At 38.5% G+C, this 144,179-nt stretch overlaps 2 protein-coding genes across 3 annotated transcripts; both read right to left on the bottom strand.

Annotated features, from left to right (window-relative positions):
- Window positions 1-25,258: 25,258 nt before the first annotated feature.
- Window positions 25,259-101,051, bottom strand: SLC30A9 (solute carrier family 30 member 9). 2 transcript variants are annotated; one of them, XM_061164660.1, is made up of 18 exons: window positions 100,814-101,051; window positions 90,908-91,060; window positions 78,666-78,728; window positions 76,386-76,485; window positions 74,325-74,417; window positions 73,580-73,662; window positions 70,978-71,036; window positions 67,389-67,456; window positions 64,963-65,065; window positions 55,620-55,675; window positions 53,215-53,350; window positions 50,107-50,146; window positions 49,039-49,110; window positions 48,353-48,460; window positions 45,747-45,912; window positions 39,229-39,358; window positions 36,863-36,976; window positions 25,259-28,418 (listed from the first exon to the last, which is right to left on the bottom strand). In XM_061164660.1, exons 1-18 carry the CDS (start codon window positions 100,923-100,925, stop codon window positions 28,374-28,376), a joined length of 1,701 nt encoding a protein of 566 aa, XP_061020643.1. In that variant the 5' UTR covers window positions 100,926-101,051; the 3' UTR covers window positions 25,259-28,373. The 2 variants fall into 2 exon arrangements, with proteins under 2 accessions (XP_061020643.1, XP_061020644.1); XM_061164661.1 differs by having other exon boundaries at window positions 78,666-78,725.
- A 17,134-nt stretch (window positions 101,052-118,185) lies between these two features.
- TMEM33 (transmembrane protein 33) lies at window positions 118,186-137,763 on the bottom strand. The gene is made up of 7 exons (XM_061164659.1): window positions 137,390-137,763; window positions 135,013-135,107; window positions 134,298-134,485; window positions 130,561-130,628; window positions 129,513-129,646; window positions 124,874-124,957; window positions 118,186-123,635 (listed from the first exon to the last, which is right to left on the bottom strand). The coding sequence occupies exons 1-7, from the start codon at window positions 137,432-137,434 to the stop codon at window positions 123,506-123,508; spliced, it is 744 nt and encodes a 247-aa protein (XP_061020642.1). The 5' UTR covers window positions 137,435-137,763; the 3' UTR covers window positions 118,186-123,505.
- Window positions 137,764-144,179: the final 6,416 nt, after the last annotated feature.

Here is a 144,179-nt window from a genome sequence, read left to right as displayed (position 1 = left end):
TGTGAGAGGAGATTTAGGTCGTCCTCACCGTGGTCAGTGAAGCGGGGCCAGACATCAGTGACACCATCTCATTCCACTCCCTCAGTTGTAGAGACCCTAGGCGTATCCTGACCTGCGGTGGAGAGTGAAGACAGATAGGAAACCCCCAAGAAATAATCCTGTATAACGTCACTGTAATTTGAAAAGTGAGAATATATGTTAGTTACATAGGCTTGCAGAAATGTAAATGTCCATCATCTGCACAAATGTTGGAAGACGCAGGTTTAGTTGTCCAAACTATTCTGTACACGTAGCAGCTAGAGGGGATTTGCAGGGGGCACAGTGGTGAAGAGCCCGCCTGCCAATGCAGGAGATGCAAGAGGCGGGGGGTTTGATCCCTGGGTCGAGAAGATCCCCTGGGGAAGGAAAAGGCCACCCGCTCCAGTACTCTGACCTGGAAAAGTCCAGGGACAGGGGAGCTAGCATGCTCCATACAGTCCATGGGGCTGCAAAGAGTTGGACACGAATGAGCAGCCTCACAGTAGCAGCAGTAGCTAGAATGTATACACAAACACACACCCAGCTGCTGCTGCTACAGTACCTTGGCGTCAAATACAGGGCAGAGACCTCGGAGGACAGGGGGCCCGAATGGAAATCCCAGCCCCAGGACATCCTGGCTGTGTCACTGTGGGCAAGTTATGTAAAGCGAAGTCGTAGGTTCCTTATCTGTAAAACACCTACCGCTTTGAACTAACAGAAGAATTGAAGTTAACATCTTACTATTTGATTTTTGTCTCATCTTTTCTTTATCCCTCGTTTAGGATTTACTGAATATTTATTATGATTCCATTTTATCTCCACTGTTGGCCTATTAGCTGTACCTCTTTGTGTGAGGTTTTATTTTGTATTGTTTCAGCATTGCTAAAACAGTGTCCTTTAGCCTTGCTCGGGCCGCCTTGAAATGTAAGCGAAACTGTTCGTTACTAGTGAGAGATTCTTCCATTTCTCTGTTCCTGACCTGTTGTGCTACTGCTGCCATATATTTTATTTTTTTATTTTTTGCCAAATATTTTAATTCTACATTTTATGGGTTTTGAAACTCAATTCCACTTTGGTCAAAGAATATACTTTGCATGATTGAAGTCCTTTTAATTTTATCAACACGTGTTTTATGGTGAAGCATAAGGTCTTTATTGGTAAATAATCTGAGTGAACTTCTAAAGAATGTGTATTTCTGTTTCAGGATGGAATGTACTACAAATGTCAAATAGATCAAGTTAGAGTATAGTGTTGTTCACATCTTCTACATACTTATATAGAAGACTTTCAGACTATGTCTGTTGATTATTGTGAGAGGAGCATTGTGTGGATTTATCTATTTCTCTTCCAGTTCTATCAGTTCTTGCCTCACATATTTTGAAACTCTGTTAGATAATGAGGCTGATTTCTTTAACCAAGAAACCGGAATTTATATCTTCAGGGAAACATTATTCTTCAAATCAATAATTACCTTGAAAGGACTTGAACTCAGTATATGATAACAATATTCATGTTGTTTCTGGGGCTCCTCCTACAGAATGAAATGATGAGTCACAAACACAAAATAGATTTCACTATAGTGCTCCTTATTTACTAACCTCAAATAATGATAGCTAGCTTACCATCCACATGCATAAGTCTTAGATCCAAGTGGTTTTCACTGCTTCACCCCAAATTCCATTTATCCTCAAAAGGTGAAGATATCTATCACTTCATCAGCCTAGTTTTACAAACAAATTACAAATACCATAGTTAACTCCCAAGCAGGTGTTCCAAACATATCCTAAAGATGGCAGCATTGTTAGAATAAGACAAGAGTCTCACAGGGACTATTTTTAAAGGAACATTTACTTGCACTTTAATGTTTATTGAAAATATGTTGATATTATTTTAAGATCATACTTTTAATACAATTCCAGATTTACTCCCAATAATTAATTATGTAATAATGCATATGTATTAATTATGTAAGAATGCATATGTAAGAGTTCCAAAGAATACCAAGGAGAGATAAGAAAGCCTTCCTCAGTGATCAATGCAAAGAAATAGAGGAAAACAACAGAATGGGAAAGACTAGAGATCTCTTCAACAAAATTAGAGATACCAAGGGAACATTTCATGCAAAGATGGGCTCAATAAAGGACAGAAATGGTAGGGACCTAACAGAAGCAGAAGATATTAAGAAGAGGTGGCAAGAATAAACAGAACTATACAAAAAAGATCTTCATGACCTAGATAATCACAATGGTGCGATCACTCACCTAGAGCCAGACATCCTAGAATGTGAAGTCAGGTGGGCCTTAGGAAGCAGCACTATGAACAAAGCTAGTGGAGGAGATGGAATTCCAGTTGAGCTATTTAAATCCTGAAAGATGATGCTGTGAAAGTGCTGCACTCAATATGCCAACAAATTTGGAAAACTCAGCAGTGGCCATGGGACTGGAAAAGGTCAGTTTTCATTCCAACCCCAAAGAAAGGCAATGCCAAAGAATGCTCAAACTACCACAAAATTGCACTCATCTCACACGCTAGTAACATAATGCTTAAAATTCTCCAAGCCAGGCTATATGTGAACTGTGAACTTCCAGATCTTCAAGCTGGTTTTAGAAAAGGCAAAGGAACCAGAGATCAAATTGTCAACATCCACTGGATCATCGAAAAAGCAAGAGAGTTCCAGAAAAACTTCTATTTCTGCTTTATTGACTATGCCAAAGCCTTTGACTGTGTGGATCGCAACAAACTGTGGGAAATTCTGAAAGAGATGGGAATACCAGACCACGTAACCTGCCTCTTGAGAAACCTGTATGCAGGTCAGGAAGCAACAATTAGAACTAGACATGGAACAAGAGACTGGTTACAAATAGGAAAAGGAGTACGTCAAGGCTGTAGATTGTCAGCCTGCTTATTTAACTTCTATGCAGAGTACATCATGAGAAACGCTGGGCTGGAAGAAGCACAAGCTGGAATCAAGATTGCTGGGAGAAATATCAATAACTTCAGATATGCAGATGACGCCACCCTTATGGCAGAAAGTGAAGAGGAACTAAAAAGCCTCTTGATGCAAGTGAAAGAGGAGAGTGAAAAAGTTGGCTTAAAGCTCAACATTCAGAAAACGAAGATCATGGCATCTGGTCCCATCACCTCATGGCAAATAGATGGGGAAACAGTGGAAACAGTGACAGACTTTATTTTTCTGGACTCCAAAATCACTGCAGATGGTGATTGCAGTCATGAAATTAAAAGACGCTTACTCCTTGGAAGGAAAGTTATGACCAACCTAGACAGCATATTAAAAAGCAGACATTACTTTGTCAACAAAGGTCCGTCTAGTCAAGGCTGTGGTTTTGGGGGAGGAGCCAAGATGGTGGAGCAATAGGACGGGGAGACCACTTTCTCTCCTACAAATTCATGGAAAGAACAATTGAACGCAGAGCAAACTTCACAAAACAACTTCTGATCGCCAGCTGAGGTCATCAGGCGCCCAGAAAAGCAGCCCATTGTCTTCGAAAGGAGGTAGGACAAAATATAAAAGATAAAAAGTGAGACAAAAGAACTAGGGACGGAGATCCGTCCCGGGAAGGGAGTCTTAATAGAGGGAGTTTCCAAACACCAGGAAACCCTCGCACTGGCGGGTCTGGGGGAAGTTTTTGAATCTCGGAGGGCAACCTAACTGGGAGGGGAAAAATAAATAAAACCCACAGATTACGAGCCTAAAAGCAAGTCCCAGCAGAAAAGTACCCCAGACTCCAGCATCCGCCACCAGCAAGTGGGGGCGGAACGGAGAGGAGCGGGCGGCATTGCTTAGGGTAAGGACCGGGCCTGAGTGCCCAGAGGACAATCGGAGGGAGCTTTTGTGAGTTGCCAGCTTAAACTGTGGGATAGCAAGAGAGAGAGAGAAAATTAACCCGCCCGAACACACTGCCAGCCGTTCACAGAACAAAGGGACCGAGCAAGTCCAGAGGAGCTAGCTGGCTGCGGATCGGCCCAGACCCGCCGGAGGCAGGAGGCAGGGGGGAGGGGAAAGGGGCAGGCTCGGCCCCAAGGACCGCATCCCCTGCGGCACTGCAAACAGGCCTCCAGTTTCTAAGCAAAGGCCTCCTGAGATTCTGGATGGTCGACATCCGCCAGGAGGGTCGCGGCCAGACACAGGGCGCAGGCACCCGGACTGGCGCGGGCGGGGACTGGGGCTGGGGACGCGGAGGGCAGAAGGCGCGCGCACCCGGGGAGAGCGCGCCCGTCAAGCTCCTGGCTGCCTGAGCTGCTCGGGCTGGGGAAGGCACAAAACGCAGGCGCAGCAGAGTCCGCGCTTTTGTGGAACACCCGAGGGCTGGAACTGCACGCAACGCAGGGCCGGCTCCATATAGAGCAGGCGGGAGCCTGAGCAGCGTAGACAGGAAAGCAGCGCCAGCCCCTCCCCGCAGCCCGACGGAACTAGCAACCTGAACAAGAGTCCACCTCCGCCCGCCTGTGTCAGGGCGGAAATGAGGCTCTGAAGAGACCGGCAAACAGAAGCCAAATAAACAAAGGGAACCGCTTCAGAAGGGACCGGTGCAACAGATCAAAATCCCGGTAGAAAACACCGACTACACCGGAAGGGGCCTGTAGATATCGAGAAGTGTAAGCTGGAACGAGGAGCTATCTGAAACTGAGCCGAACCCACACTGACCGCAACAGCTCCAGAGAAACTCCTAGATATAATTTTACTTTTTTTTTTAATTAAAAATTTTTTTCTTTTTTTTCTCTTTTATTTTCTTTTAAAATTCCCTATTACTTCCCCATTACTCCTTAACTTTCATTTTCAAAGATTTTTATGATTTTTTTAATTAGGAAAAAAATTTTTTTCTTTTCTTTTTTCTTTTTCTTTTCTTTGTCTCTTATTTCCTTTTAAATTCCTCTATTAGTCCTCTACTACTCCTTAATTTTCATTTTCATTTCACTATAACCTTGCAAAAAAAAAAAAAGACAAGCCCTATTTTTAAACTGAACTTCATATATATTTCTAAAATTTTTTGTGCTTTTGTTTTTGTTTTTAATATTGTATTTTTAAGAGTCTAACCTCTACTCTAGATTTTTAATCTTTGTTTTTCAGTATGTGATATAAATTTTGGACATTTAAGAATCCAGTATTCAGTTCCCATTTTTACTCAGGAGTGTGTTGATTATTCTCTCCCAATCTTGACTCTCTGTTTTCTACCTCAGAACACCTCTATTTCCTCCTTTCCCCTTCTCTTCCCAATCCAATTCTGTGAATCTTGGTGGGTGTCTGGGCTACGGAGAACACTCTGGGAACAGACAGCTGCGTAGATCTGTCTCTCTCCTCTTGAGTCCCCCTTTTTCTCCTCCTGTTCATCTCTATCTCCCTCCTCCCTCTCCTCTTCTTCATGTAACTCTGTGAACCTCTCTGGGTGTCCCTAACGGGGGAGAATCTTTTCACCATTAACCTAGAAGTTTTATTATCAGTGCTGTATAGTTGGAGAAGTCCTGAGACTACTGGAAGGATAAAACTGAAATCCAGAGGCAGGAGACTTAAGCCCAAAACCTGAGAACACCAGAAAACTCCTGACTACACGGAATATTAAGTAATAAGAGACCATCCAAAAGCCTCCATACCTACACTGAAACCAACCACCACCCAAGAGCCAGTAAGTTTCAGAGCAAGACATACCACGCAAATTCTCCAGCAACGCAGGAACATAGCCCTGAGCGTCAACATGCAGGCTGCCCAAAGTCACACCTAACACATAGACCCATCTCAAAACTCATTGCTGGGCACTCCATTGCACTCCAGAGAGAAGAAATCCAGTTCCATGCACCAGAACATCAACGCAAGCTTCCCTAACCAGGAAACCTTGACAAGCCAATCGTCCAACCCCACCCACTGGGTAAAACCTCCACAATAAAAAGGAACCACAGACCTCCAGAATACAGAAAGCCCACTCCAGACACAGCAATCTAAACAAGATGAAAAGGCAGAGAAATACTCAGCAGGTAAAGGAACATGAAAAATGCCCACCAAGTCAAACAAAAGAGAAGGAGATGGAGAATCTACCTGAAAAAGAGTTTAGAATAATGGTAATAAAAATGATCCAAAATCTTGAAAACAAAATGAAGTTACAGATAAATAGCCTGGAGACAAAGATTGAGAAGATGCAAGAAATGTTTAATAAAGACCTAGAAGAAATAAAAAAGAGTCAGTTAAAAATGAATAATGCAATAAATGAGATCAAAAACACTCTGGAGGGAACCAAGAGTAGAATAACGGAGACAGAAGATAGGATAAGTGAGATAGAAGACAAAATGGTGGAAATAAATGAAGCAGAGAGGAAAAAAGAATCAAAAGAAATGAGGACAACCTCAGGGACCTCTGGGATAATGTGAAACGCCCCAACATTCGAATCATAGGAGTCCCAGAAGAAGAAGACAAAAAGAAAAGCCATGAGAAGATACTTGAGATAATAGCTGAAAACTTCCCTAAAATGGGGAAGGAAATAGCCACCCAAGTCCAAGAAACCCAGAGAGTCCCAAACAGGATAAACCCAAGGCAAAACACCCCAGGACACATAGTAATCAAATTAACAAAGATCAAACACAAAGAACAAATATCAAAAGCAGCAAGGGAGAAACAACAAATAACACACAGAGGGATTCCCATAAGGATAACAGCTGATCTATCAATAGAAACCCTCCAGGCCAGAAGGGAATAACAGGACATACTTAAAGTAATGAAAGAGAATAACCTACAACCTAAATTACTGTACCCAGCAAGGATCTCATTCAGATATGAAGGAGAATTCAAAAGCTTTACAGACAAGCAAAAGCTGAGAGAATTCAGCACCACCAAACCAGCTCTTCAACAAATGCTAAAGGATCTTCTCTAGACAGGAAATGCAGAAAGGTTGTATAAACGTGAACCCAAAACAACAAAGTAAATGGCAACGGGACCACACCTATCAATAATTACCTTAAATGTAAATGGGTTGAATGCCCCAACCAAAAGACAAAGACTGGCTGAACAGATACAAAAACAAGACCCCTATATATGCTGTCTACAAGAGACCCACCTCAAAACAAGAGACACATACAGACTAAAAGTGAAGGGCTGGAAAAAAATATTTCACACAAACGGAGACCAAAAGAAAGCAGGAGTTGCAATACTCATATGAGATAAAATAGACTTTCAAATAAAGGATGTGAAAAGAGACAAAGAAGAACACTACATAATGATCAAAGGATCAATCCAAGAAGAAGATATAACAATTATAAATATATATGCACCCAACATAGGAGCACCACAATATGTAAGGCAAACGTTAACAAGTATGAAAGAGGAAATTAACAGTAACACAATAATAGTGGGAGACTTTAATACCCCACTCACAACTATGGATAGATCAACTAAACAGAAAATTAACAAGGAAACACAAACTTTAAATGACACAATGGACCAGCTAGACCTAATTGATATCTATAGAACATTTCACCCCAAAACAATCAACTTCACCTTTTTCTCAAGTGCACACGGAACCTTCTCCAGAATAGATCACATCCTGGGCCATAAATCTAGTCTTGGAAAATTCAAAAAAATTGAAATCATTCCAGTCATCTTTTCTGACCACAGTGCAGTAAGATTAGATCTCAATTACAGGAAAAAAAATTGTTAAAAATTCAAACATATGGAGGCTAAATAACACGTTTCTGAATAATCAACAAATCACAGAAGAAATCAAAAAAGAAATCAAAATATGCATAGAAATGAATGAAAATGAAAACACAACAACCCAAAACCTATGGGACACTGTAAAAGCAGTGCTAAGGGGAAGGTTCATAGCATTACAGGCTTACATCAAGAAACAAGAAAAAAGTCAAATAAATAACCTAACTCTACACCTAAAGCAATTAGAGAAGGAAGAAATGAAGAACCCCAGGGTTAGCAGAAGGAAAGAAATCTTAAAAATTAGGGCAGAAATAAATGCAAAAGAAACTAAACAGACCATAGCAAAAATCAACAAAGCTAAAAGCTGGTTTTTTGAAAAAATAAACAAAATTGACAAACCGTTAGCAAGACTCATTAAGAAACAAAGGGAGAAGAACCAAATTAACAAAATTAGAAATGAAAATGGAGAGATCACAACAGACAACACTGAAATACAAAGGATCATAAGAGACTACTGCCAGCAGCTCTATGCCAATAAAATGGACAACTTGGAAGAAATGGACAAATTCTTAGAAGAGTATAACTTTCCAAAACTGAACCAGGAAGAAATAGAAGATCTTAACAGACCCATCACAAGCAAGGAAATCGAAACTGTAATCAGAAATCTTCCAGCAAACAACAGCCCAGGACCAGATGGCTTCACAGCTGAATTCTACCAAAAATTTAGAGAAGAGCTAACACCTATCTTACTCAAACTCTTCCAGAAAATTGCAGAAGAAGGTAAACTTCCAAACTCATTCTATGAAGCCACCATCACCCTAACACCAAAACCAGACAAAGATGCCACAAAAAAAGAAAACTACAGGCCAATATCACTGATGAACATAGATGCAAAACTCCTTAACAAAATTCTAGCAAACAGAATCCAACAACATATTTAAAAAATCATACACCATGACCAAGTGGGCTTTATCCCAGGAATGCAAGGATTCTTTAATATCCGCAAATCAATCATTGTAATACACCACATTAACAAATTGAAAGATAAAAACCATATGATTATCTCAATAGATGCAGAGAAAGCCTTTGACAAAATTCAACATCTGTTTATGATTAAAACTCTCCAGAAAGCAGGAATAGAAGGAACATACCTCAACATAATAAAAGCTATATATATGACAAACTCACAGCAAGCATTACCCTCAATGGTAAAAAATAGAAAGCATTTCCCCTGAAATCAGGAACAAGACAAGGGTGCCCACTCTCACCACTACTATTCAACATAGTGTTGGAAGTTTTGGCCACAGCAATCAGAGCAGAGAAAGAAGTAAAAGGAATCCAAATATGAAAAGAAGAAGTGAAACTCTCGCTGTTTGCAGATGACATGATCCTCTACATAGAAAACCCTAAAGACTCTACCAGAAAATTACTAGAGCTAATCAATGAATATAGTAAAGTTGCAGGATATAAAATTAACACACAGAAATTCCTTGCTTTCCTATACACTAACAATGAGAAAACAGAAAGAGAAATTAAGGAAACAATACAATTCACCATTGCAACTAAAAGAATAAAATAATTAGGAGTATATCTACCTAAAGAAACAAAAGACCTATACATAGAAAACTATAAAACACTGATGAAAGAAATCAAAGAGGACACAAACAGATGGAGAAACATACCGTGTTCATGGATTGGAAGAATCAATATTGTCAAAATGGCTATTCTACCCAAAGCAACCTATAGATTCATTGCAATCCCTATCAAGCTACCAACGGTATTTTTCACAGAACGAGAACAAATAATTTCACAGTTTGTGCCGGACCTGCCGGCAAAACGAACAGGTCGAGGACGCAATCACCAGAGCACCTGAGAAATAAAAGACTCGGAAAGATGGGGTTGAGAGGGACGGAGTCAGCTTGTGACTGATTCCGACGACTTTATTGAGGGGTAACATACATATATATGCTAACAGGATTCACCAAGTTTTAGATCAAAGACTTGCATACGTGCAGAACTGCAGACACTAGTTTTAGCTCAGGAGTTTTATCTTAACTCCAGCAGAGCATGGCACCAGCGTCTTACAATCAGTTAAAGACTACCTAGACATAAGCCATTCACAGGAGCCCGATAATCTTATCAGAGTCAGGAAAATGGGCAAATGGTGGCTGCAGCGATTTCCTTGAGGGAGGTGAGAAAGGCCAATTTGCACTTTAATAAATCAGGGGTGGTGGGACAGAGAGGGACCTCTTAGATCTCTCTCAGGGCCAAGAAGGGGCCTGAGCAGCCAGGCCGGCTCCCTGCAAGTTTGTATGGAAATACAAAAAACCTTGAATAGCCAAAGTAATCTTGAGAAAGAAGAATGGAACTGGAGGAATCAACCTGCCTGACTTCAGACTCTACTACAAAGCCACAGTCATCAAGACAGTATGGTACTGGCACAAAGACAGAAATATAGATCAATGGAACAGAATAGAAAGCCCAGAGATAAATCCACGAACCTATGGACACCTTATCTTCGACAAAGGAGGCAAGGATATACAATGGGAAAAAGACAACCTCTTTAACAAGTGGTGCTGGGAAAACTGGTCAACCACTTGTAAAAGAATGAAACTAGAACACTTTCTAACAGCATACACAAAACTAAACTCAAAATGTATTAAAGATCTAAATGTAAGACCAGAAACTATAAAACTCCTAGAGGAGAACATAGGCAAAACACTCTCCGACATGAATCACAGCAGGATCCTCTATGACCCACCTCCCAGAATATTGGAAATAAAAGCAAAAATAAACAAATGAGACCTAATTAAACTTAAAAGCTTTTGCACAACAAAGGAAACTATAAGCAAGGTGAAAAGACAACCCTCAGATTGGGAGAAAATAATAGCAAATGAAGCAACAAAGGATTAATCTCAAAAATATACAAGCAACTCCTGCAGCTCAATTCCAGAAAAATAAATGACCCAATCAAAAAATGGGCCAAAGAACTAAACAGACATTTCTCCAAAGAAGACATACAGATGGCCAACAAACACATGAAAAGATGCTCAACATCACTCATTATCAGAGAAATGCAAATCAAAACCACAATGAGGTACCATTACACGCCAGTCAGGATGGCTGCTATCCAAAAGTCTACAAGCAATAAATGCTGGAGAGGGTGTGGAGAAAAGGGAACCCTCTTACACTGTTGGTGGGAATGCAAACTAGTACAGCCACTGTGGAGAACAGTGTGGAGATTTCTTAAAAAACTGGAAATAGAACTGCCATATGACCCAACAATCCCACTTCTGGGCATACACACTGAGGAAACCAGGTCTGAAAGAGACCCGTGCACCCCAATGTTCATCGCAGCACTGTTTATAATAGCCAGGACATGGAAGCAACCTAGATGCCCATCAGCAGACAAATGGATAAGGAAGCTGTGGTACATATACACCATGGAATATTACACAGCTGTTAAAAAGAATTCATTTGAATCAGTTCTAATGAGATGGATGAAACTGGAGCCCATTATACAGAGTGAAGTAAGCCAGAAAGATAAAGAACATTACAGCATACTAACACATATATATGGAATTTAGAAAGATGGTAATGATAACCCTATATGCAAAACAGAAAAAGAGACACAGATGTACAGAACAGACTTTTGAACTCTGTGGGAGAAGGTGAGGGTGGGATGTTTTGAGAGAACAGCATGTATATTATCTATAGTGAAACAGATCACCAGCCCAGGTTGGATGCATGAGACAAGTGCTCGGACCTGGTGCGCTGGGAAGACCCAGAGGAATCGGGTGGAGAGGGAGGTGGGAGGGGGGATCGGGATGGGGAATACATGTAACTCCATGGCTGATTCATGTCAATGTATGACAAAACCCACTACAATATTGTAAAGTAATTAGCCTCCAACTAATAAAAATAAATGAAAAAAAAAAAAAAAAAAGACTATGGTTTTTCCAGTGGTCATATATGGATGTGAGAGTTGGACTATAAAGAAAGCTGAGTGCCAAAGAATTGATGCTTTTGAACTGTGGTGTTGGAGAAGATTCTTGAGTGCCTTGAACAGCAAGGAGATCCAACCAGTCCATCCTGGAGGAGATCAGTCCTGGGTGTTCATTGGAAGGACTGATGAAGCTGAAACTCCAATACTTTGGCCACCTGATGCCAAGAGCTGATTCATTTGAAAAGACCCTGACGCTGGGAAAGATTGAGGACAGGAGGAGAAGGGGACAACAGAGGATGAAATGGTTGGATGGCATCACCAACTCAGTGGACATGGGTTTGGGTGGACTCTGGGAGTTGGTGATAGACAGGGAGGCCTGGCATTCTGCGGTTAGTGGGGTTGCAAGGAGTCGGACACGACTGAGCAACTGAAGTGAACTGATTCTGCCATAAGAAAGGAAATCCTGCCGTTTGCAGCAACATGTACGAACCATGTTTACAGGCATTATGCTCAGTGGAGTAAGTCAGACGGAGAAACACAAATACCATATGCTATCACTTCTACATGGAGTCTAAAAAAAAAACTTACAGAAACAGAGAACAGATTGGTGGACGGGCTGTGAAATGCATGAAATTGGTGAAGGGAGTCGAAAAGTACAATCCTTCCAGTTATAAAAAAGTCCCGAGGATGTAACTTGCAGCACGGTGACTATAGCAGAAAGAAAAGTGTTAGTCCCTCAGTCGTGTCTGACTCTTTGTGACCCCATGGACTGTACCCGCCAGGCTCCTCTGTCCATGGGATTCTCCAGGCAAGAATACTGGAGGGGGTTGCCCTTCCTTTCTCCAGGGGATCTTCCCAACCCAGGCATTGAACCCAGGTCTCCCGCATTGTGGGCAGATTCTTTACCGTCTGAGCCACAAGCCACTAGGGAAGCCCAGGAATACTGGAGTGGGTTGCCATGCCCTTTTCCAGGGGATCTTCCTGACCCAGGGATCGAACCCTGGTCTCCTGCATCGCAGGCAGATTCTTTAACATCTGAGCCACCAGGGAAGCCCCAGAGGGAACATTGTGGCTGCATGGGCCGGTGATCAAATCTGTGCCTCCTTCATGGCAGGCAAGAATTCTACTACTGACCCACCCATGCACTGGTTAACAGTGCTATATTGCCTGTTTGAAAATTGCTAAGAGTAGTTCTTAAAAGTTCTCCTTACAAGAAAAAAAGGTTGTAACTATGACTGGTGATGGATGTTAACTTGCGGTGATCATTTTACAATGCATACAAATAGTGGCTCATAATGCTGTGTTTCTGAAACTTATATAATGTAATATGTCAGTTATACCTCAATAAAATTAAGTAAGTAAATAACTCGTAAGAAAATTGAAGCCTCTTCATCTGAACACACGGCTAAGCTGGGATGGGTGGTCCTACTGCAACACTAAGCCCATCTTCAGGATACAGCAAGGCCTTGGGTTTCAGCGATGTGAAGGTGGAGCTAAGAGACGTAGAAGGAGCCTTGCAGGCTGGGCAGAAAAGAAGTCCCAGGCAACGAAGGAAAGAGCTGTGACATCTATTTCATCCCTTCTGGAGGTCCAAATTTTCCCCATTTAGAATAAGCTGAGAAATTTTATACCAAACACAACTGCCTGTAAAATTTCAAATGGCTTCAATCTGAGTTTAACAGACCCCGCTCCCTCCCCCTCTTACTAAATCATCTTAAAGCTACACCTAGAATTCAATAGGAAAAATTACAATAGAAATGGGTTTTAGAGTTCTCGCAGATTTATTCAACATTTCTACTGAGAACAAATAAATCACAATTCAGAACTCCAGCAAGAAACAATACCTTGAAGCTACACTTGTGAGGAAACAAGTTAAATCTATGGAACCACCAGAGACACTCTATCTACCATTTCAAAATAAGCGTGAGGCTCTCATCCTTTATGCCTCTCCAGACCCAGCAGAGATGTAGCAGAATGGAATTCACTCAGTATTGACGGCCAGAGACAATCTGCGTGAACACTCGAGGAACAGGGTCTCAGGAATGAAAATGCACTCTGATATTCCCGTTAGAATGAGGTTGCATGAGCCTAATTAGACAGAGCTACCAATTGAAGATCAATACCATATTTTTGTACACATTCCTTTCCTCTTTCCTGAAACACACCACCCCTTTCTCTCCATCTCTGACCTCAAAGGTCACAGCCTGGAGGAGGCTTTCCTATCCCTACTGCCTAGGTAGGAATGAGGTACTACAGTGCCTAGTGACACAGGGTGCTCACAAAATATCTGTTGAGTGAATGCAGTAATTGAAGGCTCAGTTTTTTAAATTTCTCTTTCAGTTTTCCAATTTTATAAGACAATTTCTCTAGGCTTCCCTGACAGAGAAGTATCTGTTTTTACAATAACCCATAGTGAGGTCCAAGAGCATGACAGATTATATAAATGAAGAAATAAGCATGCGGCCATGTTGAGTTCGAAATGCAACTGTTCTTTTCAATTTATTTTTAAATTGGAGGATGATTGCTTTACAATGTGGTGTTGCTTTGTGCTATACAACAATGCAAATCAGTCATAACTATATTTATGCCCCCTCCCTCTTGAGTCTCCCTCCCACCCACCCATCTCACCCTCTAGGTCATCAGAAAGCCCCAGGCTGGACATCCTGTGTTATATAGCACCGTATACCACTCTTATTAGGGCTGGAAGTCCCTATGGGAAAGTTGAACTCTAATGGTATTAAACTCAAGTTAAAAGATAATTGAAAGAAACCAGCTTATCTTCAGCCTTTTCCCTTTAAAATTTTTGGTTCTTAACTTCCTTTTGAAAGGGAGTATTAAAGTTAGAATTCTAATTCAGAAATTCTCACATCTTAGTTTTATGATACTCTATAATGTTTTCAATTATATCAGGACAGTTGAAGAGTTGTCGGTCCTTTTCAATTATCTTTTTGTTCTATTCTATAACATCGTATGGAAAAACCTGAACAAGCTTTTTGATCAACCCAATAAAAGACACGTTCATCATTGGAAATCTCTAAGTGACAGAAAAAAGAGAAAAGTCATATTGAACATTGTTACTGCTTAGTATATGTATTAGGTTGGTGCAAGTTTTGCATTGTTGAAATTTGCCATTTGATATTGGGATACATTCTTAAATAAATGTGGTTATGTTATACAACATTTTAATGCACATTTCTTGCTTTATGTTTTCTGCCAGTGAATTATTACTTGCTATTTATTTTACATGTGTTTTAGTTATGGAAACGATGCTAGACAGAAGCAAACTTGAGCAATATTCTTATTCCAGTTCAAAATGGGTCATAAAGCAGCAGAGACAACTCACAACATCAACAACTCATCTGGCCCAGGAACCGCTAATGAATGTATAGTGCAGTGGTGGTTCAAGATGTTTTGAAAATGAGACTAGAACCTTGAAGATGAGGAGCTCAATGGCCAGCCATTGGAAGTTGACAACGACCAATCAAGAGCCATCATTGAAGCTGATGCACTTACATGAGAAGTTGCCCAAGAACTCAACATCGGCCATGTTACGGTCGTATGGTATTTGAAGCAAATTAGAAAGGTGAAAGAGCTCTTTAAGTGGGTGCCTCATGTTCAGTTCAGTTCAGTTCAGTTCAGTTGCTCAGTCGTGTCCGACTCTTTGCGACCCCAAGAACTGCAGCACGCGAGGCCTCCCTGTCCATCACCAATTCTCGGAGTCTTACCCAAACTCATGTCCATTGAGTCAGTGATGCCATCCAGCCATCTCATCCTCCGTTGTCCCCCTCTCCTCCCACCTTCAATCCCTCCCAGCATCAGGGTCTTTTCAAATGAGTCAGCTCTTCTCATCAGGTGGCCAAATTATTGGAGTTTCAGCTTCAGCATCAGTTCTTCCAAAGAACACCCAGGACTGACCTCCTTTAGGATGGACTGGTTGGATCTCCTTGCAGTCCAAGGGACCCTCAAGAGTCTTCTCCAACACCACAATTCAAAAGCGTCAATTCTTCAGTGCTCAGCTGTCTTCACAGTCCAACTCTCACATCCATACATAACCACTGGAAAAACCATAGCCTTGACCAGATGGACCTTTGTTGACAAAGTAATGTCTCTGCTTTTTAATATGCTGTCTAGCTTGGTGATAACTTTCCTTCCAAGGAGTAAGCGACTTTTAATTTCATGGCTGCAATCACCATCTGCAGTGATTTTGGAGCCCCGAAAAATAAAGTCTGTCACTGTTGCCACTGTTTCCCCATCTATTTGCCATGAGGTGATGGGACCAGATGCCACGATCTTAGTTTTCTGAATGTTGAGCATTAAGCCAACATTTTCACTCTCCTCTTTCACTTTCAACAAGAGGCTCTTTAGTTCTTCTTCACTTTCTGTCATAAGGGTGGTGTCATCTGCATATCTGAGGTTATTGATATTTCTCCTGGCAATCTTGATTCCAGCTTGTCCTTCCAGCCCAGCATTTCTCATGATGTACTCTGCATATAAGTTATATAAGCAGAGTGACAATATACAGTCTTGACATACTCCTTTTCCTATTTGGAACCAGTCTGTTGTTCCATGTCCAGTTCTAACTGTTGCTTCCTGACCTGCATACAGCTTTCTAAGGAGGCAGGTCAGGTAGTCTGGTATTCCCATCTCTTTCAGAACTTTCCACAGTTTATTGTGATCCACACAGTCAAAGGCTTTGGCATAGTCAATAAAGCAGAACTAGATGTTTTTCTGGAACTCTCTTGCTTTTTTGATGATCCAGCGGATGTTGGCAATTTGATCTCTGGTTTCTCTGCCTTTTCTAAATCCAGCTTGAACATCTGGAAGTTTCTTGGTTCACATACTGTTGAAGCCTGGCTTGGAGACTTTTGAGCATTACTTTGCTGGCGTGTGAGGTGAATGCAATTGTGTGGTAGCTTGAGCATTCTTTGGCATTGCCTTTCTTTGGGATTGGAATGAAAACGGACCTTTTCCAGTCCTGTGGCCACTGCTGAGTTTTCCAAATTTGCTGGCATATTGAGTGCAGCACTTTCACAGCATCATCTTTTAGGATTTGAAATAGCTCAACTGGAATTCCATCACCTGCACTAGCTTTGTTCCTAGTGATGCTTCCTAAGGCCCACTTGACTTCACATTCCAGGATGTCTGGCTCTAGGTGAGTGATCACACCATCGTGATTGGGTCATGAAGATCTTTTTTGTATAGTCCTTCTGTGTATTTTTGCCACCTCTTCTTAATATCTTCTGCTTCTGTTAGGTCCATACCATTTTTGTCCTTTATTGTACCCATCTTGGCATGAAAATTTCCCTTGGTGTCTCTAATATTGTTGAAGAGATCTCTAGTCTTTCCCATTCTGTTGTTTTCCTCTATTTCTTTGCATTGATCACTGAGGAAGGCTTTCTTATCTCTGCTGTTCCTTGGAACTCTGCATTCAAATGGGTATATCTTTTCTTTTCTCCTTTGCTTTTCGCATCTCTTCTTTTCATAGCTGTTTGTAAGGCCTCCTCAGACAACCATTTTGCCTTTTTACATTTCTTTTTCTTGGGGATGGTCTTGATCCCTGTCTCCTGTACAAAGTCATGAACCTCCGTCCATAGTTCTTCAGGCTCTCTTTCTATTAGATCTAATCCCTTGAATCTATTTCTCACTTCTACTGTATAGTCATAAGGGATTTGATTTAGGTCATACTGGAATGGTCTAGTGGTTTTCCCTACTTTCTTCAATTTATGTCTGAATTTGGTAATAAGGATTTTATGATCTGAGCCACAGTCAGCTCCCAGTCTTGTTTTTGCTGACTGTATAAAGCTTCTCTGTGTTTGGCTGCAGAGAATATAATCAACCTGATTTCGGTATTGACCATCTGGTGATATCCATGTGTAGAATCTTCTCTTGTGTTGTTGGAAGAGGGTGTTTGCTATGACCTGTGCGTTCTCTTGGCCAAACTCTATTAGTCTTTGCTCTGCTTCATTCTGTACTCCAAGGCCAAATTTGCCTGTTACTCCAGGTATTTCTTGACTTCCTACTTTGGCATTCCAGTCCCATTTAATAAAAAGGACATCTTTTGGGGGTGTTAGTTCTAGAAGGTCTTTTGGTCTTCATAGAACCATTCAACTTCAGCTTCTTCAGCATTACTGATTGGGGCATAGACTTCTATTGCCATGATATTGAATGGTTTGCCTCGGAAATGAACCGAGATCATTCTGTAATTTTTGAGATTGCATCCAAGTACTGCATTTCAGACTCTTTTGTTGACTATGATCGCTACTCCATTTCTTCTAAGGGATTTTTGCCCACAGTAGTAGATATAATGGTCATCTGAGTCAAATTCACCCATTCCAGTCCATTTTAGTTTGCTGATTCCTAAAATGTCGATGTTCACTCTTGACATCTCCTGTTCGACAACTTCCAATTTGCTTTGATTCATGGACCTAATATTCCAGGTTCCTATGCAATATTGCTCTTTACACCATCAGACTTTGCTTCTATCACCAGTCACATCCACAACTGGGTATTGTTTTTGCTTTGGCTTCATCCCTTCATTCTTTCTGGAATTATTTTTCCACTGATCTCCAGTAGCATATCGGGCACCTACCAACCTGGGGAGTTCATCTTTCAGTGTCCTATCTTTTTGCCTTTTCATACTGTTCATGGGGTTCTCAAGGCAAGAATACTGAAGTGGTTTGCCATTCCCTTCTCCAGTGGACCACATTTTGTCAGAACTCTCCACCATGACCCGTCCGTCTTGGGTGGCCCTACATGGCATGGCTCATAGTTTCATTGAGTTAGACAAGGCTGTGGTCCATGTGGTCAGATTGGTTAGTTTTCTGGGATTGTGGTTTTCAGTCTGTCTGCCCTCTGATGGAGAAGAATAAGAGGCTTATGGGAGCTTCCTGATCGGGGAGACTGAGTGAGGGGGAAACTGGGTCTTGTTCTGATGGGCGGGGCCATGCTCAGTAAATCTTTAATCCAATTTTCTGTTGATGGGTGGGGCTCCCTGTTATTTGACCTGAGGTCAAACTGTGGTGGAGGTGATGAAGATAATGCTGACCTCCTTCAAAAGGTCCCATGTATGCACTGCTACACTCAGTGCCCCTGACCCTGCAGCAGGCCACTGCGAACCCACGCCTCTGCCGGAGACTCCCGGACACTCATGGCAAGTCTGGGTCAGTGGCTTGAGGGGTCACTGCTCCTTTCTCCTGGGTCCTGGTGCACAAGGTTCTGTCTGTGCCCGCCAAGAGTGTTTCCCCAGCCCTGTGTAAGTTCTGGCAGCTCTGTGGTGGGGTTAATGGCGACGTCCTCCAAGCGGGCTTAAGCCATACCCAAGTCTGCTGCACCCAGAGCCCCTGTCCCTGCGGCAGACCACTGCTGACCCAGACCTCTGCAGGAGACGCCCAAACCCAGTTCTGTCTCGGTCTCTGTGGGGCCCCCAGGTCCTGGTGCTCACAAGGTATATTTGAGCCCTCTGAGCGTCTCTGGCGGGAGTGGGGTTTGATTCTAAACACAATCTTTCCCCCCACCATCTTTCTGGGGCTTCTCCTTTGCCCTTGGACGTGGGGGATCTCCTCACAGTCACTCCAGCGCCATGCAGCTGCACTGCGCCAGTCATTTAACTAGACTGTGAGTCTGTTTTTTAAAAATCTTTATACCTCTAGAGATAGCATTATGCATGAAGTATTCACTTGTCAACATATATTTATTGAGCCTACTATGCCAATCTAGATGCCAATCTAGTTTCTGGAGATCCAGTTCCTCCCATGGATGTTACATGTTAGTAGAGATAGACAATAAACAAAATAAGATTATAGTATGCAGGTAATAAATGCTATTGTCAAAAATAAAACAAGGAAAAATTAGAGGTGTGGGAAGAGAAATGGAGAGGGTTTGCTCCTTTATAAAGGGTGGTGAGGAAAGGCCTCACTGATAAAGTATACTTTAATCGATGCTTTTAAAAAAATTACTATTTATTTATTTGGCTGCGCCAGGTCTTATTCGCCATTGTGGAATCTTTGATCTCTGTTGCAGCATGTGCAAACTCTTAGCTGTGGCATGTGGGGTCTAGTTCCCTGACCAGGGATTGAACCCAGGCCCCTACATTGGGAGCATGGCGTCTTAGCCAGTGGACACCAGGGACATCCCTGATAAGGTAGCCTTTGAACAGATATTTGAAGAAGCAAAGCAGCAAGCTGTGCAAGCACGTGGTGGAAAGAGTATTTCAGGCAGTACAAAGGCCCAGGTGGAGAGCATACTTAGGATGTATGAAAAGCAGAAAGGAGGCCAGTCTAGCTGGAAGAGGGAGGGAGAAAAGAGTAGAAAATGGGGCCTGAAAGATGATGGAGAAACTCATCATGGAGGACTTGTAAGCTTCGTCCAAGCAGACTCTGTTGGTCTGTATGAGATGAGAAGCTACAGGGAGTGCTTCGGGCAGTGACACCATCTAATATATTTTCAAAAAACCACAAGCTGCTGTGTTGAAGCAATGTGAGGGCTAGGATTAGGAGGAAATCACTGAAGAGTCTATTTTGAAAATTCAAGCCAGATATGATGATGGCTGATATGAAGATAATAATTGAGATGCTGAGAAGTGGATTCTAAGTATATTTTGGAGCTAGAGCCCGTAGATTTTGCTAAGGGGTTGAATGTTCATTGTATGAAAAATAAAAAAGGAGCCAGGCATAAAGCGAAGTTTAGGGCAACTGAAAGGATGAAGATGTCATTTAATGAGGAGGGAAAGACTGCAAGTGAATTGTTTTGAAGGTGAGACGAAGAAACCGGGAGTTTTCTTTTTTGATATGTTGAGTTTGAGATATTAGTTATCTCCCAAATCTCAGTAATGCTCACATTGCAATGGTTATGGGTTGGTTGTCTTTCTGTTCCATGTGCCTTTTTCATTCAGGAAACCACATTAAAATCAAACAGCCCCTACCTGGAACATGCCATTCTCAAGAAAAGAGGGAAAACAGCTATGGTAGAATCATGCAATAGCTCTTAAAATATCTGCTCGATTAACACAACACTGTAAATCAACTATACTTCAATTTTAAGAAATGACAAGACATCTGCTCAGACATGGCATATATCACTCATGCTCAAAATATATTGGCCAAAGCCTGTTGCATGACAAAGCCTGATATTAATGGGAAGTACTGTAGTCTTATGGCAATGGGATAATTATTCAACAGGGACGTGTAATGTTCTTTCATAAGGGCAGTGACTAATCAGGACCAATCACCTAATTTACCCAAGTGGAATGTCAAGTTGGCAACTGGGAGTATGAACCTAGGGTTCAAGATAGAAAATATAGATTTCAATAAATAGTGGTTTTTGAAGGCATAGAATTGAGTCACCCAGTGAATGAGTGTGGCTGGAGAAGAGATGTGACCCTGGGACACGCCAATTCTTGGAGGTGAGGGAAATGAGGAATAACTTGCAGAAGAGACTGGAAAAGAGAGGCCACCGAGGTAGGAGGAGAACTCAAGAGAGTGGGGTTCAGAAAGTCAAAGATTGAGCGTCACATGTTGCTGGTAGGTCAAGTCAAATGATCATTTAAGATTGACCATCATATTTAGTAGTATGGAGGTCAAGGACAGGGTTAGCAGAGAGAGAATGAAAATGGGAAAAAAGAAGAGCAGCAAATAGAGATGACTCCTTTGAGCTTTTTTTTCCTGTAAAGGGAAACAGAAAATTGGGAAAGTAGTTGAAGGTTTTTTTTTTTGTTTCTAGGAATTCATAAGTGTGTGTGTGACTGATGTTTGTTTTAGGTCATTTTCTATGATGGGAGAAATAAGAGCATATTGATAAAAATCCAGAAATTTGGTGAAGATTTCATACATTGTCAAACTTCGCAAGACTGGCCAAAAGTTTGCACCGACTAGCCAGGTTGTGAATGCAAAGGAAAAGTTCCTGAAGGAAGTTTTAAGTGCTACTTCAATGAACAGATGAATGATAAGGAAACAAAAGTCTTATTGCTTATATGGAGAAAGTTTTAGTAGTCTGGCAGACAAACAAGCCACAACATTCCTTAAGCCTACTCCAGTGCAAAGCCCTACCTCTCTCCAACTCTGTGAAGGCTGAGAGAGATGAGGCGGCTGCCAAATAAAAGTTTGAAGCTAGCAAAGGTTGCTTCATGAAGTTTAAGGTAAGAAGCCATTTCCATAATATGAAAGTGCTAATACAGAACTTTACATTAGCAAGGGTAATGCAGAAGCTGCAAGTGCTAATATAGAAGCTGCCACAAGTTATCTAGAAGATCTAGCTCAGATAATAAATGAAGGTGGCTACACTGTGTAACAGATTTTCAATGTTGACAAAACAGCCTTATATTGGAAGATGCCCTCTAGGACTTTCACAGCTAAAGAGAAGTCAATGCCTGGCTTCAAAGCTTCAAGGGGCAGACTGACTCTTGTTAAGGGCTAAGGTAGCTGATGACGAAGCCAATGCTTTTACCATTCCAAAAATCCTAGGGCCCTTACAAGGCTCAATCTACTCCACCTGTGCACTGAGTGGAAGAACAAAGCCTTCAGAAGACAACGTATCTGTTCACAAGGTTTACTGAATGTTTTAAGACAACTGTTGAAACTCACAGCTCAAAAAAAAAAAAAAAAAAAATTCCTTTCAAAATATTGCTCTTGCTCTGTGATCCAGTGGATGTTGGCAATTTGATCTCTGGTTCCTCCGCCTTTTCTAAATCCAGCTTTTATATCTGGAAGTTCTCAGTTCATGTATTGCTGACTCCTAGTCTGAAGGATTTTGACCATTACTTTTCTAGCATATGAAATGAGCACAATTGTGCAGTAGTTAGAGCATTCTTCGGCATTGCCTTTCTTTGTGAATGGAATGAAAACTGACTTTTTCCAGTCCTGTAGCCACTGCTGAGTCTTCCAAACTTGCTGGCATGTTGAACGCAGCATTTTAACAGCACTGTTTTTATGATTTGAAATAGCTCAGTTGGAATTCCATCACCTCCTTTAGCTTTGTTCGAAGTAATACTTCCTAAGGCCCACCTGACTTCACACTCCAGAGTGTCTGGATCTAGGTAAGTGATCACACCATTGTGGTCATCTGGGTCATTAACATCTTTTTTGTACAGTTCTGTATAATTTCGCCACCTCATCTAAATCTCTTCTGCTTCTGTTAGGTTCTTAGGGTTTCTGTCCTTTGTTGTGTCCATCTTTACATGAAGTGTTTCCTTGGTATCTCTAATTTTCTTTAAGAGACCTCTGGTCTTGCCTGTTTTTCTGTCTGCACCGTTCACTTAAGAAGGCTTTCTTATCTCTCCTTGCTATTCTTTGGAACACTACGTATCTTTCCCTTTCTACTTTGCCTTTCACTTCTCTTCTCTCAGCTATTTCTAAGGCCTCCTCAGACAATCATTTTGCCTTCCTGCATTTCTTTATCTTCAGGATGATTTTGGTTACCTCCTCCTGTACGTTACAAACCTCCATCCATAGTTCTCCAGGCACTCTATCAGACCTAGCCCCTTGAATCTATTTGTCACTTCCACTGTATAATCATTAAGGGATTTGATTTAGGTCATACCTAAATGGCCTAGTAGTTTTCCCTACTTTCTTCAGTTTAACTCTGAATATTGCAATGAGCTCATGATCTGAGCCACAGTCAGATACAGGACTTATTTTTGCTGACTGTATGGAGCTTCTCCACTACTGACAATGTACCTGGTCACCCCAGAGCTCTGATGGAGATGTACCACAAAACTAATGTTTTCATGCTTGCTAATACAACATCCATTCTGGAGCCCATGGACCAAGGCTTTCAAATCTAATTATTTAAGAAATGTATCTCATAAAGCTATAGTGATTCCTCTGATGGATCTGGGTAAAGTCGATTGAAAACCTGGAAAGGATTCACCATTGTAGATGTCATTAAGAACAGAAGTGGTTCACAGAAAGAGGACAATTTATCAACATTAACAGCAGGTTGGAAGATGTTGCTTACAACCTTCATAGATGACTTTGAACTTCAGTGGAGGGAGTAACTGCAGATGTGGTGGAAATAGCAAGGAAACTGGAGTTTGAAGTGGAGCCTAAAGATGTGACTGAATTACTTCAATCCCATGTAAAATTGGAATAGATGAGAAGTTGCTTTTCATGAATAAGCAAAGAAAGTGGTTTCTTGGGGTGGACTGACTCCTGGTGAAGATGCTGTGAAGAATATTGAAATGACAACAAAGTACTGAAAATATAATGTCAATTTACTTGATAAAGCAAGGCAGGGCTTGGGAGGATTAACTTCAATTTTCTACTGTATAGAACATTGGAGGAGAATCTACAAAGTTCTGCTGTGGGTAAAATGCTATCAAATGACATAGCATGCTACAGAGAAACTGTTCAAGAAGGAAAGTCCAACGACATAGGGAAACTTCATTATCTTAAGAAATTGCCACAGCAACTCAACCTTCAGCAACCGCCAGCACCCTGGTCAGCCAGCAGCCATCAACGTGAAGACAAGACTCTCCATCAGCAGGAAGCCTCTCAAAAGGCCCAGATGATGGTTAGCATTTCTTGGCAATAAAGCACTTTTACATTAAGGTGTTTACGTCGTGCTCTTAGGCACGCTATTGCACGCTTACAGACTACAGAAGACGCTAAACGTGACTCTAAACATTTACTTGGCTATGCCAGGTCTTCATTTTTGGCATGTGTGATCTTTCTTTAAATTTTTTTTTAGCTGCGGCATTGGGGAACTTTAGTTGCAGCATGCAAACTCTTTAAGTTGTGGCGTGTGGGATTTAGCTCCCTGAAGAGGAATCAAACCCAGGCCCCCGGCACCGGGAGCATGGAGTCAGCCACTGAACCACCAGGGAGTCCAATATAACTTCTATATGCAGTGGGAGGCCAGAGAATTTGTATGACTTGCTTTAACGTTTGCTTCACTGCAGTGGTCTGGGGCAGAACCTGCACTCTCTCTGAGGGACGCATGTACATAAAAAATGGTACTTGGCATAAACAGCTCAAATTATCCTGTTGATAGCCATTATATACAACGGATTTTTTTTTTTTTTTACTTTTGTCTATTTTAAAACTTCTACAAGCTCTTAAAGACACACACATATTTTGTATTTTGCTTCACAAATTCTAAACTGTACTGCTTTTATTTTCAATATGTTTTGATTTGGAGGAGGGAGATAGGCCCTCTCAAAATACCGAATTACTCTGAATAACTAATGTGGCTCAGCTTCTTGTGAAAAAGGAAACACAGCCGGCTTCCTGCAGGGTTAGTCCAGAATTCAGCCTAGACCCCACTGCAGGCTGGCTCTAGGCTCAACCTTTCGTTGCTTTAATTTTTGTACTTTTTTCCCCCTAAATATACTATATATCTCAAAAGACATAACCCAGCTAACATGTTCCAATAATCTTATTTTGTCAAAATGTAGTGATACAGTACAGTACGTGTCACTAAGGAATATACAGTTTAATTTTCACTTTATCAAGCACATGATATCCTAACAGTATATTAATAATAGTTCTCTTTATGTTGAAAATGGATTATAAAACAATTAAGGGTTTTTATATCTTAGTTTTGTAAAACTGAGGACACCCACAAATTAACAACTATGCTCAAGAAATAATAGAAATTGTTTGGAAACAAAGGCATGATATTTAAGGTTAGCACATGAGGTAAAGTAGTATTTGTTTAACAAACATTTATTTATCAGGGGGAAAAAGTCCCAAACTAAGAAGTAAAACATTCTTATTTACATACAACAATTATTAAGGAAGAATGCATCCTGAGGGACCAGGGAAATCTAACCTGCCACAGAGATCAAACAGATGAAATACAATGTAACAGAAACAAAAATTTTCTTTTCCATAAAACCAAGTCTAGAGATGCTAGTAAACTTAAATGCAAATATAAAGGCGGCCAGACCAATCTTCTATATAAACGCTTTCCAAAGTTCCATTTCAGAGACAAAGATGAGGGATTTAGGGGGGACAATCTTTGAATCAACATTTTACCTTCAATTCTTTGCTTCACTGACTTCTGACAGTTTGGCAAATTGGGGGTCATCACATTTAAAAGAAATGCCAAAGCTTGACAAATGTAATCTAAGAAGAATAGTATAAATTCCAAATGCCTGTGCAATTTTCTGTAGTTTCCAGCATTCTCAAAAAGTTATCAGATTTAAAACTTACGCCATTTCCTTTAGATAGTATAATTTTACCAAAACGCATTACCCAAAGTACAGGATAATTAAGGTAACACACTTAAGTCATATATCCAAAATTCAAATCTAATGCCATTTTGTTGTTGTGGGTTATTTGGTGTGTAGGAGGATGTATGCAGATATAAGTTTATTTTTTAAAAAACGTGAAGGTTTTCCAATCTGATTCTATCTTACAGTTTCCTAAGTATATGCTCAGGAATCTCCCTCTTTGGAATTGAATATTACTGGCCACTAACATAGTCCACTTAAAAATAGATCTCTACTCCTCATCCTCTGCTGTGGTCTGAGACACATGCCACCTTCCCTAGTCTGGGGCCTGTTACAGCCAGGGCTGAAAACAAGTATATTTCACCTTTGCTAGTCTCCAGATTTCAGCTTGATACAAAGAGAAGTAATGGCCTTAACTGACCTTGTCTCTGTCCAACATTAGATATTATCTTAAAGAAAGGGGATCAAATTCCCTGATTTCAAAATTCAAATTTGACTTTCATTTAAAAAAAAAAAGAAAAAAGGACCAGGGTTGTTATACATTAAATTCCTAGATAGGCTGTACTTCTTTATGTCAAATTTCACTTAAAGTATCAGTGCAGGACAAGACCGGGAAGAAAGGACAGAAACATAACCTTCAATTATGATTTAAGAATAGGTATTACTTCAGTCAAAATCAGAATAGAAAAGTCAAAGAAGTATCAGGAATTGGCTTCTGTCAGGGAGTCCTTTAAACAAAGTGTACCATTTGGAATAACTATTGCACATCAACTTGAGATTTTTTTTTTTTAATAAGTTAATATTCTTGTCTAGCCAGGTGATATTTTTCAGAGTAATTTTACTAGGATGAAATTGGATATAATTTGGTACCTTCCCATATGACAGACATGGAATAACAAAATGGCAGCTGGGAAAGGGGAGGGAGGAAGATATAGAAAATGTAGAGTGAATTATAATGGGTAAAAAATGTTTCTTAAAAAGGGTGAAGAATTTGAAACCATAAGAACAAATTGTGGGTGTATACAGGTATATGTATAAAAGAGTTTTATATCTTAAAAAATAAAATTGGAATGTTATTTCACTTAAAATGTACAGCAAGCAAAATGCTTTGTAATGGTAAAAAATGTACACCAAACAAGATTTCACAATTTTGCAGTAAATGACAGTTCTGGGTCAAAAAATTACCACTACAAACCCTTTAATCAAATGTTTATTTTTTTGTTTCTGGCATTACAATTTGCTATAATTGATAAACTTAGATCTAAGTTTATAGACACTGACCTAGGTCCTTAAACACCCCCTCTTCCAGCAAAGAGATTACTCACGCAGCATCACGCTTGCATGGACAACGCTCACCCGATCCTGAACAATTTAAAGTGCATGTGAACGGGTTTGACGGATGGAGAGAGACAGCTGTAGTTTTGCACTAAGTTTTCAATTACTGAATTGCATGTTTTTTCACCTTGATACTTTATGATCATTAGAAAGCTACTTACATAATGTTATAATCATACTTTATGCTAAATGCCCATTTGTAACTGCAAGAAACTCATGTTATACTATTGACTATGATATTAAACAAAGTCATGGTCACAAGTCTCTGTATAAGAGAGGTTTACGTCTCTATCTCTTAAAGCAAGAAATATCACAGTTCAGATTTACATAAGTAGTGCCTCTTTTAAAATAAATTAAAAATAAAATGCTGTGGTGTCTGTAAAATCATAAATATCTCTAGTCCACTTTACAGAATGTTAAAATGCTTATAAATGCATTATCTCCTAGTAAATACACATGGCAGCATTGGAGCCAGTTAAAAAAACAAAAACTAAAAACCAGTCATCACACTGGCCCATGGAAACCTCTAGGGTTATTTTATATTTCCTACCATTAGAAAAATTAAACTAAATAAGAAAAAAAAAACAAAGGAGAGAAAAGAAATTTTACACAACAGCAACTAGCATGACCTAAAAGAGTGTACTGAAGTTATCTTCCTTCAATTGAGGAACAAAGTCCTACTGGAATGGACATTTATGGATAACCAAGTTATTAGCACAGTGTTCCCCGTAGTGCTCAGGGCAAAAATACAAGCCATGTCGAAATAATTTCTACATTCTATAACAAAAGACAGACTCTGAAAATGGAGTGACTGTTTCAAAAACCAGAACACAAGATTTAGCCAGAATGTTCAAGATTGACAGGTTTTGATGGAGTGAAATCTTCACCGGCAACAAAATAAAGAATCATAACCTTATGGACGCTGCTTATTTTTACCCATGTGAAGGAAGGAACATGATTGCGGGTACAATACACACTGACAGGCTAAAATAAGAAATTATGACAATTTAAGTAACTAAAACGTTTCCCACTGAAACATAAAAACATGATTTCCAAATTGATTCAACTTGTAATATGTCTCTTAGAAGAAGTTATTTTAGTTCTATGGACTGTTGCATTGCCCTTTTCATATAAATACTTCCTCGATCTTCAAATAAACGGCTTCTGAATGGCATTGACTCCCTCAGTGTGGGAAAGTAGTCTTCGTAAACTTGGTTCCAAGGCTCCCTCCAAGGTGATTCATCCCATCAAGTCTACAATATCTCTAAATCTACATGTCGAACTTCAGGATTTCGTTTCTGGAAGGAAAAAAATCACCGTTACAGTATTAATAGCAAAATTTTCTTTATTTCTTTTTTTCCCTTTATTCCATTTCCTTTATTCCTTTTTATCAATTTTACTTTATTTACTGAGCTGCACTGTATGGCGTGGCATCTTAGCTCCCCGACCAGCGATCATACCCATGTGCCTCCAGCGCTGGAAGCTCAGAGTCTGAACCACTGGACCGCCAGGAGAGCTGCTCTTTTTATTTCTTTTGCTCCCATTAAAAGATTTGGTCAAACTATTTCACTGTAGCATAGTATCAGGAGAAATATTTACATAGGGAAAAACACAAGATCAATAGATAATGACCAACAGATAATGACCAATCTAGTATGTGCAAAGTATTGCAAAGCAGTGCAAATATTCTCATTTGTGGTGAAAATCACTGCAGAACAATAATAATCAGAACTAAGTTGATATTAACTTATTTTACATATTCCAGTTACAGTCCATATAGTCTTGATCTAAGACTGTTCTAGAAAGTAGAGCTATGGTTATTAAATAAGACTCTGCTTCTGACCCTGAGGGACTCGGTTTAGTCAGAGGCAAGTATATGAATAACCTTGATGAGTTAAAGCATTATGACTAATAACAATAATCAGTTAACATTTAATGAGCAGTGACTCTTGTGTCAAACACTGTGTAAGAGGCTTCACAGAATAGTGTGCGCTTTAAAACTGTCATCATAAGCCAATTACTTCCATTTTACATACGGGAAAACTGAAGGTTAAAGAAATTAACTAACCATCCAAAATCACACAGCTAGTAACTGATGGAGCCAAGACAGATTCCAGGCCTGACTCCAGACCCCAAAGCTCCTAACTATTTTTATGTACTAAATAATGATTCTGGCTACAATACCATGAGATCTATTACTTTCGTTCATGAGATCCACAAAGAATTCACTGAGGATATAATATCTAACCAAGGTTTGAATACAGTGAATTTTCCAGACAGAGAAGGAAAAGGGTCTAGAGAGAAGAAAGAACACGAGCAAAGTCAGAGAGCCTGCGACGTACGCACTGGCAACGTGGTGTAATCAGCACAGAAACTGCAAAAAGGGAGGGTCAGTGATAAGGCTGGGAAGATAAGCAGAAGTCAGACTGTAGAAAAATCTAAAGAAATTTCAACAACAAAAATTATTATATGCCTAGACTGTAGCAAGCACTGAAGTATACAACAATGAACAAGAAACAAATAGCACTTGACCTGGAAGAACTTATCTTCAGTGAGGAAACACATATTGAGTAAGCAGACACTGTAACGTACGCTACTGCAGAGCAAGTTAAGATTTGGGAGGATTTTCCCACTATGGATATGATACATAACACAAGAACTTTCCTTTGACTTGAGATTAACTGTACCTTATGCCCACCTTCTCCTCCTCTCCTCCTGTAGGAGGAGAAGGGGACGACAGAGGATGAGATGTCTGGATGGCACCACCAACTCAATGCACATGACTGAGTAAACTCCAGGAGCTGATGATGGACAGGGAGGCCTGGCGTGCTGCAGTCCATGGGGTCACAAAGAGCTGGACACGACTGAGCGACTGAACTGAACTGATAACCAGCTTAGCTATGCTCCCCTCATAGCTCAGTCTGTAAAGAATCTGCCTGCACTGCAGGAGACCTGGGTTCGGTTTCTGGGTCGGGAAGATCCCCTGGAGAAGGAAATGGCAACCCACTCCAGTATTCTTGCCTGGAGAATCCCATGAACAAAGGTGCCTAGGAGGCTACAGTCCATGGGTTGGCAAGAGTAAGATACAATTTAAGTGACTGAACCACCACAACCACATTAGTCAGGGATGTTTTCACCTAAAAGTGTAGGCAAAATGTGGCTTCTTGGTTTGAAAGACTTATATAACTCAGAAACATGAGATAATTCAGTCTATTGATGATTTCAGTTCAGTTCAGTCGCTCAGAGTGTCCAACTCTTTGAGACCCCATGGACTGCAGCATGCCAGGCTTCCTTGTTAATCACCAACTCCTGGAGCTTGCTCAAACTCCTGTCCATTGTGCTGGTGATGCCATCCAGCCATCTCATCCTCTGTTGTCCCCCTCTCCTCCTGCCTTCAATCTTTCCCAGCATCAGGGTCTTTTCAAACGAGTCAGTTCTTCACATCAGGTGGCCAAAGCATTGGAGTTGCAGCTTCAGCATCAGTCCTTCCAAAGAATATTCAGGACTGATTTCTTTCAGGATTGGCTGGTTTGATCTCCTTGCATTCCAAAGGACTTTCAAGAGTCTTCTCCAACACCATAGTTCAAAAGTATCAATTCTTCGGCGCTCAGCTCTCTATAGTTCAACTTTCACACCCTTACCTGACTATTGGAAAAACCATAGCTTTGACTAGACAGACCTTGTCAGCAAAGCAATGTCTCTGCTTTTTAATATACTGTCTAGCTTGGTGATAGTTTTTCCTCCAAGGAGCAAGGGTCTTTAAATTTCATGGTTGTAGTCACCATCTGCAGTGATTTTGGAGCCCCCAAAAATAAAGTCTGACACTGTTTGCATTGTTTCCCCATCTATCTGCCATGAAGTGATGGGACCAGATGCCATGATCTTAGTTTTCTGAATGTTGAGTTTCAAGCCAACTTTTTGACTCTCCTCTTTCACTTTCAAAAGGCTCTTTAGTTCTTCACTTTCTGCCATAAGGGTGGTGTCACCTGCATATCTGAGGTTATAGATATTTCTCCCGGCAATCTTGATTCCAGCTTGTGTTTCATCCAGTCCTGCATTTTGCATGATGTACTCTGCATATAAGTTAAATAAGCAGGGTAATAATACACACCCTTGACGTACTCGTTTCCCAATTTGGAACCAGTCTCTTGTTCCATGTGCAGTTCTAACTGTTGCTTCCTGACCTGCATACAGATTTCTAAGGAGGCAGGTCAGGTGGTCTGGTATTCCCATCTCTTGAAGAATTTTCCACAATTTGTTGTGATCCACACAGTCAAAGGCTTTGGTGTAGTCAATAAAGCAGAAGAAGATGTTTTTCTGGAACTCTTCTTGCTTTTTTGATGATCTAGCAGATGTTGGCAATTTGATCTTTGGTTCCTCTGCCTTTTCTAAAACCAGCTTGAACATCTGGAAGTTCATCGTTCATGTACTGTTGAAGCCTGGCTTGGAGAATTTTGAGCATTACTTTACTGGCGTGTGAGATGAGTGCAATCGTCTGTTAGTTTGAGCATTCTTTGGCATTGCCTTTCTTTGGGATTAGAATGAAAAACAGACCTTTTCCAGTCCTGTGGCCACTGCTGAGTTTTCCAAATTGCTGGCATATTAAGTTCGGCATTTTCACAGCATCATCTTTGAGGGTTTGAAATAGCTTAACTGGAATTCCATCACCTCCACTAGCTTTGTTCGTAGTGATACTTCCTAAGGCTCACTTGACTTCACATTCCAGGATGTCTGGCTCTAGGTGAGTTATCACACCATTGTGGTTATCTGGGTCATGAAATCTTTTTTGTACAAGTCTTCTGTGTATTTTTGCCACCTCTTAACATCTTCTGCTTCTGTTAGGTCCACACCGTTTCTTCCTTATTGTGCCCATCTTTGCATGAAATGTTCCCTTGGTGATCTCGAATTTTCTTGAAGAGATCTCTAGTCTTTCCCATTCTATTGTTTCCCTCTATTTTTTGCATTCATCACTGAGGAAGGCTTTCTTATCTCTCCTTGCTATTCTTTGGAACTCTGCATTCAGATTCTGCTTTGCCTTCAGCTTCTCTTCTTTTCTCAGCTATTTGGAAAGCCTCCTCAGACAACCATTTTGCCTTCTTGCATTTCTTTTTCTTGGGGATGGTCTTGATCACTGCCTCCTGTACAATGTCATGAACCTCCACCCACAGTTCTTCAGGCCCTCTGTCTATCAGATCTAATCCCTTGAGTCTATTTGTCACTTCTGCTGTATAATCGTAAGGGATTTTATTTAGGTCATGCCCGAATAGTCTATTGGTTTTCCTTACTTTCTTCAATTTAAGTCTGAATTTGGCAATAAGGAGTTCACGATCTGAGCCACAGTCAGCTCCCGGTCTTGTTTTTCCTGACTGTACAGAGCTTCTCCATCTTTGGCTGCAAAGAATATAATCAATAATTTAATGGCTTCTAATTAAACCACGTGCATGGTCAGTTGCATCCGACTCTTTGTGACCCCCACAGACTGCAGCCCATCAGGGTCCTCTGTCCATGCAGTGTTCCAGGCAAGAATACTGTAGCAGTTGTCATTTCCTCCTCCGGGGGTCCTCCTGACACAGGGATTAAAACTGCATCTCCTGCGCTGGTGGGTGGATTCTTTACCACTGAGCCACCTGGGATGTCCCAATTAAAGCACAAAATAAGCTTAAAAAGTAATAAGCTTATTTGATTATGATAAGAATAAATACACTTAAGAATGGCCAACTTGTTAATTATTCTCCAGTCGGTCCTGTGATGTTTATTGAATTAGTTTTAAAAGTCCATTATTTCCCTTGACAGGAAATAAAAACAGATAGAATGGAAATGTAACATATATTCATTCACCAATTACCCGGCATAAAAACAATCATCTCACATTTTATTAAGAACAATGGTTTTCAAAGTTTGGTCCAAGGATTACTGGGTTACTGAGATATTTTCAGGGGTGACTCCAAGGTCAAACTATTTTCCTAATTACAGTAAAATGCTTTTTGCCTTTTGTACTATGCTGACATTCCCTCCAATGGCATAAAAGCAATGGTGATAAAACTGCTGGGACCTTCACACAACTCAAGACAACTGACACCAAACTATACTGACCTTCATTTTGCTTCTTTACTGCCACCCCATTTTTTTTTCTAAAGCCAGTTTCACTTTGAAATGTCCTTCATGAAGCAGTAAAAAGTACTGATTTATTCAACTGAAATCCTTGAATACAATTTTTAAAAAATGTTTTGTGACAAAATGGGAAGTATGTTTAAAGCCCTCATGTTCCACACTGAAGTCTGACATCACAAGGAAAGGAACCCCCGTGACTGCCTGAATTACGAGCTCAATCAGATGCTTTTTATCTGAACACCATTTTTACTTGGACGATTAACTAACAAACCATGGTTATTCAGATCTGGTTATTTGGTAGGTGCCCTCTTAGGAAATAAACAAAATGAGGCTACTTCAAGAAAAACAACTAATAGCATTTTGTTGCTAATAATAAAATGCAAGCTTTCAGGTCAAAATTAGGATGTTGAAAAACTCATATCCACCACGATGAGTCTGACAGCTTCCCAATATTTAGAAATGTATCAACATTTGAATGATGTGCATAAATTCAATGAGCCAGTATTTTCCAAATGACCAATTCATAATACTAAAGAATCATGCATGGGTTAAAAGATCCCATCAGACAGAGAACAAAGATAGGCTAACAGATTTTAATATGATAATGTATAGGAGAGAACTTATTGTACCCAAAGAGAGGTCTGACAGTTGCTCTTGGCTACTGGGAGGTAATCTTCAGGCCCTTGGAAATCCTGCCTGATAGTTATGTTTTTGTTTATCTTTGGCCACACTGGCTGCTGTATCTCCAGAAAGAGGTGGAGACTAAAGGTGTCAGCTCTTCCTTAGAGGGGCTGGAGATGAGAGAGTGGCTACTCAAGGAGCCAACTACAGGGCCCCAAGAAAACTCCTGGAAACCAAGGCTCAGCTGAGCGTCTCTGGTTGGCAGCACTCCATGCAAACTGTCACACCTCATTACCATGAACATAACACTGTCTGTGACTCCATGGGGAGAGGACAGTGGAACTCCAGGTTCAGAACTCGGCTCTCTACACCTCTTCCTTTGGCTAGCTTTAATCTGTATCCTTTCACTGTAACAAACCATTCAGTGAGTTCTGGGAGTCCTCCTAGTGAATTATTAAACCTGAGGATAGTCTTACAACTCCCTGAACTTTGCAACTGGTGTCACAAATGAAGATGGTCTTGTGGACTGCGCCCTCTGACTTCAAACATTGTATGAAAAGTTCACTGAATGGTTTCACATTCCACATCACAACTAAGCTTTAAGAGGTTACCAACTGCCAGGCTTTTATATAATATTAAGAGAATATAACAAGTTAGCTTTTAAATGAATAAATATTCTTAAATTTCTCAATTGTAATTTATAATTTGATAAGTATCAATAAATATAGCCCACCAAAAAAGACTCACGTCCTCAATAATATTTAAGACTGTAGAATCCTAATATCAAAATATGTGACAATTACTCATCTAGAAGCTCTGAAAATCATGACTGATAAAGCGCATGAACTATAATATTAACATTAACAAAATCATCAAAATTAAAACAAACACATTAACAAAATCATCTTTTTTTGAAGTGCTTCTATTAATCTGATCACATACGTAGATTCTAAAAGATAGTAAAATAGTGACAGAAATCTTTCCCTTCAATTTGTCATTTCTCATCAATTTTTAACAATACTAAAGTTTGATCAACATCAACTAAAGAAAATTCACTGCCTTCAACAAGCTATAGATGTTAAAAATCATTTACAAGTTTTCTTCACTGCAAACGATTAGAACTCAAGTATCAACAAATGATAATTTGAGAACACAGAGGTATTTAAAGGCAGTCTGGTTATGTAATATTTTAGTAAAAACAACAATAGGTTGTAATGCTATCCAAATGACCAGAAAATATAAATTAATGTCAGACAGATTAAAGAAAGATGTATATATTTAAAGTCTTGCCGGGAGCTGCTGTGGGAGATCCCACCCATGACGAGGTCATGACAAGACCTGACAGGCAAGGCCGTTCAGGACACAAGGGACCCTCCAGGTTGGCCTCAGCCTCTACCCCACCCTGCATCCTCCCCCCTTTTCTGCTGTTCTTGTTTGCCCTGCTGCAGATTCTTGTGTTGCCTGCCGAGAGCTCTCCTGCTCCTCTTTCACTGAATGAGGACCAACTTAAAACCCTAATTAATAAATCTCCTAGACGCTGGTACCCTATGAAGGGGCCAGGGATGAAGGGAATGCTTCAATTCAAACCCTTTTGCTGGCACTCTGGCTTGTCTGGCATATGTGTGCTCCTACTGCAAAGAATGCTCATGATTGTTCTAAACATTCTAAGCACAGTACGCTAACAAAAGAAACCATTAAGCATAGGTCCTTCCGCAGGGTGAGAAAGGCTCCACAAATAAAATAGCCACAAATGTGCCTAATAGAAAATACTTTAAATAGAGATTAGCTGGTGACTTCTTGCAGGTAGTTAACTTTTAGACTAAGAGCCTGTTTTGTGCTGTATCTGCTGTTTTTGCAATCCTTCGCATTTCTGTTCTGTAAAAATGCAATCCTATCTAGTTCCCATGGAGATGACGCCTAATAGAAAAAAAAAATAGATTAACCACAAGAAAGACAGGGTCCCCTACTGAAGTTGCTTAAAGTTACACCAGGTGCAAGCCATAAAAATGTCAACAGGCCTGACGGGCAAAAGATATCATACACAGAGATTAACCATAAAAAAGGCCCTAGTAGGCACAGAGCCCGCCGGGGGGTGAGGAAGCCCTATTAGAGACACAAAAATATTATTCTAAGAGTGGTTATAGTTAAGGCTTTAGAAAAATAAGAGTTTAGCCCTAGTGTAAAAACAATAAGATCATTGTTAATTTTAACCAAGAGTGCTAAAACAGAGGCTGCCTCACCAGAGCCTCAGAGTCTTTGTGTGCTAAACTTTTTAGATACATTTAGCTGGTAACTTCTGCAAAAGGACTGACCTTTGTGTTAACAGGATTGTGTTTCTACTATGTTGCAACCTGCTGTACCATGAGACTGCCACTTTTCTGCTTTCTGCTAAGCTCAAGGCCAGAAGATAATGTACAAAAAATCTATGGAAAAAGACTCTCATAAACAAAAGTATACAGAGCACACCTGGTTTCGTGAAGGACAAGCTGATGTTGTGGTTTCGTGAAGGACAAGCTGATGTTGTTAAACTAAGTCTGTGTGCTTATCTCCCCTTAGAAATGTACCAACTTAGGGTATAAAACCTAAGTACCAACTTAGGGTATAAAAGCTGGGGCTGGACCCCTGCAAGGTCTTTTTTTTTTTTTACTTTTGAACAGAATCTAAGGTTTCCCCTTTACCTTTCTCTAGAAATACTAGAGACCACATCTTACTTAAAGACAAACAAACCTCTGACTATTTTAGAAACCAAGCAAGCAGTATAGAACAGGGGTTAAAAATACTGACTCTTAAATTAAATAATAAAGGTTCAAAGCCCAAGTCCCCTGTTTCCTTGAGTGTATTACTACCTAACTTCTCTAACCTGGTCCTCTTGCTGATCGTTAACTACCGATACATTATGAGATTACCGAGAAGGTAAAAGCAGACAAGTAATGCAATTAGCAGAGTGTCTGACACAGATAAATATTCAAAAAACAGGTGACACTGTCAGCATGTTATTATTATATCTTACTTTCAGTTCCTTCTCAAGTCTGTCTACTTCAGCTCCTAAAGTATCAATAATATTTTCTCCATGTTTAAGCATAAAGGACTCTAGATCTTCAGGAGTCTTCACTTCTTGAATTTCCTATAAAAGAAAATGATAGCATAAAAAATAAATAAATTCTTAAAAAAAAATCATAGTTGTACATTGATAATTTCTTTAAAAAATTATAACAAATACCATTGAGTTTTATGAAATATGGAAAACTTCCAAGTCATAAGCAATGGACCACCTATTTTCTAAAAAAAAAAGCAATTTCAGAAAAAATTGAGTATAACGCCCCACAGAGGTAGTATTGCAAAATCAGTGGGAAAAGAATGGACACATCAGTAAGTAGTGCTGAGAAAATTACTTTTTAATAAGAAAAAAAAACTAAATCCCTACCTTAGACTAATAAATAATTCCAAGTGGACTGAAAACCAAAGGTATAAAAGCAAACCATAAAATTTTTAGAAGAAAAAAAAAGAATATTTTATGATAATGGGATACAGAAGGGTTTCTTAAGATAATAAAAAGCATTTCAAATTTGACATAAAATTAAAAACTGCACTAAATCTTCTGTAAAACAACAAAGTAGAATGATAAATTACTAACTAGGAAGTTATCTGCATATATGTAACTGAGGAAGGAATAGTACTCAGCATATTAAAAATAGAACATTTACAAATCTGTCAAAATAAATAAGAGAAAGCAAATGAACAAAGAAGTAAGTAGAGGAAATGCCAATGGTCAATAAATTTCTATGCTTATTATCCTTACTACTATCAGGGAAATATCAACTGAATCAACAGGATACTATTTTATATTTATCATAATGACAAAATTTTTAAAACTTTGTCAATACAGTCTAGTGAAAATGTGAAGCGATAGAAACTTTGATACATTGATGATGGAAGTTAAACTGACATACTTGGGAGAACGATTTGTCAACATCTAAGGAAGCTGAAGATATGTTCAGCCAGTGGCTCAGCTATTTTAAACCGAGCTATGTAATAATGCCGTAAATTTCTTGCACACGTGCCATAAATTTTTGCACATGCAAACAAGGAAACATGTATAAAAATGCCATCGTGGTGTTGTTTCCAATAGTTTAACACTGTTCATCAAATGGGGACTGGATAAATAAACTGCAGTATGTTCATTCATAAGATGAAATATTATATACCAAGTAAAAGTAAATTAATTAGGGTATATATTAACATAAAACACACTGCTAAACAAATTACAGAGAAAACCATATTGTATAACTTATAACAATTTTTAAACACCTAAAGTATTATATCTTGTACTAAGAAAAATGTGTTGAAAAGTATAAAAATCTGAATGGAAATGACAAATACTAAAATTCAAGATAATTGTTACTTCTTCGGGTGGAAAAAAGAGAATGGGCTATAGAAGGAGAAACAAGGGTTATAACTATTATGTAATGATTTCTTTTCATTTTTTGAGATCTTAAGCACATACAGCACAGTAAATATCAATATTAGACAAAGGCAAGTGGGACCCTCTGCTCTAGTCGTTACACTCTCCTCCGTACATCTTCTTTTAAAAAACTCTTAATAAAAAAGCACGGATTCTGGAGTTACAGAAATCTAAATTAATATTTGATTCCATATCATGGCTCTGAAATTCAGGCAAATGATCTAATCCTTCTGTGTCTGAATTTGCCTGTATATAAAAATTAAAGGGCTTCCTTTGTGGCTCAGTGGTAAAGAACCTGCCTGCCAAAGCAGGAGACGTGGGTTTGACCCCTGGTCCAGGAGGGTCCCACGTGACATGGGACAATCAGGCCCTGAGGCCACAGCTATTAAGCCTGTGCTTTGGAGCCCAGGAGCTGCAAAGGCTGAGCCACGTGCTGCAACAGCCGAAGACCACACGCCTTAGAGCCCGTGCTCCGCGAGAGAAGCCACCTCAACGAGAAGCCCGCCACAACGAGGGCGGAGACCCTGACGCTGCAGCGAGAGGAGAGCCCGCGGAGGAACGAAGACCCAGCACAGCCAAAATTAAATAAATAATTATTAAAAACAAACAAAATAAAATAAAAACGAAAGCGTTATTTCTTCACCTCACAGGTTGTTGAGAGTAAATAAAATAACATATATACAATGTCTGGCACTAACAATCACTTTAGTAATAAATTACCTTTTCTGCTGACTCCTTTGAATCACTCTTACAGTAAATAAAAAGGTCTTCATCAAATTTTAGAGCCCTAAGAAGCTGAAACCTGAAGTGACTTTAAGACTTACAAAGAAAAGCTTTTATTTTATTTACTCAGGAAGTAACTCTTCAACCCTTGGCTATGTAAGAAAAAAAATCAATAAATAACATAAACTTACTTGTAGCATTTGGTCAAAATCTTGTTTTTCCAAATATGATCTCGTAACAACTCGCCCATCAAAATCTACTTCTGCCTTAAATCTCACTTTCCCTAAGCCCAGGTCTGTGGCTTTAACATCATGAATCGCCCTGCAATCAACAACAATGCGTACAAATTTATACACACACACATACGTTTTAGTGGGAAAAGTCTACAATTCTTATTTTTTTCCACCAGTGATGAAAATGGACTAAGATAGCTTCCAGAGTGTTCACCATTAGGCACCACCTACCATTTTCCTAACAAATTGCTCGTTTAGCTTTTTTTTTTTGTATAATGCCATCAGTTCAGTTCAGTTGCTCAGTTGTGTCCGACTCTTTGCAACCCCATGAACCGCAGCACGCCAGGCCTCCTTGTCCATCACCAACTTCCGGAGTTTGCTCAAACTCATGCCGGTCAAGTCGGTGATGCCATCCAGCTATCTCATCCTCTGTCGTCCCCTTCTCCTCCTGACCCCAATCCCTCCCAGCATCAGAGTTTTTTCCAACAAGTCAACTCTTCGCATGAAGTGGCCAAAGTATTGGAGTTTCAGCTTCAACATCAGTCCTTCCAATGAACATCCAGGACTGATCTTCTTGAGGATGGACTGCTTGGATCTCCTTGCAGTCCAAGGGACCCTCAAAAGAGTCTTCTCCACAGTTTTGAACTCCACACTCAAAAGCATCAATTTTTTGGCACTCAGCTTTCTTCATCGTCCAACTCTCACATCCATACATGACCACTGGAAAAACCATAGCCTAGACCAGACGGACCTTTGTTGGCAAAGTAATGTCTCTGCTTTTTAATATGCTATCAGGTTAGCCATAACTTTCCTTCCAAGGAGTAAGCGTCTTTTAATTTCATGGCTGCAGTCACCATTTGCAGTGATTCTGGAGCCCAAAAAATAATGCCATACAAAGGTGCAAACAATACTATTTTATGGTAATTTTTATATACATTAATCACATAGTTTGTGGATTAAAAAATCAACTCTAAACTGCTATTTACAATATTGTCATTTTAAATCATACTCTTTTTTTCAATAGCTCCTTCTTCACACGATGCTGAGAAGTACTGTATTAGAATGAGGTTAATAATAACTACCTAACAGGATGGATTATAGAGTTTTGCCAAGAGAACGCACTGGTCATAGCAAACACCCTCTTCCAACAACACAAAAGAAGACTCTACACATGGACAACACCAGATGGCCAACACTGAAATCAGATTGATTATATTCTTTGCAGCCAAAAATAGAGAAGCTCTATACAGTCAGCAAAAACAAGACAAGGAGCTGACTGTGGCTCAGATCATGAACTCCTTATTGCCAAATTCAGACTTAAATTGAAGAAAGTGGGGAAAACCACTAGACCATTCAGGTATGACCTAAATCAAATCCCTTATGATTATACAGTGGAAGTGAGAAATAGATTTAAGGGACCAGATCTGATAGACAGAGTGCCTGATGAACTATGGACTGAGGTTCATGACATTGTACAGGAGACAGGGATCAAGACCATCCCCAAGAAAAAGAAATGCAAAAAAGCAAAATGGCTGTCTGAGGAGGCCTTACAAATAGCTGTGAAAAGAAGATAAGCAAAAAGCAAAGGAGAAAAGGAAAGATATTCCCATTTGAATGCAGAGTTCCAAAGAATAGCAAGGAGACATAAGAAGGCCTTCCTCAGCAATCAATGCAAAGAAATAGAGGAAAACAACAGAGTGGGAAAGACTAGAGATCTCTTCAAGAAAATTAGAGATACCAAGGGAACATCTCACGCAAAGATGAGCACAATATAAAGGACGGAAATGGTATGGACCTAACAGAAGCAGAAGATATTAAGAAGAGGTGGCAAGAATACACAGAAGAAACTGTACAAAAAAGATCTTCACGACCCAGATAATCACGATGGTGTGATCACATAGAGCCAGACATCCTGGAATGTGAAGTCAAGTGGACCTTAGAAAGCATCTTTATGAACAAAGCTAGTGGATGTGATGGAATTCCAGTTGAGCTATTTCAAATCCTGAAAGATGATGGTGTGACAGTGCTGCACTCAATATGCCAGCAAATTTGGAAAACTCAGCAGTGGCCACAGGACTGGAAAAGGTCAGTTTTCATTCCAATCCCAAAGAAAGGCAATGCCAAAGAATGCTCAAACTACTGCACAATTGCACTCATCTCACAGGCCAGTAACGTAATGCTCAAAATTCTCCAAGCCAGGCTTCAGCAATACATGAACTGTGAACTTCCAGATCTTCAAGCTGGTTTTAGAAAAGGCAGAGGAACCAGAGATCAAATTGTCAATATCCTCTGGATCATCGAAAAAGCAAGAGAGTTCCAGAAAAACATCTATTTCTGCTTTATTGACTATGTCAAAGCCTCTGACTATGTGGATCACAATAAACTGTGGAAAATTCTTCAAGAGATGGGAATACCAGACCACCTGATCTGCCTCTTGAGAAACCTGTATGCAGGTCAGGAAGCAACAGTTAGAACTGGACATGGAACAACAGACTGGTTACAAATAGGAAAAGGAGTACGTCAAGGCTATATATTGTCAGCCTGCTTATTTAACTTATATGCAGAGTACATCATGAGAAACACTGGGCTGGAAGAAGCACAAGCTGGAATCAAGATTGCCGGGAGAAATATCAATAACCTCAGATATGCAGATGACACCACCCTTATGACAGAAAGTGAAGAAGAACTAAAGAGCCTCTTGATGAAAGTGAAAGAGGAGAGTGAAAAAGTTGGCTTAAAGCTCAACATTCAGAAAACTAAGATCATGGCATCTGGTCCCATCACTTCATGGGAAATAGATGGGGAGACAGTGGAAACAGTGTCAGACTTTTTTTTTTCGGGCTCCAAAACCACTGCAGATGGTGATTGCAGTCATGAAATTTAAAGACGCTTACTCCTTGGAAGCAAAGTTATGACCAACCGAGACAGCAGATTAAAAAGCAGAGACATTACTTTGCCAACAAAGGTTTGTCTCGTCAAGGCTATGGTTTTTCCAGTGGTTATGTATGGATGTGAGAGTTGGACTATAAAGAAAGCTGAGCGCCGAAGAATTAATGCTTTTCAACTGTTGGAATTGGAGGTGTTGGAGCAGACTCTTGAGAGTCCCTTGGACTGCAAGGAGATCCAACCAGTCCGTCCTCAAGGAGATCAGTCCTGGGTGTTCATTGGAAGGACTGATGCTGAAGCTGAAACTCCAGTACTTTGGCCACCTCATGCGAAGAGTTGACTCATTGGAAAAGACCCTGATGATGGGAGGGATTGGGGGCAGGGGGAGAAGGGGACGACAGAGGATGAGATGGCTGGATGGCATCACTGACTCAATGGGCATGAGTTTGAGTAAACTTCGGGAGCTGGTGATGGACAGGGAGGCCTGGTATGCTGCGATTCATGGGGTCACAAAGAGTCGGATGCGACTGAGCGACTGAACTGAACTGATACAATTTATTCATTTTAGAAAAGCATATCTAACTCAGTCTTAACAAACGATTTAAAATACTCATGACTTGACTAATATTAAACAGCAGTTAATAAAAATATTCTGATATACTTTTCACTTATATTCTTACACATGACTAATTGCAGATAGAAAAGTGTGATAGGCAGTGTTTACCATGGTTCCAGCAATCCTCTCCTCTTGTGTTCAGGCCCTTGGGCAACCCTCTCTCTTTCAATGCAGGCTACCCCTAGTATTTGCTCCTAACCAAAAGAATATGGCAAGATGATGAGGTGTCATTTCAAGATCAGATGACTGATCTGTGACTTTTATCTTGTCCACACTCAACATCTGTTGTCTTCTCCATTTGCATACTCTGATTAAGCAAACAGCCATGTGGGAGAGCTCCACAGGGCAAGGGAACTGAGTTCTGTTGATAACCGTGGCAGTAAGCTTAGAAGCTGATCCCTCCCCAGAGATGACTAAGTCTCAGTCAACACCTTAACTGCAATATGTGAGAAATCCTGGAGTAGAAACCCAGGTAAACTGCGTTCAGATTCCTGACCCAGAGAAGCTGTGAGGCAGTGAACGGTGTATTAAATCACAAAGACTTGGGGTAATTTGTCCCAGAGCAATATAGGTAACTAATACACCGCTTAAAAACTGTATAAACTTTCTGAAATACTAACATTTATTTTTCCAACAATTTATTCTACAGATCTTCACTATTTCAGGAAATTTCAGATTTGTCACAATCTTTCCATTTACAGTTCTTTTGTAGACTTTGATTATAAACAACATATGCAAATTATAAACACATTATTCCTAACAAATGGGTGCCAAAATACATGAAGTAAAAACTGACAGAAATGAAAGGAGAAATAGGCAATTCAACAATAATAATAGGCGACTTCAATATCCTACTTTCAATAATGGAGAGAACAATGAGGCAGGAGGATCAACAGGGAAACAGAAAACTTGAGCACTATAAACCAACCAAATCTAACAGACATCTACACAACACTCCTTATAATAGCAGAATAAACATCCTCAAGTACACATGGAACATTATCCAAGATCGATCATATGCTTGGCTATAAAATAAAGCTCAGTAAATTTAAAAGGGCAGAAATTATAAAAAGTGCTTGACAACCACAATGGAATGAAATAAGAAGTAACAAAGACATTTGAGAAATTAAACCACACATTGCTAACCAACCGATGGTTAAAGAAGAAATCTAAAGTGAAATCAGAAAATACTTTGACGCAAATGAAGACACAATATAATAAAATTTATAGGATGAAGTGAAAGCAGTACTCAGGAGGAAATTTATAAGTGTAAAAGCCTATATTAAAAAAAGAAGATGGATATCACATAAAAAACTTAATGTACCCTCTTAAGACATTGAAAAAAGAGCAAACCTAAATCAATACTAAATGTAAATCAAGCAGAAGGAAGGAAATAATATAGATTAGAGCAGGATTCAAGAAATAGAAAAAACTACAGAAAATCAATTAAACCAAAAGTTAGTCCTCTGAAAAGATCAACAAAATTGATAAATCTTTAGCTGGACTGACCAAGAAAAAAAATAAACAACACTTAAATTACCAGAATCAGAAATGAAAGAGGAGACATTACTACCAATCCTAAAGAAATAAAAAGAAATACAAAGGAAAGCCATGAACAGCTGTACCAACACATTAGATAACTTAGAAATAATGGACAAATTTCTAGAAAGACACAAACTGCTGAAACTGACACAAGACAAAAGAGACAATCCAAATAAACGTGGAACCAGAGACAGAGCAAGTAATCAAGAGGGACCAAGCAGAGAGCCCGTCCCCAGATGGCATCGCTGCTGACCTGCACCAAACGTTTAAAGAAGAAATCATAGCAATTTGTTTTACAAACTCATTAAAAAAAATTAGAAGAGAAGAGGAAACACTTCCCAACTCATTTTATAAAGTCACTATTACCATGATACTAAAAGTAGACAAAAGATACCACAAGAAAAGGACATTAATATGGAGAATCTCACATGAAGTCACTAGGCCTAGTATTGATTCTAAAAACGCTCAACTTCTAATCTTGATCTAGTAGGTAACTACTTTTTAAGAATAAACATGTAGGGCGTAGAATATAAATATAATAATCACATACTCATTTGTTTTAGTGACGCAAATATAGAGGTCATTCATTAAAGACTGAACTTAAAGATTTTAAAGACTGAACTTAAAGATTTTAATTATAACACAAGAAAAACACATTCTTAAAGTTAAATATATATATATATATATACATGTAGGTAAGTAGTAGAAAATTAGAATTTTAAAGGATTGTTCCTTCCCCTTCACTCTGAAACTATACTACTGCTTGAGTTCACTAAGGTCTATTAAAACACTTTATCTCTTCTGATTATCTCTTAAATCTTCAACTCTTTATCATTCAAAGATAAAGATTATAAGGAAAAACACTTAAAATAAGCTAAAATAAGATGTCTACATACTAAAAAAAAGAATAAATTATATTCAATTTGGTAGTCATATCCCAATGAATAAAAATCTTTTAAGTTCAGCATATTCAATTTGCCGGGACTTCCCTGTGGTCCAGCGGCTAAGGCTCCAAGCTCCCAATGCAGTCCTGGTCTGGGAACTAGACCTCACATGCTGTAGCTAAGACCCAGTGCAGTCAAATAAGTTTTTAAAAATACATATTCAATTTGTAATTATAATACAAATATAAGGCAAATATAAATATGAAGATTTCATATAAGTCAAATACTTTGCAAACTTCTGTTCCCATGAAATCATCTAACTGTTCCTTATCAGAAAAATTAAAGATAAAACTTACAAGGAAACTCAGGGAGTCTGCTAAATGCTTCACTTGCTTTCTTGTAAGGTTGCAATGCGGCAAATCAGTAGATTAAAAAGTTCTGAAAGCTAGGGATGCAATTCTTCTCTTTTGGAAGAATTTATAAAACAAGCATTTCTATTTCTTCATATATTTCTCTAAACTTTAACAGCATCACTGGAATAAGCTGACCTTACTGACGGATCGTTCTCCAGGAGTTCAGTAAGCCGCTGCACTTGTTCTGGCTGGATGGATCGCCCCAAGAGCGCCTCCGTGTTGGTGTAGATGAGAAACGCTGAGACCACGCCCAGCAGGGTGCCCACACCCAAAGAGCCTAGGCTGTCATACACTGGGTTGCCTAAATAAAAGCACATAAGAAGTCAGTAAATTAACATGTTCTATTTCAATGAGCTTTAGGGAGCAAAGAACCTAAATTAGTAAACCAAGGGACTTGAAATTCATTCCTAATTCCTTTAATGACTTTCTCCTAATAGTTTTACTATTCTACAAAAGAAGAATGCTACAACTTACTGCATATTACATAAAAGAGTATTATGCAGTTTAATTACTTATGATCCATTCCTTGCACCACGTCACATGGGTTAGCGTTCAGAGCATTTTCAAATTAGAGACATGATATATATACTAAAGTGATAAAGAGTCCATTTCTTTTTTGGTATGTCGGTAGCACTTTTCCTAGTTGACAAAATAATTGTAGGACCAACAGCTAAAAAAAAATTTTTGTGTTTTGTCTTACAAAGGTTCTGTGAAAGATTTAAGCCATATAAAAAAATATGCATGAGGCACGTTTATCTCTTTCAACCAAGAATGATACATAGGTAGTAACATTCTTAGATACACAAAAAGAAAGCAGAAAGAAAATGGAAGTTCATTTGAATCTACTGGCTACCTTAAAGCAGCAGTTCTCAAAATGCAGTCCTAAGACCAGTAGTAGCATCAGCATCACTAGATAACCTGGCAGTAATGCAAATTCTCACGTCTCACTCAAGACCTTCTAAATCAGAACTCTGGAGCAGAGGTCTAGCATTCTATGCATTCCCAATCCCTCCATATGATTCTGATTGTAAAGTTTGCACTAGGTTATTAGGACTTTATTCTCTTCCAGAACCAATAAGAAGAGTTGACTTATTATCTTTGAATGTATAGGTTAATATTTATTAACAGACGTCAATAAATATTACACTTTAAATCTTTATAATAAATTTTACATGCAAGGTTTTTATAAATTAAGCCTTTTATTCCATAGATCAAATGTCAGTATTAAATTTAACTACCTTAATGCTTGATAAAATATACATGTTTTACTAAAAAAAAAAAACAAAAACCTCAATTTACATTAGCTTTATTAACATGTAGTCAAAATACAACACTAAAAAGGCATGACTTATTTTGTACTACTAAAGTATACAAATATGATCCACTTGTAAAACATAATCCATTAGGAAGTTTGTAATTATAGAGTTTCAAATTAAATACTGCTCTTCTTTAGAAATCTAAACTTAATTATTTTTATTTTCAAATACACAGTATTAATAACTGAATGACAATAATAATAAACGGAATTATTAGCTGGAAAATATTTTATTTACGGGCATGTCATTTAATGTAAATGACTTAAGCAATTAAATAAAAATTATTGTGAAACTTTTTAATGAAGGATATAATAAAACATACTTGGTAGAAAGAGATTTTTCTTTATCTTGATTTTTTAAATTTATTTTTAACTGGAGGAAAATTGCTTTACAATATTCTACTGGTTTCTGCACACAACGTGAATCAGCGTAAGTATATGTGTCCTCCTTCCTGAGCCTCCCTCCCACCCCCGACCCCATCCCACTCCTCTATTAAGAGCTGACCTATTCATCAAGTCATACTTTCCTTAGGCCTTACATTTTGCTAGGAAATTATTTATGTCTAAAAAGTGTCTAAAATGGTAAGGTCAACTAGAAAAACAATCAAAACATTTAGGAATATTCTGGATCATAGTCAACATCATAAAATGCTGGTTTAGTCTCAATATGCACATTCAAAGTGAGAAAAATCTCTTCATACTTCAGACTATGTTAACACTGCAGAACGGTGGAAGCTCATCACCTAAAATTATTTTAAATATGCTAGGACAAACAGGTAAGTCTGGAAATACCGTTCCAAGAGAATTCCAACCTCAGAAATTGAGTTTCTTCATAATAATTGGTTCGTTTATTTTAGAAAATAAAAATAAAATGGTTTTTCTGTCTTCTTATCCACCTGTGCTGCACTGGCCTTCAGAACCTGTAACTAGCTGCCAGAGTGAGGATGGAAGCAACTAAAGAATCAAGGACAGCGCAAAGCAAGAGCAGTTATTATTGGCACTAATAGCGGAAAAAGACAAATGGGTAAGCCACAATGTACATTTATTTTAAACTTTAGAGTTTATTAAAGTTCTCTCTCATATATTATCTCAAACCTGTAAGGTCTCTAGGACAAGTATTACCAATATCTCTACACATAAAGAACTTAAAGCTCTAAATAGTTGTGTAACTTACTAAGTCACAGCTAAAAAGGTTTAGAGCATTATAGAAATGCTCTATTAGCAGTTTTCTTTATTACTAAGGGAAATTTCTAACTCAGAAATCTGAATACTTTTACTGTCTTATAAAAACAAACGGTTAGTATGAAATTCACATTTAACCATCTATTGGTTTAAACTTTTTCAACGATATAAAGGAAAATTCCCACATATTAAAGGATTATTTAAGTAGCACAAATAAATCACCCGTAATCCGAGAAATATTCACCTGTTATGGAGGTAAGGCCCATACAAGTGGCTGCTATTGTCACTCCCAACACTGCCGCAGTATCCTCCAGTAATATAACATTGGTACTGGGATCACGACTTTCCATTACTTAATCATTGGGGTAGAGACAAGAAAAGAAACTTTTGAAATTTTAATTTGATATTATCAGGCAACATAAAATGTCCATTAATTTAACTTAATTTAATCTGAATTAAAAGGGAGTTCCTTAGTGGCTTAGCAGTTAGGATTATAGGCTTTCACTGCTATGGCCCAGGTTAAATCCCTTGCTGGGGAACTGAAATCCCACAAGTTGTGCACAATGGCCATAAAAAAATAAAATTAAAAATGCATGAGATCCTGACTTTTAAAACTGTTCAATATAAACATAATTACTTGATTTAAATGTTAACAATAACTGATATTTAGAGTCAAATTACTTTCTCAAGTTACATAAGCATACACAGAAATACTGTAGTCCACATAAGTTAAAACCAAATATAAAGCACTCCTATTCAAATTACACTACATTTTTCTTTTTAAAAGAGCTAATATATAAGTATGAGCCATATAGGGAAGACACTGAGACATATTTTGTACACATCTATGTGGAACAAAGCAATAGTACTCAGTGATTTTAGGCAAATAAAGATGATGATATAATACACCTACATTTCTAAAGTACATACCATACTTGTAAAATGACGTTCCTTTGGCCCGAGCACTCCTACGAAGCTCATTTACAGCAACAAGAAGTGTTGCTGAAAGAAAAGCACTCATATCAGATGGAAGAAACTTCATGCCTCCAAACTTTAAAGATGGCATCTCAAAAGATAAATAAATAGGCACCATGCTTTAATGCTATCTAAGACCTGTCAGTAAGGAAAAGTTCTATATTAAACTAGCCATTAGCAAGAATCCCAGTTAATCATTATAATAAAATCCCATATTTTTAGCTACATAATTTAAATATCATTACTGTCACAACAGCCTTAATTTATTAGGACTTCCCTGGTGGCTCAGATGGTAAAGTGTCTGTCCACAATGCGGGAGACCTGGGTTCGATCCCTGGGTCGGGAAGATTCCCTGGAGAAGGAAATGGCAACCCACTCTAGAACTCTTGCCTGGAAAATCCCATGGATGGAGGAGCCTGGTGCAGGCTACTGTCCATGGGGTTGGTTGTCAGGTACCACGCTAAGCACAGTCACTTTTGAGACTCCCAACCTTTTGAGGCAGGTGTTATTATCAACATTTTACAAGAATGTCAACGATGAAGGGATAATGCAGAGAAAATGACAATGTTTCGGAAGTAAACATACTATAAGCAGAGCAGCAGATTAGGCAGTTTCAGGCATGGTATTAGCACTTCTCTGTCACATTACTGCTGTAGCTCAAACTTTCACAAGCTTAAAAATACTCGTACCACAAAAAGGGACAGTCTTCCCCGGTTAACATCACTAAAGCCTGATTCTTAAAAACTCAGTATATAGTTATGTTTTTATACTCCATTTCAAATGTTCTGAGCATTATGATATGATACTTAAGAACAAGAACAAAAAAAGCTTTTCCAAATTTGGCCTCATCCATTATAGGAATCAACATAGTACATTATACAAAGAATTTCCTCCCTCAAAGGAGACAAAACTTTATTCCTATTTCTACAGTTTTCTTTAACCAAGAGAACTTATTATTAATAGCAAACTATAAAAATGGACTATAGATTATTAAGAATAACAAAATTCTGGGAGAGTACATACCTCCTTCAGATACTAATGATCCCGCTAAAATACAGTATGCCTAGGAAATAAATATTAAAAAAAATCATAAGTTAATATTTCACTAAAGAATTATAACAGTCCATACATAATAAGCTTAATGGATGGAAACATCAATTCAATCCCAATCAGATAAGGATTTTGATGGGAAATAGTTCAAATGAGGACAATGAGATACATGGTGTCTCATAAGAAACAAGAGTTAAAATTTGATGACCATCTCACTTTTTAATACCTGGAAGAGTAATACACACACACACAGAGTAGACTGTTATACCATGACCTAAGTTAATTCATGTTATAAAAGAATTATCACTTAATTGGTAAAAAAAGTTTTTAACTTCAAAATGAACACAAACATTTGAAATCTAGGGTTGTGGATACAGTAAGATCCCCAACCATACCCAGTTAATTCTCAATTTTGTTTGGACGCCCAGTATCAAGAGAATTCTTTCTCAGTCCTGATTCAGATGCATCAGCAGTTATATACAGTAATCAATGTGGGGGAGGAAAATAATACCATTTTCCTCTTGAATTAGATAAAGATATCAAGAAGCATCACTACAAACAAAGTTAGTGGAGGTGACAGAATTCCAGTTGAGCTGTTTCAAACCCTATAAGATGATGCTGTGAAAGTGCTACACTCAATATGCCAGCATATTTGGAAAACTCAGCAGTGGCCACAGGACTGGAAAAGGTCAGTTTTCATTCCAATCCCAAAGAAAGGCAATGCCAAAGAATGCTCAAACTACCACACAATTGTATTCATCTCACATGCTAGTAAAGTAATGCTCAAAATTCTCCAAGCCAGGCTTCAGCAATATGTGAAACGTGAACGTCCAGATCTTCAAGCTGGTTTTAGAAAAGGCAGAGGAACCAGAGATCAAATTGCCAACATCTGCTGGATCATCGAAAAAGCAAGAGAGTTCCAAAAAAACATCTATTTCTGCTTTATTGACTACGCCAAAGCCTCTGACTATGTGGATCACAATAAATTGTGGAAAATTCTTCAAGAGATGGGAATACCAGACCATATGACCAACCTTTTGAGAAATCTGTATGCAGGTCAGGAAGCAAGTTAGAACTGGGCATGGAACAACAGACTGGTTCCAAATAGGAAAAGGAGTACATCAAGGCTGTATATTGTCACTCTGTTTATTTAACTTATATGCAGAGTACATCATGAGAACCGCTGGGCTGCAATCAAGATTGCCAGGAGAACTATCAATAACCTCAGATATGCAGATGACACCACCCTTGTGGCAGAAAGTGAAGAAGAACTAAAGAGCTTCTTGATGAAAGTGAAAGAAGAGAGTAAAAAAGTTGGTTTAAAGCTCAACATTCAGAAAACTAAGATCATGGCACGTGGTCCCATCACTTCATGGCAAATAGATGGGGAAACAGTGGCAGACATTTTTGGTCTCCAAAATCACTGCAGATGGTAACCGCAGTCATGAAATTAAAAGACGCTTTACTCCTTGGAAGGAAACTTATGACCAACCTAGATAGCATATTAAAAAGCAGAGACATTACCTTGCCAACAAAGGTCTGTCTAGTCAAGGCTATGGTTTTTCCAGTAGTCATGTATGGATGTGAGAGTTGGACTATAAAGAAAGCTGAGTGCTGAAGAATTCATGCTTTTAAACTGTGGTGCTGGAGAAGACTCTTAAGAGTCCCTTGGACTGCAAGGAGATCCAACCAGTCCATCCTAAAGGAGATCAGTCCTGGGTGTTCATATTGGAAGGACTAATGTTGAAGCCGAAACTCCAATACTCTGGCCACCTCATGTGAAGAGTTGACTCACTTGAAAAGACCCTGATGCTGGGAAAGATTGAGGGCAGGAGGAGAAAGGGACGACAGAGGATGAGATGACTGGATGGCATCACCGACTCAATGGACATGGGTTTGGGTGGACTCCGGGAGTTGGTGATGGACAGGGAGGCCTGGTGTGCTGTGGTTCATGGGGTGGCAAAGAGTCGGACACAACTGAGCGACTGAACTGAACTATCAAGAACAGCTTTGTGCTTTAGTCCAAGACATACAGAAAAAAATAAGACAGATTTTTTAAAAGTTTTGTATGAAATTCAAATGAAAAATTTTATATGAAATTTAAAAATTCAAATATAGAACTTTTGGAACCCCAGCCTTCCCTGAAATAGAGGTTTAAAAATTTTGAACCCCCTTCAACATTCTCCTCATTCTGTTAAGGAAAGTAAGATTTCCCAAAGCTATGTGATTTGCTTGAGTATATGGAAAGAATATTGGAATAAGAACTAGAATACAGGTTTTCCTATCTCAATTTTAGGCGCCTTCCACTGAATCTTACTGGCAACATCAGCAGAAATAGTCTGGAGCTACACCGTGAGATACAAAAGCCGACAGGGGTGCCACAGGACCAATTTGCACTTGTCGAGGGAGCTATGGTCTCAGCTGCCAAGCAGGGTAACCTCCAAGAAGTTCCCATGAGAAGAAAACAGACAGCCATAGGTCTCTACAAAGGCCAGCAGATGCCAGTGCAAGATGAAGCCGGTGTCTGTAAAGCAGTGCTTCTCTGTGCCCTTCTCCACCTTCAGTGCTGCCAGAGGCGCCCGGGGGGCAGGAGAGAGGAACCGAAGCCCTTAGGGGCAAACATACAGAAGGCAGCCACACGCCCACTCCCCCAATGGAGGCTCCACCAGAATGTGGGAAAGAAGACGCCCTAGGAAAAATTCTCACATGTGACTGTTACAAGGGAATGGATATTTTAACTACTGACAGATTATTCTCAGTACTAAAACGGAACAGAGGTCTTCTGGTCTTTCTGCTTTTAGTAACGGAAGAAATTAATAGAACTGTCCAAAATTTTAACCAAGGATGTAGTGCTTCACGACTGTGCCTGAAGAGACACTCTTGCTCAACATCATTGAATCACATGGGTTTGAAGTCAGGTTCAGTCACATCCTGAACAACTCATACAGGTACACAATCCTATATTACAGTCAAGAAGGCATATTTAGTCCCAATATTTAACATTAATGTAACAAAGGTATTCCACTGTACTTGTTAGTTTATACTACTTTAAAACCGAGGGGGGAGGGAAGGAGAAATTACCCATAGAAGAGATTCTATTGGTTGAGGATTGAGCAATCCCATGATTCCATGGTACCAAGATAATCCTGCACCCATCATGAAAATACCAACACCACTAATTAGTGAAGCAATATAGCGCATATTTGAAAATCCATACCTGAAAAATAAAAAAAAATAGTTTACAAGAAATATAAATGATTTCCATCCAAAATGTTTAATAGTTCAATGAAGAAAAACTTCTTATGATATCAAGATGTTATGATTTTATAGTTAAGTAAAAGGTAAGTGCTAAACTCAAATCTAATCAGAAAGTAAAATATAAAGTGGAAAAAACTGCATGATCTTTGAAACTATATAAAAATAAAGTGAATATGATTTAATTCAGGTATTTGCTAATCCCTCTTTCTTATCATTTGCTTTGATTTACTACAGCGATTTTAAATACCACAAACACAGATAAAATTTATCTTTAAAATGTATTCAGATGTTTAATGAAGAGGATAACATTTCAATTTCCTTGTAATGAAGTTTCTAATTCAATACTGTCTTACATAATTTATATTACCTATAATTTGATGCTAGATACTTTTTGCCAATTCTGTAGAATTTAACACCCAGTAACTCACTACTATTATTAAAAGACTAAGAGCTTCAGTTTTCTCGATGTTTGATGACAATTTTTTTGTTAAATCTCAATTATTTTTTTAAGAGTCTTTGGTCAACATGTGCATTACTTTGTTATTATTGTATCTACCAATACAATAATGAGTAATAAATTTAAAAATATGAGATAATGTAAGAGGGAAAGAATCACTCATTGATAACAGAAGTTTCTGGGAAATTTACCCCCAAATTCAAACATGGTACCCCTAGAGTAGATGCAAATTTAAACAAGAGTTCTTAATTTAAAACGGTTTCCCAGGTGATGCAGTGGTAAAGGATCTGCTTGTCAATACAGGAGATGCAAGAGACACAGGTTCAACACCTGGGTTGGGAAGATCCTCTGGAGTAGGATATGGTAACCCACTCCAGTATTCTTGCTTGGAATCTTAATTAAAATTGTTTTTATTTAATTCCTTTTGCAAATATGTAATCTTACCATAGGAAATTATCAGTTTATAGATGTGACAGTGTTCTGTAAGTTTGATTTAGAAAAATTAACATTCTTCTAAAGTTTTCCCCACATAGACTATAAATATTTAAGATAATTTAAGATCTAAAATAAATAGCATTACTTTCATTTTATGTGTTTTCAAGGAATTTGTATATTCTTACTGAAATTTTTAATTATGTAGATCTGCACTATCCAGTATGTCACTAGCTACATAAGACTATTTAAATGTAAATTAAGTAAAACTAAATAAAATTTTAACATAATTCTTCAATTGCACCTGCCACATTTCCAGTGCTCAACAGCCCCTTGTAGCTAGTGACTAGCATATTGAATAGATATGCATAACTATTCCTATTATTATAGAAAATTCTATCAGGCAGCACTAAAGTAGATTGTTGAAAATATCTTATGAAATCTACACACCTAAAAATTTTCAATTTCACCCTGTTTTACAATTTTTGGTATATAAAACTGGTCAGAAAAAATTTTTTTTGACATAGTAAAATGCTGTAATCATGTAATCATGTGTAATTAGCAGACTCGAAAGCTAGCTGTTCCCTATACAACCTTACTGACAGTTACAGGATATTCAAAATATGCTATTATTTATAAGAAAACAGGAGTGTCTGGATTTCAATATGTATAAAGCACAGAGGCAGATTCCTATACAGAAATAAAAGTATACTTCTTTTGCCTTAAGGCAAATTTGATTTCTCAAATTCTATTACTGAAGCTTATTAAAAAAAAGAAAAAAATACACATAGAATCCAAAAATTTTAACTGGTTATATTAGTAGAAGCAGTAGCAAGTCTTTGTATCAAATAACTAATATAATTCAAAACAATATGTGCTAGAGGCACATTTCTTTTAAAAATAAGTCATTCTGAAACATTAACAATACTACCTCCAAATGACAATAAGGGGATTAAAATACATTAAGCATGAATTTAATAGAAATTATCACTAAAATTTAAGAGTGGCCTATTAGTCCAAATGTGAAATATATGTATTTCCTTTGACCAAATAAAACAACTCCAAGATCAAAATATGTGCTTTGTTATTAATTACCAAATACAAAGAGGACAAGATCTTTATGTTACATTACAAAAATAAAAATAATTTGAACTCCATTTTCAAATTAGATCTTGAATTTACTTTGACACAACAGCTGAATCCTGAAATTTAGATACTACAGCAGAAGGACCAAATCTTTAACACAAAGCTGCAGGTATATAAAACTTCAGGACATTATCTATAATTCAATGACTTACTGGCAAAACAAATGAAAACATAATAAAGACAGAGTCCTTACGGATGAGTAGGATCTGGTGTCTGAACAGACTTACTGATGCCCAATGCAAGTAAGGCCTATGGAAGAAAAAAAAAGTAAATAATCATTAGCAAAATAGGGAGTGTAGTGAGGTAAAGCCAGTCTAGAGGGCACAAGCTGAGAACAACAAAGAAACACTTAACACATGCATGTCCCATAACCCAGCAATTCTGGTTTCTAGTACCTACCACTGAGCCATAAAGATGAACAGAAAGGGGTTTAAAAAACACTGCTTATGTCAATGTATGGCAAAAACCACTACAATATTGTAATTAGCCTCCGACTAATAAAAATAAATGGAAAAAAATTTAAAAAATAAAAGTTTGACACCGAAAGAAAAAAAAAAAACAACCCTGCTTATAAAGATGAGAAATAAGAGAGCAACCTAAAACTTCTTCAATGAGGAATGGCAAAATAAATCACGGTACAACCAAACAGTAGATTTCCTCCACCTCAGTGTAAAAGAATAGCGTTGGGATAGAGCTCTCTATGCTGACATGCTGAAAGCTCTAACACGTAACATTCAGTGAAAGGGAAAAAAGCAAGTTTAGAAACAGAATGTACAATACAAAAGAACTTGTGCTTTGCAGTTGTTTGTAAACAACGTATCATGTAAAGCATAGGGAAAAGCCGGAAAGAACTCATGTTTAACCTCTGAGGAGGAAAGTAGGATTAGGGTAGCCTGTAATACCTAATGTTTTACAGGAAGAATAACTTGTATAAGCTGAACGAATAAAAGATTTAAAGAGCACAATTTGTGTATACACATGATACATTTGGGCTTCCCTGGTGGCTTGGAAGGTCAAGAATGCTTGCAATGTAGGAGACCTGGGTTTGATCTCTGGGTTGAGAAGATCCCCTGGAGAAGGGAAGGCTACCCACTCATTTTCTTGCCTGGAGAATTCCATGGGCAGACGAGCCTGGAAGGCTACAGATACGGGTTCGCAAAGAATCAGACATGACTGAGGGACTACTCTATTCTATGACACATTTACATTTTTAGTAAAGCTCCAAAACTATGTGCATGAAGTACAGATATCAATGTATATACTGCAGTGACTATCTGGAGTACAGGAGGAGGAAATAAAGATGGAAGACTAATTCCTTACAACAAAAATTTTATTTCTTTAGGGAAAAAAAGTCATGACAAAATGACAAAATTTTGCATGACAAAAATGTCTTTTATACTGGCTACCATCTTTCTCTCCTTCCTCCCTTGCCTTCATCTTTTCTTCGTTTATTTGATATATTTGATCATATCTTTTTTTTTATCCTATCTTTTGTTAAAAAAGACTGATTCACTGGAGCTGCTCAGTATTATGTTTGCACTAAGTATCTTTTCTATTAATTTGATGTAAATTTAGAAATCTGAAGAAGATTACCTTATTAAAATTATTTATCTAATAAAAATACAAAGCCTCTGAGTGAATATGTAATTTTATTCGACTAAGCTGGGGGGTTTTTCATTTTTTCAGCATGGTATCAAATAGGTAAACTTTTCAAGATAACCAAATTCTTCACAGTTGAGGTTTCTCTGTTGGTTACCATGCATTTAATAGAAACATTTTCTTTTGTAAAATATATGGAGATTTTACGACCCTGAAAATGACTAAAACAAATAAATACCAGATTTAAGTTTTGATATTGGAAATTCTATCCTAAAAACAAATATTACAAATTTTTTTTCTACTTGATTCTAAAGGAAAAGAGGGTTAAACTACTTAAAACAGATGATGGCTTTTCAATAAATTAAACTAAGAGAAATGAGAGTAAATTAAGAATATATAATTTAAAAACTGGTATACTAAAATTGAATACTCATTATCAATTCACACCATATATGTGTGTGTTTATAATGTTTACAAAATAGTCAATGAGTGTTCAATCATTTTTAAAACAATGTTCAGGTTGGCTGTGCAATGAAGTGTGAGATATCAAAAGTTCTATAAATTTAATATGGGCCATATTTATTCTTATAAAAATAAGATATCACTAATCCTGTTCTCCAAAAATTAAAGTCAAAGTTCTAGAACTTAATGTAAATGCAATCATGCAATTACTACTCTTTTGTATTTGCCATCTTTTATTTAACATACTGTTGGCGATGCATATATGCTGTTACAGATAAGAATTTCATTTTTGTGCTGGGAAAACTGGTCAACCACTTGTAAAAGAATGAAACTAGAACACTTTCTAACACCATACACAAAAATAAACTCAAAATGGATTAAAGATCTAAATGTAAGACCAGAAACTATAAAACTCCTAGAGGAGAACATAGGCAAAACACTCTCCGACATAAATCACAGCAAGATCCTCTATGACCCACCTCTCAGAATATTGGAAATAAAAGCAAAACTAAACAAATGGGACCTAATGAAACTTAAAAGCTTTTGCACTACAAAGGAAACTATAAGTAAGGTGAAAAGACAGCCCTCAGATTGGGAGAAAATAATAGCAAATGAAGAAACAGACAAAGGATTAATCTCAAAAATATACAAGCAACTCCTGCAGCTCAATTCCAGAAAAATAAATGACCCAATCAAAAAATGGGCCAAAGAACTAAACAGACATTTCTCGAAAGAAGACATACAGATGGGTAACAAACACATGAAAAGATGCTCAACATCACTCATTATTAGAGAAATGCAAATCAAAACCACAATGAGGTACCATTACACGCCAGTCAGGATGGCTGCTATCCAAAAGTCTACAAGCAATAAATGCTGGAGAGGGTGTGGAGAAAAGGGAACCCTCTTACACTGTTGGTGGGAATGCAAACTAGTACAGCCGCTATGGAGAACAGTGTGGAGATTTCTTAAAAAACTGGAAATAGAACTGCCATATGACCCAGCAATCCCACTTCTGGGCATACACACTGAAGAAACCAGATCTGAAAGAGACCCGTGCACCCCAATGTTCATCGCAGCACTGTTTATAATAGCCAGGACATGGAAGCAACCTAGATGCCCATCAGCAGATGAATGGATAAGGAAGCTGTGGTACATATACACCATGGAATATTACTCAGCCGTTAAAAAGAATTCATTTGAATCAGTCCCAATGAGATGGATGAAACTGGAGCCCCTTATACAGAGTGAAGTAAGCCAGAAAGATAAAGAACATTACAGCATACTAACACATGTATATGGAATTTAGAAAGATGGTAACGATAACCCTATATGCAAAACAGAAAAAGAGACACAGATGTACAGAACAGACTTTTGAACTCTGTGGGAGAAGGTGAAGGTGGGATGTTTCAAAAGAACAACATGTATACTATCTATGGTGAAACAGATCACCAGCCCAGGTGGGATGCATGAGACAAGTGCTCGGGCCTGGTGCACTGGGAGGACTCGGGGGAATCGGGTGGAGAGGGAGGTGGGAGGGGGGATCGGGATGGGGAATACGTGTAAATCTATGGCTGATTCATATCAATGTATGACAAAACCCACTGAAATGTTGTGAAGTAATTAGCCTCTAACTAATTAAAAAAAAAAAAAAAAGAAAAAAGAAAAAAAAAAATCTGACAGTGACAATACTGAATAAAATATAGTCATAAGAAGAAATTTTTAAAAACACAGGTTTTATTTTAGGCATAGTTATTTAAAAGTGATATTGGGGAAAACAAGAATTTTTCTTTACCATAGTCATATTGATACATACACATGATGAATGAAGTGAATTTGGGATAATTACTTCATTATTTTGACCAATCTGGAAATCTAATATGGATTTCATTTTTAATTAAATTTTCAGAATTAAAGGACTTAATTTGCTGCCAATAGCAGAAACCATATTTCTCGGTTATTTATCTACTAGGCTTTCCTGTACACAATCAGTCTGTGTGAATGTATAGTTTTTGCACTGAAAATAAAAGTTTAATAGTCATAAAAAAAAAAAAAAGAATTTCATTTTTTTCTTTTTATTTCTAGATAATATTCCATTGTATGAGTATACCACAATCTGTTTATTCCACTGTTGATGAACATTCATGCTGATCCCAATTTTCTGTCCACTACAGCACCTTTACAGTGCTATAAACATTCTTACACAAGTCTTTGTGGACCTTCGTTCCCATTTCTCCTGGTTAAATATTTAGGAGGGGAATTGCTGCGTCCAACAATAGACATATGCTTTACAAGAAGCTGACTAATTTAAGAGTGGTTGTAACATTTTACGGGCTTCCCTGGTGGCTTAGAGGTTAAAGCGTCTGCCTGCAATGTGGGAGACCTGGGTTCGATCCCTGGGTTGGGAAGATCCCCTGGAGAAGGAAATGGCACCCCCCACTCCAGTATTCTTGCCTGGAGAATCCCATGGACGGAGGAGTCTGGTGGGCTACAGTCCACAGGGTCACAAAGAGTCAGACACGACTGTGCGGTTTGTATCTGTATAACATTTTATGCTCCACTAGCAGTATCTAAAAGGTCTGGGTGCTCTACATTTTAACCCAACATCTGACTGTCAGGCATTTAAATTTTAATCATTATAGTGGATGTGTAGAGAGGTCCTGTCTGGGTGTCAGTATCCATTTCCTGATGATGAATGGCACTGAACACCTCCTTATGTCCATCAACTACATGCAGGTATCTTTGTGAAGTACCTTTCAAATCTTCAGCCTTTTAAAAAAAATCAGATTTTCTTTTTAATACTGAGTTATAGCTGAAGCTTCAATACTTTGGTCACCTGATGTGAAGAGCTGACTCATTGGAAAAGCCCCTGATGCTGGGAAAGAGTAAAGGCAAAAGAGGGCAGCAGCGGATGAGATGGTTGGATGGCATCACTGACTCAATGACCGTGAATGTTAGCAACTCCGGGAGCTGGTGAAGGACAGGGAAGCCTGGTGTGCTACAGTCCATGGGGTCACAAAGTCACATGTGACTTAGCAACTGAACAACAAAAGAGAAGTTCTTTAATTATCCTGGATGCCAGTCTTCTGTCAGATTATAAGCTTCACCAGTATTTTCTCCCTATCTGCAACTTGCCTATTTATTGTCTTAAGAGCATCCTTAGTAAGAGTTTTTAACTCTGATGAAGTTTTTCTTATCTTATGGTTCTACTTCTGTGTCCTGTTTAAGAAATCTCTGCTTATCCAAAGGTCTAGAAGATATTCTCCTAGGTTTTCTTCTAGTATTTTCATAGTTTTAGCTGGTACTTTTGGGTCCACCTTAAATTTGTATAAAGCATGAAGGCATTGTATAAGCCGAGGTCCTCTGTTTTTTACCCATGTGAATATCCATTTCCCCCATATACCATTTGTTGAAGGGTTTCTTTTCTTCAGCTTTGGTGCCTTTGTCAAAAATCAACTGACGATGTAACTGCTGGACCCTCTCCTCTGTTCTCCTGATCTGTCAGTCCTTATGCCAAGACCTTCAAAGTGTTAGTTCTTCAGTCGTGTCTGACTCTGTGATTCCATGGACTGTAGCCCGCCAGGCTCCTCTGCCCATGGAATTCTCCAGGCAAGAATTCTGGAGTGGGTAGCCATTTCCTTCTCCAGGGGACCTTCTCGACCTAGGGATGGAACCTGTCTCTCCTGACTGCAGGCAGATTCTTACGGTCTGAGCCACCAGGGAATTCCCTACTGTCTTAATTATTGTGCTCTGAAATAAGTCTTAAAATCCTCCAAAATTTTTTTTAGATTGCTCTGAATAGTCCAGGTTCTTTACATTTGCATATAAATTTTAGAATTTAATCAGTTTGACAATTTCCACCAAAAAAAAAAAAGTCTGCTGGATTATATTAAATCTGTAAATTAATTTAGGGCAATCAGACATGTTAATGCAGTAACCCAATCCATGATCATAGTATCTCTATCCATTTCCTTAGGTCTTAACTTCCTCCAGTTATATTTTAAGTTTTCAGTGTTAAAATCTTACACATCTTTTGCTAAATTTACTCCTATGTATTTAATATTATAAATGGAATTTACTAAAAATTTCATTCTCCATTTGCTTGCTGATAGTAGAAATACAATAGATTTTTGTATATTAATCTTCTACCAATTTTGAATATTAAACTAACTTTGCATTCCTAGACTACTCACTTGATCATGATGTATTATAATTTTTGTATATTGCTAGATTCAATCTGATTATATCTAAAGGATATCTACATCTATGTTAATGAGAGATATGGGTCCATATTTTTTTCTTGCAGTATCTTTAAGGTTTTACATCAGGGTTAAGGTGGTCTTCCCTAGTGGCCTAGTGGTAAAGAATTCACCTGCCAATGCAGGAGATTGGACCCTGGGTCAGGAAGATCTCCTACAGAAGGAAAGGGCAACCCATTCCAGTATTCTTGCCTGGAAAATCCCACGACAGAGGAACCTGGCAGGCCACAGTCCTTGGGGTTGCAAGATAGTCAGATACAACTTAGCAATTAAACAACAATCAGGGTTACGCTAGCCTTATTAGAGGGAATGAAAAGTGTTTCCTTCTCCTCTATATTTGAAAGTCTGTATACTACTGGTTATTATTTCTTCCTTACATGTTTGATATAATTCTCTTGATAATGTCCCACATGTCTAAGGCTCCCTTCATTTTTTTTAAAGTCTTTTTTCACTCTACTGTTAGTATGAATGCTTTCTACAGTCATATGTTTACTTGAGTTTATTGATCATGCTTTCCACAAAGTCTAATCTGCTCTTAATTCTATGCATTGGATTTTTCACATCAGATATATTTTTCAGCTCTAAAATTTCCATCTGGTTCTTCTTTCCGTCTTCCATTTCTCTTTCCATTCAGTTCCGTTCAGTCACTCAGTCATGTCCCACTCTTTGCAATCCCATGAATCACAGCACGCCAGGCCTCGCGGTCAATCACCAACTCCTGGAGTTCACTCAAACCCATGTCCATCGAGTCAGTGATGCCATCCAGCCATCTCATAGCATACTGGGCATCTACCATATTCATATTTTCTTTTTGATACATAATATGAATGTATCTTTAATAGCCATTTATCCTTGTGTGCTAATTCTAGCATATGTCAATTGAGTCTGTTTCTATTGACTAATGTTTCTCCTGGTTGAATGTCAAATTTTTTGCTTCCTTGTTGTCTAATACAAATTTTTTTTATTAGGTGCTGAACACCATGAACGTTATACTGCATGTCTGGAATTTGTTGTCTTCCTTTTAATAAGTGTAGGGCTTCGTTCTGGCAGGTAATTAAGTTACTTGCAAATCAGCATGATCCTCTAGAGCTTTGTTAGAAAGGTTCTAAAACTTTACAACTAAGATAATTTAGCCCTACTACCAAAGTCTAAGCCTTCTGTTGACCTGGGTAATCAGTCAGAAATTTCAACCTTAGAATGTCAGCACTTAATCCAAGCCCTTTGTGAACTCTAGGGATTACTCAGGTTAATGTTCCCTGCTGGCTCTTTGCCTAGTCTCATGGTGCTTTACCTGATACACGTGCAACAAAACCTCAGCCAAGATTCAACTCAAGGAAAACCCTACGTAGACTCCTGCAGCTTTTTGTCTGCATGGCTCCCTCCTCTGTGTAATCTGCCTTGTAATTTCTAGCCAGCTCAGACTCACTGAACCCTAATTTCTACCTTCTCAACTCAATGATGGGTAACCCACCCTGCTCCATTATCCCACAAGTGCCTCCAAGCAAAAAATCAGAGAGATCATAGAGTTTAATTCACCTGTTCCCCTTCCTCAGGGATCACAGTCTTGCACTGAGAATGTCCAATGTTTGAAAATATTGTTAAATATACTTTGTATAGTTTTTTTAGCTGTTTATAGCAAAAGACTAAGTCTAGTCCCCATGTGTCCATCACGGCTGGAAACATAAGCTATGTACATATGTTCTGCAACTTGATTTTTCAGTCATATGGTTATTATTCCAGATCAATACATAGCTATCTACCACATGCTTTTATTTATCTATTGGCTATGCCACTTGGCATGTGGGATCTTGGTTCCCCAACGAGGGATCAAATCCGTGACCCTTGCAGTGAAAGCATGGAGTTTTAACCACTGGAATGCAATGCAAGTCCCCCTACCACATGCTTTTAAACTTTTAAATAGTATTTCAGAGTATGGACACTTAAAAATTGTCTTCAATATCTTAAGTAGCAACTAATACTAAAGTTAATAATATGTACTATTTTTACATTTTAATTTTCTTATGTTCACACAAACTGAAAACAAAAGAGGTACTGTGTGTTATATATTTCTCTCTCACCCACCTCCCCCCCACTCAACAGGCAAAATATTATACAAATAGTAGTTATTAATTACCGAGTATAAAAATTTAAGAAAATGATTGTTAGTACTAATACCAAGTGTCTGTACTTTTTCCTTATGTTAAAAAAAATTTTTTTTAATATTTATTTATTTGGCTGCACCAGGTCTTGGGTGCCACTCATGGGATCCTTGATCTTCTCTGCGGCATGTGTGATCTTTAGCTGCAATGTGATAACTCTTAGTTGTGGCAAGCGGGATCTGGTCTGAGTAGGGATTGAACCTGAGCCCCATGCATTGAGAGTGTGGAGTCTTAGCCACTGAACCACCAGGAAAGCCCCTACTTTTTCCTTTACTTTTACAAAAGGTTTTAATCTATCTGACAGTGAGTTACATGAGTTCTCAGATTTAATTTCTATTAAAATTGCTCTCCCTGCTCCTTACCATTTTATTATTATTTTCAACTTTATCTTAAATATTCTTACTGTATGTATCTGTGTCTTTTGTTATAAGTTCTCCCAAATCATTCTTATATAACGGGAGGATAAACAAATAAAAACTAAAAAGGTTTTAACAGGCCACATTTTTTAAAATGTGAAATGATATACAAGTAGGAATGTTGTATTCTTAAAAAAAGGCTTAGATTTGTAGTACTCAAAATTTGAATTAAAGGGAGTCTAAGAAGTTATTTTAATTTTATAAAAATTATTTTTCATTTGTAAATTCAAGGAAAAAAATCAAAATACTAGTTTATTGTGAAGATCATTTTAATTCATCAATCACAAGTGACTATTTTATATGTTTACTCAAACATATCCACTGGCTCTTACAGTTATAAGAACTCATATTCTTAAATCAAATTTTTATTTAATGTAAGAATCACTTTTGCAAAAGCATCTGCCCAAACATCTAGTATCTGATGATCTTATACTTCATTGTTAAAAGCTTTTAAAGCATAACAATCAGTTTTCAAAGACTATGATCATACTTCTTTGTATGTCATCATTCAAAAGTAAAACACCTTTCATTTTCTTTTACAACCCAACTGTAGGAGTCATTCAGTTTTTAAAATGTCAACTTTTAGACTAAAATCTCAAAAAATATTACTTTAAATTAATAAGAAAGCTTTTACCCCTCACCTGGTTACAAGTATCAGATAAAGAGTGTATCGCTTCTGAAAACATGCTTGCTGAACCCGTATAAATCCAAGCAAGAAATTTGAAGAAGCAGTTTAATCCATTGCTAGGAGAGAAAGAAAAGATAATTTAGCACAGGTTTAGATAAAAATTCCCACCAAAAGCTTATTTATACATACACACACACAAGATTTTGTTCAAAGTAAATTAAAACAGATTTCTAGTTTACTATGCTTTAGGCAAGAGTATAAATTTGAAGAATATAGATTATGGTTTCACTAAATATTTAAATGAAAGGGGCATGATATGTGCAAACAAATTACTTAAGTATATTTTAAGAACTGATGAGAAAAGAGGGTGTTCTACACTTGGACAAAATGGACTTAGAAAGGAAGCTGTGTCTTAGGTAGGTGAAAGAGGATCGCACGTGATCTTGTTCAGCAGGTCACTGTCAAAGACACGACGCTGCTGAAGGTCAGGTTATTTAATCAGGCAGATGCGAGAGGTGAGAACAAAGCCAGACCAAGCAGTCTGGGTCATACGGGAAGATCACACATGCGAAAACAAACCTGGCTATCTCCTGAGGAAGCTAGCTGTGCTCAGATTCTAACAATAACAACTAGTATCATTTATCTCAGACACTAAGCCACTTATTATGTTTTACTGTAACTATTATACAAATACTAACATGTAATAACACCCTCATTTTATAAATGAGCAAACAGGGGCAGGGGCTTCCCCGGTGCTCCAGTGGCTGAGACTCTGCACTCCCAATGCAGGAGACCTGGCTTTGACCCCTGGTCAGGCACTCCTACATGCAGCAACTAAGAGTTTGCATGCTGCGACTAAAAGGTCCCACAGCTGCAACTAAGATCCAGTGCAGTCAAATAAATAAATAAATAATTTTCAAGTAAATAAATAAAAATAAATGAGGATCTATACATCCCCTTCCAGCTACCCTTTACTCCTCTCCTCTTCATATAATTTCTTGAAAGAATTGTATCTGCTCTTGCTGTCTCAGTTTTCCTCTTTCTGTATTTGGTCTTCAATCCACTAAACAATGGCTTCTGCTACCAACACCTCTTAAGATTGTTCTTAACCATATACCGTTTCTTGCTATTAAATTCCTGAAAACATGTTTAATATTTTCTTTAATCTTACAGAAGCATTTGCCACTCTCTTCTTACAACACTGTCCTTCTTGATTTCTACCAGCCTCCTGGTTTTCTTCCTACCTTTCTCTTTACTCTTCCTCAGTCTCTTTTGCAGGCTTTTTTTTTTCTTCTACCAATTTCTTAAATGTGAGCATTCTTCAAGGCTTTTTCAGGAGTGCTTTTCCTTCCTCATACATTATAATGTATATACACAAACATTCTCCAGGTGATCCTAAGTATTCCTATGGCTTTAATTATTACCTATACTAATAACTCTCTATTCTTTATCTCTAATTCAGATCTCCCTCCTGAGCTTCAAACCAATATATATTAAAAATAATAATCATCAAGTGCATATTATGTAATAGAAACGATGCTAAGCAGTATACATACCCTACATCACTTTCCTGCAATATAAAAAGCTTTAGCTGCTAACCCCACTTTACAGACAAAAACAATCACTTCTGCTGACCAGCTCTACTTGGGCGCCCTATAACATCTCAGACTCAAAGAGGAGCCCGCTCCTCTTCGCTCCGCCCTGACTCTCCCTCCCAGTGCTCCTTTCTCCTCAGCGACCGTACAGCATCTACCCAAGTGTCCCAGTCAGAAGCCTGGGCGCCACCACTGACCAGTGCTCCTCAATGCTTTCTGAACCTAGCCATGTCTCTCCATCCCTGTTACCACTATCTGTGCTGTATTATCATAAATGACCAAGTCTAGGGCCCCTCCAGTCCTTGACGATGAGAATTACCTATTTTACCTTTATGTTTCCAGACCACATCAAACTTCCAGACACAGGTAGTATGTGTATTTTAGAAATAAAAGCACAAACTAATGAACTACAAATTAATGCTCTTAAATAATCATCCTAAAATAGATTACTCAGTACAATAGATTAAAAGGCAGGCAAAATAATAGAGATCAAGACGACAGAGGAGAAAAGAGGCAAAGGCATCAGTTATGCTCTACCAGGGCTAAATGGGAGAAAAATAAAGAGGGCAGATGCTCTTCAGTAGCCACAGTGCAGCCTGGTTTACTCTGAATGTAACTTTGGCCAACTCAACTTTTTAAAAAAGATTTCTATAAACACCAATGAAAATAGAAGAAAAATTTTCAGATAGCACCTTTATCTTTATCTAGATACGAAGTAATAAATTTATACATTCATATATATAAATTGAAAACAATTAAATTTTAAAAATTTATAATTAAATTTTAATTATTTAATTATTTAAAAAATAATTCTATTTTTAAAGGTTTATTTTTCAGTACTTACATGCAAATGGCAACCATCACCACTTTGCCTGGCCCCTTTAAAAAAATTGATGCCGTTCTAGAACGTGGCTATAAAAACAAAAAGAAAAAAAACTCTTAACATTTTCCAAAAAGGCACTATGACGATATATATACGACTCTGACACACCAGAAAATATCTTCTCTATCAATGCCTCTTCACTACTGGATTTACTTATTTCTTTTTCTCTAGACTTTCCCCTTTAAATTGTGTGAAGATGGAAATTGAAAGTGCATGTAGATCCTTTTCCAGAATGTTGTTTATTTATTTCCTTGTAATTCATTTACTGTCTACTCCCAGAAAAATTCTGAGTTGGTTACATTAAAAAACAGAAATAGTGATAAAAAAATATACTGAACTGAAATAACCTAAAATTTTGCATTTGTTGAGTAACTTCTTAACTTTTAAAACAAGAACAGCCAAAGCTAGTAAGCCTGTTGCCCTCATTTAACTCCTGACTATTCTCTAAAGACTGAAGCCCTCAAATGGTAACACTGTGTTTATTTAGTTCCAGAACTGAACAAACCAAAAGGAAATCAAACAGGGAGAGAAGTATTCAGGAGAATATTTTCCTTCCGTTAAATACTCTTTGGCTACTCCTTGAATTTATACTTTCTGTGTTTCTTTTCCTGCTCTTTCCTCTCCCATATGCTATCACATGTCACCGTAACCTCTCTAAGCTGTACCCATCTCCTTCCGTATCTGGCTGAGGGCTACCCTTCTATGTGAAGCCTTCCTTGATCCCCAGAGAATACTCACTTACTGTTGTACTTCACTTTTCCATTAAAGCAAGTCATGCATTCTGCCTTACGTAATTTACTCACGAAGTATTTACTGTGCACGCACTACGTACCTGGCAGAGTTCTAGGTGCTGGAGCACCAGAGGAAACAGCACTCCCTGCCTTCACAGACCTCCCTGTCTAGCACAGCAAGGGGGGAAGAGACCTGTCACACCTGAGAGTGGTAGATACCATCCAGAAACTAAGAGACGGAGAGAGCAGCGCTGGGGCGAGACGGGAGGGCTACTTGGCTAGAGCACTAGGGAAAGGAGTTCCGCGATGGGAGGAAGCAGCCAGGGGGAAACCTGAAGAGAGTTTTCGGCGGAGCACACAGCACATTCAAACATTCTGACGGAAGTCAGTTTTGTGTGAAGAAAGGATAAAAACAAGGCTGATGTGGCATTAGGGGAGCAAAATGCTTTTCATTTTGCACTCTGATAATGCTTTGCAGTCAGGTCTGCAGGTTAGGGTTTAAAAAGCACCTACTAAGCTCCTGTGGACAACAGAGCAAAAGAGGGAGCTGCAAGCTCTAAAGTGATACATCTATCAAGTCTGACCATGGTTCCAGATTTCTGAGTAATGCCACTCACTGATAAACAAAAACCAGTGTGTGTGCATTTTACTACAATGAGAATATACCATATCCTTTGGTTAGTACAGGAAAAAGAAAAAAATGAGATTGTTATAGGAACAGTAGAATATGAAAACATGCTACTTAAGGTAGAAGATGAGAAAGATTTCTTTAGAAGAAAGTCTTGAAAATTTATGGAATAAACAAGACAGATAGGGAAGGAAAATGCAATTTTTAAACCATAACAGAATGTTTTAACAAGGAAAAAGAGATTCACTGAGCTCAAATTGCTCTGAAAGAAGGTTGCAGAGAGAATTCCCTGACAGTTCAATGGTTAGGACTGGGCTCTTCCACTGCTGGAGTCCTGGAGAACTAAGATTATGTAAGCCTCATGGCACAGCCAAAAAAAAAGAGAGAGAGAAAGAAAGTTGTAGAAAAGGTGAAAATGTGTTGGTAAAATTAGGTAAGAAATAGCGACAAGGTCCAAGGAAATCTATAACCAAGAGAAGCAAAATCTCAAAAAGCAACAGATCCATAGTAGGCAGATGGATAGATTTCAGAGGACTAGGAGGAAAATCACCATAAAATATTCAAAGGGCTACAGGTGATTTCAAACTGACACTATCATTTCAATCCCAGGTGGTGCAAGTGGTAAAGAGTTCACTTGCCTTGCAGGAGATGCAAGAAACTTGGATTCGATCCCTAGCTAGGGAAGATCCCCTGGAACAGGAAGTGGCCACCCACTCCAGTATGCTGAAAGACTATCCCAAGAAATTCAGAGCATTAGGATTAGAAGGAAAGGCACAAAAAAGTAGCAATATTATTAAAGGGATAAGAAATAGTATCAATTAGAACACTGAGCATTGAGAGAGTGCTTGTGCCAAAGCTAAAATATAGTGAGTTCATATGTTTCACTATTGGAGCTCCCATAAAATGAAGAATATAATGGAGAAAGTAGTGTCTGGATCACAGAGAAACAAGGATCCAAAGTAGGTGGGTGAGAAGGAGGTTCAAGAGGGAGGGGACGTGTTTATACATATGGCTGATTCACTGATATACAGCAGAAGCTGACACATTGAGAAGCAATCATACTCCAATAAAAAATAAATGAATAATAAAAAGGCCAAAAAAAAAAGTAAACAAGGTATTTTTACTCCAGGAAACATGAATAATCCTGTTATGTTTTAGAGAAGGAAACCAGCCATCTTTAGTGAGAGTGAGTGTTCCTAGGAGGAATATGGAAACAGTAGGAAATTAAATACTAAAGTCTTATTCTATTACTATTTTTAAAAAAAGTATAATAGAAACTTAGAAATTTTATACAAAATCTATAACATTTCAAGGCTGATGAGTATTAATCTTCAAAAGGGCTCTAAGTGACACAGATTTCAGAAGTCAAACAGCTGCTATTCAAACATCCGGTGCTGATGACCCTCCATGCAGAAGAGGTGTAAAGCTAGCAGCAAGTCTTCCCAGGAGGCAGACCTCACCAGCCTAAGTTAATCCACAGCAAGAGGCAGGGGCAGAGGCTGTCAAGACACAGAAGTGACTCACACGACATACAAAAGCCCTACCACTGAAGAGAATCCAGGTCTTCAGTGCAGCACTAGGGTGCCAGAAACGCAGGGCTCACAAGGGAAATGGAAATTAAGAGGCTTTGAATAAGATGAATAGGAAAGAAAAGAACATCAAATAAGGTATGACTAGAGTTGTCATCATTGCTAATTTCTAAATTTTCCAAGAAGGAAGCAAGAGACTCAAATTTAAGTCAGAAGAAAAGAGACAATTTGCAAAGCTAGCCCTTTCTCCAGGTATGGTGCTCACTTCTTGACAGGAGACCCCGCCAGCTCAATTTAAATGCAAGGCGGACTCTGAACATGACTACGTGGCATCGTGGAAGTGTCGGTAGCTTTGATAAGAGCTCTTGGGAATCCAAGTCCGATGAAGGACTTAGAAGAAAATAAGAAGTGGACAGTAAAGGTACGCTTCCTATACTGGTCCCAATATTAATTTCCTTCTGGTAGGAAGGAAAATAAGAGTATTCTGGCACACTTGAAGATAAGGTAGTAAATTTGGTGATGCAAAGATAAGGTATTTTTTTAGCAGATTAGATCTACCTTAGAATAGGATCACAGACATGCTAGATTTTCATCATGGACAGATACTAGGATTTTCTGTGAAACACATACTCAACATAACATTAAAAGAAAAATATTCTTACCTTAGTATTTCCCAGAAAGTCTCTATATTCTCTCAGTATTTTTTGGTTTCTAAATAGCCCTATAAAAAAAGAATTATGCAATACATTTAGCTCATACATATTCTTATCCTTTCACATTTTAGATTAACACAATTATTCTAAGACTATGTTAAACAGTCTTCTCCCAGATACAAACAAAAATATCAGGTGATGGTAAGAAATCTGAATTTGCAACTTGATTAAAAAATGGGCTAAGGACGTGGATAGACTTTTCTCCAAAGATGATATACAGCTGGCCAATAAGCATATGAAAAGATGCTCAGATCACTAATCATCAGAGAAACGCAAATCAAAACCACAATGAGGTATCACTTCACAGCCATTAGAATGGCTACTACCACAAAACAAAAACAAAGAGAAAAAGAAAATAACAAGTGTAAGCAAGGAATGCAGCAAAATTGGAGATTTTGACTATACTGGTAGAATTATAAAATATTGCAAATGCTATGGAAAATAATATAGAGGTTCCTCAAAAAATTAAAAAAACTATCATATGATTCAGTAATACCACTTCTGGGTATATATCCAAAAAAAAAATGAAGGCACTGTCTCAAAGAGGTTATTTTCACACCCTAATTTATAGCAGCACCATTCACAATGGGCAAGTGAAAGCAACCAAAACGTCCATGGACAAATAAATGCTGAACAATGTGGTATATAAATACAATGGAAATCCTGTCACATGGATAAACCTTGAGGACATTATGCTAAGTGAAGTAACTCAGTCAAAAAGACAAATACTATATGACTCCATTTATATGTGGTATCTACAGGAGGCAGATTCACAGAAACAGAAAGAAGAGCAGTTACCAGGGGCTAGAGGGACAGGAGAACTGTCAGACAAGTACAGTTTCAGGGCAGCAAGATGAGTTATTTAAGCCTGATAAAAGAACCAATTCTCCATCTTTAGCTCAAAGTTTAAAAATAAGGAAAAAATATGTTATTAGTGTGCCTTAAGTATGTCCTCTAACATATGTACAAGGCTATTCACAGCATCATTATTTTAACAGTAAAAGACTGGAAATGACCTAGTTGAAAATGACTGAATAAACTATGGTGCACCCACCAAAATGGAGTATTGTAAAAGAAATGAAGAAACCTATTTCCTGCTATGGAATGTTCTCTGGGACATATAATCAAGCTAAAAAAAACAAGCACAGACAGTACATAGACTAGACTATGCCTTATTTATGAAAAGGAGGGTCTAAATTACCAGTATATATGCTACTTTAGTATAAATAACACTCAAAACTAATTTTTTAAACAATTACCTATGCTAGAGGGAGGGAGAAGGGTGGGGAAGACAGGGATGGAAGCTAAACTTCTCTAAAGTACTTTGTCTTTAAAGTATTTGAGGTGACTTTGGAACCATATAAATGTTTTACAAAATTATAAAATAAAAATAAACCAAATTTGTTAAAATCAGAAGCAAAACAAAACAAACGAACCTATTTTTATATCTAGTAGATGGTTTATCCATACAGTGAGAAGTTACAAGTGACTTTAAAACGTAGGCATTTGACTATATATCCCCAGTGAGATATTCAGTAAAGACAAAAAGAAAAACAGAAATCTTAAATCACCTTACTAGCAGGAATACTGAGACTGATAGCTTGAGACAACACTGTATTCTCTCTATAAGTGTGTGTACATATATATAAGAACAAATTAAAAATGTAATTAATGATGTTAATGAATTAAGAAATAAGAATTTCAGATTAAGAGATACAAAAGGAAAAAAGGCAGGGGGGGAGTAAGCTTATCAAAATAACCTACATATTTTCTCTTAAGAAACAAAAAGTATTTCCTAACTCTGTCCACTGAAAATACCTCAAAAATATATCAACCTATTAAAAAAAACTGAGTACCCCTAATGCCCACAGGTCTCTAAATTTTATTTCCTGTTAAGAGGAAAAGGGGCTCCTACTATAAATGCTGATTACTAATCTGGGGCAGGGTAGTGGTTACTGGAGGGGAAGGGGCAGGGTTGAGGGAAAAATGAGTGAAATGGATCAACTGTGTGGTTCCAGACGGAAACTAAATTTTTGGTGGTGATCAAGTTGTAGGGTAAACAGAAATAGAACATATAATGTTATGTAAACCAATGTGACCTCAGTAAAAAGTAAATAAAAAAAAAAAGAAAGTAAACATTTCATTCCTGTAGATTTAAGTGCAAGTCTCTTTAGCTTATCTGTGAATATAAAGATATTAAACAGCTGTTTGCTTCTTCTGAGAGGCCAAAACCCCTTAGAAACTAGGATTCACTTTTAGAACAGGTACAATCTTCAAATCAGACCCTGTTTTAATATTCATATGTCTTACAGAAATGACAAATTAGCTTTGCTTGCTCTCACAATCTTTAAAAAGCTATAGACAGGAAAACAAATAGATACTGTTCTTATAAAATAATTAAACCCCAAAACGAAAACTGGCATTTGCTAGAACCAACAAAGCCAAACACAAGAGGTAGGCAACCACTAGGCGAGGATATCGTTATTATAGACACAGATCTCATTTACAAGTTGCTTTTCAGTTAACTCAGCTTTAAACTGAATATACTTACTTTCTCTATATTCTATTTCTGCTTCCTTACGAAGTTTTTTCTCTCTGGCAAGAGCTTCAGGGCTTCCCCAAACTTCCAAAGATCTATGTACATACACAGGGCCACCATTCAATAATACAATTTTAATGACTTCATGAAAATCATATTTAAATCTAGATAACTAAAACTATATGAAAATTTAACAAACCATAGGTCCCTTGGGAAAAATATAAAGCACTTAAGAAACTTTTCTAAATTAAATCTACACAATAAGAATAAATTCAACAGCAAATTTTCTAAAAAAAAACTGATATTTTTTTTGCTAATTAATACATACTAGTAACTCTCAAACAAATCTGCAAGTGTAAAAATATTCTGCTTTTGGATTTTCCTGGAGGTCCAGTAGCTAAGACTCCGTGTGCTCCCAATGCAGGGGGCCTAGGTTTGATCCCTGGTTGGGGAACTAGATCCCTCATGTTGCAACAAAGAGCTCATATGCCACAACTAAAGAGTTCGCATGCTGCAACTAAAGATTCTGGATGCTACAACTAAAGATCCCTCATGTCGCAAAGCAAATCAAAGATCCTGCGTGTCACAATTAAGACCTGGTGCGGCCAAATAAATAAGTAAAAGTAAATACTTTAAAAAATATGTATATATTCTGCTTTTAAAACATATCATTTTAAAAATTCTGAGTCTGTCTAGATGGGTTTCTATTAATTCCAAATTCAGCTTATATTTTATCCTAAAAGAACTATGTTCTTACTTTGCCTCCACATCTGATCTCAAGTATACAGTAAAGGACTCGGTATCTTCATGAGGACTTCGTCGTCTGATTTTTCGTAGTTGTTCCAGATCACTGAAGAAAGAAATATGTTGAATTTATTCAGAGAAGGTTCATATAGTTCAGGATTATTAGGGGCAGATAAAAACCACTAACTAAGCCTTATTTTAATAGTTAAAGCTGGATAGCCTGTAAAAATCAATTTAAAGATGACATTTTGTACATAAAAATGGTTTAGAAAGAGTTGAAAAACTAAGAATTACTCTTTGGAGAAGGAAATGGCAACCCACTCCAGTGTTCTTGCCTGGAGAATCCCAGGGATGGAGGAGCCTGGTGGGCTGCCGTCTATGGGGTCGCACAGAGTCGAACACACACACACACAAAAAAAGAATTACTCTTGACTCAATATAGATACCATAATATAGTATGTAGTGAGTCAAATCCTTTATCAGTGCTTGTTCTTTATCTGCTATGGATACACCACTGCAATATCTGATGCATGAAGAAAAAAAAAGTAGAAAGAACAGAGATTAGAGTATTACTCCTCTATTTGAGAATGTAAACTTAATATTTACAGTCATTTGTTACATCCAGATTAATTGTCATTGTTCAGCCACTAAGTCGTATCCACCTCTTTGCAAGCCCATGAACTGCAGCATGCCAGGCTTCCCTGTCCTTCACTATCTCCCTGAGTGTGCTCAAACTCATGTCCAGACTAATACTAAGTGGTAATATCATTCATAGGTATCAATTTATAAAGAGTATATGTCAATTTCATGCTATTTAATTATTTTCCTTTCTCTTAAATTCTGAAAGGTTGATACATGCATCAAGTCACTCTGCTAAAGTCTTTCTAAATTTGATCATTGGTCTTCCTAAGGAAATTTTGTAATAGCAACAAAAGACCTATAAACAAAAATTTGAGGAATTCCCTAGTGGCCTAGTGGTTAGGATCCCAGCTTTCTTGCTGTGGCCTAGGATCAATCCCTGGCCAGGGAACTACAATGTTGTAAGCCATGTGCTGCAGCCAAAAAATAAAAAAATAAAAGTCTAGATCCGGTAGCAAAAGATATGTATTCTGGTTCCGGCTCTGTCACTGACTCACTAAATAAACCAGGTCATTGCTAACATCTTTCCATATTTCCTGGCCTATAATATGGAGATAGCTATACCTAACCTACTTTACTCACAAAGTTTTTGTATGGGAAGCAAAGTATAGTTTTATATCATTATTATAACTGGTTGTTGTTTCAATACTTACAGAAGACGTAAAACTGATTATAGGAACCCTATTTATTGATATTATACCATATGCTACCCACTCCAGTATTCTGGCCTGGAGAATTCCATGGACTGTATAGTCCGTGGGATCGCGAAGTCAGACACGACTAAGGGACTTTAACTTTGTACTCTAGAAGGTGTACCATGGTGGGGGTGGTGGAGGGAGAGCCTAGATCATCTGATGTCTAAATTGCCAAGAAATCTTCCACTTAAATATATAGCTTTCCTAGATAAACACACAAAAGTGGGGAAAACATTTAAATTTGTAAAAAATATACCTCAATAAATCTCTTCAGTTAGAAGAAAATAAGAAGATACCAGAAAGAAGCAAAATAATTTACACTCAACACAAACCACAGCTGAAATGTGAACACAGACATAATGAAACTGCTCTACCAAAAACCCCCAAATGTTAAAGCTATATTAACATACAAATACTCTTATTGATAATCTGCTACATATTAACAATAGAACTCCTAAGGTTCTTGTATGACACACAGATTTTTGAAGAACCTGCTTTTTTGAGCTAAAGGAGCCAAGAAAGACTGAATTGCTCAAGCTGGAGCAGTCTTCGGTTTAATAAGCTAACAATTTTAACATTTTTAAAAAATATTCTTAACTGAATAAAAATATTACTTCAATTTAGGAAGGAACCATAGTAAAGTTTCCACATGGATGGTAGCTGTTAACAAATTCTAGGAAGTAACTGGTTATTTAGATTAGATAGAACAAACCACTACATTTAAAAGAAAATTACCGTACCTGGATTTGAGGCAGAACTCATTCATCGCTCTGACTCCAGTGATGAAATTATTCTGAGTATACTTTGGTCCATATTCCCTCTTTTTAAGAACTGCTTTGACTAAAACAAAAAAAAAAAAAAAGGAAAGCATACTAAATATGCACACTGGAAGTCACATTTGAAGATGAACATGTGCTAATTTTTAAGTGGGGTCACTAGTGAATTCCACAGAAAACAGGTTTCCCCTGATGCACTGGAGGGTATCGGGGAAAATAAAGTCTACTTCAAGTACAGGATAGGACAGAGTTAAACTTGCAACCACCCAGCTTTTCACTCCAGAGTTCATCAGTGCGTGCTTGCATGCTAAGTCTCTTCAGTCATGTCCGACTCTTTGTGACCCTATGAACTGCAGCCCACCAGATTCCTCTGTCCATGGGATTCTTCAGACAAGAATACTAGAGTGGGTAGCCATGCTCTCCTCCAGGGGATCTTCCCGACTGATGTCAAAGATCAATTCTTTGTCTAAGGACACCTTGCAAAGGTATTGCTGGTCTGTTAAATCATACTAGTACAATTTAAATTGCCTGGAAAGTCTAAGTGAAAATGAACTGAAGTTTCAATTAAAAAATTACATGCTGGTTCAGTGTTTTACAAACACTGGTGAAACCAGCATTAAAAAAAAAAAAAAAACAGAAAGTAATCAGAGAGTATTGCATATAACGAAGAATCAGCACTTTTTGTGAAGACTTGTTTCAGTTACATATAATTAATCTCTATATATACTAAATCATTAGTACTTCCTATGTGGGTTGCAGTCAAAAAAGTCTGAAATTCACTGAACGATTTCACATAAAGTAACAAAGTTGAAATAAATGTAAGGGACATTTTTATCAGTTAAAAGTTATAGGAAGCTAATTATAGATTATAGGCAAAACACTGCCTTCTATTAAATTATTCCCCTATTATCAAGTATCAAACTGTTCATAAAAAATGAGACATCAATAACAAAATACCAACTTGGCATCAGTTACACTCTGTGGATTAAAAATTACAGCCAACACTGGTTTGTTCATTTTTATAAAGTTAGACTTTCAGTCACATGATATAGATGAATAACACAGGCATATCTTGGAAAAGCAGGAGGAAAACAGCAGGAACTCATGTGTTCTGTTTCAAATTGTTGCCAAGTTACTGCACATTCTATTCTCCTATCTAGTAACCACTAAGTCTTCTGTTGTACTTGCAGATTGAAAGAATAAATGAAGACTAAATTATTCACCACTGAAGAAGGTAAAAAGACTCTTAAAACATAAACTGTGAAAGTCAAAATTCACAAATCATAGTTAATAAGAACATTTCAAAAATAAAGTTCAATATAAAAATCAAAACTTTATTTGAAAAAAAGAATATAAGGAAGTTCAGGTTTCCTTTTGCATAAGTTTAAGTCTCTAAACTACCTTATTTTAAATAATCCTAAAATATTAAATTCAAATAAGCTTCTCAGAGAGGAGAAATACATCTCTCTTCAAAAAGATTAGTTTTTTTAAATTACTTTTTAATAATTTCTTCTAAGTCTCTAGAAATCCCTGTTGGTCTATCCCGGCCCAGATTATTGATGGTAACACAACATTAAGTAATCTTAACTGTGACTGTACAGTATGTATCATCTCCACAGTTACCCTACAAAAAAGAAGTCCCATTCTCAGCACCACCAGAGAGGAGAAAACTATGACTCAGAAAAATCAAGGAAACTGCCCAAAGCCATAAAGCTGGCACATGCTAAAGCTACAAACTGAATTTACTTTTGTCTGATGCCAAAGCCATGGTGATCCTACTCACAGAATTAGTACCTCCATGAAATATGCTACTTTGGACATGGGAGCCATAGCCCAATTATAAAGACGAGCAGTGCAAACAAGAATTCCTCCATTACTTAATCAATCCTAGAAATGAAAATCAAGAATGTCCAAACTATCTTGATTTCAATATGGTATTAGCTTCTAGTTCTTTACTTTTCTAAAATGTACAGAATTACTTTTCTAAAAATGATAAAACAATTTTTATTTGCCTTTATTCCTTTCTTTGGGCTTTTGAAATAACAATTACCATAAAATTTATGACCAGAATGCAAATTTCAGTAGAAAATTAGTTATAAATAGAATAAATCCTTATGGTCAATATATTTTTTAAAAAGTAAAAATGAATATACCTTTATAACTATAAAGATATCTATACAAACTAATTTTATATATTTAATTCAAAACACCATTATAATAAAAAATAGAATAAAATATATTTACCTCTTACTTGGAGAGGTTCTTGCTTAATAATTGGAGCTTTCAGTTCTGCACCCATATTTTCTGCTGTGAAGATTAAAAGTTATTTTAAGTAGTTGTTTTCATATAAACCCTATAAACTTAATGAACATTTGCTAAAACAATCTGGCAATGTATAAGAAAGATAATATATCATAGACCAAGACAAATCCTAGGATTTACCTTAGGATGAAAGAGTAGTTAAACACTGTTGTTGTTTAGTTGCTGTCATGTCCGACTCTTCTGCAACCCCATGGACTGTAGCCCGCCAGGCTCCTCTGTCCATGGGATCTCCCAGGCAAAGAATTCTGGAGCAGATTGCCAGTTCCTTCGCCTGAGGGTCTTCCTGACCCAGGGATTGAACCTGTATCTCCTGCATTGGCAGGGAGGGTTCTTAACCACTGAGCTCCCAGGGAAGCCCAGTTAAACATTAGAAAATCTATTAATTCCTCTTATTAACAGACTGAAGGAAAATAACTATAGAATCATTTCAGGAGCTAACCAAAAAGCACTTAATAAAATTCAGCACCATGCAAGTTTCAAACCTTTTTAAGAAAAATTAGGACAAAAGGAATTTCCTTACAGGGTAAAGCAAACCTGTAGCAAATACCATATTTTAAAACAAGGAACAAAACACATGTTGATTTTTCCACCCCTAAACTGTTCTAGAGATGCTATTCAATGAAGAAAGGATGACTATTAAATGGTTATTGGAAAATGATACAACTCTCCCCCACTTCAAAAAACGTTTAATAAAACGAAACTGTAATCTACCCATACCATAAACAATCAATTACAGGAAAATTAATTATTAAAGACTAAGGCATTTATGTGATTCATTGGCACTAGTGGTAAAGAACCCACCTGCCAATGCTGGAGACACAAGGGATGAAGGTTCAATTTCTGGGTTGGGAAGATCCCCTGGAGGAGGAAATGGCAACCCACTCCAGTATTCTTGCCTGGGAAATCCCACGGACAGAAGAGCCTGGTGGGCTACAGTCCACAGGGTTGCAAAGAGTAGGACACAACTGAGGTAACTTAGCACTCAGCACAAGATTAATAGGCAACAATATACAGAAAAGAAAGCTTCAACCTGGGCGACTGTATTTCCAACAAATACAATCAACAAAGGATAAGTATGAAGAATATATAAGAATTCCTCCAAATGTATTAAGAAAAAGACAACCCGTTAGAAAAACAGAAAAGGGCAAAATACAAGAACAGACTTGCACAGGAAAGGAAATACAAATAACCAATAAACATATGAAGAGATGACAGCCTCGTTATTAACAGAATCCAAATGAAATCACAAGATGCCATTTAGCAACCATGGGATTATGAAGCATGAGACATATGATAACACCTAGGGGTGGCAAGGGTATGGAGCAATGGTAACGTATACACTACTGGCTGAAATACAAACAGGCACAATAATCTTGATAGACAAACTGGCATTACCTAATGTAGCTGAACACACGCGTAACCTACAACTTAGCAATTCTATTTCTAGGTCAACATACTTGGCACACAGAAACTTGTACAAGGGTATAAAAAGATGAACATTTGAAGCAGTACTGTGTTGTTGTTTCAAACTGCAAACAACCCGAATGTCCACAGGTATGAGAACAAAGAAGCCATGTTACATTCATTCAGCAGCATTCTGTACATCAGTAAAGAAGAAAGAACATCATAATGGCTATCTTTCTTTGCACCTTTACTATTAAGGTAACTGCAAGCACTATTTAAGCACTTAACGTGCATCAACTCATTTAATTCACACAACAGCCCCCAAAAGTACATGCTGTAACTATCTCAATGAAAATTAATGAACTAGACACATATACAATTAAGATAAATCATGGCAAAAAATTTTAATGAAAAAGTAAATCACAGAAGAAGACATACAATAAACTATCACAATAAAGTAGAAAAATAAGCTAAGCTAAACAATTAAGGACATACACAATTGTCTAAACCTATCCCCCTTTTTTTTTACTCAAGAGATTGAAACACAAAATTCAGGACAGTCACATGGATACAAAAGGTGAAAGGAACTATGAAAAGAAGTATTAAGGATAACAAAAATGTGATCAAGATTGCAAGGTTAGGTTAGGTGGTAAATTACAAGGTTAGGTGGTAAATTATAGGTGTTGATTACATATATTCTTATACATGTATTAAGTATTTTGTAATAAAAACCTCATCCTTAAAATATCTTCCCTTATTATATTTATATCCTCATGCAATAATAAAATAACCATAACAACAACCGAACTGAACTAAGTTGTTGAAATTATGCACTTATTGTGGTAATGTCTTTTATCTCTTAATGTATCAAATATTCAATATATTTCTTAAATTTTTAAAAAATAATAATAATAAAATAACATTTTTCAGCCTATTAATAATAGCTTACATTTACTATTTACCATGTGCCACATACAGTACTATGTCCTTTATATGCATTATTTCATTTAATCCTCACAAAGCTGCTCCGAGGTAAGTACTATTATTACCTTCATCTTATTCATCTTATTTGGAGCTTCCCTAAAAGTCACATAGCTAGTATTTTAAATATGGAAGTACAGTCAGGATTAAAACCCAAGGCATTTTATCAGTCTACTCTTTCAACAACTTTCCTACAATGCCTCTGTATTTAAAATAATATTGGTTTATAAGTTGATATTTGTATGTTTTCAGGAAAAGAGGACAGAAGTGAAAACTGGATCAGCAATGTGGAGATCACTGGTAACCTTTGGACAACAGCAGTTTCAGCAGAAAAAGTAGTGATGGAAGCAACAGATGGAGGTGAGAAAAGGAGATGAGACAGTGAAAGCAATATCTGGACTTTCAGAAAGAGCTGGAAAAGAGAATGGAATCAAGGAATCATTATTTATCAAAAATAATGATCTTATTTCTATGGAGGAGGAAGTAATGAAATAGGGAAAATAATCATTTCTACATATTTAGAATATGCATCTATATAGATGATAGGCAACACCATGAAACCTAACCTGGTTACCTGATTTAGACTTCTGCCACCTTACTGTCTGTCTTTGGTTTACCATCCTTTTTTTTCTTGCTTTTGCCTTTCTGGCCATCAGTTAGAGTGATAAAATTTTCTATATTCTCCTCTCACCCCACCTCCATGCTGGTTTTTGAATTTACAAGATTCAAGTTCTAATGTTTTCATGATTCCATTTAGAAATTTAACATGCATGCTTTCCTATAAATCTTTCTAATCATCTGTAAGGTTATTCACCATCTCTACCTTCCTCTGAACAAGAAAAATATCTTTAACCACTGAAACTTCTCTTATCTTACTACTCTAAAGTTTACTTTTGCCATCAACAACTTTACTAACACATTTGAACTCTTTCTTGCTCTTCACTGTCCCAACTCTTCTTTCCCTGAATTTACTCTGCATCTTACAGAAACAGGTATTTGAGTAGTTGTTTTTAATATGGGTAGTTTAGTAGTAAATGATAAGTCATTTTTACATGTGAAATGTTATTTTGCCTTTCCTCTGAAATGATTATTTGCGCGCTCAGGTGCGTCCGACTCTTTGCGACCCCGTGGACTGTAGTGCGCCAGGCTTTTCCGTCTGTGCAATTCCCCAGGCAAGAGTACTGGAGTGGGTAGCCATTTCCTTCCCCAGGGGATCTTCCCCACCCAGGGACTGAACCTTCATCTCCTGCACTGGCAGGCCGATTCTTTACCCCCAGTGCTACCTGGGGAGCCCAAGAGCTCATGAGACTGTACTTATTACGTGATATAATCCTTTTAAAACCCCAGTGATTATTGAGACCATGTAAAATTCTAGGGAACACTTATTTTTCCTCTGACCATTTCATGGACAGTACTTCAAATCATTCCTCCTTTATTTTCTGCATATTGCTGCAGATAAAAAGTCTACTTCAAAAGAGTAATAACAATTGCACTAACAGTCGCCTGACTTTTTGGAAGTTAAGTTGGGTTGTTTCTTTTTTCAGTTTTGAAATCTATGGATTTCTTTTCATTTATCCCGTTTAGTACTAAAAGTGTACTTTTGATCTGAAGATTGATTTTCTCAAATTCTGAAAACTTCTCATTCATTATCTCTTTATATATAATTTCTCCATCCTCTCTCTCTCTGAAATGCCTGTTAAATATAGGCTAAAGCTTCATGCCTTTCAAAAGCTTTTTTTTTCTGGAAAATCTTTTTACTTTCTTATGCACATCCAGAATGAATTTCAATTTACTAATTCACTACTTGACTGTAACTATTCAATATATTATATTCTTATTTTAATGACCAAATTTTCATTTCTAGGCATTCTCACTGGCTCTTCCAGATCTACCTGTTATGCATTTATTTCTGCCAGTTTGTATTTCAAACTATGAGTACTTTATTCTTTTGAGGATATTAAACTTATTTGAAGCAATTTGGGCTGGGTTTTTTTTTTTCATTTATTTACATTAGCTGTAGGCTAATTACTTTACAATACTGTAGTGGTCTTTGCCATTCATTGATATGCATCAGCCATGGATTTACATGTGTTCCCCATCCTGAACCCTCCTCCCACCTCCCTCCCCTGGGCTGTTAGTTTAAAATTATCTGGCGTTAATTCATATTTGACTGTTGATTTTGTTGGCTTTCTTGTGCTAGAATTCTTTGTGTATTTTTTACTGAGATATAATTGACATAAGGTTAAGGTGTATAATATATTGATTTGATTAATTTATATATTACAATATGATCCTTCATGTACTTCTAAATTTTGGAATTTGCAGTCTTATTCTGATAGGATATATTGTTTCACTCTCCTCTTCATCGATCTACTGCCCAGAACTCAATCCAACCCTTCTGTCCTGAACCAGATCTCACACTGCCAGTTTGAAATCACTATGCTCCAGTTCCGTCTGCCAGCCAGCAGAAAGGTTGAGGTTCCTGCTCTTTCTGCTCCTCTACTTACCCGACAGCCTCCTGCAACACAGAGCCCAGATAACAAACGGAAGAGGCCAGCTCGGCCTCCTCCGGGAGAGTGGATGGGCAAATTCACACAGTGAGTCTGGCTACGTATGTGGCACTGACAGGCCCATCACCCCAAATGAGCCAAACTCCTGGATACCAGTGCCCGCTTACAAGCCCAGAGGCCAGGATCTTCTGTTTCAATTCCTGGACACATCCTTTTTTGAGTCCAGTTACTTCTTCAGTTTTCACTTTGTATATTCAGTCTATCACACCAGTGAGTGAGAAGTTGAATGGTTACCTCAGAGCATTCCTTCAACAAGGTTATTGCTATCTGATCCAAATTTCTGCCAATCCGTTGATTTACCTTCTTTTAACGCTCTTGTGTATAAATTAAATATCAACAGAATAGGCACATAACAAAAACAAAACTCTCTTCAAAATACAAGCAAAAAAATCTTACCTGTAATATTTAGTATATTTCTCAATTAATTTTTCGGGGAAAGCCACTGGGGAAATGACTTAACATGGTATATTTCCATAACTAAAACATGTACAGAAAATCCAAAAAGGCTTTATTTTCACTGTTCATCAGATTCTAAGTAAGTTATGATGACACACTGGTTAAAAACAAACAAAAAAGAGGCCTAAAAACACTTCTATTTAATTAGCAACTATGGCTTCCAACATTTGACACTGATCAGTTAAATGACTGATGTTTTATTTCTGTCTGGCTATACAGCAAACAAATTCTGAAGCATCTTTATCTATAGAATCTATGTATCAATTACTTTAAAATTTTGTTTTGGGGAATAGAGCCCTGGGCAGACAAAAGTGAAGGCATGGGATGGTAGAATATTAAGCTCTGAACACTCATTTTGTTTGTGAACTGAAATGTACTATCTAAAATTTCACAGACAGCCCTTCTTTCTACAATGATCAAAGTCATTCAAACAAATCACATAAAATGAGGTGCTCTAATACTGATATTTTTGGATATTCTTACCACAAATTGTCTAGATATTACTAAATATATAGTGTTAAAACTCACAAACAAGAAATGCTAGTAAAAGGCTCAAACACATGTAGGAATACTTTTTTTACATACCACCATCTTAATAAATTTACACTGGATCCCTGGAGTAGAATCTTGATGATTTCAATAAGCAACCAGACATTCTATCCTGAATATCTCCAGACATTTTGTTTTAAGCTCAAGCCCTGGCTGTTTGCCACACATCTGCTGTCATTAGCAAAATTAAAACTGATTTTACTAAAATTTAAAACATCTGAACGCTCCTTAAAAACTTAACGATTCCTTAGCAAGTCTCTGCCTCTTAATGAGCTGTTTCTGACTTTACCATGTGATTTGAATTATTCAAAAGTCAATCTCAAACTCTTAAATATACAAATTATCTTTCAATCACGCAATGACTTGCTGTCTATCTGATGGCTGGTGGTTTAGTCGCAAAGTTCTGTCTGACTCTTGCAACCCCATGGACTGTAGCCTGCCAGGGTTCTCTGTCCATGGGATTCTCTAGGTAAGAATACTGGACTGGGTTGCCATTTCCTTCTCCAATCTGATGGCTGACAAAGTCTAATTTGGCCTAAGAAAATTCTGAAAAGTTGAGCCCAAAATAAAACCATCAGTAAACAATGTAGTTCTAATATAATAGAATATGCTAATATTTTAATTTCACAAGTCAGCAGAGAAAAAAGAAACTGAGTCACAGATTTCAATTTCAAGCATTCTGTAAAGTGGAACCAACATTAAATATCTTTGCCTGAGTCAATGTTCACCTCACAATAGCATTATAATATAAATATTTTACCTTTACATTATTCTACGATCTGTTTCTTCTCCCATCTCAACATTCTAAATAAATATGTCTATTTCTGGAACTTAGGGACTCATGATACTGTCCATTCCTTCATCCTCTAATATCAAACTCTCAATATTTACCCCAGCAGTTCTCCATCACCACAAGGAAAAGAGAAGAGACTCACTAAAACTGGATAATAAGCGCAAAGAGAGGGTGCGGCCTCGGGAAAAGGATGAAAAGCAGGCATGATAAGCTGTCTGCAGTCTCTCACTGTGCAGTGACCGCTGAGCCCAGGGCAGGTGGGGGGCGAGCTAAGAGGGGGGCAGGAAAGAGAGGAGCCGCAGGAACCGCGGACACGTGTATTCCCCCGGGCTGGCGCAGCGGCCGTAGCAGCAGCACGCATGCTGTATTCCCTCCTCTCGTGGCGGACCCCGCGGACACGCCGTAACACAGCCTCACCACCATAATGCAACCGTAACGCAGCCCCACGGGCTTTTTCAGGTGGAGCTTATATATACATGCGACAAAACAAAAGCATGGCAGCCCATGGCCAAGTGGTTACCTTGTCTCATGCATGCACAGTGGTATAAGCGATCTTAGCTGTTATATAATCATTATTTACAAAACGTGGGGCAAGAGCCAGAGGGTGTGGGGGCGAGAGAGCCTGACCACCGCCATCTTGGCTAATTTGCTCTTTCCCTAGATAAACATAAAACACAGGTTTCTCAAGGAATCTGTAAAATCTTTCCTGTGAAAGACATCCAACTAAAGGAAAGATGGTCTTGAAATGTTTACTATTGTTCTAACACTCTCCTAACACCACCTCTCCTTGGCTCTTCTCCTACCTCTCCAGGCTGCTCCTCCTCAACTATTCTTTGCAAGCTTCTCCTCTTCCACCCCTCACTCGCTGGGGATTTCGGACTAGCTCTCACCTCCCCAATCTAAACCCTCCCCCGTACTGTCTCAAACACACTCATGACTTGTTACCACCTGGGTACAGCTAAAAACTCCTACATCTTTATCCCCAGGTTAGAACTCATTTACAAAATTTATTAAACCCCTGCTATATGCAAACCACTGCTCTAAGCACTGAAGTTCCTGCTATGATGAGGTATGGATACAAGGGGGAAAAATAAATAAAACAGATACTAAAAATATCAGTTAGTAATAAGTGATGTCCACACAGAGAATTAAAATTAGAGCAATACCAAGGACGGCCTGGGTGTGCAGAGCTGACATGTCATGTAAGATGTAAATTACCAAAAGGGGTCAGCCAGATAAAGAAGGGCATCTTGGAAAGTTAAAGCAACTAGAACAAACACCCTATAACAAGAACAAGCTTGGCATTTTCTTATTTTCTAAGAACCAAAAGGAAAATGGTTTGGCTGAAATACAAAGAGAAAGTGAGAGTGGAAGCAATCCAGCCAAAGAGATGATGTCTCACGGCAGAAAAGTAGCACAGCCAACCGCCTAGTAGTAGTTCTCTGTTACAACGCCCCAGAGGCCCCTACAACTCAGATGCCCAAGACTGAACCCTCAACTTTCAGTAACATACATCCCAGCTTTGGTATTTCTACTTTCAGAAGTCAATGACATCACCAACACAACAGCCCAGTCAAATCCAATAACCACGCACTGTCCTTTACTGACTCTCTCTTCAGTCCACCAAATTCAATCAAGTCAGTTATTCAGCTCCTAAATTTCTCGCACTCACCTACTCCCTTAAGGAAGTCGCTGCCATTAACCAAGTCCAGAGCCTCATCATCAGTTTGCAGTCTCCTTCCTTTGCAATCTGTTTTCCAGTCTGCATCGAGTTATCTTTCTAAAATCTTAAATATGATTAAGCACTTCCTCTACTCAAAATATTCCAACTGCCTACAAAACAGTCCAAACTCCTGAACAAAACCCTGATCTGACTACTGTTTATCTCTTGAGTTTTACCCCTTTCAAAACTACCAACCCCACCATGAGGCTCTCTGCTCACTAGTCTGGTCACAGTGAATTACTTGCAGCATTATCTTTTTTTTCCACCATTCATCACACCAATACCTACTTTCAGGTCACTAAATAGGCAGCATTTCCTTATGGAAACCTCCCCCAACCACTCAAGACCCAGGTGTCCCTCCAGCACACAGTATTTCTTCCACCATAGTACTTACTATACTTTTTTTTGCTTAATTTTCTGTTTCAGTAATAAAAAATATAAACTCATTCTCATGTGCTGCCATATAAAAAGTGCTCAATAAATATTTCAATAAATTAATGAATAAATAAAAAAACTTCTTTTTAATGCTGCACAGTGGACTAGATATCCTGAAAAAATATCTTTTCAAATGCATTGCTAAGCTAGCAAAGTGATCTGAAGGGGGCAAATATGAAGGGAAAGCAGGACCTCTACAGAATGAGAGAGCACACCAAGGTCAGTTGTTTCCCTGATGATTTCTGTTGAAGCTTACACTCTTTGAGGTTCTATTTCTACAGTTATGCCAAGTGTCTAGCTTTGTTTCTGGGTATCTCCTGTTAGGCTCTACATCTCTAGCAGAATTCTCTAGAATTCTGGTAACAGGAGATACCCAGAAACAAAGGTAGACACGGCATAATTGTGACCTAGAAAAAACACATGGGGCTTCCCTGACGGCTCAGTGGTAAAGAATCTGCCTGCCAATGTAGGAGATGCCCAGGGTTTGGTTGATCCCCTGGTTGGGAAGATCCCCTGGAGAAGGAAATGGCAACCCACTCCAGTGTTCTTGCCTGGAAAATCCCATGAACAGAGGAGGCTGGCAGGCTATATTCCACAGGGTGGCGAAGAATCAGACACAACTAAGCAATTACACATCAACAAGAAAATACACAGAAAAGGAGTCAGCAAAGAAGCAAGCCTGCCCCGACTTTTGTGTTAAGTGGTGGAGAAGAAAAAACTCCCCTGAAAATCCTAGGGGTGAGGCAGCTCACACAAATCTACAGTCTGAAGTCATGCTGCTGATGTGGCCCAAAAACCTTAAGCTGATGATTTCGTTTAATGTGGCCCCAAGTTGTATCCCCAGCAGCCAAGAGAGGCAAACGCAAACTCTCTGTGCAGGAACACATCCTCAATCAGAGACAGCCAATGGTTCAAAGATGTTAAACTAAATGGAAAATGAACAATTCTCAGTTTAAAAACAGATCATCATGAATGAAAGCAGGAAATGGAAGAAAAAGGTAATACAGCAAAAACCAAAAGATTTCAGATAGCAGAATTTTCAGTCACAGAATACATAATAGCTATGTTTAATGTCTAATAAAAGAGAAGTCTGAAAACACACAAGAGACCAACCAAGCAAGCTGAAAAATAAAAATACACAATTTCTAGAAATGAAAAATATAATCATTAAAATTAAAAACCCAACAAGGTACCAACCAGCAGATTAGAGGCAACTACTAAGAGAGAATTAGTAAACTACATAGACCTAAGAAAACAGTCCAGGAGTCAGGCCAGAAAGATAAAGAAAGACAAAGTATGTCAGAGAGTTTAGAGACATGGAAAATTATGCAGTAAATATTTTAGATTTCTGAACAGAGTTCCAAAGGAGAACAGAGAATTGAGAAGTGGTAATACACACTTCAAGGGATGCATGCTAAGTCAGTTCTTTTGTGTCAGGCTGTTTGCAACCCTAGGACTGTAGCCCGCCAGGCTCCTCTGTCCATAGTATTCTCCAGGAAAGAATACTGGAGTGGGCTGCCACGCCCTCCTCCAGGGGATCGTCCTGACACAGGAATGGAACCCAGGTCTCCTGCGGCTCTTGTAACGTGCAGGCAGATTCTTTCCTGCTGAGCCACTGGGGAAGCCCAGGGGCAGTGACAGAGAACTGCAGAATTCCAGAATTGTAGAAAAATGACAATTCTCAGATCCAGGAAGCCCAACAAATCTCAGGCAAGGTACTCATTTTACTCATTTCATAGTAAAACTAAATTTTACACCAAAGAAAAAGACTTTCAAAATAAAGTTAAATTTTAAAAGCAAACAGAAAAGACATGAAAACAAAGGCATGATATCTGACTTCTCAGCAGTAACAGTGTCAGCCAAAAGACAATGGAATAAGCTATGTATTAAATGTGCCTTTACCGTGAAAAAGTCTCACCTAAACAAATTTCTATAGGATGTATAGACACATCAGATAGAAAAGCAGAGACATAAGAAAAGATGGCTAACAAAGATTTTAGATTAAAAACTTAAATAATGATATAAATTTTAGAGAAGGAAAAGAGAGTAGAACAGATACAAGATACTAGCCAACAAATAACAGGTAAGTTCAGAGTGGGTGACCAGAGTGAGCATCCTGAACTCTATTTTTCAGAAGGAAAGTAAACTTTTCAATTACCCTTAGACTTAACACATACATAAAGCATATACCTCCCAAGCAAGTGTGTGTATGTTTGTGTATATGAGGGAACGGGGATAAGGGAATAAGAAAAATAAGATTTTATTAGGAGGCAAAAAAAAGTAATTAAACACTTACACACACATACACACACACACAGGGAAGCACCTGATATAATGGCAGAAATATGTCCAAATATATCAATGATTGTAGTAAATGTAATCAGGCTAAACTTTCCATTAAAAGACAAAAATTATCAAACTAGGACAAAAAAACTTAAAGTCAAAGGACAGGAAAACTGGAAGACTGGAATTGACATATATATACTACTATATAGTATTATATATAATACATTAGATAACTAATGAGGATCTAAAACAATTAAAAAATTAAAGATTAATGAGCATAACAGCTAACTGGTCATTGAAAAATGATTAACGGGGGACTTCCCTGGTGGTCAGTGGCTAAGACTCCAAGCTCCAATGCAGGGGCCCAGGCTTGATCCCAGGTCAAACTAAGAGCCTGCACGCAACAACTAAGACATGTGCTGCAACTAGCAATCTGGCATGCCACAACCAAGACCCAGCCCAGCCAAATAAATACTGTTTTTAAAAAATGAATAACAATAAATACAAAGGAAGCAGAAAGGAGAATATAATTAGGTAAGAGTAGAAATTAATGAAATAGGAAACAAAAATACAACATAAAGATTGAAAGTAAAAAAATCATCACTTAGTAAAAATAAAACTGACAAAGCTCAGGCAAAATTAATGAAGTAAACAAACACCACTAGGAATGAAAAAAAGACTACATATGCTATTTAAAAATGTATACAGAGAATACCATGAACTTTATATCAATATATTAAATTTAGCTGAAGTGGGTAAATTCCTGGGAAAAAAATGGAACTTACCAAAATTGAGTCAAAAAGAAATAAAAAAATTAAAAGAAATTAAGTTAGCTCCTCATGAAAAACACACTAGCTCAGATGGTTTTACTTATAAGTTCTATCAAACATTCAAGGAACAATCTCATGCAAACTATTCCCGTATACAGGGGGAAAAAAAACAACTATTTTAAAAGATTTATACACACCTGCGTCATCAAACGAAGGCACTTTCTCCGCTTTCTGAGTCTGTGACCCCTGTCCTTCTTTCTCAGCGTTTGTGGAATACAACTTCACTTGATTCAGTGTACAGCATGGAACGCTGTTTGAAAAGCTTCCAAATGTCACTAAATTCTGCCATTCTAAAAGAAAAAAATTTAAATTTCAAACAAACTAGTAATGAGGATTTTTATACCCAATAAAGCCTACCTATGATTAGAAAGAGAACAAAATAACAGTAAAATTTGCACTCTGATAAACACCCAAATGCACAATGTTAAGCCACCCTTTCCGTACAGGTGTTTCATCAGCCCTTAGGTATACAGCGTCTATATTCTGTAAAGGAAACATAAAGATAATATTCCTTCTTTTCTCATTTGCAAATTTATATAGAAAATTTTTTAATTACATAAAGTCAAATAAAACATTTATATTATTCAGCTATTCTGAAAGGTCTCTGGCATATAAAAGGTACTCTTTATTTTGTATGTTGGTTGCATGCTAAAAGAAAATGGCATAATATACCTGTCAGAATAAGAACTCTGAAAGGAGAAAGGTCATAAGGTCTTTCTACTCAAAATTACATTGCGTCTTCCTTCTGCTAGCTGAAACTCGGTCCTCTTCCATTTCACAATCGATATGTGAATTATATTAATCAGTCATTCATACTGTCACTGATTTTTTAAAATCAGATAAATAAATCAACATTTGGTGAGATTCCTCAGTATATGGGAATTCTAATTGAAGGAAGAATAGAAGTCTAACTACAAAGCACCTTAGCTGCTGCATCTGGGTTGATTGTGGGCTTTGGAGGGCTGAAATAGAAAACTGTAGTCCACATTTGCATCAAAGTGGAAGAAAAGTAAATCTGCCTCTACTCTTGTGTGACCCTGTCTCCTTGTTATTTTTTATGCTGAGGACTGAAACTTGAAAACGTTGTTTAGGTGCAATTTATACATTTTCTAAAATGTAGGTAAAACAGTGAAATTATACCATTAGAAACAGTCAAGTTAAGCATTTAACAGTTGAAACTTCTCTAACTGCTTAATAATGATCTTCCTAAAACGTTAATTCATGTATTTGCATGTGTAGATTGCCTTCTGAAATCAAAGAAAATAAATATTTTTTTAATGGCTCAGAGAATTCATCAGGAACATCAATTACTGTGAATACCGAAGGTAATCTGAAATGCATGAGAGACATAAGGCAGCCTTAAGTAGCCACTCAAATTTCAGGCTTAAAACTTGTTTTCTTGAAAAACTTCATGACGCCAACTTAAATCTTTCATTTGGCAAATATTTGTTGAAGGCTCTGTATGGTTTTTATTTTTGGTCATTTGCTGCTACTTATTAAAGGCTGAGTAAAGCAAATATAACAATGTATCTTCTTGCATATGAAAATAAATACATCACTAGCAAAACTAGTGAGCAAAGGCTAAAGCAAACTCTCCCTGGAAAACCACCCTCCAGGAAAGCATCTTCTTCACCACCACCACTGGTGTTCTTGCTTGTCAGCCCTGCTCAAAGTATCTTTTGTGACTATTACCAAACAAAAACAATATACCACTAACATTTTTTTAACCCACTGATCAAACACTTCTATAGAGATTGTGTTTTGTGTTTAAAGAGGGATTACTACTGTCTAAAAGTCTTGCCTCAGAAGATGACAATATATTCGTAACTTGATCCTTGATCTTGTTCAAAGTTCTCCTTAACTTTAAAAATATTTTATTACAGAAAATTTTAAATATACACAAACGTAGAAAAAACAGTACAATAAACATACATGTACTTATTACCTAGCTTCAACAATTATCAACTTGTGGACAACTCTGTTGTATCTCTACCTCACCAGTATCTCATCTACATATTAATTTGATGCAAATCTCAGACATAAAATAATTTCATTCATAAAAATTTCAGTATGCATTCTAAAAGATAAGAACTTTTTAAAACATAGCTAACGCTGGATCATTGAAAAAGCAAGAGAGTTCCAGAAAAACATCTATTTCTGCTTTATTGACTATGCCAAAGCCTTTGACTGTGTGGATCACAATACACTGTGGAAAATTCTGAAAGAGATGGGAATACCAGACCACCTGACCTGCCTCTTGAGAAACCTGTATGCAGGTCAGGAAGCAACAGTCAGAACTGGACATGGAACAACAGACTGGTTCCAAATAGGAAAAGGAGGACGTCAAGGCTGTATACTGTCACCCTGCTTATTTAACTTATATGCAGAGTACATCATGAGAAACACTGGGCTGGAGGAAGCACAAGCTGGAATCAAGATTGCCGGGAGAAATATCAATAACCTCAGATATGCAGATGACACCACCCTTATGGCAGAAAGTGAAGAGGAACTAAAAAGCCTCTTGATGAAAGTGAAAGAGAAGAGTGAAAAAGTTGGCTTAAAGCTCAACATTCAGAAAACTAAGATCATGGCATCTGGTCCCATCACTTCATGGCAATAGATGGGGAACAGTGGGAACAGTGTCAGACTTTATTTTTTTGGGCTCCAAAATCACTGCAGATGGTGACTGCAGCCATGAAATTAAAAGACGCTTACTCCTTGGAAGCAAAGTTATGACAAACCTAGATAGCACATTAAAAAGCAGAGACATTACTTTGCCAACAAAGGTCTATCTAGTCAAGGCTATGGTTTTTCCAGTGGTCATGTATGGATGTGACAGTTGGACTATAAAGAAAGCTGAGCACCGAAGAATTGATGCTTTTGAACTGTGGTGTTGGAGAAGACTCTTGAGAGTCCCTTGGACTGCAAGGAGATCCAACCAGTCCATCCTAAAGGAGATCAGTCCTAGGTGTTCACTGGAAGGACTGATGCCGAAGCTGAAACTCCAGTACTTTGGCCACCTCATGCGAAGAGTTGACTCGTTGGAAAAGACCCCCATGCTGGGAAAGATTGAGGGCAGGAAGAGAAGGGACGACAGAGGATGAGATGGCTGGATGGCATCACCGACTAATTGGACATGAGTTTGGGTTAACTCTGGGAGTTGGTGATGGACAGGGAGACCTGGCATGCTGCAATCCATGGGTCGCAGAGTCGGACAAGACTGAGCGACCGAAATGAACCATAACCGAGGTTTTATTTATTTATTTGGCCGTGTTGGGCCTTAGCTGCATCACACAGGGTCTTTCACTGCCACACGTGGGCTCTCTAGTTGGGCACGCGGGCTCCAGAGCTCATCGGCTTACTTGCTGCAAGGTATGGGGATCTTAGTTTCACCAGGGATCAGACTCTCACTCTCAATAGTTAAAGTGAATAATCCTAGCCTCTGGACCACCAGGGAATTCCCAACTCCTGTGTCCTTGTGATACTACCCTAATAATCTTGTTAGCTTCCTTGCTCACTGTTTCAAAAAGTTATTAAATTTTAACTTTAGAGGAATTTCAGATATCAGCAACTTTGAAAGTACATATTTGGCATGAATACAAGACCAAAACTTCAAGGAAATTGCAGAATATACAGGACAACATTTGACTCAATAAAATACAGAATACCTAAAACACAGCAGTAGAAACTCAACTGTTTGTTGAATAAATTACTGAATTTGTTAATTAATTCTGGGAGGCAAAAAGATGGTAAAAAAAATATTACCCATCATTTATACCCTCTCTTCAAGGTGACTTCTAAAATAAGCTATGTTAAGCTAGAGGTGAGTCTTCAGTTTGGTGCTCACCACTCTGTGGACCTGAACAAGGAACTGCTCACTGCTGTGCACACAAGGGCTGCTCTTTCATCACGACTGCAGAGCTAGGTATCTTACCAGTCTGACCCAACAATCACTCTTCTCTGCTTTTATTTTACTGCTTCTGTCTCTGCAGCTCCTAATGACACTGCTACTGATCGCCCCTTGTCCTCTGCAATCTGGTTTGTCACCTACCACTTACTCTGGCTTTTAGAGGAAATTTGGCCTTTTTTTTTCAGACTACAACAATACAAAAAACTCTCTTTCTGCCAGGCAAACTGACAATTCTGTCTACTATGTATGTTGCTTCTGCAATAACTAAAAAACAAACAAAAAGATTTCTTAATGGTTTGAAATGTTTCACTTTAGGCTAGTTTAAGGACAAGAGATAAACACGTACCTAAGTCTCTCAGAGATCAGTCTCTCTACTTGAGACCACTGCAGATGGATGGACCTAGACATTATCATACTGGGTGAAGTAAGTCAAACAGAGAAAGACAAATATCATATTACTTACGTTTGGAATCTAAAAAGATGACAAAAATAAACTTACTTACAAAGCAGAAACAGACTCACAGACGTAGAAAACAAACCTGTAGTTACCAAAATGAAGTGGAAGCCGCTCAGTCGTATCTGACTCTTTGTGACCCCATGGACTATACAGTCCATGGAATTCTCCAGGCCAGAATACTGGAGTGGGTATCCTTTCCCTTCTCCAGGGGATCTTCCCAACCCAGGGATCGAACGCAGGTCTCCCGCACTGCAGACGGATTCTTTACCAGCTGAGCCACAAGGGAAGCTCTAGTTACCAAATGGGAGGTAAATTAGGACCTCGGGATTAACATACACACCTGGTGGCTCAGACAGTAAAGAATCTGCCTGCAAAGCAGGTGACCCACCCAGGTTCGATCCCTGGGTCAGGAAGATCCCCTGGAAATGACAACCCACTCCAGTAATCCTGCATGGAGATTCCCACAGACAGAGAAGCCTGGTGGGCCACAGTCCATGGGGTCACAAATAGTCGGACACGACTGAGCAACTATTTATATATAAAATAGATAAACAAGGACCTACCGTATATGACAGGGAACTATATTTAATAACTTGTAATAACATACAATGGGAAAGAATCTGATAATATATGTGCGTGTGTATAACTAAACCATGATGTTGCATTTTTTAAAAAGAGCAAAATACAGGTTGATTTCAACTATTAAATGTGACTCTGGTAACAGATCTGGATTATGTGTAATTTTTACTCTGTATCTTAATACTTTTCTGTATTTTCCCCAATGCCTAAAATTTTAAATTAAAAATATATCCATTGTTAAATTACTTCTAACATTATTTCTGCTAATAGGAGCACACTGACTGTCTCTAGCTTACTTTTATACTTTCAGCAAGCAAAAAAAAAATGCAAGAAAATCCCTTTCAGGCCTAATCATGAGGCAAGCAAAAGGACTGCCTGGTGACTTGCACCAGGCAGCTCAACCTTCAGGACTACTGCTGATGTGATTTTTCACCAGAACAGACTAAGCAACAAGGAATCTTTTTTTTTTCTTTTTTGAGTATGTAAGGAATATGAAACTTTCTGCACTGCATCTTGGCATACAACTCTACTTCCTTACTTAATTCTTAATATTTTCTTAGAAAAGGGGGGAGAAATATTTACTATATTAAGGATTCACCAAGTGCCACTGTTCTAAATGCTCTACCTGTATTATCACACTATAATTTATATCCCAAAGCACGCCTCCAAATCATCTGCACCTCTCCATCTCCAGTCCCTTTTCACACTGCTCATGGGACTCTCAGGATATTCACTGGAAGGACTGATGCTGAAGCTAAAACTCCAATACTGTGGCCACCTGATGTGAAGAGCTGACTCACTGGAAAAGACCCTGATGCTGGGAAAGACTGAAGGCGGAAGGAGAAGAGGACGACAGAGGAAGAAGACGGTTGGACAGCATCACCGACTTGATGAACATGAGTTTAAGCAAGCTCCAGGAGCTGGTGATGAACAGGAAAGCCTGGCATGCTGCAGGCCATGGAGTCGCAAAGAGTCAGACACAACTGAGCGACTGAACTGAACTGATCTCCACTGCTAAGTACCACGGCCCAGCTACAACCTTCTTTGTGTGACTAACTCTAATAGCCCCCTACTGATCTCCTTATTTACACTTTCCCCTTTCCAATCCATTCTCTACACAGTAGTCAGAATGATATTTTTAAAACATTTCCTTTTTTGGCCCCTGAAACCTACGGCCCAAAAGGCTATGTAAGTGAAAGTTGCTCAGTCGTGTCCAACTCTTGAGACCCCATGGATTATATATAGTCCATGGACTTCTCCAGGCCAGAATACTGGAGTGGGTAGCCTTTCCCTTCTCCAGGGGATCTTCCCAACCCAGGCATTGAACCCAGGTCTCCAGCATTGCAGGCAGATTCTTTTACCAGCTGAGCCATCAGGGACGCCCAAGAATACTGGAGTAGGTAGCCGATCCCTTCCCCAGCGGATTTCCTGACCCAGGAATCGAACCAGGGTCTCCTCAATACCTCTCAAATTTCACTTCACACATGCATCTCCTTCCAACCATACTCCAGCCACAGCATGTTTCTGCTCCTGAATACTGCAAGTCTTGTCTTCAGGGTTTCTATTTGCTCTGCGTGGATTGCTCTTTGCCCCAGATATTCACCTGGCTTGCTCATTTTCATCTGTCATGACTTGCCTCAGTCACCACCTCCTTACAAAAGCTGGAGTCCCAGGCCAGCATAACTAATAAAATGGCCCCTGCAGGCTTCTAGGCTACCACTCTAGGTATGTTTTCTCATTCCTCATTTCCAAAAGAGATGGAAATTCTGTCTTGTTCAGTACAATGCAATCAGCAACTACAATGCCTGATACCTCTTCCTGAATGATCCTCACTCACAACAACCCTTTACATGAAACATATATTGTGGTTAACCTCACTTTACAGGTAACCTTATCACTAACCTGAACTACACAGAATCCTGCTGTCACTCTGCCAAAATGGTCTTTTACAACTGTCAATGTTTCTGTTAGTTATTTAAGGGATTAACGCCCCACTCTACTTTTCATATAGTAGTACCAGCACGTTACAGACTGAAATTTAAAAATACAAAGGTTAATTTCTATCTTTTTATGTAAAAACTATACTTTTATTAATCTTGGATTTCAGCAAAAGCCTGTATCTGTTGATTTGTAGTCTTTAAGGGAGTATCCCCCCACCTCAAATCCTTGTCAACGAGGCAAGGTACAAATACATGAAAAATAAGTGAGACATATACATCAAGAACATTTTCCCAAGTCACTAAATATTCTTCTAAACTGTATTTTTTTAACGGCTGCATCTATCACCAGCCCTTAATAAATATACCATAATATGGTATATTATACCATATACTTTTCATAACTGTAATATACTCTTCATAACTGTAAATGTTACCTATTTATTACTATTAATAATAAACTTGTGTGCACACTTTAGTATGTAGCTGGTTATTTCTTGAAAGCACATCCCTTTAAGTAGAACTGCTAGGTGAGAAGGCACAGACCTTAAAGGTTCATTTTAGTACAAGGAATAACTGACCTTCAAAACACTGACAAACTATCTATATGTCCCAGTCAATAGTAAGAGTTTCTGCTTCCCTGCACCCTCAATATGGAGTATCACTATGAAAAACTTAAGTTAATATGAAAGCAATTAGCAGCAAATCCTTTAGATTTATATTTCTATACTTATTAGTAAGTATGGAATATTTTTGCATTTGATTGGTCACTCAAATGCCCTTATGAATGCATTCATTTCCTTTGCCCATTATTCTACTGGAATGTACTTCGGCTTGTAAAAATTTTTTATAAATTAGGAATACTAACTCTATGACTGCACTGTCCAGCACAGTAGTCACTGTTCACTGAGCACCTGAAATGTGGATAGTCTGAACATGTGCTGTAAGTGTAAAATACACACTGGACTCCAGAAACAGTTCAAAAAGATAAAGTAAAATAGCTCAGTAATTTTTATATTGGTCATAATATTGAAATACTTTGAATATACTGGGTAAACTATATTAACAAAATCAATTTCATCTGTTTTTACTTTTTAAAACATGGCTATCAGACAAGTCAAAATTACATACATGATACACATTATCTTTCTTTCAGACAGAACTGCCCTCGAATATTGTTTTCCTCGTTGCCTTTAAATGTTTACAGTGTTAATTTGACCCACCAGCATTTCTCTTCTTTGAGCATGCATAAGCAGCAGTTTGGAGAAGGAAATGGCAACCCACTCCAGTGTTCTTGCCTGGAGAATCCCAGGGACAGAGGAGCCTGGTGGGCTGCCGTCTATGGGGTGGCACAGAGTCAACTGAAGCAACTTAGCAACAGCAGCAAGCAGCAGTTGTTTCCCTTAAGATTCTTCCTCTACTACTCTTTTTAAATTTACACAGGGGTTTTAGAAGCACACACTAAACTTTATTTCTTGACAAAGTAAAAACATTTATTCCTAGAAATTTCTCCCCAAAAGTTCTTCCAATATTTCTTTCTTAAGAAAGAAATCCAACTTAATTAGTACTTTTTCTAAACAATCCTTTTGAAGTTTTAATACAATTATTGTTGCCCTTTTAAAAACTGTTTAGGCATTATTGAAACTAAATTTTCACCAACAAGCTTATTTTTCAATCTAGTATTTTTAAGTATGAGAACACATTTTAATTTTTTGGTAATACTGTAAACAACTTTGCAGTCACTCTGACTGGTGAGACAGGCGATTCTTATCACAGAGGGTTAAGACAAGAGCACATAAATCTCAACAGAGAATAAATTGCAAATTACATTATTTCACCTCCTTTTACCAACTTAAAGGCAGTTTAGACTAAATTTAGGCCACAGTCCACTGGGTTGCAGAGTGGGACATGACTTAGCAACCAACAGCCACTCCACCTAATTTAAGTGTAAAAGGCTGAAACTACTTGGTCAATAGAAGCAACCATGCTAGAAAGCTTAGCTGAGGATTTTGGAGTACGGTACAACCAGATGATTCATTTTGTTTACAAGAGAATCGGGTGTATTTCCCATTACAGGAGAGCTCCACAGCTACACGGTTTTATCACTACCAAAAAGTCTCCCAAAACAGCTCTGTTAAAATGAGCCCTTCTGAAATTTTAAGAGCCAGTTTCTACATTTATTACAAATCAAAAATAGGACCATATTCTAAAATAACTGCACAGTAAAGGGTTTCTAAAGCTTGTGTTACTTATAAACTTGAACAACTGTAACTTCCAACTTTTATTGCAAAGTCACAAACATGCTACAAGATTTTTCAAACATAAACTTTGGGGAAATGTTTCTTTAAATTCTCTTTTCACCCACAAGAATCTGGGGGATTAGGTTAGGGGTGGATTTGATTCTGTCTCTCCCTCATTGTTCCTCTCGGTCTGCAAGTGACTATTGGTATGGCAAAAAAGGAGGTAAGCCTGACTTAGACTTGCAAGTTCAATGATATTTTGTAAACTGCCAACTGAAATTTGAGTCAGAAAAGATTGTTGGAAAAGAATTATGAAAACAGTAAAACAGTAAACATTTCTTCACCAAAAAGTGTTTTCAACCGAACTGAGTTCATCCATTAATTGCGGGACTGTCAGAGTCTCTCATTAAATAATTATTCGTAAATGTTAAGTAGTAACTCCCAACTTCCTCTCAGAAAATTTAATAAAACAAGCTAGGCATGAGAAAAGCTGCACGGTAGGAAAATCTACTTAGTCACAAGTGCTCAATAAAGGTAAGGCGGTGAGCTGAAAAGACCCTGGAATCTGGAGTCAGCAATTTCCTACTGACTGGGGGAGGCGGCGGGCGGTCACCGCCAGGCACCAAGATGCTCACGAAACGAAGCAGTCGGTTTCACGGATGCCACCGGGACCGCGAACTGGCCCCAAGTTCCCGCGGGGGCCGTGCTAGAACTGTAAGCGAGACCAGATCAAGGAGGCCTGTAGGGGCCCCCGCCGGGTGGGTAGCCTGAACTGCAAAGTCGGAGGCCCGAAAGGAAGGTTCTTTGGTTGGGGAAGGGCAAGGCGGCGTACTGCCCGAGGCGAGGCACCCGGCTCCGAGCCCGGCCTTGTCTTCCAAGTCCGGCTTCCGCGGAGTCAGTGGTCGGCGCGGGACACTCACCCTGGCGGTCGCTGGAGCCGCGGGCCGCCGCCCTGCAGCGCAGACGGAGCCGGCACAGGGAAGACCAGCTACATCTGTGGGCCGCAGCGGCGGCGGCCAAGCCCGGTAACATCCTGGCGGGGCAAAGGCCCCCACTCGGACACCGCCTGCTGCCTCCGCGCCGCCGCCGCCACCAACTGACTCCATAGACCGGACACTACCGAACACCGACGCCTGCGCCGCCTCAGGCGGCTTCAGCGAACCCGGAAATGGTAACATGATTTAGAGACCTGGCTGCGGAGGCAGCGGAAGTGGCGTGCGCGAGCAGGACCAATCGCGAGACCTTGCGAGACCCTAACAGCTGGGGAGGGCGTGGCTGCGCAGGACGTTCGGCGTCTTCCGTCTTCCGCGCTTCTACCGTGGCGCTTTGTTTGGATGTCTGGAATCAAGCTGCGGTCAAGATTGCCGGGAGAAATATCAGTAACCTCAGATATGCAGATGACACCACACTCATGGCAGAAAGCGAAGACTACCTAGAAGAGCCTCTTGATGAAAGTGAAAGAGGAGAGTGAAAAAGCTGGCTTAAAGCTCAACATTCAGGAAACTAAGATCATGGCATCTGGTCCCATCATGTCCTCGCAAATAGATGGGGAAACAGTGGAAAGAGTGATAGACTATTTTTGGGAGCTCCAAAGTCACTGCAGATGGTGATTGCAGCCATGAAATTAAAAGACGCTTACTCCTTGGAGGAAAAACCATGAGCAACCTAGACAGCATATTAAAAAGCAGAGACATTAATTTGACAACAAAGGTCCATCTAGTCAAAGCTATAGTGTTTTCAATAGTCACGTATGGATGTGAGAGTTGGACTGTAAAGAAAGATGAGCGCTGAAAAATTGATGCTTTTGAACTGTGGTGTTGGAGAAGACTCTTGAGAGTCCCTTGGAATGCAAGCAGATAAAACCGTTCAATCCTAAAGGAGATCAGTCCTGAATATTCTTTGGAAGGACTGATGCTGAAGCTGAAGCTCTAATACTTTTGTTGCAGAAAGGGGGACCCCTTCCAGGGCCTGAAACTGGGCTCTTGTCTAACACTTGGAAAGGAATTGTCCAAGGAGACACATGCAGACAAAGCAAGAGATTTTATTGGGAAAGGGCACCCAGGTGGAGAGCAGGAGGGTAAGGGAACCCAGGAGAACTGCTCTGCCTGTGGCTCGCAGTCTTGGGTTTTATGGTGATGGGATTAGTTTCTGGGTGGTCTTTGGCCAATCATTCTAATTCAGAGTCTTTCCTGGTGGCGCACGCATGGCTCAGCCAAGATGGATGCTAGCAAGAGGGATTCTGGGAAGTGGACAGACAGGCAGTGTCTCCTCTCGACCTTTCCCGAACTCTTCTGGCAGGTGGTGGCTTATTAGTTCCGTATTGCTTATCAGGATCTCCTGTCATAAAACAACTCATGCAAATGGTTACTATGGTGCCTGGCCAGGGTGAGCGGTTTAAATCAGTGTGCTTCCCCTAACACTTTGGCCACCTGATGTGAAGAACTAATTTGAAAAGACCCTGATGCTGGGAAAGATTGAAGGCAAGAAGGAGGAGAGGGGGACGACAGAGGATGAGATGGTTGGATGGCATCACCAGCTTGTTGGACATGAGTTTCAGCAAGCTCTGGGAGTTGGTGATGAACAGGGAAGCCTGGCATGCTGCAGTCCATGGGGTCTCAAAGAGTTGGACACTTCTGAGCAATTGAACTGAACTGGAATCATTAATAGACTGAATTATCTCATGTTTTTTAATTATGTAAGTCTTTCAAACCAAGAAGCCGCATTTTGCCTACACTTCTGGGTGAAAACATCCCTGACTAATATGGTTGTGGTGGTTCAGTCACTTAAATTGTGTCCTGACTTGATCGACATGAGTTTGAGTAAGCTCCGAGAGTTGGTGATGGACAGGGAGGCCTGGTGTGCTGCAGTCCATGGCGTCACAAAGAGTCAGACAGGACTGAGCAACTGAACTGAACTGGCTGTCTTCCTCACTTCTATTGTGGCACTTTGCTTGGATGTCCACACGTGAATTATTTGCTTCTTAACAGCCCGTGAAAACTTTGGCAGAAGTGACAGCTTTGGGGGGCTCTGCCTACTCTCCTTTTTTCTGGGCTCCGATCCTGGGCCATTCTGTTGGAACAGGATGGAAGGTGGGAAGGAAGGACAGTGGCCTTCTGAGCCTCTCCTTCTGCTGAGCCTTACTGGATAAGCCCAAGACTAGGCTAATTTGTCCTCAGTGCTCTCAGATCCTGTACCCCAGTATGTCACAACACCACTGTGTAGCCATGACCATGAAGGCAAGTACCCACAGAATCAGAACTTGCCTTACTAAGCTCTAAACCTCAGACTCCTGTCTATAATATAAGACTTACACGCTCAGGATTTATCTGGGTAGAGCAGGTGTGCAGACAAGTAAATAGGAGTCAGTGTGGTCCCAGGGAGAAGGCAATCAGAACAATGTTCACCAAGCATTAGCTGTGATGTTTATCTGACATGTTCTCAGGTCTTAGCTCAAACAAGCGACGCCTGCCATGACCACCCTAACTATTGTAGGGGAGCAAGATTTGCCACCCAAAGTGAGTTTGTTTGGCATGTGGATTGGTTTAGGCTGATTTTTTTTTAAGGTCAAAGACTCATTACCTTTGACCTTTCCCCTGCCTGCTTAAAAGAATGTGGAGGACGTGTTCTGCCAAGGATGATACCACCATAGATAACCATAGTACAAACTAGATGTGTAGATGCAGAGGAACCTAGCAAAGTCTGCTAAAACTCCCCTCTGTGTCCCACTGTGTTTGCTCACCCATCAAACATCTGTTTACCAAACATCTGCTGTTCTATCTCCTTTTCAGTTGCCTTCCTCCCCTTGGAAGTCGCAAACTACCACCCCTAACATCTTCTTTTTTTCTTTAACAAGATGGTATTCAAGTTGGCCATTTTGGAGAGTTACTCAGTTTTCCTGGATCTTTCCTATGTATACATGTTGTTGAACTTTTGTTTGATTTTATCCTGTTCATCCGTCTGATGTAAGTTTAACTCTTAGACCAGCTAGAACTTAGAAGGTGTAGACTTAAAAAATATTGAGAGTTACATTTTATTCGGCAGGAATTTTTAGGACTTCAAGCCAGGGAAGCAGCATCTCAGGTAACCCGAAGAGAACTGCTCCAAGGAGGTGAGGGGGAATCAGGTTATATAGTTTTGCGACAAAGAGCAGGTAGTTTGAACATCAGAAGATTATTGTCAATTAAAGGGATACCAGATACCTCATTTAGCGCCTGTCTATGGGAAGATGCAAGAGTCTGTGCTCACTGAAATTATTCCTTCAATATGTGCCTCAGCTATCTGGGGCCAGTGTCCTATATTTTCATACACTATCCTGTATGTCCTGAGGAATGCTGAGATTCCTCGGGGCTCACCAGCTCACCACTGATGGTGACTGCAATTGCTGATGACTGTGATATCCTTTGTTTACTGGTATGGCAGGAAATATTCTATTTCTCAAAGAGTAGAGGAAAATTTCTTCCTCCCTGATGCTATAATAGGCCTGTTTATTCTCTACCCCCTTTGCCCTGTATGGTTTTCTTCAAAATGCTTGTATATACTTGAAATTATCTGTGCATTTTTTATAATTTTCTGTCTCTCAGAATGAAACATAAGCATCATGATGCTGGAGTCTTGTGTCTTGCCCATTGCTGGTTCCCAGGGGTAAAACAGTGCCTGACACAAATTAGTTGAATGGAATACATGATGGTTTGTTTTAAAATGAATGCATCATTTGACTGTAGTGCTACTGAGGCAGGAATAGGTGAGCTCCAGCTTAGATATTTACAACCAGCCTCCTGTTTGCTCTCCAAAATGGAAGTAACAACTGAAACAGGGTAAACAGTCAGGCTTTGTCTCCTGTGGACACCTTCGGATAACAGTCATGCCAGGAGCAGAGAGGGGCTAAATGTTGTTTGAGTAAAGGATCAAGAGGGCACGTATTTCCCCTCCTGGGGGTAGAAAGGAGGGCACCGCCCCAGAATATGTGATTCCACAGGCCTCTGGGCTGAAACCCATCTTGGAAAGTTGCACACGCATGTTGGGGAGGGTCCTAGGGCAGGTCAGGTGTGGAAAAAGGAACCAGACAATTAGCCAAAGGTAAACAAAGAACAACTATCCTATATAAATGGCTTAACTGCCTCTTTACTGCCCTCCTCCTCACTCAGGGGGATGCCCACACCCTTTCTTTCCAAGTGTGCATCTCTGCCGTGCTCTTATCTTAACAAACTGTCTCTTTGTGTGCGCTCCCTCTTGTTGTAACGCTATGTCTAATAATAAACTTTGTACCTGCATTTACGGTTTTTGCCTCTGTGAGAAATGAATTTTTCACTGGGGGTAAGAGCCGGTGAAAAACAGCGTCTAGTCTCTAGCCCTTAATGGTCTGGTGGCTAGGATTCCTGTGTTTTCATCCAGGCTACCCAGGTTCAATTCCTGGGCAGGGAATTAAGATCTTGCTTCATGTCACTGATCACTGCTGCCTCTCAGAGGTCACTACTGTTGTTGAATCCAAGTTCATGTGCCTGTTGCATTGTGAGTCCTAACAAACCAAAACATCAGTGTTCAGAGCAGATTTATTGCAGGGCCAAACAAGGGCAACAGGGGGTTCATGATCAGTAAGCTCAAACTCTCGGGAGGGTTTCAAGGAAGAGTTTTTATGGGCAAGATTTGGAGAAAAGTACAGGGTTGTGACCTTTCTCTGACTGGTTGATGGTAAGGAAACAGTGTGATGTTGCCTGAAGCTCAATCATCAGCCTTTTAGTTCCAACCAGTCCGGGGTTCACAAGCTTGTGCCCAGCCTGCAGTTACCATCCTTCACCTGGTGGAGGCCTTAGTTCCTGTAAAAGAACAAAGAGCTCTGTTGTTATGTTTGTCCTATTGTATATATCTGAAGAGATACATTGTTATGTCTATCCTGGGGCTTCCAGGGCGGTGCCGGTGGTAAATAACCCACCTGTTAATGCAGGACAAGTAAGAGACACGGGTTCAGTCCCTGGGTGAGGAAGGTCCCCTGGAGGAGGGCATGGCAACCATTCCATGGCAATCTTGCCTGGAGAATCCCCATGGACAGAGGAGCCTGGTGGGCTGCAGTCCATGGGGTTGCAAAGAGCAGACACACTGAGTGACTAAGCCCACTGCAGCCTTTTTCCTATAAATGAGAAAGGGGGAATACTGAAGGGCCCAACAGTGTTCTCAGTTTCACTACAACATAACTAATTCAAGAGGGAATAAATTAGTATGTTACCAATTTTAAGAGAATCAACACAGTCTTTTATGCTAATTGAGAAAGTACAACCAAATTAGTGAGGTCATAGTGATTAAATTATCACAAGAATAGTAAGCAAATTTAACTTCCTATGACAAATATAGATTAAAACATTAAGTGGTTAAACATTAAAAAATGCTGCTCCATAAATATTTACAACCTCAAGATTACTCAGAAATCTGAATATTACTGTAAAGTTTTTTTTATCCTTTCCATGTAAACAGATTTTAGCAGTAATCCAGTTTTATGTCTAAAACACCTAAAGATTTAACTCTAATTTTTCTGGTAACTATATGTAAATACTCATGAATCTTTATTATATTGCTAACTTAAATGCTTTGGATTCTTAAAGTCGACCCCTAGTTTCAACTATTATTTTAATCAAGACTGGTCAAAGTCGAGTGGTTAAGAACCTGCCTTCAAGTGCAAGGGATATGTGTTAGATCCCTGGTCAGGTAACTAAGATCTGATTTGCTCTGGAACCCAAACACTGTAACAAAGATCCCATATGCCATGGCTTACATCCAACGCAGCCAAAAATAAATAAAAATAAATATTCTTTTAAAAAATAAAAAGTTTCCATCATTAAATTTTTTAAAAAGTCAAACCTTCATAGTACTGTATAAATTGACTTAGACACTGTATTAATTTTAATAAGCCTACAAAAGCCTTGACTTGCCTAAAAGTTTAAATAAGATAAATCATGCTGTTTTGTCTTTTTTAACCCTCACAATGCTGTGTCACATAATAAGTTCTCCATGGACTTGGGTTAAAATACTTCTGCAGTTGTCTTGGTGTTTATACCTATATTGTCCTGGTGGGTGGATGTGCTCCAATATTTCCCCAAGTGCTGAAAATTGAAGCAATGTTGTAAGCACATAGGGTAGAGCCCCCACCTCAGAGAAAGTGAGCCAGGCATGGCTTTCTTGATATAAGATAAGCTATTTTTGGCCTAAAGCCATCTTGTGCTCTAAGTCTGGCCACAATGCATGGCCTTGAACAGTTCAGTTCAGTTCAGTCACTCAGTCATGTCCAACTCTGCAACCCCATGAATCGCAGCACGCCAGGCCTCCCTGTCCAATCACCAACTCCCAGAGTTTACTCAAACTCATGTCCACGGAGTTGGTGATGCCATCCAGCCATCTCATCCTCTGTCATCTCCTTCTCCTCCTGCCCCCAATCCCTCCCAGCATCAGGGTCTTTTCCAATGAGTCAGCTCTTCACATGAGGCGGCCAAAGTATTGGAGTTTCAGCTTCACCATCAGTCCTTCCAATGAACACCCAGGACTGATCTCCTTGAGGATGGAAAGGTTGGATCTCCTTGCAGTCCAAGGGACTCGCAAGAGTCTTCCCCAACACCACAGTTCAAAACCATCAATTTTTCGGTGCTCAACTTTCTTCACTGTCCAACTCTCACATCCATACATGACCACTGGAAAAACCACTGCCTTGACCAGACAGACCTTTGTTGGCAAAGTAATGTCTCTGCTTTTAAATATGCTGTCTAGGTTGGTCATAACTTTGCTTCTAAGGAGTAAGCATCTTTTAATTTCATGGCTGCAGTCACCATCTGCAGTGATTTTGGAGCCCAAAAAAATAAAGTCTGACACTGTTTTCACTGTCTCCCCATCTATTTCCCATGAGGTGATGGGACCAGATGCCATGATCTTAGTTTTCTGAATGTTAAGCTTTAAGCCAACTTTTTCACTCTCCTCTTTCACTTGAACAGGTCTCTGTAATTAATGATCTTGAGGAAATGCAGAAACAAAACAAAACAATAGTTCAGTGATAAAACAGAATCCTAGTTCCCATCAAGGGAGATACATAGCAACCTGATACATATCTGAGTTCTCCATGCACAAAGGCCCCAACCCAGATGGAGGATGGAATGATGATGTTGAACTTTCCTGACCCTCATAAACTTCAGTCAACTAAAGTCTGGACTCTGTGGACCTTTGCCCCAAGTCGATGCTGAATTCTCCTCTGCTCAAGCCCTTCACCAATATGCATGTGCCCTTAGCTAAAAAAATTCCCCAATTTTGCTGTTCTGGGAGATACTGCTTTGGAAATGATCCCTGGTGTTCTCCTTACTTGCTGCAGGTAAAAAATCCTTCTCTCTCATCCTCTTTGGCTTGGTTGTATCTCTTGGGTGGACACTCACCAAGAAGCAAACGCGGTTTTGGGGTCACAGCGTCAGTTTTAGAGTTTCTTAGGGGAAAATTCCATTGACCTTAAATTCTCTGAGAAATCTCACTCTTCCTTTACTTTATGGCTCAAATTAAGACACATTCAGCAGATGCCTGTGTGTACTAAACAGGTAAGATTCCAGCATCATGGAGCTTGTTTTTTATTGGAGGAGACAGAAAATTCAAAAATAAACACATATAATTTCAAATGATGATAGTCTTAGTAGTAATACTGATTATCTACACTAATTGTCATGCCGTCTATGCGCATTGTCATTCATAATACCTTAGCAAGTTATAGATGAAGAAACTGAGGCACAGATATATCTCAACCACTAAAGCACTTTCTAAGCCAGTGGGTTTTGTCCTTTGGAAGAAAATATAAGGTCTTTCACTGTTTTCTTTCTTTTTTAAAAAATCATTATCTCATTTTTTTCTTTTCTTCCCACTGTTTTCTGAAATGTAGGTCAAGAGATCATTTCCCCAGATTTTATATCCCACTATTTTGTGTGAGTGACATGATATTAATTTGTCTGCTTCATGAGTTTTGTTTTGTTTTGTTTTGTTTTTTTTGCTGCACTGCTCAGCCTGTGGGATTTTAGTTCCCTGACCAGGGATTGAACCCACTCCCCTTGGATTGAAAACATGGAATCTTAACCGCTGGACCACCAGAAATTCTCAAAGACTTTTTATATAAATAAATGCCCAAATAAAGGGAATATTAGGGCTTCTCCTATGGCTCAAATGGTAAAGAATCTGCCTGCAATGTGGGAGACTTGGGTTCGATCCCTGGGTTGGGAAGATCCCCTGGAGAAGGGAATGGTAAGCCACTCCAGTATTCGTGCCTGGAGAATCCCCATGGACAGACGATCCTGGCAGGCTACAGTCCATGGGGTCGCAAAGAGTCTGACACGACTGAGTGACTAAGCGCACACAGGGAATATTAAGTCAAACAGATAGAAACAGAAGTAGGTAACGGGTGAAGTGTCGTGATTATTACCATTAACCACAACTCCTGCCACATTTTCCATTAACTCTGAAGAAGTTCCACATTTTGCAGAAATTTGCCTCTGTAGTTGAACTGACTGTTCTTCAGTTTCATCCTGTCTTTAGCTTTGGGAAAATAGTAATTCTGATCACAAGACAAACTTGGCTGCTTATTTGTAAAACTAACTTAGATAATCTTTTATGTGATAGTCGGTGGCTTTATCATGAGTCTTACCAAGAACACAAATTTAATTTTGATCACAGATATATTTGTTGGCATCATGTTGTTTTTCCTCTGTGGGATTAGAAAAGGAGAGAGCTTGCCCACCTGAACACTTCAAAAAGAAAAGGGCCACACCACGGGTGTCGCTACCTGCCAAACAAACAACGTCAGAAGCAGTGTGGGTGAGCACAGACGCATTGGGTGTCCTGGCAAAACCATCCTGCCGAAAGGAAGGAAATGAAATGTCAAATTGACGGGTACACATTCCACCGCGCCACCTCCTCTCCTGAGAGGTCAGTGAACAAGATTGGGATTACCGTTATTACCGTAGGGAAAGTCAAGCAACCAAATACTCTGGAGGGCAAAAGATAATGAAATGTGTGGTTAACTTGTATCCTTGAGAGAAATAAGCTGTGGACCGAAAGCGTGTGGACTGTAGATGTGATGTTCTGGGGGAGAGCAGCCTTTATGAAGAGTTCATTTCTTCCCCAAAGCCACAAGTGGTGACACCAAAGGGAATTCTCCTTAAGTTTTTCGAAATTTAGCTTTCTATGGAAGTATGGTACACAGAAAACAGCCCCAGTCTTGAGGGCACAGCTCTAAGAATTCTAAGCAGTGAGCAAAACGGTAACCAGTACCCAGCATGACCGGCTTCCCAGAAGACCTCTCTTCTCATCACGATCCTCCCAACCATCAATGTGATCAAGTGTAATCAAGTTATCAAGTGTAATCCTGCCTTACTACAACATAGGATAGTTTTGACTGTTTGGGGACTCTGTATGCATGGATTGTATATGATGGACTCTTTCATGATATGTATGCAAGAGTCTGGCTTCTTTATCTCAACATTATGTTTGTGGGATTCATCCATGTCGCTGTGTTCATTCCTGTCACTATATAGTATCCCACTGCTGTGAGTACCCATAGTTTATCTGTTACACTGCTGAATAATACTTGGGTTCCAGCTAGGGGCTATTACAAATTATGTGGACATGTGTATGCATTTCTGATAGATATATTCCTAGGATTGAAAGTACTTGGTTATAGGACATGCAAACTTCCAGCTTTAGCTGTTGCTAGAAGTTTCCCAAAGTAGTAGTTGTACTAATACACACTCCCGACAACAGTATGTGAAAGTTCTGTGTGCACAAAGAATAGGTGAAAAGCCCCGAGGTGGCCTAATATTTAACACCCGTGCTGTTTTTTCGATAATGGGCTCACACTTATTCCTTATTCTTATTCCTTTTCCATAAGTGAAGGATCGTTGTTCACTCACTCCACCTCCAAGCCAAGGGAATACAAGTCCCTGACACAACCATACTCCAGCCAGGAGATCTTGGCTATTATTTACCAGGATGTAAAAATATGGATGCAACTGAAAAGGTTAGATGCAAGGTAAGGTATAAAGAAAAGTAAATTTGAAAGCAGACAGACTGTTTAACAGTTGCTTTTGGAAACAAATTCTAGATTAAACAAACTTGTTTTTGAGCTAAATTTATGCCTCCTGAACTGGATTTTTTTTTTCAAACAGTAGTAGAACTCACTGCCAGAGAAGGACATTTGTATTTTGTGGCCGCCCGGCATATTTTGAATACTTCCAGTGTCTGGAGAATCTCCCACCTTGTGGATTTATCTCCCCAAGGTAGAAGACTGACCCTTCTTGATTTCTCAGGCTCTTTTCCAGTGAGGGCCCATAGATGCGACAGAAGCTCCAATCAACCATCAGAAATCCGTGAAAGGCCTCATATGCAAGAAAATAATGGGAAAAGCAAGGCATCTCATGGAACATATTTTGACGAGGGAAGAGATGTGGCGCCTAGATACACCAGCTCAGAGGCTGGGGGGACAAGAGTCCAGGAGAGTGTCCCAGCAGGAGTGACAACAGGAGGCTGCTCCAATCTCCGTCCCAGAGCTCCCACGCCAGAACGTTCCCACCTCTTGAAAAGTGTTCTGAGCCAGGCTAATGGTTGTTAGCCAAGTCCTTGTCTGCTTAATTAACTAGACTGGATTGTGTTCAAATTTTTATATTAAAGTCCTACCCTTACTGTGACTGCGGAGACAGGGAGATAATTAAGGTTACATGAAGTCATAGGGTAGAGCCCTAAGACAATAGGTGGCTTTATAAGAGGAGGAGGAAGAGAAATCTCTCTCTCTCCAAGTACACACCTCAAAGAAAGGCCACCTGACCACAAAGTGAGATGGCAACTACTTATAAGCCAAGAATCCTCAGAATGAAATCTACTTTGCTGGCATCTTGACCTTGGAATTCTCAACCTCCAGAACTGTGAGAAAATAAAATTCCTGTTGTTTAAGTTACCCAGTTTACAATATTTTGTTATGGCAACCTGAACAGAAAAATACACCATATAATAGAAGCAAAAGGTGGTTTATAATACAGTGAGCATGTGCAATAAGTCATTTCAGTCATGTCCGACTCTTTGTGACACCATGGACTGTAGCCTACCAGGCTCCTCTGTCCATAGGATTGTCCAGGCAAGAATACTGAAGTGGGTTGTCATTTCCTTCTCCACGGGATCTTCCTGACCCAGGGATTGAACCTGTGTCTCTTAAGTCTCCTGTATTTGCAGGCAGGTTCTTTACCACTAGCGCCACATGAGAAGCCCTTACTCCATAATGAAGCAGTCTTAATGTTAGACAATTTAATATACATACAAAATTGCAAAGAATGTTCAGTTGCAGCTTCATTTTCAGGCCATGTCATCCAAACCACACAAAGTCCACAAGTCCACCAGCCAGTGGAGAGTATTTTATTCTATTCAAGTTGCTTCTAAGCTCCATTCACAGCCATGGAGTCTTAGTCCTAGACTCTGGGGGAACAGCATGATAATGCCAGTGTCACCAGAGACTCTCAAGAGTCTCTTTCATACCTTCCGTATCTGTGTTGTTCAACACCTTAGCCACTAACCGTATGTGAAGAGTGAGCATTTGATATATGGCAAGTCTGAATTGAGATGTGCTGGAAGAATAAAATATATACTGAAGGCTTGATATAAAAAAGAATGTAAAATTATTAATAGTTAATAACCATTGATAGTGGGTTACATAAAACATGTTACCAAAATTAACTTCACCTGTTGCTTTTTACTTTTTAAAAAATATTTATTTATTCACCTGGCTGCACTGGATCTTATTGTGGCACGCAGGATCTTCCGTCTTTCTTGCGGGATGCAGGATTTTTTAGTTGCGGCATATGGAATCTTTTTTTATTTGAAGCTTTCAAGTTCTTGGGGCTTCCCTGTAGCTCAGCAGTATAGAACCCGCCTGCCAATGCAGGAGATGTGGGTTTGAGCCCTGGGCCTGGAAAATCCCCTGGAGGCGGAAATAGCAGCCCATTCCAGGATTCTTGCCTGGAGAATCCCGTGGACAGAGGAGCCTGGCGGGCTACAGTTTGCAAAGAGTCAGACACGACTTAGCGACTAAACAACAGTGCGAGCTCTTAGTTGTGGCATGTGGGATATGACCGGGGATTGAACCTGGGCCCCCTGCATTGGGAGCTTGGTCTTAGGCACTGGACCACAGGCAAGTCCCTCTTTTTGCTGTTTTAAATAAGCTACCAGAACATTTTAAATTACGTATGTGGGTCGCACGTGTGCCTTACATTATGTTACTGTTGGACACTGCTGCCCTATAGACATACGCAGTCCCTTCGTCCTTTTGATACACTCACTCTTTCCTTCCCGGAAAGTCTCAGCCTGTTCTTCCTGGCTCTTGCTTCCAAAGGACGCTGTCAGTCTTGCTCTGCTCCGACTGGTTCTACTTTTGATAGTGAGCAGGTTTCAAAACTTGGGTATGCTTGAGGCAGTGGGGGGAAACTCCTCATGGGAGTCTGACCCCCAGATAGAATATCTAATGCAATTAGATCTTTCCTCATTGCACTGATACTTTTTCTCCTTCACTGTATTAAGTAATATTGTTTTAAACACACCCTTTTATAGAAGAAGAAATGGTGAATTTTATTTAGGAAAATAAACTAACAAAAAAACTCCTGACCCTTCTATTAATGGAGCTTTTTAGAGTGCAACATTCTAGAAAATGGAAAGAAGTGGTAGGGAAGAAAACCCCATTCCATCATACATACATTAGCAATCTGGATCCTATATTAATTACTCTTTTTCTTAAAAAAGTTTGGCTGCGCTGGGCCTTCCTTGCAGCACTCGGACTTTCTTTAGCTGTGGTGCACAGGCTCTCTGGTTGCTCCACAGGCTTACTTGCCCAACCAGGGACTGAACCCACATCCCCTGCTTTGGAAGGCACATTCTTAATCATTGGACCCCCAGGGAAGACCCATGGATCCGATATTACTCTTTATTCTTCAAAACAGGAACACTTGTGAGGAGTGGTTAAACGGTTACCCAAGGCCACAGATCTGTATGAAGCGGTTACTACTGAAACCTGGTTCTGATCTTTATTCTGTTCTCTGTTATATCACAATACCATGTAATCTCCAAAATTTAAACTTTCTTTGACAATTCTAAATTTTACAGTACCTGGGTAGGGGAGAAAATGGAAGGTGGTCATTGTTACAAACATCAATTATTACTAAAGAGTACCTGAAAAATAATTACAGTTATTGTCTGGCTATTTGTGATAAAAATAACTGGTAAGTTATGTTAACAACTACTCAATTTATTCAATATAGCACTCCACAGAATTGTTCTAAATTATAGATGATGAAGATGATGACAGCCAAAATGTTTTGAGCCCTTTATGTGAAGCACTATGCTAAATACTCTATATGTTTGAGCTCATTTTATCATTTCACAATTGATAGGGTATTATTATCCCCATTTTACAGGGAGAAGCAGAGATCACACAGCTTCTTAAGAAGTGACTGAAGCCAGGTCTGTTAGACTTCAGAGTCCTAGAACCTGGCTGTGTTCTACTGCCTTCTAATGATCTTTTAAAACATTTTTAATATACATTTTTTGTTGATGTTGTTATAGGAAATAGATCAGAGCTTAGCTTTATTTAGGGTTGTTTAGTCGCTAAGTCACGTCCGACTCTTTGTGGCCCCATGGACTGTAGCCTGCCAGGCTCCTATGTTCACGGGATTTCCCAGGCAAGAATGTTAGAGTGGGTTGCCATTTCCTCTCCAGGGGTCTTCCCAACCCAGGGGCTGAACTCACGTCTCCTGCATGAGCAGGTGGGTTCCTTATCGCTGAACCATCAGGGAAGCCCCCAGTGAGCTTGTCTCTGTTACTCCCTACATGTCTCAGGTCATACCCAATTTCTGCCAGACTCCCTCAAGAGAGAACTGTCAATTCTGAGTGCCATTCTCTGTACACTGCAGATAAATTTAGTTTTGAGCATTTCTTAGGCTATTTTTGCATCCTTCTTATGAATTCATTTGGGATAGTTAGAGCATGTTTTGGAGAGGACTTTCAATCATTTACTGATTTTGAAGAAGTACTTCTGGAGAGAGCTCTTGCAATTAGAGTGGCTGATCTGATTTTGCCAAGTAATAGCACCTTCATGTCCCTAGAATTACAAGAATTATAAAATCCACCTGTCAACATACATAAGGCTTTGTACTTTAATAAGGGAAAAAGAAAAACATTCTTTTGAAGGGTCCCAAGTATCTTTTTTGCCCTGAAAGGTGTTGACTTAAAACATGGTAACAGAAGTTTTAACCATCACTGACCCATCAAGTAGAATGTTGAAGAAAGTTCTTTATTTCTAGGAGCCCCAGAATCTCCTAAGGTACAATAAAATGAGAAGTATAATATAAAATGTAGCTATCTGTACAAAATTTCACAGTGCACAAATATGTTGAACAATCCTCAAAATAATTCTCAACTGGCCACATTCTACAAATGAGGAACCTGGGGGCCAAGGAAATTAAAAGAATGTCTATAAAGATTGGAACTACTGTTTATGGACTTTTTAACATGATTCCTGGTGTTATGTGTATAAAACTCTTTGATCATGTTTTAACGTGAGCTAGCATATCATCTGAATCCATCACCAAAAAGAAAACCAGAGAAATCCTGAATAAAAAAGAGCCCAGAGTATACAGAAAAACATTTATTTACTTCTCCCACGGAGTCTTTTATCCTATTGTATCAGAGATTCCACCTCCCCACCATCTCTTTCCCTCTATTCATCCCTTCTCCCAAGTCTTTCCCTGTCTTCTGCCTCCTGTTATCTTGAATTGGCAATAAAGGATCCTTTAGTTCCCATCTATCTGGATGGAGGCTCTGGGTCCTTCAGATTTTTCAGAACGAAACTACCACCAAGGGAACCCTTCTCTTGATAATGCTGACTGGTTCTCAAGACAACCTTTAGTTCCCATCTATCTGGGATGGAGGCTCTGGGTTCTTCAGATTTTTCAGAACGAAACTACCAACATCAGTTCAAATAATAATAGGCCCAATAATACGCTTAAGTCCTAAAAGGAACTTTAGTTTTTCAGATAAAGTGGTAAAAAGGGTAATTTCTAAACACTTCAAAAGATGAACTATATACTTTGGATATTACTAAACTGAATTGTAAAACATGAACTTGATAATTCTCAGCTATCAGGGTCAACTGTTTCAGATCAGAGAAACCTGCATATACAACTGTATTTTTTTAATGACAAAAAAAGAATACCATTTTATACTGGATCACTACAGGTTTCGGGGCTTTCCAGGTGGCTCAGTGGTAAAGAATCCACCTGCCAAAGCAGGAGATACAGGAGATGATCCCCGGTTTCGATCCCTGAGTTGGGAAGATCCCCTGGAGAAGGAAAAGGCAACGCACTCCAGTATCCTTGCCTGGGAAATCCCATGGACAGAGGAGCCTGGCGGGCTACAGTCCATGGGGTCGCAGAGTCAAACATAGCTGAGCTACTGAGCACACGCACAATCATAATTATATAATCAATTACATATTATGTATGTACATATGTATATATGTGATTCCTAGAATGAGATCTAGAAATGAGCATGTATGCATTTCATTTCTTTGTCTTCAGGGTTTATTACTTGAATGAAATGGCCTGTTACTCTTGCAAGTCTAGGAATGATTCAAGGTCTAAATTGAAAGAATTTAATCCCAAGTTATTTACCTCCATGTTCAGTTAACAGTACTCTCTTCATTTGAAGCACTGAACTAGCCCCCGTTTCCAGTAAGCCCACCAAAGCCCCACAGTCTGTGTTCAAGGAAAAAACCTTTGGATACACGGTCTCCTTTAGGAGGGAGAAAGTGGAGTGGGAAAGCAGAATCTTCCTTACCACTTTCCCTTAACCGCGGTGGTCTTTCTATCTTTCTCAGGACAATTCAGGGGGAAAAGTCTTCCTTTTATAGAAAGACACTAGAACTTTCCCTTCCCATCATGTTACGCTTATTGTTATAAAACGGTTAAGCCTTTTTCATGTCCAGGCCTTACTGTTAGTCAACCATTTCTAGTCACTCAGTCGAAAAGGCCTATGTTAATTTAACTATTATTAATTTAATACTGAACCCTAAAAGGATCCTTATCTTTTAGAAACACAATTTTTACTAAGTGGAAAAGAATAGTGAGTTGTTTAAACTAGAAGAAAAAGTAAACAGAGGTAAAAATAGACAGGGAGGACCATGGTAGAGGATTCTGAGGGCTGGATGATGATAATATGGAAGCTCATCACACTGTTCTAATTTTGTGTGTGTCCAAAACTCACCAGGGACTTACTTCCCTGGGGGTCCACTGGTTAAGGCTCCAAGCTTCCTTGCCAGGGGGCACAGGTTGATCCCCGGTTGGGAAAGTAAGATCCCCATGCATCTTGAAGCAAGAACAAAACTCTCCCCAGAACGAACAAAAAAACACCGCACCTTTATAAAAGGTTAAAAAAAAAAAAAACAGACAAAATCTTGCTGACAAATCATCTGTTTAGACTGGTGACTCTCAAGGATCTTGGATGACCATTTCTTTGAGGAGTCTCTTCATTCAACCAAGCTTGAGGAATGAGATGACCTTTCCCTTCCCAAAGCTCAAAATTCTTAAACAGTTTCAAATAGTCCCATATGCTAAGGGAAAGGGCATCATGAACTAACAATGTTTTAGTTTCTGAGACCTTATATCACTAAATCTTGAGGAAATCAATTCTCCTAAAACTATTTACCTATCAAAATTGCCTTTATACAGCTGATTTCCATTATGCCTCTTAGATTATAATCTCTAAGTGGACAAAGATTTAACTCATCTTTGCAGTTTTGCTGGTAAGTTATTAAAATTGCCACAGAAAATATCTGCCAACTCTAAATACTTCCCTCAAAGGGAAATATTGAATATATTCTTCTATGTTACCCTGTGTTGACTTATGACTCTGAATATATTGTATATTGTGAATCATTTTAGGGTTACAAATAACTCAAATAACTCATCCATTAGCCTATAAATTTCACTAGATAAAAAAGTATAGGGGAGCGAGCAAGCCAATAGCTTAAGAGATATAATTTTTCTTTTTTTTCCAGTCTCACCTTAGGCCACATTTTTCTTTCAGTTTCACACTAGATCACGAAATTATACCAGTCTTCTTATTTGTGATGAGCTGAAGAAAACAGAAGAGTTCACATTCACGTTATTCTAACAACAAGGCCATGAAGCACAATAGAAAACTAAATTCTAATTGTAAATGTTTTTTTTGCAACATAACATTTTCAAATCAGCTTAAATCCAGAGAGATTTTTTTATTACACAATTTGATTTTTACATCAATAAAATCTTAGATATAACAATACAGATGAAGGAACAACAATTTAATTTGTATTGAAATAAATATGAGATACACAAAGCACATACAGTGGAAAAGGGTCACAATAAATTATAAGTGGAGACATTATTTTGCTCAATCACCAGAGAAAGCCCTTGACACTTCCAATTTCACACCGTCAAATTTATCATTCTTGCTGATTTAAGCAGAACACAAAACAAATATGGATCCCAGGGCTTACTTTCACAGGTACCAGCATAGATAATTTACTACAGTGATCCAATTTGGAAATCAGTAGGGACCACTAAATCACTGCATAAAATAAAGAGTGAATGAGGTCCTTTTTCCTTAGTGTCAGCAGGCTATGATTATTATGTTTATTAGATTTTCTTGAAAGGACTTCACATTTTCTCAAATATTCAGGAGCAGTATATTTCCCCTCTGAGCCCTACATTAGCATTTATGTGCTTTGGTCTTGAATACACAGTAATGATGAATTTTTCAATTTATTTTATAAACTTATATAATCTGGATAGTATTGGCCTGAAGAGTATGTAACTCCCCAACCTGTATAATATTAGATATTAAAAATGGATTCAAGAGAAGTTACTAAGAAATGCTGACATACTGTATATACAAATTTAGTTCAATATATCCCATTATATAGAGCACCAGAAGCAATGCATTTATTATAATCAAGCAATTTTCTATGACTCTCTAATCTTTGTGGCCCTTTTACATTTGTTCCAATATATACATATCACAAATGTTGCCTGCCTAAGACTTTGACCATTTGGTCTCAACTTACAAATAAAAACGTAAGCAAAAATCCATGTCAAAAGCTTTTATCTTAAAATTACAAAAGAAAATAGTCAAAGTTTGGAATTTAAACTGTTACGAACCAAGGGAAAAAAAAGTTAGTTCAAATGTACTGAGCATATATATGTATTTAAAAAAAGTAGCTTCAGAAAACTATGATGGAAAAAGTAAAATGATTCTTGGGCCTTTCCTTCTCCTGGAATATAAGCTAATTTTTAGATTCCAGCAAAGATATCTAGCAACAATTTTTTTTCTATCATTTTCTAAGAAAAAGAAACTGTTATAGACCAAAAAAATACTGTACTTTATCTCTGGTCACATCAACACATATTCAATGCAGGTCGGTTTTCCTATGTGCACTCCCTAAGAGCAGAAAGACTACTCTAGAATTAACCCCTCACACAGAGATGTGTTCCTTCTAAGTACCCTCCTGAATACCAGCTTAGAAGATAACACGTCACAGAATAAATACCACCAGGAAACTTCCCAAACATTGAGCAGCTTCTTTCCTATCCTTAATACCAGATCCAATTACAACTTTCCACCCAGAATACTAGAAGAGGACTGCTCATTAAAATAATTTCTGGAAATAACTCCTGGATTTACAAAACATATATGCCTTTGGTATACACTAAATCCATTGAACTATGCTATCGTATAGCCTCTCAGAATTCTATTAATTCTAGAGAAATTCCAGTGAGGTGTTAAATAAATTAGCTGTCTCTGTAACTCAAACTGAATTTACAAATCTAGGCAGCACTCCTAATATCCAAAATTATTGACATGCTTTTGTATCACTGTGAAGTCTTAATTTTAAGAGGTGGAACTGGGTGTACCTTGTTTACCTAAGAAGTGACCATGAAAAAAATTAAGTACCATTTCCTATATAGTGAAAATGAAGGTGAAAGAACAATTTTATAACTGACGTGTTTAGGTAACTTAGGCACTTAGGGAAACAAAAACAGCAGCGAGCCCATGATCTGAGTGACACCACTAACTGCGGCCTATGCTATTTACCTGGGGAGCGGGTATTAACGGGGGACTTACTCCAGCTTTTGAACATTTTTGTATTTAAAAATGTACTCAAGAGTAAATCCCTACTAAATATTTACTGAATGCTGAATAATTACATATTAAAGAGAAGCATGGAATTCAGGTCCTTATTCGTTTTGTGGCTGACTCAGGATTTAGTGGCATTTAACCTTCCAGCATGGCAGGAGAAACGGCTGGGGACTACTTGAGGAAAGAGTGCCACCTACTGCTCATCAGCCTAACTGGTTCCTTTCTCCCTTGAGGTTTCCATCACAGAATAAAAATCAGCCTCAATTTGGGTGACAGCATTAAGCTAGCAGATCAAAAAGGGCTTTGGGTAGTGGGTGGTGAGGAGCTTCAGACCTATGCCAATTAAAACACATTCGTTATCATAACATAAGGATCTTTACCACATCCCTCAAAATTAAGTTTCATTCACTCTGATCTCAAAACTTTATTTAAGAAATTTCTCTTTGGACTGATGTTAAATATTTAAAATTCATGAGGAATCAAGTATACAAAAGGAACACAGAATCTTTGTTAGAGTGAAGTAGATTCTGTATGAGGCCTACACGTGTCCAAGGTTTAATATTTAAAAGTGCTAGGACAGCAGCACTATACAACCCCCTAACAATCAGATATTCCAGATGTTAAATCAACTTTTTTTAAACACATAAAAATAAATTCATCTATGCAGCTCTAACTTTTCCCAGTACACTCATTCTATATACTCTATTATAATAATTTCCTTTTTTGTTAAACATTTTGCTTTGTGTAAATGACATCCAAGACATACAATTTTATTTTTTTGACCTCGCGGCATGTGAGATCTTAGTTCCCTGACCGGGGCTTGAACTTGCACACTCTGCATTGGAAAGGTGGAGTCTTAACCACTGGATCACCAGGGAGTTCCTGTATTTCCTTAATTTTAACCTGATAAAGTTACACTGTACTTTCAAATGTCAAATGAGCTGACTGTGCATATTCATACTGCAAAATTCCTAACTACAAGTTCACACAAACTAAACATCTGGTGATGCTCAAATTGTAGTACTTACTTTTCCATGAGTTTAGTAAGAGGAAAGTGAAAGTGTTAGTTGCTCAGTTGTGTCCCACTCTTTGCAGCCTCATGGACTGTAGCCCACCAGGCCCTTCTGTCCATGAAATATTCCAGGCAAGAACAATGGAGTGGGTTGCCATTTCCTTCTCCAGGGTATCTTCCAGACCCAGGGACTGAACTTGGGTCTCCTGCACTGCAGGCAGATTCATTACCCTCTGAGACACCAGGGAAGCTTATTTATAAACCAAACTTTTCTTTAAAAAATATATCAGAAGTATAATCCCATTATATGATAAAAGCCTCAACTTCTGAAGCACAGAGTTTTAAATTTTAATAGTATTAATGTTAAATTCTTTTTGTTAAAACCCACCTAAATTATTTCCTTTAGGAAAATCTTTTTGATCAATAATAATTTTCAAAATAAAGAAGAAAAAATAAAAACAGAGGCACACTTAACACATCATTAAAAGAAACAATCATGGTTAAAAGAGAACACACAAAAAGAAAATCAATAAATGGAAAAACTGGTAAAATGTAAGTTCCACATCTTAGTAGTTAATAGTATTGTCCCAGGGTTAATTTCTTAGTTCTGATAAATCTTGTATAGTTATGGAATCTGTTAATACAAGGGGAAGATGAGTAAAGGATATACAGAAACTCTATTATTTTTTACAACTTTTCTACAAATCTAAAATTATCTCAAGATAAAAAAAAAAAATTGTAGAAAACAAAGAAACTTAGTAACTTAAAATATAAATATGCCTTCAGCTGCCATAATTTCTTGATATAATTCAAATTTTTAAAAACATCATTAGAAATAATATATTGTTTACTTAACATTAAAGTTACTTTATTGCTCTAGAAAATTTAGTTTTTAAAACCATCAGATTACATACATAGTGATAATGAGAGTGCCCCCCAACAATGGACTGTGTATTATGAGGCTTCTCTAATTTTGTAGATAATATTACAAAATTACAAAAATAGCTGGTTACAGCTGAGCTATCAAGTAGGTATCACATTTCTATAGATCAAAAAGTTGCATAAAAAGAAAACTGATGTTACTGCTAAGTCACTGAGTATATTTGAGAAATCCAAATTACATGCACATAGAAGAAAACTGGTTACAAAAACCATTACATTACTCTGCATTAACATTTTGCAATGTTTTAAACATTTCCAATCATGCAATAATAAATAAAGGTCAGAATGAATTTTAAAAGGAGTTGATGGAAGCTCAACAAACGTGTTTCACATGTTAAACAACTCAAATCACAGTTGCATAATACATCCAATTTCTCTAAATTTATCCAGGCATTACAAGACTGAAATGCACACTATTTCCCCCACAACTCCTCTGGCCCCATTCCCAATCAATAACCTTACCTATAAACCTTCCTATTTAATCTTTTAAATGAAATTTGATGGGTAAGTATGTATGATCTTCATTATTATTTCAGAATAGATACAAAGTTCAGTCATAGCTCAATCTTCACTGACATTCCTTTCAAAGGGCACCTGAACTGGTGCAACTGTCTATGAAAATTCAAGCCTAAGAAACGGAGAAAACTGGCAGTCAAGAATCTGATCTAAGTAATTGCACCCACAATCCTGAAAGGAGGATTTACTATCTGAGAAATGTTACTCAACCCGTCTCTGAGAGGAAAACTTATGACTACTGCTCCCTGATGTAAAAGGCTCCGGTGACCCCAAGTATTTACCCAGCTGGTTAACGACCTTTCAGTTGGGCCTTTAAGAAAAAAAAAAAAAAAAACCAAGTAGAAGTAAATATGAAAATAAAATTTTGGAAGGTCATAGTATAAGATACATAAAGAAATCCAAAATAAATGTGTCCTAATGAAGCAGTACAAAATCTACATAAAAGCACTTTGAAATTAAACACAGGAGGAGGGACGTGTTTTTGCTACAACCATCAACCAAAATTACTGAATGGCAAAAGAATACTGTCTCAAAGTATACTGAATTTACATGTTAATATTACCATAATGAACTCATGCCAGATGTAAATTCAGGTTACCAATTAGATGAAAACGAACTTTTAGAGCTATTTTTACCAGACAAATGTACTTCATGATAAAGGCACAGGAGCATCTAAAGAATTCTTGATACATTTATCACAAGATCCAAACTTCCTTAACTATTAACAACACATCACAATAAAGTTTCTCAGCAAGTGTTCGAAAGGCTTGATTTAACATGCCAGGAAAATGATTACTTTTGAGATGCATTTATGTAAATTATGTAAATTGCACTGAGGTCAGTTTTACACCTGGAATTAACCATCCCTAGCAGAAGTACCAGCAGCTAACAATGCTTATTTGTATTATATGTAACTTAGCTAGACGTCACACTATGCAACTGTTGGTGCCAGTCTGCTTATAAAGGCGATGCTCTGGAGACAGAGTCTTCTCACAAAGAGTGGGCAAGCAGGCTTCATTATAAGGTGTTCAACAACAATCCTCAGTTCATTAAACAAGGTCCTGCAACATAAAATAGTTTTTCTTTCAGAAACTCAATGAAAAAGCAATGTGATTCAAGAGTAAATGCTGATAAAGGACTTTCCCACTAAAGAATCTGAAGAAGTAATAATCAGGATGTACTTCAGGCAACATACAGAATTAAAATTCCCCAAATCAACACCTGTGTCCTTTTTTAGGGAAAATATTCATTTAATAAATGGCTCTCTAAGGACTGAGATTAGGGATGATTTGTATTTCCTTCCCGGTGGAGTCACATAATCTTCACATCTGACTTAGGCAAATTCAACTAGGTCTAAAAAAAGAGAGCAAGAATGTGAAAGTTATCTAAAATAATGAGCAATCCTTCCTACCATTTCCTTAAAAGAACATACTGCCTCTGAGAGCTTTCCTCATCCGAAAGACGGGAATATGTACTTATTGGAGTCACAGTGAAGTTCCAAGGAGGCAACACAGAAGATGCTCTATAAATGTTGCTGTCATTCAGCTGCTGAGTCGTGTTAGACTCTGTGACCTCACGGATGGTAGCCCACCATCACTCCTCTACATCTAAAAGTACTAAGTTCCAAACTTCTTACCCTGAGGGTCAAGAAGTTTACGATAGGGTTCCAATATACCTTTTAAATCTCTGCTCTAACCACTTACCACTCAGAATTTCCCTTACAGTCAGACAAGTCTACACAAGTGCCCCTTAAACTGTTTTCATCTTCCGGCCTCTGAACTCGTGCTCCTATTGTTCTACCTAAATCGCTGTTCCTTATTCTCACTGTCTATTGGAAGTCCTTAGTCCTTCCAGAACAAATTAAAATACTTTGTGAAACTTTCCTGGGCTCTTCTCTCTTCTGGCTCAATGATCTCTCCCCTCTTGTGGACTACAGTACTGATAGAATAACCATGACAATTCATCACAGGTTAACGTGTGAATACCACATCCTGCACTTGTTTCCTTTCTTATTTGCGATGTATTTCCTCAACTAGGACAGCACCAGGAGAGGGAGACTTTTGTCCCACAGTTTTAAATTCCTTACGCTTTAGCACTGCTTTAGATGTGGTCAAGAAAACTTCACTCTTAATGGCTGAAAAGCAAGCACCTCCTCATCAATCCTAGAACTTAGATTCGCAAAAACATTGCTTGCTTCTAAATTCTAACATAAAAGTTAAACAAGTCTTAAAAATTACAAATGGTATATTTCACAATACTATTAATAAATAAAACAGATTTAAACTAATCACAAGCTTACCGACAATATGGATTTCTTCGAGAGGAGTATCGCAGAGTAAGGAATCTATAGTATATAAAAGGCTGGAACAAACTTCCTTGACCACTGAAATAAACAAATACAAGGGAAATAAATACACATTATCGATTCATATGTATACTCAAAATTTAAAGGCAACTTAACTGGACAATGTATGTGTTTACATTCATCAAATGATCATAATAATATCTATCATATCTAAGTCCAAGTTATTCATGTAGGTATTGTTAAATTTTTTAAAGCTACTAAATAAATCAGAGAATGTTATATAAATGCTTCAAAAACTGCCACTAACAATTGGTAATCAAGTTTTAAAACTTTTTATAAAATACTTAAAATGAAAAGTAGTTTATTTGTTATAAACAAATAAGAAAATTAATAAAACCATATAGGCTCACTAGTAAATGTGAGTATAGGCTAAACATAGCCTATACTATTTATTTTTCTTGGTTAAAATCACAATCATAATACCCCAAGAGTCATATACATGTTCAGGAAATTCTAAGTCTGGAATCCTTTCCTAGGAAAAACTATCTTAAGACGTTCACTAGAACAATCACAGATAAAACACGGCAACAAACTGACGGTCTCCAGGCAAGAATGCTGGAGTGGGCAGCCTTCTCCAGGGGCTCTTCTCCAGCCAGGGACTGAACCTGGGTCTCCTGCATTGCAGGCAGATTCTTCACCATCTGGACCACCAGGGAAGCCCAGCTGGGTAGCAGGGCTAAGTAAATGATATGTATATTTGATGGATTCAGTATGCAATTACTTAAAATCTTGACTACTGAAAACTATACAGGAACTCTGAAGAAAGCAGGATATAAAGCTATACATATTATTACAACTGTATTTTAAAAATCTGGAGAAGAACAAATGCATCAAGATGCTAAATGTGGTTTGATTTTTAGGTTAAATTTTTTTAGCCTCCCCACTCACCCCTGGCAGAGCCACATAGCTTGGGGATCTTAGTTCCCTGAGCAGGGATCAAATCCCAGCCCCCTGCAGTAGAAGCACTGGGTCCTAACCACCAGACTCCAGGCAACCCTCCTTTTTAGCCTCCCTGCCCCCCAACTGTATTACTTTCATAATAAAAATTTACATGATTATAAAGTTATAACTAAATATATCTACTTTCTCCAATAAATCATGTGATAAAACTTTAACTTTGTAAATTGAAAAACAGAGGCATTACAGAACACATTAAGTAGAAAAGAATATTCAATGAAACACAAATTTTCCATCTCCAAGTTAGTTCCTTCCTCAAAGTTATTATAGCAGAGTCTCTAATGTATCCTTCAAGAAATTTACATAAATAAGTGTATATAATGGCTAACACGCAGTGCTTACTCTGTAATGCACTGAACCCAGTTAACTCTAGGAAGGAAGTGATATTATCATTCCTATTTTAAAGATGAGGAACCCTGTGGATGTACCTAGAGTCTGTCATACAGAGGGAATAAGTCAAAAAGAGAAAAATAAGTATCACATATTGACGCACACATACGGAATCTAGAACAATGGGACTGATGGACGTGCTCGCAGGGCAGGAGTGGAGAAGGCAGAGAATGGACGTGTGAACACAGGCGGGGAGAAGAGGACGGAGAAAGCTGAGCGCAGCGCTGACACGCACACCAGCAGGTGTAGAGAGACGGCGGGCGGGAGCTCTCCGCTCAGCTCAGAGACCCAGCTCAGCGCTGGTGAGGACCGGGAGGGCTGGGGCGGGGACGCGGGGGCAGGGGCAGGAGGGAGAGGATCCACGGACACATCACCACGTGCAGAGAGACAGCTGGCGGGAGCTCTCTGCTCGGCTCAGAGACCCAGCTCAGCGCTGGTGAGGACCGGGAGGGCTGGGGCGGGGACGTGGGGGCAGGGTCAGGAGGGAGAGTACATGGGGAATGCCCTACACTGTTCTCAACCAATTTAAAATTTATTGTTTCTTGGCGACCATCCCCTACCACAACACACAAATTATCTTATTCTGTTTACAACCTGAAATATTCCGTTTTACGCATGTACTAACAAGCTCTCTACTAATGAACAAACCCAAAATGATCATCCTTTTATCTGTCTTTGCACATGCGTGTGTATTATGTAAGATAAACTAACTCACAGACCACATGTGTTGGATAAACTCATAAACTGTTCACTTCTAAATACAGTTTTATGCACTATTGCTACAAATTTAACTTAATAACAAGGCCTTCTAATATTAGACTGTGCTTCTACCATGAAAGGTAGCATTTAAGGAATAATGACTTGAAATGTTTAATTTTATAATGTGCTATATTAAAGTGACATACTTGAACCATTAATAGCTTCTCTTGTTAGGAAATTGAATAATACTTTATTACTTAGTTTTACTTTTTTAAAATAACAACATGATTCTTCTATTTAAATATTTTGGTAAATTCTCATTTCCTTTACAGTAATCTTAAAAATTAAAATCAATTTGTACATTGTAAGTGTTTAAATAAAGGACTAAGTACCACAACTGACTTAATATACCAATATAGGAAAAACTTGGTATGCCAACAAAAAATTCTCTACAGTTCCAATAATGACGTTTTTTGTTTAAGTGAGCTTGGCATCTCAGCATTTCATAATAACTCTCTTCAGCTTACTTGAAAGGAGAACAAACTGTTCTGTTTATTAACTTGAATAGACACCAATTATCTCCACAAGTATAGTTAGTTTTGGTAGCGACATTTTAACTTTCACTCAGGTACATAAAACAAATCACAGAACCTGGGGACACCCAAGACCAGGTGACCCAAAAACACAGAAAAATGAGCAAGAAAGTAAGAGGGCAAAAAGTTCCCTTCACCAATTAAAATGTTTAAGTGTATGATGAGGATCACAAAAAAGATGTACTAACTTCTAGGGTAAAAATTCCAGAGTTGAATAATAGACAAATACAGTTGCATCAAATTCCATACTTAATATTCATGGAATGTTACAATTGGAAGGATTTTTGGCAGTTACTAATTTCAACTACTATTAGTTTTTCAAATGTAGAAAACCAAGGCCCAGAAGGCCTAGTTAATGGTCAAATCAACCAGAATCCAGCTCCCTGACACTCAGTAAGAAGTTTTTCCATTGTGCCATTCTAGGAGCCTATTTAGATTATATTATCTAGTTTGGAACCCCACAGCTTAACAACACGTGGTGATCCTGGAATTTTCAGAGGAAAGTATTATTTACAACAATGGTACAGATGCATTTATGAGGAAATCTAGAAAATTCTCTTACCAGCTTTAAGAAACACTGCTAAGGAAAGGAGTAATTGCTGGTATATAAAAACCTCACTAGTTAATCAAGGCAATGAACATTAAAATGAAATATTTCATAGACAAAAATGTTTGTTACAAACTAATGAGATTATGGAAAATAGGTAATACCGATCTATTAGAGGGCAATTTGGTACATGGTCTATTAAATATAAAATGTACCCAACTTAGACTCAAGTATATATAGATTCACAGAAAAGTATAAGCAGACAAGTAAAAAAATGTTTACTGCAGCAACATTTGGGAAAGTAAAAATCTGAAAACAAGTGACCATCAACAGGGCAATGGTTAATAAAATGTAGCATAATAATATGATGGAATACTCTACAGCCATTAAACAAAACAAACCAGAACTGTGAATGTCAAAATAAACAGGTCACAAAAACGTACTGTAGAAGTGAACAAAGCAAGATGCACACAACTGACGTTTGTGATGTATAAAAAAAACTAAGCAAAGTCCGTAAATATACCCATCAAATAACAACATACATTTCCCCCCTCTCTGTGTAAGCACTTTAAGATAACTACATATATGTACACGGATCAAATTCCTTAGCTCTGAGAAGGAGAGGACAGAATTACAACTAGCATTCATAGTCTAATGAAATTTTAGTTTTTTATCTGTCATGTCCTATTACCTGAGAAACTGAAAATTGAAAAAGCAATAATCTGGGAGAAATGTAGTTTTATTTAGCTATTTCCCTTTACATATTTTTACATTTTTTAAATTTGTTTTTTAATTGGAGTATAACTGCTTAACAATGCTGCATTCAGTTTCTGCCGTACAACATGAATCAGCCTCGCCCTCTTGAGGGAAATGTAGTTTTATAACTTAAATTCAGGAATACAGATAGTGAGGTCAGTACTATCTTAATGTTCTAGTTTCAAAACCAAAGTTTTCCTTACTTATGCATTCTTCTCATAACCAACAGACAACATAAGGAGGGGGCAACAGGCAACTATGGATACCAGACCTTAACTCTTCAGGTTTTTCTCCAGTGTGGGAAAAATAACCTCAGTGACGTTACAGTGGATTAAATTAGCCTAAGACTCTTTCAAAAGTAGTTATTTGAAAATAATTTTCAAAATGTTAAATAACTCATAAGGAATAATACAGACGACAAACTCCTAGTTACTCCAGTCAACTACAGTAGCAGCACGGGCGTGGCAGTTCTCTACTATCACCTGAGAAGGTGACCGCTGAGATTCACCTAGCTCTACATGTCCGGATTTACTTCAACAGATTTAGGCAGCATAACATTTGAGTTGATACATTTATTATACTCACTAAAACACCAGCCTCCTAAATAAAACAAATGTATTTTTATTCTTACCTGAAAAGCATAAAAACTGTAGCAGGCATCAAGAATATTTCATTACATGCAATGAATTTCAGAATATTCTGTTGATTAGCGCTTAATTTATCCAAGAGAGATCTCAGCAGGGGTAAACTATTTGAACCCTTTGCCTTAAAACATAAGAAAACAAATATTAGAAGTCATGAAAGCATTTTTTGATCACTCAATTATTTTCTTTCCTTAGATAAATGGCATATCTAACATGCAATAACAACCAAAAGACAATTATTTGAAAATGATGATATAAAAATTTACAAACTATACATTTAGGGACTAAAGTTAACATATTTTCCTACTTTACTGTATTTTCTATCTTTGAAGAATTAAATAGAGAACTTTAAAAAAAGCCCTTTTCATTCACTGATGCTTTGTTTTCCTTAAGAAAGATCAGATTATTCCACTAAAAGTGGTGGTGATTTCTCTCAACCATAACAAAATCTGGCTATGCAGAAATATAAAGTATCAGAGATCCTTAGTTAATTAAAGATAGAAATCACAAAGTTCAATTACTGCTGTAACCCAAGAACTATGGAGATAAAGAAAAAGGCCAACACAAGGCAAATTTCTGGGTATTTTAATTTAAACTTGAGTGTACATGCAGTCAATCTGCCTGGCACATGGAAGTTATTAGGCTAAACGTTCCGACTCAGGAATAAGAAGACGTTTTAGAAAAGCAGTAGTTTTGAACATCAGTGTAAAGAAATTCAGTACACTCTACTCATCTAGAACGTTAAAACCACTGACAGAACAAGAGACTTCTGACAACTTATCAAATACATTTCAAACTTCAGAAACTCCTCCAGGAACTGGGCAGTGATTTTAGATACAATCCATTAAGACAAAACGTACTATTTTATTGAAACAATAAAAAATTCCAAAATTTTCAAATTACTAATTCAGAGCAAGACTGTAAGGAACATAGGAACTTTCTGAGACACATGCCCAAATGTCTTAGAACTCAAATTTGTGTCAACTACATGTAAATCCGGGAGTCAAAAGGCAAGGCCAAAAATGTTTTACTTACATCAAGGATCTTTTTTGTGTACGTGGCAGCATGAAGCAAAGAAAATAACAAGACTGGGAAAATACTCACTGAAGAAAATAATTAAGGAAAACATTACAAATTCATCAAGTACTTTGCACAATAGGGTATGTATTATGTTCAAGTATACAGATCTGAAATGGCATCTGCTAAAATGAGTTCAGTGACGGCTTCTGTTTTACTGATACTTTATAAACTGAAGTTTTTTTTTTAAATCTGTAAAGAAAGTCATTTTTTTTAAACCCATAGTTCTTATGAATAGTGAAAAAGTTTTTTCACCTATTTCTAGTATATAAAATATTGTGAACATTTGCTAAATTAAATTAAAATCTAGGCTACCTCAAAGTGATAAGTAATATGGCTTTTAACCCCACAATAGTCATTCTGGACAGAATACCTTAGCCATCAAGTACCAACACAGTCTTTGTACTGCTTTCATCAACTTAATATAGCGTAATGGTTTAAAAAGTAGTTCCCAAATTTTCCTCAACTATAGATCTTTAATTCATTTTTTCCTACAAGGACTTCATTATTTTGAGATACTGTTCAATCAAGCTTATAAAAGCTTGACTATAAAGTCAAGCTTTCATGGTTAAGGTATTCTCAGTCTGAGCAAATAAAAGACATTGTATATCTGGTTTATATATATACTCAATTGAGAATCTCATCAGTTTTAATTATAGACACGAGCAAAGAATCGTTATTTTAAGTTACATTATTTGGCTTTTTGTGATAGCTATTATATACAATTTTCTTTTAGCTTTTTTAAAAAATGGAAATTGCTCAAAATACTCTATTTATCCCAACTTCCGCTAGGTTGATAACAAAAAACCCCCACTTGTCCAAGTTATTTCCATGAAATGATATAGACTGTTAATCATGAATGGCAAAAACACTTGTCCTCAAAACAGTAGTAATTTCTAAAAAATAGTCCATGATATTTTTCTACACCAACTGGAAGCTTGGTGTGAGGAAACTGATGACCACTACGACACAATCTGAGTATTAAATTCATTATAACCATAACTCATCATCTAGGACTCAAAGGTTCCTAGGTTCCCACTGGCAAGTAAAACACTGGCCCACAGCCGAGTGCTGTGAGAATTCTAACTCTCTAACATAAAAGTTCTCCGATTAATATCCTGACCAAATCTTCCCTGTCACTTTTAAGAATTAAATAAAACGTCAATTTCCTGAGAAGAGACCATACATATATAAAAATAGCTTTACACTTTTAACAGAATCCTAAACTCAGAGTCAAGATATCTAGGTCTCATTCTTGGCTCTGACACTAACTTCATTTCCCTAGGCCAAGTTCCGTCTTCTGTTGTACGAATTTGCAGTGATCAAAGCTAGGGGTTTCTAATAAGTCCTATCTCTAACATTCTATAGTTCAGAAATCCTTGATAAGAGACTCATCATCTTAGCATTCATTGTTAAACTATTTAGAAAATTCAATGGACAAAGCTGCTGCTGCTGCTAAGTCGCTTCAGTCGCGTCCAACTCTGCGACCCCATAGATGGCAGCCCACCAGGCTCCCCCGTCCCTGGGATTCTCCAGGCAAGAACACTGGAGTGGGTTGCCATTTCCTTCTCCAATGCATGTAAGTGAAAAGTGAAAGTGAAGTCGCTTAGTCGTGTCTGACTCTTCGTGACCCCACAGACTGCAGCCTACCAGGCTCCTCTGCCCATGGGATTTTCCAGGCAAGAGTACTGGAGTGGGGTGCCATTGCCTTCTCCAAGGGACAAAGAGTGTGTAATAGGAAAAGGACAATATATCACCTTTCTAAGAGCAAAGATCACAACATGACTTTGGGCTCACTTTTACTAATGTTAATATCTAACTACTTTAGGAATCAGAGATTAGTATTTCTTGCCAATTAATAGCTTATGTTATTCCCACTACATACTCCCCTCCTAGTAAGAATTTAAAGAACATTAAATCCTTAATCTTCAACATTCCCTAGAGAAGGCATAGCAAATAACTGGACAGAAAAGGCAGAGAGGTTGTCCTCACTGTCAGGAGTCATTTGACAGCATCTCAAGATTCACTCAGTAAAACTGTCCCAGAGGTCATAATTGATGTGTTCAATTTGCTCTACATTAATATCTAGAAAACACAGTTTCTACCATTTCTATTCTTCTCTTCAAAGAAACTTTAAGCTACTAAGGGCAGAAACAAGAATCTCTAAATAATTTTCCATTACATCTCAGAAAAGCAAGAATTTTAATATTGCTGATTGTAAAGAAACTCAATGAATGTGACTGATAAAAGCAGGTCAATCCAAATCCAATGATATGTCAACAAATGTGCTTATGGCTGTAGTACAAGGATTATCTAGTGAGTTTTACCTACATTACTATTCACTTGCCAATGTGATATCAGGCGGGTTATTTTAAACTCCTTGAGCCTCAGTATACTTATCAATAATACAATGCTCATAATAGTTTTCTTTAGAATGTTGCAAGGATTAAATACGTCAAGTTCACATACACTGGCAAATAGGTGCTCAAAAAAATTTTCCTTCCATTCTCTTTTCTTTAAGACTTGTGTTAGAGACATATTTTATTTGCTTTCCATTATGTACAGTTTTATCATAAATATTCAAGAAGACTTAAGAGCAGCACTTCTTAAAGTACAGAATATTTTCCTGAGGGATGATTCAAGGGGAGCTGGGCAGGGGGGTGGACAACCGATTAAAATGATTAAGTTTAGGAAAGATTGGCAACTCTTAGTCTCACAATGCACATTGCCATATCAAAGGTCCCAGAGTAAAAACTGTTTGACGATGTTAAACCTATTGCTTCCCAAACATCAAACTGCAGAATCTCTTCCCCTCCATTTTAAAATATACCTATTATCTCACCACACACTTCTGAAATGTATAAACATACAAGTTCCAAAAACCCAGAGCCTGTCCTTATTTTCTACTTTGTGCTGTGCTGAGTGGCTCAGTCGTGTCCGACTCTCTTTGACCCCGTGGACTGGAGCCCGCCAGGCTCCTCTGTCCACGGGGATTCTCCAGGCAAGAATACTGGAGTGGGTTGCTATGTCATCCTCCAGGGGATCTTCCCAACCAAGGGATCAAACTCAGGTCCCCTGCATTGCAGGCTAATTCTTTACCATCTGGGCCATCAGGGTAGCCCAAGAATACTGCAGTGGGTAGCCTATCCCTTCTCCAGAGGATCTTTCCAACCCAGGAATCGAACCAGCATCTCCTGCACTACAGGCTATTCAAAGCAAATACTAATTTCTTTTTACTTTATTAATTATCTCATTCTCGGCTTAAATATAAGTTATTTCTTGATTAATTTCCTTTTGTTTCTAGCTTATCTTTTCTTAAAGCAAGACATCTGGCATCTTCCCAAAGAAGGTGTGAATTAAATGAAAGAAACTTACATATTAAAATAAGTCCTCCATGGGCTTGTTGCTTTGAATCTGAATTTTGCAATATCCATTGCTAACAGAGAAGTTTATAAGATCAAATATAAAAAGTTTAAAATTCCCAATCACCTTTTCAAAATTTGGACTTGACATTTTAGAGTCAGAAACTCTTACACTTAACGTATCTTCTTTCAAATGAAGTGCCAACAAACCAACCAACCCAGGCTTCATGGGACACCCTCACTGCTGAATCCTTCCAGTAGCAAAAAATAATCAAAAGTGATCTCCCTACATTCAGTAGGCAATTTCAGTATCAAAACGGTAAAAAAGGATACTTGTAACAGGGTAGGAATTGACAAAGATGAGTGAATACAACAGGTAGTGGCAGCTGTCCTCCAACAAAGCCTGGGCCAGGAACGCTCTGCTTAACTGGAAGTGCGGCAATCTCTGGTGCAGCCTCAGGGCGCTAGTGAGAGCATTTGCCAGCAGAGCACGCTGGTAAAAGCTCGCTGCTTCATGCAACCTGTGAATTACAGAGGAGAGATCATCAGGAGATGTAAACAGCTACCATACCTCTTCCTCCTTTGTGAATTGCATCATAATTGCACAACACCTAATAGCTAAATCTATTACTTGAGAATAGAAAAAAAAGTATGTGACTCAACTGAAGCTTTTTAGGTGCATCACTGTATACATATACCCAACTGAACATCCATTTCTACTGAAGTATAACTGATGCACAATATCCTACTGCATTTTCTAAAGCAGCCACTCTTCCTCTTAAACACTCAAAACAGTGAAAAAACATGACCTCATCCCCACATTCATTTTCTCTCAGATTTTCAATGTGCTGTTACTTTTCACAAAGCACATAAAATATACCTCCTGTTGGTACTATTACTAGAACATTAGTACCTTTAAGGGTGAGACATCTGTTTTATTATTTATCAAACCCCTGGCTGTTTAACAAAGTGTGACATCTAAAAAGGTATTCCAGAAAAAAATGACTGAACAGGTGACTACCAATGGCAGAAACACCGTAATACGCACCCAAGCAGAGGCAGAACGAACAGAGCCGAGCAGTAAACTGTGAACAAGCGAGAAAGCCACATCGCTGTGTCCAGTTTGTTGGCCATCATGAATTGCTGAATTTAAAAGGAAAAATACTGTAGGTAAATGAAGCTTGCAAATTATGTTCTAAAGGATGACTACTTTGCAATGTTATTCCTATTCAAAATGTCTCAACGCTCCTGTAGCAACTGTTTTTCTAGGCATAACTCTCAGCGCAATTGTTTCTTCATCAGTGAATTTCTTCCTTCTGAAAGCTCCCTGACAAGTCTTTCACTGATTTCTATGGCCCGAGATTAACCATCCACATATCACTTTCTTCTCCACTTTTTCTTCATTCTTTCTTTTCTTTTGCTACATTTTGCTAAAAGATGTGTCCATCACACAAATTCAGTAACTTAAAATTGATTTTCTCAAACTGTATTTCATAGTCAAATTCTCAAGTGGCTTTTACATTTTTTGATAGAATCTACATAAACAATTTTTACATCAAGACCCAACATAAACATGTGAGTATATAAAATAAAAATTTCACAAAAACAACACTTACTTTTACTATGTGTGATGGATTCTGCTATTTTGTATTCTATTTAATGTTTTAGAAACAATGTTTACACAAAAAGGATTTCAAACCTAATAGGTTTTAACCTGGAGTCTCAAACACTGCTGGAAGCAATCTAACTTTAATTCTCTTTCGAAAGAAGATATAAAAAACTTTGGGGAAAAAATGCAAGTGTATTTTAAAATTCAAGGATGTTTTTAATTTTATTGCAGGCTTTCTAACAGTATGCAGGTAATTTCAGATACATGCCTCTGGGTTTATTCTATCCAAACCTACTACATGTTACTCTCGTAAATTTAAATGTTCACCAGTAAGTCAAGTGGAAAGATGAACCCAGCTTACAGTGCTCAGTTTCTCTACAAATATTCAGACTCTACGCAACTGTCTGAAATTTAATTTTAGAACATTATGCATGTGCATTTTTTACTACACAGTTAAAAAAAAGATCTAAGAAAATAAGTGCACTGACTATGACAAATAATTCAGGCAAAAAATATCAATGAATCTTTGGGTGAAAAACATATTGAGGTGAAAAATTATTCACATAATCTTAAAGTATCATGACACAGAATACGTTTTATTCACAAAGAGAGTAAGTTATCCTTACAATAGAGAAATCTGGTGGACACCACCAAAGCCAAATGACCAAACTCCAGTGATGGGATAAATCAACATAAAATGCTTCCTGATATATATATGAAATGCCCTGAGAAGAATGAAATCTTTTATTTACTATTTCTACCAAGCATTTAACCTGAATCTAGTGGGGGGAGCGGGGGAGACAAAAAATTAGACAATTCCAATTTAAGGAGCATTCTGCAAAATAACAGGTCTGGACTCTGGTAAGACAAAAATGGTAAGAGAAGAACAAGGGAATTATTCCAGACTAAAAGGGACCAAAGGCCAGTAAACACATTGCAAGCTTTTGACTGAGTTTGGATAAGGAAGCAATTTAAAGGACAATTGAGGAAATTTGAATATGAATTGTACATTAGGTGGTAACAAGTAGCAACGTTAAATTTGCAAAATGAACTACAAAAATTTTTGAATTAACTGCATTGTGGTCTACACAAAAATATTCTACATAAGTACTACATTATGGTACATTATGTACATTAGTACAAAAGTACAATTATAATGACGCATGTAACTCTGAAATGGTTCAGCAAAATAAAAAGGTGTGCACAGAGAAGAGATGCTGCAAATTTTTTTTAAAAAAGTGATTCGCTGAATTCACATGCCTAGTGTTTAAGTACAATTATGCTTCTGGTACCAAAAAAAAAAAAAAAAAGACAGTAAGCAGCTGATATGCACCCTAGGAATAAAAGTTTACATAAGCTTAATATTTCTCTTCGTAAAATGACGAAGGGGGAAAAGAGAAAAAACCGCTCTTTCTTTTGCTTAAAAAGGGGCAGACCTGCTCTCTGCCAGCACGCATGTGCGGAATGAGGCGTGTGTCACAGCACAATCTCAGGTCGCATCTTCAACCGTGGGACCTAGGACAGAGACCGACGGGTGGGAAGAGACGAGAAGGCCCGCTCCTCTGTCCTCGGCATGCAGGTGGGCATACAGGTGAGGGCCACTGCTGGAGGCCCGCCTGTTGTCGCTGCCGAAAGGGAAACTTTAGCTCCGTCTAACGTCTTAGCTCACGATCGACTCTCTCCCCACCCCCACCCGAGTCACTAATCCCAGTCCCGAAAGCAATGAGCCGGTGGAACGCCCGGGACCCAACTTCCAACACTCCCAGCTCGTTCCTAACTTGCAAATCAAGCCAAACGATCCTGTCCGCTCACTTACCACTGCGCCCGCCCCTTGGGGGCCGTTGGGGGCCGTATCCGCCATGGGGGCGCTCACACTAGCGTCTGAGACGCTGCACTCGGGGAGGGAAAAAAAGAAGGAAGGTCAGCGCCGGGGCCGCAACTCCGGGAACCGGCTTCCCTGTTCTCTGCGCGAGCTCCCGAACCTCCACAGAGCAAAGCTCTCGCCGCTTCAGTGCAGCGGACTGTCCCAAGGGCAGCCGCAACGGCCGGGAAACAGCCGCTTGGCACAGGCCAAGAGCAAAGCTGGGTTTCTAGAAAGACCGAGACGAAGGCGGAGCTTCGGAACAGGGCCCAGCAGGACCGACCTAAGGCCACCGGCTCCAGGTTATTGCGGAACCCGGAAGTGCTCGCTTTGCTTCCGTGGGGAAGAGGCGGTGACGCAGGAGGGACAGCGGCGCGGTGCCCGAGGCATGACGGGAAGTGTCGTTTTTCTTGCTTTGGCTTCCCGTTTCGTGCGCGCCCATTGCTCTGTAAGCTAAGAAGCCGGGCAGCCGAAGCAGCGTTTCTCTCATCGTCCGCTCACAGCTGGTCCACTCTACCCGTGGCCAAACCGCAAAGGCTCTCTACTCCCTGACACAGAAGCCTCGCCGTTTTCTTTCAGAAGCCCACGAAGCTCTTTGATGCTACCTCTAAAATGAGTTAGTTCAACAAGCACTTAAATGAGAGCTGCTATGTGACAGGCTCCGCACTTGGCAGGGAATATTTCAAAGATGGTTATGACACAGGCTGCGGGAGAGAGAGGAGAGACGGCAGTCGGAGCCCAGTGCTTTCTGTAATGCGTGCAGAGGCGGAGGTCGGAATCGGAGGGGTCCCGGAAGCGTTCCCAGAAGACCTAATTCTGGCGCAAAGTTAAATGGGGAAGGGGAATGCAGACAGCAACAGAACGTGCATGAAGCAACTGTACAATTGAGTATAACCACAAAGATCACTCTGGAAACAGGATAAGGGGATGATCGGGGTGGGGCAAACCCGTAAGCCCACCGGGGGCAGGCTTCCCTGGTGGTCCAGTGGTCAAGAGTCCTTCTTGCAATGCAGGGGACACAGGTTTGATCCCTGACCTGAGAAGATCCCAGGAGCAAGTGGGCAACTAAGCCTGTGCCTTGCAACCCCTGAGCCGGAGTGCAGCGACTCCGGAAGCCCTCCTGCCCTAAAACCTGTGCTCAACAAGGGAAGTCACTGCAATGAGAAGCACGTGAAGCGCGGCTACAGAGTAGGCCCCGCTCACCGCAACTAGAGAAAGCCCATACCGCCAGCAGCGATGAAGACTCCGCACAGCCAAAAATAAATCAATAAATAAACATTTTAAAACACCAGGGATTTGCGGACTTCCCTGGTGGTCCAGTGGGCGAGACTCTGAGCTCCAAGTGCAGGAAGCCTGGGTTCAATCCCTGGTAGGAGAGCTAGACTCCACAGGCCACAGTTAATGGTTCTCATGCCAAAAATAATGATCTTGCATGCCTCAAATAAGACCCAGCACAGCCAAAAACATAAACACACACACACACACAATCCAGGGGCTTTATAAAGCTTCCTATAGGGAGGCCATTGCATATACAAGGGGAAAGTGATGGGTTTCTGAACCAAAGCAGTGTTGTAGGGGAAGAGAGGAGGAAAGATGACTTGGAGAGGCTGTTCAAGATTGGTGGTTGACTAGGTATGAGTAGGCTGGACAGGGAAGGTCATTTCCGAGAGCTAGAGAAGAGCTGTAGAGAAGGAAGACTTGGAAGATCTGGAGACTGAGAATAAAAACCTGAGGGTTTTGGAAGGAGGAAGCTGACTAGAGATACTCAGGCAGCTGGTACCACACTTGAAAAGCATGACTCCTTTTTTTTTCCCCTGGCTTGCGGAATCTTCGTTCCCTGCCTTGCCAGGCTTGCTGCTCCAGTTGTGTCCAACTCTCTGCTGCCCCTTGGCGTGTGGCCTGCCAGGCTCCTCTGTCCATGGGATTCTCCAGGGAAGAATACTGGAGTAGCTTGCCATTTCCTACTGTAGGGGATCTTCCCAACCCAGGGATCAAACCTATGTCTCTTGTGTCTCCTGCATTGACAGGCAGATTCTTTACTACTGTAGGCAACTGGGAAGCCCTTAGTTCCCTGACCAGGGATCAAATCCTTATCGGTGGTCGTGAAAGCGCAGAGTCCTAACCACTGGGCAGCCAGGGAAGCCCCAATATATTCCTGTTTGATTGGAGAATTTATTTGATTCTCTTTTGTATTATAACCTGATAATTTTATATTCTTATCAAAAGTGTTACATTTCAGAAAGGAAACATGAGACCATGGAAAGTAGAAGAAGGTAGAGGACTTTCAGTGAATGGCCTTATACACTGTATTTATAATTTATTTATTTATTTTTAAACATTATTGGGTTTTTTTTGGCCCCACCCGGTGAAATGTGGGATCTTAGTTTTCTGACCAGGGATCAAACTGGGACCCCCCCCCCCTGCCGTGAAAGCACAGATTCTTAACCACTGGACTGCCAGGGAAATCCCTGTATTTATGATTATAAAAAAATATTCAATTAAAAATAAATATATTAAAAATGGCCATAAAATAATACTACTGTGGAATTAGTCCACTAATGGACTAATGTCCACTAATAATAGAAAGACCCATCAGTGAATGCTAAAATGATTGAGAGAAATGTTGATGGCACAATACTGACACAATTCTAAAGTATCAATCCAGAGATTTGTAGTTAAAAAAAAAAAAAAGAATCTTTTCCATGGAGAAACATGCCAATTAAACCTTAATCAAGAGATCAAATTTAGCACCATAAATATACTGGGTTATCCTGACACTGTCTCCTGATTTGACATAATATTGACAATATTCTCTAAAGAAATTCTTGGCAGAATATTTACTCCAAATTCAATCCAGCCCATCTAGACCTAACTTCCAGGCTACAGAAAATGTCAAGAGACAGAGTAACAACTTAAACAACAGCATGAGACAAAAATCAAAATGCAGTTTTGATTTCTACAAAATAACTGGCCAGGATCCTTCAAAAAATAAGTATCATTACAAAAGGTGAAAGAACCATTCCAAATTAAAAGCATGTACAAAGTCATAGTAGGGCTTCCCAGGTGGCTCTGGTGGTAAAGAATCTGCCTGCCAATGCAAGAGATGCAAGAGACACAGGTTCGATCCCTGGGTGGGGAAGATGCCCTGGAGCAGGAAATGGCAACCCACTCCAGTGTTCTTGCCTGGAAAATTCCATGGACAGAGGATCCCCGGGGGACTACAGTCCACAGGGTCACGAAGAGTCAGATACGACTGAGCACACTCAAGCATACACACATGCAAAGTCATAACAGCCAAGGGCATGGTTTGATTGTCTAGGTTCTGGGTTGGGAAAGAGCAATAAAAGAAACTTGGAGACAATTATAAAGTTTGGACACTCGATTATAGAGTGAATATTAGATGACATTATGTGACTGTTGCTAACTTTTTTGAGGGATATGTGATTTAGAGGTAAAGTTTCAGGATGTCTGCAACTTATATTCAAATGTGTCAGCAAAAAAAAAAAAAAAAAATGGATGGACAGATAGAACAAAAGCAAATGCAACAAAATGTTAATAATTGCTCAGTCAGGATGGAAGAGTATTGTATTATTCTCTGATTTCATCTGCGTTAAAATTTTCCACATTAAAAAGCTTGGAAGAAAATAAAAGGAATTTTGTTATAGCAATGTAATGCCTTCTGAGTTTTAGTATGCCCAAAATCATATGGTAATTTATTATCAGGTATTATATATAATATTCAGTCAGCTGACAACTCAGTTTGTTTTCCAGGGGTACTGAAAATAAACAATTGAAAGCGAACAGCAGCAGGACATGTCACTTTGGCATAAGGGTTATTTTAGGCTGAAGGCAATTGAGAAGCAGCAATTGAGAATCTGTTCTCCCCTCCATTTGCCTAAAAACAGAACATAAATTTGTGAAGTTCTGCCTCCTCCTCTCTCTACCAGGAAGAACAAGATTTACCGGCATCAGCATAGACATGGCACCAAAGCAATCTATATAACAGACTTTACTAACCAGCCCTCATTTTTCCATTGGTTCCTCTATATAGCTGCCTTCTCACAGTTTGCCACCCTAGAAACTCAAAAGTCCTTTTCCTTTGTCTTGTCACTTTCTGTTAAGATGCTGCATATGCCAGAGGTTTAACCACCCACTTTGAGTTACTCCCACGTGTATGGATCATGCACGTTATAAACTTTCCAGGTTAATAAACTTTGATTTTCTCTTGTTACTCTTTTTGTCCGTCTAGTTTACAGGACCGCAGCCAGTGAAACTAAGAAGGGTTAGGGGAAAACTTTTTTCCCTCCCATGCAAAAGTCACTGAGATTGCAAAAGGAGTTGTTTACATGGTTATTGAGTCAAATTTTTTCCTAAACTCTAGCCTGGTATTTTAAATTGTCTCTTTGTTCAATGCCTTAGAAAATTTGACAGCTACTAAGACTCAGAAGATTGAGTAAGGTGCCTTTCTTACAGAAAGAAAAAGACATTGGAAAAGAACAAGTGTGACATGTTCTCAGAGAGATAACTTTTATATCCTTATCAAAGGTCTTACATTTGAGAAAGGAAACTTGAGAAAATGGAAAGTAGAAGAACGTGGAGGACTTTTGGAAAGTAGAAGAACGTGGAGGACTTTTTGGCCTTGTACACTTATTTATGATTTACTGTTTATTTATTTTTAAACTTTTTTTTTTGGTGACACCTGGTGGCATGCCAGATCTTAGTTTTCTGACCAGGGATCAAACTGGCACCACCTGCAGTGGAGTTTATGGTTTGGTCAATTTCATTAAAATTACCAGTGCCAGCAGATCTTTCAGAAAACCTTTTTTTTACTCCCGGGAGTCCATGTGTCACAGAAGTTAATCTCTTGCCATATTTACTTTATATATTTTCTTCTTTATAAAGCAATACATATACAGTTGAAAATCATCCCCATCCAATTATCTCAGTTACCCAGAGCTACCTCTTCACAGAAGTTGCTGTATTCTTTCTGTTCATGTTATTATTGTTTTATTACATACATACTTATTACCTAGGTACATGGAGAATAAACAATATACAGTACAGCTTTAGCATTTTTAATAGATGGTACCATACTTCATGAATCCTCTTGGAACCTGCTTTTTTCAGTGTTTAAGCTATGTCCACGTTAGTATACCTAGGCTCAGTTTATTTATTCTAGTGATAAGTACTATATCTTATAGTACTTTTTTATTTTTCAATTGCCAAAATTGATCTTAATGATGAACATTTAGTTTTTCACTTTTAAAATCAATTCTACAGTGAATAGTTTTGAGCATGTATCTAGAGTAAATATTTGATGTGGAATGGGTAAGCCATAGGGTTTCTTCAACCTTGCACATTAAAATAGTTGCAAATTTACTCCCCCAGGTGGCTGTACTTAGTATATGAGAAAACTCAATCCCTGGCAGCACTTGTTATTTTCAATTCTCACTGAGCTTATTTGTGTGAAATGGCATATCATTATCTTTTTTGCATTACATATCATTTGCATTTTCCTAAGTAGCCCTGAGGTTGAGCATCTTTTCACAACTTTATTGGCCATTCAGGAGTCTTCTCTTTTTTTGCCTCTCTATTGTGTTGTCTTTTATTATTCGTCAATTCAGTTCAGTTGCTCAGTAGTGTCCGACTCTTTGCGACCCCATGGACTGCAACATGGGTTGCAGGCTTCCCTGTCCATCATCAACTCCCGGAGCCTACTCAAACTCATGTCCATTGCGTCAGTGATGCCATCCAACTGTCTCATCCTCTGTCGCCCCCTTCTCCTCTGGCCTTCAGTCTTTCCCAGCATCAGGGTATTTTCCAATGAGTCAGATCTTCGAATCAGGTGGCCAAAGTACTGGAGTTTCAGCATTAGTCCTTCCAATGAATATTCAAGACTGATTTCCTTTAAAATGGACTGGTTGGATCTCCTTGCAGTCCAAGGGACTCTCAAGAGTCTTCTCCAACACCACAGTTCAAAAGCATCAATTCTTTGGTGCTCAGCTTTCTTTATGGTCCGACTCTCACATCCATATATGACTGCTGGAAAAACCAAAGCCTTGCCTAGATGGACCTTGTTGGTAAAGTAATGTCTCTGTTTTTTAATATGCTGTCTAGGTTGGTCATAATTTTCCTTCCAAGGAGTAAGTGTCTTTTACTTTCATGGCTGAAATCACCATCTGCAGTGATTTTGGGGCCCCCCAAAATAGTCTCTCACTGTTTCCTTTGTTTCCCCATCTATTTGCCATAAAGTGATGGGACCAGATGCCATGATCTTAGTTTTCTGAATGTTGAGCTTTAAGCCAACTTTTTCACTCTCCTCTTTCACTTTCATCAAGAAGCTCTTTAGTTCTTCACTTTCTGCCATAAGGGTGGTGTCATCTGCGTATCTCAGGTTATCGATATTTCTCCTGGCAATCTTGATTCCAGCTTGTGCTTCTTCCAGCCCAATGTTTCTCATGATGTACTCTGCATATAAGTTAAATAAGCAGGGTGACAACATACAGCCTTGACGTACTCCTTTTCCTATTTGGAACCAGTCTGTTGTTCCATGTCCAGTTCTATCTGTTGCTTCCTGACCTGCATACAGATTTCTCAGGAGGCAGGTCAGGTGGTCTGGTATTCCCATCTCTTTAAGAATTTTCCACAGCTTGTTGTGATCCACACAGTCAAAGGCTTTGGTGTAGTCAGTAAAGCAAAAGTAGATGTTTTTCTGGAACGCTCTTGCTTTTTCGATGATCCAACG

The sequence above is a fragment of the Dama dama genome, chromosome 17 (genome assembly GCF_033118175.1).
Source record: "Dama dama isolate Ldn47 chromosome 17, ASM3311817v1, whole genome shotgun sequence".
Classification (NCBI taxonomy): domain Eukaryota; kingdom Metazoa; phylum Chordata; class Mammalia; order Artiodactyla; family Cervidae; genus Dama; species Dama dama.
Note: the sequence above shows the minus strand (reverse complement) of the source record. Positions and strands in the feature narration are given on the sequence as shown.

Bases quoted from the DNA above. Each gene is read 5' to 3' on its own strand.
- SLC30A9 (XM_061164660.1), bottom strand. From the start codon at position 100,925: ATGTTACCGGGCTTGGCCGCCGCCGCTGCGGCCCACAGATGTAGCTGG. The intron at 76,486-78,665 runs GTAAATATATTT...TTTTTGTTTTAG, and splicing joins AGAACCTCTCCAAGTAAGAG to TCAAAGCAGTTCTTAAAAAG. The intron at 67,457-70,977 runs GTAAGAATATTT...TTGTTTTTATAG, and splicing joins ACTTTCTGGGAAATACTAAG to CCACGTTCTAGAACGGCATC.
- TMEM33 (XM_061164659.1), bottom strand. From the start codon at position 137,434: ATGGCGGATACGGCCCCCAACGGCCCCCAAGGGGCGGGCGCAGTG. The intron at 130,629-134,297 runs GTATCCTTTTTT...TATTTTCTTCAG, and splicing joins CAATTCCTACCCTGTTACAA to TGAGTATTTTCCCAGTCTTG. The intron at 124,958-129,512 runs GTAAGAATAAAA...TGTTTATTTCAG, and splicing joins ACAGTTTTTATGCTTTTCAG to TGGTCAAGGAAGTTTGTTCC.